Source organism: Tinamus guttatus, unplaced genomic scaffold (assembly GCF_059628265.1).
Source record: "Tinamus guttatus ecotype Peru unplaced genomic scaffold, ASM5962826v1 Tinamus_guttatus_pri_ptg000351l, whole genome shotgun sequence".
In the NCBI taxonomy this organism is placed as follows: Eukaryota; Metazoa; Chordata; class Aves; order Tinamiformes; family Tinamidae; genus Tinamus; species Tinamus guttatus.
In genome coordinates this window covers 490,577-634,755 of record NW_028288885.1, presented here as the reverse complement: position 1 = coordinate 634,755, position 144,179 = coordinate 490,577, and the positions used below count along the sequence as shown (strand labels likewise).

The window sequence follows — 144,179 nt, the reverse complement described above, 5'->3', positions numbered from 1 at the left end:
TTTCCAGGAGAAGAAAGACAATGTAGTAACCTAAAAAGTTAAAATCTGAGATAAATTAGGGCAATATGTATGCGCTACCCACAAGAACAATACAGTCTGACATTGCTAAAAATTGCTGAGATATTTTTGAGAGACTGAATCCCCAGGTGTTTTTTATCTAACGTTGAACAAACTGACTCACAACATCATCTCCCTTCAACAGTATTCTTTAGGTAAATTAACATATAATAGGAGTAATAAGGCAAATGAAAAAAGGTGTCTTGTCCAGAGTAAGAAATTTTGAAAAGTAGGTTGGCATCCATGAGGCAAGGCAAACCCCAAATGTAATAAAATAGAACGAAAAGAACTAAAAAGATACAATTACCAAATTTCCATAACTGAAGAATATTACAGATACGAGAAAAAAATTATTTTTCTAATATCATACAGAAGAAATGGCAAATACTAGTGATGAGAAGGAAAGTATTCCTCATTTTATTTCAGACATAAATAGAAAGATAAATGTTTCCTGAAGTTGAAATTTGGACAGTAATGATTTGTGACAACTAGTTTAGTAAAGTTAGTGACAATGTGGTCAGTTGTTTCTGACAATAACATGCATTCTAGCAGTATTTTCAGGAATAAGTGTTACTTTCTGATATAAGAGCACAAAGTTTTCAGCTCTGACATCAAGAGGCAGGGAAGTGGATCTCAATTAAGAAAAGATGAAAGAGTGACTGTTTTTGCATATACTTCTAAACCATTCATAAAGGGCAGCAAACACCAGTAGGTGCTAACTAATGATGAGGCTATCAAAATATATACATTCTCAAGGCCTTTCATGTAACAGATGTCCTTTATATATAATAAACTCTTAAAACCCATGTTTGAGGAAAAAGAGATCAATAGTGGTTTATAGTCACTGAGATTACTGCAAGCCATACATCAGAATTCTGAGGCATCTCGATCTTGATAACAAAACTACACAGGTACTGTTGATAACTACCTTACAAGTAAGTCACTGTTGTGTACAGCTGGATTCTAATCTAAGACAGCCCTGCAGCATGAAAGCGTGGCAAGTTAACATGATCCTCAGCTAATTAGGAAGCATCACCCAAGCTAGTTACATGCCAGTTTTAACAGCAAAACTAGGAAGAATCCAAAAGCAATTACATAATGACAGAAATCTCTAACTGCATTTGTCACTCTGTTGAGATGTCAGACAATAGTGGAGATGCCTCATAGGCCTCTCAAGAATGCTGGAGGTGTCGAGATGAGTATACACACTGCTGGAGATGAAAGGACTCACAATGATCACTAACAGCACAACTCTCTAGGGCACCTATGAAAGTATTCTGAAAAAGAAGTCTATAGCCAGAACATAAAGAAGTGACAAACTGCTCCAAAATTATAGTACAGATTTGCAAGTAGGTGAACATCTGTTATACAGGTGCATACATCTAGCAGTACAGTGAAAATTTTGTGCATTGTTTACAAATCTTTCAGCAAAGGAGGAATGGATTTCCTATCAAAACTAAAGAAGATTACAATTTTACTTCAGAATAACAGACTTAGGGATGCTAGCCAAAGTATAAAACACAACTGCTGGACCCATTATAGCAAAAGCAATGAAACATTTCAATAAATATCAATTCTATCCCATTGTGGATGATAGAATCTGAGACAAAGTAGGCCATTTTCTTATTACTATCTTGCCATCCAGCAAAGGCATTAGTATAGTCCCCAGATATACTGGACTACTTTGAGACAAGTGTTTTTTGTTTGACTGATTATTGCAGCCTCTATTCTTTTTCATCTAAAAGTAGTCAGACTAGATAGTCAGGATTGATCCTGCAAACATATTTTTGTCTTAACAAATAAATATTTACAATGAAAAAATATCTAGTTTTAAGTATTTTCAGATGTTCAGATGGTTCTGTACAATGATAGAAGATACATATATTTGCCCTCCATGCACATTTTCCTCCCATGGCAGTAGTAATATGAAGACATGAAAAAGTCTGTTCTGATAGGAAATCTAATGACTGCCCAAGCAAGCTAACTACTGCCAACCTCATCACAGAAAAAAAGAACTTCCAGAATATAAACCAAATATTTCTTATCTATATACTCTGTATACCTCCAGGTTCATTCAGTACAGAAGTGTTTGTAGCTGTAAATAAATAGCTCCAGATGTTAGTTTTTTATTATTTTTAAACATGTGGTCCCAAAATGAAAGGCTAATTCCATTTGAGTAAGGGCCAAAATTTCCGTTCCTTCAGTGGGTAAACTCTGACACTTTGATGCAAGTCATGGTGACAGCAAATATGCTGATGCCATTCTGTCATATTGCAATTCTAAACACACGTACTACCAAATCTTAACAAAACTATTAATACCTTGTACTAAAACATCTTACTCCTTCAGTACTTCTGCTTCTCCCATCAATGGGGCAGTTTTACCTGTATGATCTCTTTCAACCCATTAGGGTAGAAGAGCTAGAAATAACCTGTGTTCTACTCTTCTTTCCCTACCCTCTCAAAAATTATTTCCTCTCTTTTAGCAGCTATGTGCAAAACAGACCCCGAACACATATGTGGATCAATGGAAGCCTGTGGAATCCAGGGGAAAAGATGATGAGGAAGTGGTGTTACAGCAAGGCAGCCTAAACACCAAGTCATGCATAGGAGAAGCAGATTTCAGCATAATCTGTTTGGGGTTGAAGCCTGTAACACTAGATAAAGTCCCCTGAGGAAACAGGTAAAGCAATAAGAAAACCAGTGCTACAGCAGAAAAAGCTACTTTTCAAACTATAATTCATTAACTATAACTTTATAAAAGCTATAGCCTATAATTTATACATATAATTATATGGTTATTGCTGCAGTAAATTAAGTGCCCTCAGCTAGAAATTCGCAATAAAGAGAAGGACAGCTTTCACTGAACTCCTTCACTCTGCTCAAGTTTAAGTCCAGTGGAGATAATTAGTTATAAAAGCAAAAAAGGCCAAAGGAGATTCTGCAAGAAGCACGACACAAAAACTTGGTGTTATGCAACCTTTATTACTATGAAGTATCAGAGTAGAACTTCTGAAACAGGAATACATTAGAAAATGCTGGACATTAATAAGATAATATTTCAAAGAGCTGTGAAAGCTGCATGATATCATAACGCTCAATACAGCAGCGATTGTAGCAGTTTATCCACAGGTGATAGTGGATAAATTAATTCAAGAGTGCATAGTATTCTGCTGTTAGTTTTCAGAGGTTTTACTTTGAATTAGTATCCTGTGTCAGATGAATGCTCAAGAAATAGAGACATGATTTTGGACTACTAAATACCAAGTAGGCCATGGCAACTATTTGCTGTAAACTGAAAATGCCTCTACAGAGACCCTGATTTAGTACTCAGAAAGCTGTCAATCACTCCAAAGATTTCTAGGCTGTTTGACAAACTATATAAATGATTCAGAGGATAACATGTCCTGGGGTTGTATGTTTTCAGTTTAAAGAATTATCATTTTGTTGGAAAACAGATGAAAATGTTTTAGTCACTTTCTTTCAAGGAAAACTGTCATGAGAGGTTTGTTTTTAAGTTGTAAAGGAAAATGTCACACATATATCTCGCAAAAATCCTTTCAAGAATGATCTAACTGATCCACTAGCTATTGTTTTCTTGAGATAAAAGGACAGCAAAAGGAGGTATTCACATATACCTCTGATGGCTGGAGATTAATGATTCTTGGCACTAAAAAATATATTTATACCATTATTTCTTCTATATTCATATAAAAGTATTAAAATTGCTTAAATCTTTCAACAAATTAAAACATTCTATAGACCCAGTTACACAAGCAAGTTGACAAAAAGAGGTCATAAGTAGTGAAAGAAGCTTTACAATATTTCAGGTCTATATATTTTCTTCTCAGTTTCCCAGTTCTTAAGAAAACTCTCTCTTTTGTTTTTTTTTTTTTTTTTCCTCAGCTTCTAGCATACAAGGAAAAGTAAATACCAAGGAAGAAACTTTCATATTGTCTGATATGTCTGATTATCTAAAAGACCACAGTCCAGAGTGACCTTAAAACAGGAAGGGATAGCTGTTGACTAGATTAATCAACTGCTAATCAGTCCAACGCCTGCTAGATTTTTCTAACCCACTCGTTATGTATATGTATTTATATTAGCCTTGTTGTTAGTTCCCAGGAATGACATCACAGAGTGCTTAGGACTACTTTTCTACCAGAGAGGGTGTTTGATGGCAAAGGAACAATTACTGAGGCTGCCAGATCAAACGCTTGCCTGATCCAACATATCTGTCATATGAAGGGCTTTTCTACATCAGTAGTAAAATAAATGTTGATAGCAAAAACTGTAGAAGTGAAACTACATGGAATATAAATGCAATCTAGCTTTTAAAGGGAAACACTCTGTAGCCTACAAATCAGTGCTCTGAAACAACAGAAATCAAATTACATGGACAGAATAATCATTCTTAATGACAAAAGTTTCTTGTAGAAGACTAAACATGCTTAACTTTTCTTTTTTAATTTGAATCATTATTTGAAGCAGTATTTACTATCATTCTGTCATCTAGTAACCACGGTCCTACAGTTCAGAGCTTAAAATGACTGCTCAGTCCAGAGCATCTTTGCTCCAAGTCATAAGCAACCTGAAGAGGGGTGTTGTATGTAAGTAAGATTAAAAATAGCATACCAGTTGAATTTGTTTGTTAGACAAGGTTTGCTCTATGCTAAAGCAATCACAAAAGGATCGAAGATGCATCTCTGACATGTGATGGAGCCCTGTCAAAGTTGGCACTAAATTAATTCATTCACATGACCCAGAATCAGGCAAAGCTAAGATCCTGGTATAATTTGACATTGGTAAATGAAATTCCAGAAATAGTGGAGTCATGAGTAAACAGAGAGATCGCTGTGCTGTGCTCCACTGCGCTATGTATGTACACTCCTAAAGCCTGACAAGCCTTTAGGATTAAATTGTCTTTCTCCATTTCTTCATATTCAGCAGGGATGAAATTTAATTGCTTCAATTTCAAGGAAATATTAATCTTTAGAATTATCAATTAGGGACCACTGCCACGTAGGTTTTTTACCATTAATTCATTAATTTACGCACACAAAAAGAAAGTCATTAACAACCTGCTCTTTTATGATAAAAAATCTCTGAATCCAACACCACAGAATCACAAAATCAGAAATGAATTTTGCAGGTAGTTCTAAGTAAATTGCTGAAGACTGTAAATTTACAGTCCTTCTGTTAAATGAGAATACATTTAAGTATTTCCATTTTTCAAAATTGCTATCTTAAAAGGATGGTCTCTGAAGTTCAGAGTCTAACACATTGGAACTTTAGAGGCAAGAATGTTTGAAGTACAAACACACCAGACACACTGGAAGTTAATGCTAAGACCTTGGAAATGCAGGAATATAAACAAATATAGGGTTGCCTTTCTGGAATCAGTGATTCTTCATTATTCTAGGGTGGATCTTGGTTCTACAGCTTGCAAGATGTAAAGCCTTCCTTGTGGTTCCCTCACCTGCTTAGTTATCAGCATGTAAACTCAGACTGACTGTGTCGCATCAGAGTGATGATACAGCACTGCTAGCAGTGTTAATGCTGGCCGTGTTGCTCATGCTATTAGCTAACTCTGGAAATATTTGGGATTGAATTTACACCATGTCTTCTGTTACACTGGGCTCAGAACTTCAGTATTAGAAAAATATTTTTTCCATTCTAATTATTTTATTACATTTCATATGCATCACAAAACTTAGTGTTAATTAAACTACTTTAATCAGTTCTGAAATAATCAGTTTTCAGTTTTAAAGCTTCCAAAAGACCAAAATTGCCTCTAGTTGCCACAGATTTTAGTATTCCTTTTTAGATCCCATTTTCTCTTGGGCTTTTGAGCCTTACTCAAAAGGGCATTACCCTGAGCCTGACTCAGGGCATCACTGCTGGTCTTCCGCCGCATTGACCTCCTAAAGTTTCCCACCATGTCTCATTTGCTGAAGACAGCAATAAAATGGCTACCAATTCCCTGCTACAAAACTGCTCTTTCAGGCTGACACCTTGTGGAAATGCAGGTGTACTTGGAAGAAAACCTAATATATGCACAAGCGAGAAGCAGTACAAGTTTGTTACATTAGACATTTGCAGCACACATCTGTGAAGCTGCTTTCTCTGATCACTGTGCTTGTGAGATAATGATTTTTATTAGACTAATGGAAATTGGAAAAATAGAGGGAGGAGTCAGTGCTGTAGCTGATACTTATCATTTCAGTTACTTATCACTTCTGTTACAGTCATTGTTTTCAGAGATCAGACCATCAATAAATGTTTAAATAACCAGTTAGTTCTTTCTTCAACTCTAGATATCCCATAGTTTGTACATAAGGAACATACATATACATATATATATATAGAGAGAGAGAGAGATCCTACAGATGAAAATAACTGAACTTGGTTAAAGCTTGACCTGTATAAGTTAATACAAGCTAAGCTAATACCTGGCATTATATCCTAACCAGAAGTCTTCTCTACAAAATGTTGAAGTTACTAACAATAATCAGAGCATTTATTTGTAAAACCATTTACAGAAAATGATGAATCAAAAAAGTAAAGCCAAAATTATTTCCAAGGCAATAGTCATTAAAATGTTCTTTTGCTGCTTAAGGATTACATCGATGAGAATTAATTAGAGAGTTACCCCACATCTAAAAAAAAAAAAAAAAAAAAGTGCTCTTTAATTATTTCCACATAAGAAGCTATTTTATATTGTATGATTTTCAGTGCTATTAGAAAAGAGATTGCATTCAGCCTAGTTTCTAAATCCTAGCATGGGTTTACATCCTAAAAGCAATTAGTAAAAGGCACTGAGACTGGCTAACACAGAGGTTGACTGCTTCAGAGATTAAGATTGTGTTATTTTCACTTTCATTGACTCCTTTTGAGATGCTGAAACCAAATTATTAACCTTTCAAACTTTCCATGCAGCTTCATTTCTTTAATATACACATGCTGATTATATGTAAAAAATACAGTAATTAAACAGACTCCTTGCCCGTATGACTCCTCTACTTTTAAGTTAAAATTATGATTCTCTTAGTTTTAATGTATTCTTATTTTGCCATCGACTTTAATGGGACTTTGAGAAATTTCTATCATTGTAGGCTTTCAAAATATATAAAAGTCTTGTTGAAGCATATTTATCTGCAGTGGTAGAAACCTATGTTTTTAAGATGTAAGATCAAGGATTACTTATTGTCCTTGTGTGTGTATGACTTATGATTACTGAGACATTACTTTGCTCTACACTCATTCCCACTCCATAATAATTACACTTTAAATCCTATTACAAGGGTGAATAAATTAAATCCTTTTGTAAAGATGAATTTAATCTCCTTTAGGCCAGTAATTATCTATTCCATACTCCAAAATTTGGGAAGGATTTATGAAGAATATGATTTTCAGGGAGAAGGAGAGCACAAGTTTTTAAAGATATCTGAAAATAGTTCAAGACCCAACTTTCTATTAGTTAGGTAACTAAAGGGAAAAAAATGCGTCTGGTACACTGTCATTATTGATTTTATCTTTTTTCCTTACTAGTATAATCCTACTAGTATAAACCAAATCACATGATTTTCCAAATATGGCAGTATTCTGAGACCTATAGGTGCAAAGCAAAATTTGGACTCATTGCTCAAAATCAGTAATATTTTACAAGAACACAGTCTTTAGTCTTGCAGTAAATCCCAGATTTAAAGCTAAATATGCTTTCCAAACTATAATTAGAAGATTAGTAAACAAAGATTTAATGGAAGTAAATGACACTCTAAGACAAATATTCCTAATATTTTCATTAACTGATCTATTCTGTGAGCAATAAGCAAAATATATGTAAATATACAATTGTGTAACTTGGCATGTCTCCTATTTCAAAGCAAGTATGCTTTACACAATGGGAGACAGATGGTTCCATGTTCCGTATAATTTAGTTTGCTAGTTTAGATCGCAGTTTGTTCTCCAGATGTTTGATGTTTTAACTGTGCTGTATTCAACTAATGATCATTAACAAAAAGGAAATAATGTATTTTAACAACTAGGTTTAAAGATGATAATGTACTTTTGACTCTGCATGCGACTACTGAGACAGATAAAAGTAGTCAGAAATACACTCCGCTTTGCACAGTATAAATTGCACACATTCTTCTAAAAATGTATTAAATAAAATCACAGTAGAAAAAGAAACAAAAATCTTGTGTAATGAAAAACAGAATAAGGTTCTATCCCCAAGATTTACTGATTATATTTTTTGTAATTTTTTTTCACTAGTAATCTGCTAAAGGAAAAAATCCATTTATTTTGTAATTATGCAGCTTACAACAAACTGTTCAGGACTTGAGGAAAAGAGGAAAAACTAAGGAAAAGCTCATGACTAATTTCGCTAGACATGACAAATAATACTTTTTAGGAGGATGGGAGAATTGATGCTTTTTTCCCATCCTCAGTCATTCATCTTTCAAAGATTTCTTGGTGTCATCTTCCCACTCTCTTTCTTTGCAAGAGGACTAAGAGGAGTATTTGGCATGCAAGCTCAAATTCACCTAGAAACGCAACCTCAGATTCTCCACAACAAATAAGCCAAGCTCTTTGATTCTCTTCTAGAAAGCTTCTCAAAAGTTCATAATGTAAGTTATTATCTATTTCACAGGTTACTTTAAACCCATGATGTAAACAGGTCATGCCTAACTCTTTCCTTCATGATACGACTGTGCAAGAAGAGCCTTATACTGTCATGTGTAAAGGTTTCTACTAGTTGAAGCCATCATAAAACTAACTTGCATGCCCTATTTGTACTGTTTCTAATGATGTGTAGATTAAGAAGCAGTGGCACTTAAGATATGATTTAGGATAATTTATCCTGTTTTCTCTCCTAATTGTTGCACTGTAAGGGAGTTACAGTGCTCGCTGCATTACTACTACAGTCTTTCAAACAAGTTTTGACATTCACTTATATGGTTTGATTTGGGTTTAGCAAACATCATCTTACAGACTTATGTGAAACATCCACATTCTTGACAGAACAATTACAAGCAAGACTGAGCTCTGGTAAGAAATAAAGGGAACCTGAAAACAAACACAGTTGCAACTAATGACAGCGGGAAACTAAAAAGTGTCCTTTTTATAGTAAATAGTTTCAAGGTACTACTTAAGTTTTATTTAAAATTAATATCAGAAGTCACACAGACAGAATATAAAACAGTTCGTCAAATTCTGCTGTGTTATAAATTTTATATCCATTGAATCTTGATGGCTGATAATTCAAGATTTAATTCTATGAATCAAATAATTTTTCATAAATATTCAGAAAATATTTCAGTACCAATAGTGGGACTGTGTTTGCCATGTTATATCTTCCAGAAAGAAATCTTGAAAACCTAACTTTGCTTTGAAAAAATGGGGATGGAAAGGAAAGAAACCAGAGAAGATGAAACCTTCACAGTCAGCAATAGCAAATATATGTTAGCTCATATTTAATAACTTGGTAAGTCTATTTTTAAATTATAACAGTGCATTTGTTCAACCTGAGGATTCTCTTCATAGCATTGAAGTGGAAAAACTCATTTTTATGTTTTGAACCCTAAAGAACAACTCTGCTATTTTCTTAAAGAAACCTTTTTCTGATGCCCAGAATTCTTTATATGTTTTTTTCATTTTTCCAGACAGACCTGTTCCCACTGTTTAAAAAAAACTCATCAGCATCTGGTAAAGTTATTTTGCTATTCTTGTGGAAACAGGCCAAGATGTGCAGTAACAGCTAGCAATGAAGTAACCATTTCCTCAAATATTAAGAGTTTAAGAATATTCTAAAATAAACATCTAAAAAGCAATATCACAATGCAAAAAACAGAGAAAGACAAGATAAATGTTGTGTACTGATGGAGGTAATATTATTATGCATGGTATTATTATTTAGTAGTTAGTCATACTGTCCATTTGCCCCTGTTTTGCTAGTCAGTAAGGCTACATTTAAACTGCATCTCAGCTCTGGATCTGTGTTCCTGTACAGGCTTGCCTTGTGTGTATGATAGGCTGAGGGTAATTTCAGAGAATGCCCCCAAAAGATACGTACCTGAAGGACAAAGGACAGCACACCTAGTTACCCATTCTTTAGGATACATGAAGGGGTAAGGCTTGAGGGGTACACGAAGGCATGGAATTTGAGGCGTGGACTGGGGAGTCATGCAGTCTCTGTATATTTCTGCTGCCTTGCAGAGGTGTCATGTTATCCCAGGATCTCTCCTTGTGGGGCCACAAGGCCATCTATTACAAGCAGTAGAAATTTTGGGCAACCTGAAGTAAAGCTGCTTCTAGAGTTGTATGCATATGTGCAGCTGAACAGGGTCAGTGTGAGCCCGCATGCTGGCTGATTGCAGTAAATAGATACAGGCATAGTTTACATTAGCATGTATATAACTAGCTGGAAGACAAATAAAAGCTGGGAAACTGGGGAAATCTTTTTAGCTCTCAGTCTTTATGGTCAACCAAAAGCTACTGAGGGAGAAAGGAAGAAAAAGCGGATCTCCTATATCCCTGCCCATGCAGGAACAGACCTCCTCTGCTTCTTTTTTTGTTTTTTTCTTCTTTTTTTTCTTTTTTTTTTTTATCTTGTAGAGGGATTTGTTGATTCAGAGGTATATTCTGCACTAATGGAAAGCAAGCTGAGACTAACAGACTACATTGAAATATTTTGTTTGAACTCTAGACCTTACTCTAGCACATCTTCCTTTCATTGTATTACTGTCTCCTCTCTTACAAAAAAAAAAAAAAAAAAGAGAAAATGTATACTAACCTTTTTAACTGGCTTAATACACAAGGAACAAGTCTCATGATGATTTTGACAGCTGATGTATTTTTGATAACTACCTGGCAGTCACTTATTAATGTTTTTGTCAACATTTATCCACATTTAATTTCAGGAAATCCTTCTATTCAATCACGGTCTCCAGAGGTGATGAGCTTGGTGTGGGTCTTTCTTACTGTTGATCTTCCAAAGGTTATGCTTATACTACAAATTGATAATCTTAGAGACAACTCTTCCAAGAATACTAAAAAGACCACTGAATCCTGTGTTTTTCGCTTCACCACTGATCCTACTTTCCTTCTTATTCTTTCTTTCCTGTACATACACATAAAAGCATAAATACCACAACCTACACTTGGAGCATCACCTCACCTTCCCTAACTTCTGTCCTCAGCATACCTATGCTCCTATATTTTATTCTGGAAAATGTACTTAAGCTTACTTTGCCCATGCTCTCAATTAGTGCCTACTTAGTTAGCACTCTCTCAATTATCTCCAATAGAGTATAGGTACTCCTCCTCGAGTATCTACACAGAGGAGGGATAAAGTACACACAGAACATAAAATGCAAGCCTTGCTCTTTGTAGAGATATTGAGAATAGCTGTGGATTGTTGTGAGATTTCTTCTCATAAAATTCATGGTAAGGAACACTAGAAATAATGGAGAGTACTCTATGTATGCTGATGTATACACACATATTCTCTCAAGATTAGAACTTTTAACTAGGGGTGAGAAAACATGAAGAAAAAAACAAAATTTGTGTAAGCCTTTACTATGGACTTAAAATGGACAGTGTTTAACAAATTTCAAGCCCCCTCAAAATATGTTGCATTGTTTCGTTGTCTCTTCATCCATCTGCACTTACAATCAGAGAAAATGAATTAAGTAGGACCAGAAAGGATAAAACAAAATCGAAGTCTGCATTTTCACACAGCTCATGGCATATTTTTTTTGCCATAGGGGATCGCCATTCTTTAGCCACTTCAAAAAATCACTGCTTTGCAAACATTTACCACAGAACTAGTGGGAACATGGAGTTTAGGGGAGTTGCACTTGTATTTAGAAGACAAACACCTTTTTAGAGTTGTGCTTTGCAGTGGGAACACAACACTGCTGATTATTAGATAATCAGCACTGTATGATCTGTTTCAGAATGGCTGGATGCCAGTAGCCTAGAACACAAAAGATGGGGACCATCACCTTTGTCTGTGATTCCTAAAACAATGGGCCCTGCTCCGTTCTTCTGAAAGCAAGAGCTTAGAGCAGTGCTCTGGATTTTGCATCTCAGCAGAACAAGAGACCCTTTCTAGAGCACAGAGCAGATTATCTCTTCATTTCGGAAACAGGCAACGCTCAGGACATGCATCACTCCTCAGCAGTTCCTGTACCAGCATTCCTACCATTTTGTCAGTCTTAGGCAGCTGCCTGTTGAATTCAGAGCACTGCAGAGGTTAAACGTGATCTTAATTCAGTGTTTTGAATTCACCAAGAGAAATGGACCCAAAAAAGAAAGGATGCATCTAGTCCTGGGCCATTAAAGATTCTGTATTGATCAAAGATTGTTTAAAAGAAGGGTGAAGCTGCCTCAAAATAGTGAAGGATATTACAGTTTTCCAGACTCACTAAATATATCTATCTCATTTAATTAGCTTCTTTGAGCCAAAAAATGTACTATTGAGACAAGCAAGAGTAGTTTTGCTAAGTATGTGGGACTTCCTTTTGCTGTCTGTCAACTGAACTGTGATTAGGAAGTGTCTGCTTCACCCAGATATGAAAGTCTTTCCAGTAACAGCTGTAACCTCAAAGTGAAAAATATCCAATCCTGCAAAACTAGTGAGAACTATTAGGAAGACATATCCATATGCCTTAGGTTATCTTTGGCAAAAGAGCTTGAGTGGAGTTTCTAAAATTTCTGAAATTAGCCGCAGCAGGTAACAGTTTGATTCTGTTACTGACGTATTCACAGGAAATGGCTTTACAGCATAGCAACACAACACAGACACGATACTTTGGTACTGTGTTTTGGGCACTCACGCTAGGTTTTCCTCTAATATAACCAAAGAGTAGTATTTTAAACAAAAGATTTCAGAGGACTTTCAGATGTCTCAACATCCGGAATGGTAAACTGTCTTGCTACCTTTGCATAATCTGCAACTCCCCAGTATCTGCAGGAAAGCCACAAGAAAAACCTCACTTACGCACATATTCACCACAGCAAATCATGTGACCAGCAAGGTGGAAATAGCAGCCAAAGCCTTATGCAGCTGGAATACACTTGAAATAGCCCAAAAGATCTGGCCCCTCAAGATTAGGGATTTGTATTTTATTAAATTGTATTAAGCGTATATACAAAAACACTCCATGAAATTATAAAAGTGTACAAAAGAGTACCACCTAGTTTTTTGTGAAACTCTGAAATTGTTAAAATGTAAAATTTGTATGTATATATACTGGAAGGACACAAACACATACTCCATCAATCCTTTAGTCCAAAAGAAATCTTCTGTGTAGGTTACAACTTTCCTACTGTGTAACTGTATCTGAACTTCAGCTTTGGTCTTTTTGACTCTAAAATCCACATATATTTAACCGTATAGCCACGATTTGGATATAGCCAATTTTATAAATGAAGTCAGCAGATAGAGTTCAAGAAAACCAATAAGACCCTATCTTATGTTACTGCGTATCTTACTAAGAGGTATTTTTAGATGTATTTTTGGTCCAATAAAGTGGTGCTACGTTATGATTAGTTTGTTAAGTACCACTGTACAATATTATCTTCACAGTGTAAAATATTTATGTCAGAACTTTATAGGAGAGAGCTTTAGAAAAAGCATGGGTTTAACTTTAAAAAAAAAAAAAAAAGGGCATGCTAGTCTTTAATTTGGAACAAAAAATACACCACAAGGTTTGGGAGGGGTGAACTTCTGCTGTCCAAACTCAAGTCAAATGTTGGGTTGGAAAAGGTTCCACTAACTTTGGTTGTTTGTTTTCTTTCATTTTTTATGCACCGTGGCACTTCCTAGCTTCAGCCAGAAGCACAAACATCATACAGCACTAGGAGAAAAGCTCTTCCTCTGGTACAGTATTTCTGGTCTGATGAGAAACAGGAAATACCAGCAGTCTCATGAGAGTGCCTGTTTTCAGAAGATCTCCAGCTCAAATGGGGATGATTATACAAACTCATTTGAGCCTAAAAACTTTTTGAAATTTGCCTGTTTCTAAGTGGGATACAAATATCATAGCAGAATTCAGTAGGTTCATTACTTTAAGACACACATAAATGAAGTGAAAATGAAGGGAAACATTATTGTTTGTCTGACGTCTCAACAACGAGAATTAATTTTGATAAATATTGAATTGGAAACCTCGGTAACTCAATACACAAATATATACATACAAAGGGTCATGAAGAAACAAACAGAAGTAAACATTTGCAGAGACTCAGGAGAAATACTTTAAGATAGCTTAAAGGGACTTGATTTTCATAGATTGCATAGTCACACTTTTTGACAAACAGAATCTTCCAGTATTTAACATTCAAAACTTCAACCTCTAAATCATAGTTTTGAAAACCTTAATTAAAGGCTTTAAAATTCAACAAAAAAAGCACTCAGTTTCAATTAAAAAGAGCATAAGCAAAAACATAAGCAGAATGGCTATGCTGGTCCCCAAAACATTGAAACACTGCTAACAAGGGTCAATGGCAGATGATCACAGAAAGCATGTAAAAAACAGGACTGATTGATAGAGTGATTCTTTTTTCCAGACAATTCCTCACAAATTTTGGCAATCTAGTATGGGACTTTCTGAGAGATAGGTCATAGCTGGGCTATTATCTTTAATGGCAATAGGAACCTATCCTATATATTTCTTTTATTTCATTTTAAAAACAGTTACATTTTTGGCTTCAGGATCAGGAGCCAAAATGAATCTAACAATATAACCAGGGATTGTGTGAAAAAGTACTTCTTGTTTCGCTTTCAAATTGCTTTCAGGGTTCCTGTGTGCATAATCACCTTCTCTATCATTTTTTTATGCTTTTTCCCTTGAATCCAACTCTGGTCTCTTTTTAGACCCAAAGGGCCCAGTCTATTACTCTTTCTTTCATAGTTCCCTCTGTTCCACACTCTGGCCATACTTTTATCCTTCTTTATATCCCTGTGTTTACTTCCTGGAACTAAGGAACCAAGAACTGCACTTTTTGTTCAAGATGCGAGCATATCTTGGATTTATATAGTGGTGCAATGACATTGTTTATTTTGTTCTGTACTCCTTTCCTTGTTCTCTCTGCTTTTTTGGCTGACAATATGTGCACTGATGCTTTTAGAGGCCTACCCAGAGAATCCAAGATGTCTTTCCTTAACAGTAACAGCTCATTTAAAGTCCATTACTTTGCAGACATAGTTAAGGTGGTTCTTTTTCCCTTGGCATTATCGACATTAAGACTCACATGACATCTATTTAGCCTGTGACTTAGGTTTACAAATTCCTTTTGCAACTAGCACTAGTTTTGACTATACTGAACAATTTTTTATCATCAGTAAATTTCTTAATATCCTTGTTCCACTACTTTTTCAGATCCGTTATGAATAGATGAATAATGCTTTCCTCACCAGATAGCCTCAGCGGACTCCAGCAGTAACCTCCTACCACTGCAAAAATTTAGCCTTTTTTTGTGTCTTTTAACCAGTAATTAATTCCTGGAAGGATATTTGTTCTCTTCTCTTGCGGAACTGTGACTTATTTAAGAGTAATTGTGAAGAATTTTTGGAAATCCAAGTACATGATTTATCCACAAGATCTCATTCACATGCTGTTCACCCTTTCTGAAAACTGCAGTAAATGAGAGTGGCTTGTTTCCTGTTTGGGGAGTCATATTTACAGACTAGAGGCTGCCAATGCACCCATGGACTTCTAAAGTTTGATATCATGTTTACCACCTTCCCTTCCTCAGATGCCATGACTACTGCCAGGGACAGGTTAAACACATTTGTTAATTATTCTTTTAAAACAATAGGTTGGCTCTGGACATGTGAATATTTTTATCCAATATTCTCCAAGACTAAGCTGGTCTTGAATCATTCACTAAAGAAGTCAGCACAGAATGAAAACTGCAGAGAAGCAGCAAGTATGTGCAAAAGCTTCTAACTTGTGGCTATCTCACTAAAAATGTAAAAACAACCAAGGAAATACACTACCATCTGATTAACATAAGGTTTTGAAGAAGCATTAAACTTTTAATTAGGGCAGGTTATTAAAAACCTTAAGAAGTTTGTCATTGTGGCTAATGTTCAAATAATTCCCATAAATTTGTCCAGCCATAAACAGGTTTTTAGAGGAAGAGTGCAATCTGAGGCATCCGATGAAAGAAGGTTGTTAGTGTATGACCTGCGATTATTATACCATTTGCTATAATGCTCAGTGCTAGATCTTTTAGATCTGCTAGAGATTTGAAGTTAAGGATTAGAATGAAGTTTAAAAATTATACCTGTTCTTAACTTCCTAAATCTCATCTTGCTTCTTATGGATGTTCTTGTCATTAGAACCATAAGAACCATTAGAGCCATGCCATTAGAAGCATAAGCTTCTAATACGCTATTGAATCCTCATTACTTAAAGTCTCTTACGTCTTATGGAAATCAATTTCACATATTAAATTCTGTAATTTTAAATCTATTTTAAATATACTGCCTTAAAATGCCATTACTACATCCTAAGTTTCATATCACGAGAGGAGACACACCTATACATAACTATGTCACTACTTTTATCTTTAATTGTCTTAAATGTAATATGTTTTAACTCTAAATTTAAATCAATCATTTGCTTCATATAGTTTTTATTTTGCTAGACTATTTTTTAGCTCTAGTCAAAACCAAATAGCAGACAAGTCATTCCATAGCAGCTTGGATTCCCCAGAAACATGAATCTGTATAGATTACAAGGCAGCCCCTAAAGACATCCAGCTCAATGTTTTAGGACTCATAGTTTAAGGTATTTTTGATAACATATAGAACAACATGGGAGCTGCAGGATGATTTTCAGTTTACATGTCTCTTTCAATGTAGGATCCTTCCTGTCCTTAGGATCTTGTATCTACTCTCTCACAGGACAGGCACTACCATTTCTGTCTTGTTCAGGTTAATGTTTGATGTTATTTACATTCTGCAAGCCTGCATTCAGAATTTTATAATGATGTCCTCTTTTTTTTGTCAAACTGTAAGATTGTAAAAACCTTTGTAAAAGGTTTTAAAAACAATTTTGTAAAAACAATTGTAAAAACCTTTTCATAATACTCTTATAAACTGTCACTTAACAGCATTATTTGCTATTATAAGTGCAAGACTGCAGCACTGTACATAGCAACCTGTAACAAATCCTGTCAGACAATCCTGATACAGTTCTTCAAGATGGAGACTCTTTAAACTGTATTTAGACATACTCATACTAGGTCTACATTCTGTCAATTTTCTTTTGACCTTTGTAGGGTTTCCCTGCACGGTTTAGAATATTTTCTGTACACGGTTTTCAGCATGTCCCAGGTCAGTCCCTAGCCCTTCCAGACAAGAGCTGACTATCCCATCCTCCCTTCCACGTCTGGAAACTATGGGGTTGCAGTTCATCCTTCAGTAATGTGAGACTGAGATATCACCTATATGCATCACCTTGTGGTTTTTAATCCAATTTTGAAAATTCTTTCAGGTCAGGTCACAATATTCTCAGGAGAAAAGAAATCCAGTCCAAACCATTTCCCAAATTTGCTAAGAGCTTCTTCTCATAGAATCTGTCTTCTTGGCAACATGCTTATTTTTTTCTTGTCTGGCTCTACAATTAAACTAGTTCCCTTTATAATAGAAATATTATTATACTTTGTTCCACCCTTCCCAGGCTCCCAGTCCGAGAGCTTCACTGGATAAGTCAACTCAAAGTGTGATAGGCTTCTGCAATAATGACTTTAAACATGGCATGTAGCCTGTCCACCTTCTGTACTCACAGCTGCTTGCACGTGGCCTGCACCAGTTAATCCAGTAAACTGTCTAATCTCTGCTGAATTTAGGACTGCACTTGCAGATCTGCTGCCCATAATGAGCAAATATACTGTCTGGAGGACAACTCTCAGCAGATAGTATAGATAAAACCTTTCAGTCTCTCCTTCCCCATCTAAATCTTGCCACTTGTGTGTTTTTATGATTCAATGCTGGAGTTATTTGTCTTCCTTTTTGGGGAATTTCCACAATCGAACCATCGTTCCCAGCAGAGCTGGTGGAGGAAACTGATGTCATGAAAGTTGGAGTTATCTCGTTATTGGGCCAACTCGAGGTTTTTCATCTCTGAAATAAAACTGAACATAGAGGAGGCAGAACAACTGCCCTAGGCTCCATTCCTCACCCCATCACAGCTCTGATTAATCACTAGCAACACAACCTTCCCCTCCTACCACTCAACCTTTTATTAAAGGGCATGATTTGCACATTCCTTTCAGTCTAACTCTGAAGACACTTTCTCTACTTTGCTCACAGTTTTATCCAGTCAAAGTGCCAAGGTGAGAATATTGGTGCTACCTGCATCTGTGGGCATCAAAGCCTGAGGATCCTCTATTGTCCTACACCTAACACAGAAGCCTGACAATGTCTGGGTGGCTCCATAGACTCGGAAAGGCTCCATTATAGAGAGATTCATGAGTGGCACAATTTCCCAAATTAAAATGCTGTTGCATGTGACAGATAAAATGTAAAATACAAAGCTAAAAACAATAAGGCAGTGAGGAAAAATACTGTTAATTATTGGTTACTATCACTTATTATGTTATATAGTATATAGATGGTAATCAATGCTATATTACCAATACTATAATCTCCTAAACATTAGGCAGAATATGTACATAGGCAGAAATAAGGTAGGTTTTGGAACTTAAATATATGATATTTCTCTATTTGTACTGAAACAAAGATCTTTAAAACGGATATTTGATCCTTGAAACTGTTTGCCAAACTGAACAGAGCAAAGCAGAGTTGCCCCCACTCTTTTTTCAGTTGATAACAAAACTGAAGATGGATTGCAAAGAAAGAAGGTCAGAGTCTCACTTCATAAACCCTCTCAATACTCTACACATATGCCTCTAAAAATACCTATTTATCATTATCTTCAATATTACATTGAGATCAAAGCATGATAATGCCTGAAGACTATAAAAATATGGTCAATATTGTCTATAATTTACTTGGTGGAGAAAAGATAATCAGAAAAATGACATATGAACTGCACTTCCCTTATCTTTTGTATTATCCACCCCCTTTCTGCTGGAAGGGTAAATTTAGTGGAAAGTGCATTAAAAGCAATTTTACAAAAGGCTGTAATTGCCACAACCACCAGAATTTCCTAACTAACCTGGGGGATTCTTCAGTAGGTATAATATCCTGTAGATGACATTTCTCTATTAATAGCTATAAAAAAAAATGTTCTGTTCTTTGCAACACATATGTCCTTACAGCACATGTGGAAGTAATTTCCTATTATAATATCATCTGGACTACTAAAAACAAAATATTTACTTCAAGTAGGTTTGATTGACAACTTTTCTTGTATTTTCCAGAAGGCCTAGACACGATATGAATGTTCTGCAGAACTGTATGTGTTACATCCTACTTTTTACTCCTGTTTTCCTCTTCCATAAAAACAGATTTGTAGCATGCTGAATAAAGATTAATAAAGTCACAAATTCATTTCCCTTGCACAAGACAAATATTATTTTCCTCCGGAACTACGTGTGTAACAGCTTCCATTTTTATTCTTCAGAAGAATTGTTTAGGAATATTATTAATATATATGCAGTCTTTCAGCTTATTAGATATAATGTTCTATTCTGTAAACAGAGATTAAGCAATTAAACTGAGGTCATTTAAAGTAGTGAGTCAGTCAGAAGTAGATTGAGGATTCTTAATATATCTTGTGTTGCCATAACTTTAAATACTGTCAGCCTTTAATATCATGTTACTTCTGCTGATTTGTTTGTGTCTCTAAAAGACAAACCCAAACCAGGAGATTAGTAAAATACAGTCAACTCAGAGTATCAAACTTTCATACAAGTACATTTTCTTAAAATTTTCTTAGACAGTCTCATAATTTCTTAATATTTTCTTCAAATTGGTAGTTCTAAAGTTCAAGTGTTAGTATAAGACATAAACTAACTGAATACAGTGTTGGAATGAGATTTAATAATTATCTATTTGTACTGCATTAGTTACTCAAAGTGAACAAGTATATGCAAACACACAGTAGAATGAACAACTATTCTGAGAAAACAGATGAGGTAGATAGATAGTTACTACCAAGTCTTTACTGCAATCCTGCTGCCTTGGCTTTCTCAGTCATTTGCGTGGTTTGCAAATGATATAGTGCATCAGTTAACATTCATGTTATAGATGCTGTTATAGCAAATGTAGACCTAGGCTGGAATCCTGTGTTTGTTTGGAATGGGAAGGGAAACACTACAGCATTGCATAAGGAAAAAAGCAATTTTGCTGCTATGAGCTGCATTCGCACATGAGCACGTTGTATGACACGTAGCTGCAGTCAATATGGCAGCAAGGCATTCCGAATATAAATCTGCACAGGTCTGTACTTAGAAAGAGCGTGACCTCAAGAATACCAATGAAGTGCCTCATATGCTCCCAAAAGAAGGATATAGCTTGGAAAGTCAGAAGACAAGAAAGAGATTGCTAATTGCAGAGAAATTAGCCAAATTAAATTAATTGTAAAGTCAGAGTCAGTGACTTGAAATGCATTAGCATTTTTGCTGCTGGGAAGTCTTCTTTTATTAAAAGGAGAGAGAGAGAAAAAGAAAAAAAAAAGAAAAAAAAAAGAAAAAAAAAAAAAACAGAAGCATCTCCAGAGGTTTACTGCTAGCTTAGTTTCTGGTTTGTGTCAACTTGTTTATATCAGCTGCTGATTTGCGTCACTGGCTTGGCTTTGTGGTTGTATCTGGGGCCCAATGGACACCCTGGTGCATTAAGAAATTCACCACAACAGTGCAACATGTTAAGATCAGATAGCACAACTTAATGTTGTTTTCTTAAGCACATCCACCACACATAACCCTACTAGAAAATTACTGCAGGCAGCTAAGGGAGACGGATTATCAGTTTGATGCAAAACAGGTTTAAATTCAGATAATGAGGAGATTTTCCATGCAGCACCAAAGAAAGGGCATGCCAAATATTTTTAAGGATGTATTAAAGTACATGCATTTTTAAAAAGAGTTTGTATTTCTAAGAATCTAGAAACCTTACATTGCTTCGCTTCCTCTAAGCTTTTAGGAACAAGTGTCTTGAACCACTGCATATTTACTGTGGTATGCAGAGAAATTTCTGACTTTAAGATGTAAAATATTATTTTAGTCACGGCTTTAATTAGCCCTTTGGATATATATATGAATAGACATCAACAACAACAAATCCAGAATACTTAAGCTTGAAAATCTGGTCTTTTCATTTCCAATACAGACTGCAACATATTTTAGATATTTTTCTTAAAAAAACCCATATTTTTAATGCATTCACAGGATCTTTGGATTCACAGGATTAGGGTGCACACAGAGCAGAAGTCAACAATAAATTTTAAACTATGTGCCCGTCATTAGATGACACATGTTCATACAAACTGAACAGCTTAAAGAAAATATATCTATGAAAATAAATAGAAGGTAAGGCACAAAGTCTTCTTACTATACCAGAAGTTATGTAACTGTAACGGTTGAGAAAGAACTACTGGATTTCTGAAGGCAGGCCTCAGAAGAACTGATAACTTACTTGAGCTATGTTCTGCTTTACATATTCTGTCCAGATTGCCATGATCAAGCCTTACAAATCTTGCTGCTCTTGTAATAGTTCATTGTAGGTCCAATGAGCTAGACAGAGTAGAGATGATTTATAAAGAAAACGGAATGCTTTCAACAAAGTGCTTTACACGAACTTCTTTAAGAAAAACTGAAAATAGTTCCAAGACTCAAAATATTTTATTAAAATGTTTTTGAAAAGAAACATATGGATTTTTGTTTAAAAAAATCCATTCATTCTCATCTTTAGAACCTTCCCTCTTTCTTCCTCATCTCTGTGTTAATACCAACACAAAGCATTATATGAGATCATGATCAAAAGGTAATAGATAACCAGTAGTAATCACTCTGGACTAATACTGAGAGCTTCAAGAAGAGCTGGAACAAATGTCATCAAAGAGAAACAGATCACTTGAACTGCCTTACAGTATTTGGCCCACATTCTGAAGCAAGTATCAGATTATGTCCGGAGCTCTCTCAGAAGTGTAATAAGAAAGCAAACATTAGAGACAATTTTACTCATCTTTTAAAAAATTCCCATAAAAGCACATTTGAGAGAAGTAAAGGCATTTTGATTTCCTTCAGCACTTATTTTAAATATTTCCACATCTCTCCATCTATATCGGGCCTCTTCAGCTCTAGAACTGTAAACAAAACAGCGTCTGAAAACATGAAATGTTAGCGCAGCTGGTGGTGTTGGCCCCACTAGCTGGAAGAAGCACATGGAGGAGCTGGTAGGTTAAGAAGAGCTAGAAAATGGAGCTAGGATAATCTTGTGGTTTCAAGGCTGGGGTACAGACTCTGGCCTTAAGGGTATTCCAACACTGTTGGGTTAGATAAAAAATAAGAAAACATTCAAATGAGGATGGGGACAGTAGGCAGAAGGTCACCCACAGTTCAGACCGCATTGACTGTGCTGAGGATACCTCTTTTCCCCAGATATCCATCTCCAGACTGGGGAGGATGGAAGAAAATGGATAAGTAGTGTATCCACTGGCATTGCTTTCATCGGATGCATGCACCGAAGAGCACCACCACCTTGTCTGTGTGGGAGTTATTTCTCTAGAGGGCTCTTCTATCCTCCACCATGACAGTGAGTTAGGAATTTTGCCTTCTCCATTTCCTCAGGTCCCTCCTAGTTCAGCCATCTTAGAGCATTTCCCTCGTTCCCAACTTTCAGGTCATTTCAGGCTTCCTTAAAAATAACAGAAGGGCCCTAAAATATGCCATTGTGACAGTCCAAGAAACTTGGAAAGGAGACTTTGCAAAATATTTACTATGTGAACTCCCTTCTGCCTGTCTTCATAGGAACTGGGCTAAGTGGGTGAAATTTGAAACCAAAACTTCTAAAGCAATCCACAACTAAACAGCAAATCAACATGCCCTGAAATGACAACTGAGAAATTATACAGAAAATCCAGGAAAATGACTCTACTGTGCTTTGCAGGTGGTGTGAACTGCTGTTTAGTTTAGAGGCTTGACTATTGAGCATGAATACTCTTAGGATCAGTTCTACGGTATGCAATTAAAACAATATTAATAAAAGCAGGAACACTGGTGTTAGCTGACTACTGACACACTCAAGTCAACCCTTCAGTCCAACAGTCGTCTCTGCCTGAGATCACAAGAATGTGTGATTTTGGCTGCCATATGTACATTTTGCTTCTTCAGCCATTACATTACTGGAAGCTGGAAGGTTGGACAACTGACCACTTACGAAACAAACAACTGTGAATTTAAAAGTATACATAATGTTTTTTGAGTATTTCCACTTGCTTTTTTCACACACCTATTGAATTTTATGTAACTGACATGATAACAGTCATGGGTCACTGGGTAAGATAGAGTTAGTGCAGTTAGATGACAGACATGGTATCGAACTGCAACTATTTCTTCGAAAATCATCTTGCCTAGTTATCCATTTATATATCAGGAAATGAGCACATTTTCTCCAAAGACCAGATTTCTTTTTTTTTCACTCAACAGTATTCATATGTTGTGCAGACAACCTGGCCTTGCCAGCATGCTGATCTAAAAGGAAGATACATGTCCCATGAGCTCACTGCTTCTCAGCCTCAGAATTCCTAGAAAACTGTCAAGTCATCCAAGGCGAGGGGGTAGAAGGAGGGGCTGTGAATGCACATGTATTCAAAATGTCTTAAAGAACCATACACAATCATCTTTCTCCATATTTATTTATATGTATTTTTCCATTTTGTGACTCCATGAAAAATACCTAAAAATTATCACTGTCCTTAAGAATGATCCCAGACTTTGAAGGTGAAAACAGTGTGTAAGAATTAATGTAAAAACAAATGATGCTCAGAAAGTGGCCCTGCAAACTTCAGGCATGGATTATTTTGCAGAGGCCACAGATATAATTTGAAATCTAACATAAAAAGCCTTGATGTTTGCAGGCATCCTAAAATGCAATTAACTATTCATTAAGATATTTAAAGGGGCTGTAATACTCATGTTCAGAAACTAATCTTTGAGTAATACACTCCCCTGAAGCCATTTGCGTAGGTACCTGTTAAACACTGGTTATCACAGAAATACATCTATCAAAAAGTGCAGGTAGACCAGTCATGTCTGAGGACTTGGACACTTTTTATTTTTTACAGGAATGCTACTGACTTCTAAAACTGAGCTTGTGTCTTGGCTGAGATGGAATCAGGATAGCTCTTACAAATTCCATACACTGGGTTACAATATAATGGCCATTTGTATGTACTTCAAAATGCAGGAAGTTCAAGTATGTACTCAGGACTCATCAGTGAACTCATCATGGATCTATATGTGAGTTAGGGAAGGAATATTAAGTTATCCTATGTCTAGGAACGAAACCACAGATTGCAAGATTTTATCAGTGCTTGTGCTGAAAATGCCTTTCCCCTCGCATTGCAGTTCCATGGTGTCTGACTGGGTCTGTCCAGGAAAGGTTGGAGCCAGAAGAATTTTCCAAGCATCACTTCAAATAACAGAATACAGACCACAGTACTGCAGGGTTCAATGAAGTTTTAAGTGTTGAAGTTTGCACTGCCAAGTGCAAAATAGCATCTCGGTGAAATTTGTGCATCTGCATCCTCACAAACAATGCCAGCTGATAAAGCATTTTGTGCCAGATGTAGCGAAGAGTCTGCTTGCTTTACACGCATAATTGCATCAATGACAACAAGAAGAATTAACAATATCACACTGATGCCAGTGAATGCATTGCCAAGCCTGACATCTTCTGTGATGTTTCTGTAATGCATACTATGCTCAAGTGACAAGTTTATCAGACACAGGAAGTAGAGTCTCTGCGGATCATTGCCTCACCAAAACAAAATGGAGCAAAATGAAGCCAAACCCTGGAAGGGAAATCAGATAACTTCAAGGGTGACTCAGAAAATGTAACCTAAGACAATGTATGATGCATATTTAAATGGTCTTCCAGTAGGATAAAGTGAGTAAAAAATATGGAGTACTTGCTACTTCTTCATACCAAAGAGTGGAAGGTGGAAAACAGCTTGGGGGGATATATTATCTAGCAAGAAAAATTCCTGCATGGCAAGTGTTTGGGCAGACCTACAGAGACAGTGTAAATGCAGATTACTGAAGGAGAATATGAATAAAAATACAGCTTTGCAGAAGTACCTGCCAAAGATCTTGCTTTCTTTAGCGGTGTTTGTCCAGAATTTTATTTTGTTAAGCTGCTGCAAAGAGGAAGCATAAGTTTTGTGAGAAGTATGTAAACAGGTCCAGATGGCAGTCATATGAATGGATAACTGATTTTAAAATCAGGCAGTCAAAATCTATAACGAAGTCGCTGATCAGCATGGTACAAGTGTCCCAGGACAAAACTAGTTTAACAAACTGCAAAATCTAACTTCTGGCTCAGTCTGAAAGGGGCTTTGGGAGGTTTTTACTCCAATCTCCCATTGAAAGCGGCATCTGCTGTGAGGTTATATCAGACCAGGGCTTTGTCCAGTCAGGTCATGAAAACCTCCAAGGATGGAGAATGTACAGCCCCACTGGGCTACTCATTTCACTGGTTGACTGTCTTCATGGCAAAAATGCTTTTTCTTATGTCCAGTCTGAACGTCTCTTGTTTCAACTTACACCCGCTGTCTCTTGTTCTTCGCCAGGCAGCCCTGGATCCATTTTCTTGATAATCTCCTGGCTAGGGAAAAGCTGCTTTTAGGTTCTGTGCAAAGCCTTCTCTTTTCCAAGTTGAACAAACCCATTTCTCTCAGTCTCTCCTCACGGGGTAAGTGCTCTGATCTCCTGAGCATTTTGGTGCCCCTCTGCTAAACTTGCTCCAGTTTATCAATGCCTTTCCTTACTAGGGGAGAGGGCTGAAACTGGACACAGTATTCTGGATGTGGTCTCATGAGTGCTGAGTAAAGGAGGATAATCACTTCACTTCATCTATTGGCCGTGCCCCAGTATGGCCCAGGGCGCTCTTGGTCATCTTTGCTGCCAGGACAAGCTGCTGGCTCACATTCAGCTTGCTGCCTGCCAAGATTCCCAGGCCCTTTTCATCAGGGTCCTTTTTACAATCTAAGGATCCCTAATCTCCAAAGCAGGTCCATGGTCATAAAAGCCAAATCCCTGTCAACAACACCAGCTGCACAACCCGAGGTTGACCCACACGCTCTGTCTGCACTTCCCCAAGCCCTTCTCCTGCACTGGAAGGATGGAGGGAAACACCACTTGGGCCCCATGCCTTTTGACTCTCCCTTCCCAGAGCTGTGTCGTCACTCTTGATATGCTCAAGGTCTCCCTAAAAGCATCACTAGCATGCATGTCATTAAGAAGCAAGAGTAATAGTCAGAGTGGCTGACAAGCCTTGGTGGTTTCTGTGCAAGATCCTGGATCCAAGCTCCCAGCGTGCAACAAACCACCCTAGACAGCAAGTCAGGTTGGCAGATGAGGACTTCTTGTGCTCTGCACTCCCTAGTAGGAGTCTCCCCCTACTACCACTTACAGCTTCCTTTTGATCCTAATGCATAATTCATCAGGTGGGTCCAACTCTTTCCCAGAGATGGCTTTCTCTTCCTTGTCTACTACCAGTGCACTGAACCAAATCTGCAAGTGCAAATCTTCAGGTGAAAAGAGTGTCATCTGCTTGTTGCAAAAAGTCACAGCCTCAGGGGACCCTCACATTTGTCCACAGCACTGGAGGGTGCCTTTGCCTTTGTGCAGTTAGAGGATCAGGATCTTGCCTCTAAGGGGTCTCTGTGAACACCTGTCCATCCTTTTCTAACATTCCTTGATGCTGTGCAGTTTGCCCTCTGGCTCCCAGAGCGCCTCATCTTGGCAATGCAGCTCCTCAGCTAGCACACAGCTCCTGCAGACAAGTCTCCCTGTGCCCCGGGCCTTAGGGAGAAGCAACAAAGCACTCCCTACAGTCTGAGATCTGGAGAGCCTCATCCTGCCGCTGGAGCTCCATCTGAGTAACGGCCTCTCCCGTGTCAGGGGTAGTTGCTTGATTTGATGCTGGGAATCATACCCTGGGTGCAATACGATGATTGTTGATGCGTTCCATGTGGCCGTCAGCAGATTCCCAGCCCTCTTTCTGCACAAACTGTTGCTTCTGACTGTTCACGTTGGGAGACATGCTCTGCGCCTGGCAGTAATGAAGCTCTTCCCTAGCACTAACTGAATGGGTATTTGGCTCTTCCTAATCAGGAGTCAGCCTCTACTAACAGAAAGAGTCTAAATCTGAAGAGGTCAGAAGCAGCTTCAAAAAGATCTGGAGCAAAGCCTGGGACTGCTAAGCAACCTGCAAGCACTAACAGAGCACAGCAGCCTGAGAAGCACCCCGGTTCCCCTGCTTGTGCCCTGCACTTTGCCCCATGACCATGTTTAGCCCCATGACCATGTCTAAACAGCATGCCCTTAACAGGTGCCCGCTCCTCTGGGATTAGGCTTCTCCCACGCCACCGGGTCCCTTCTCACAAGACTACACCTGAACATCTCCCATCAAGATTCATTTTGCTCATGACGCCATCCTGACCACCCGCACTGCTCCCGTAGCAACCAGAAGCCTGGCCCAGGCATCTGCTACTCCAGGATGAGACTTTCCCCCCACCCCAAACAGTGGAGTCCAGCCTTGTGCCCCTCAAGCACTTGTCACATCGCTTATGAAGGCCACTATCACCCACCTGCGTGGGTGACAATGCACAGAAATGTTGTGCCCAAAGAAAAATACTTGGAGATTTTAAGTTTTTCATAAATGGCTACATTCTTGACATTTTCTCTCTATGTAGGATGAAAAATATTTCCAAATCTTGAAAATTTTTAGAGAACTAAAATCATTTTTTTCAGGTATCTCTAGTTGGTGAAAAAGCTATTTCTAAGAAAAATGCTACTATTTGATGCAAGTATGTGTGATGACACATATTATAGAACAAAAAAACTAAAGTAAGTGTTAAGTTGTTTTTAAAAACAACTGAATATTTCTGTAGCTGCAGGTATTGAGCGTCAGAAGCCTGGGCACAGTTTGCATGTACTAAATGTAGAAGGACACCATAATACTGTTTTTGAAATATTTCATGTTTGTGGGTTCATTACACAAAAGCAAGAACTCAGTGAGATCTGTGACATCTTATACCAAAGTTACTATCAGGCAAGGTGAAATTCTTTATCCCTGGCTTATAAGTTTCTCAAAATGTGTAAATTACTTATGAGTTACTCAAAACCTTCCTTTCCCATGGGAGACTTTTTTGTTGTTGTTGAGGTGATATGCTGAGTTGGTTTGTTTGTTGAGAGGGATTCTTGGAGCAATATTGCACTCAACTACTGGAAATGTTTTGTAATCATTATTTGTTGTGGGTGATATTAGCCTGTTGGCACCACAGCAGTTACCTATTTTGTTGTCTGCAGTGTACCTTGATCAAGCTAGTTCATACACTAATACACAACTTTGACACAAACAGTACATTTGTCAAGGCCCTGTGTGCACAGATGGGACTTAACAGCCCTGAACAGGGTTCCCTGACGCCTGTACGCACATCCTCTGCCCTAGGCCTCAGGAGCCCCATTTTGGCACAACCTTTGCTTGGCCTGTGCCCTGTTTGTCTCCAGGCCTGTGACAGTTGTTCTCCTGCCTGGACCTGGCCCTGCTGATCCAGACCCAAACCTGTGGACCAGCTGCCTGGCCTCAGACCTGTCTCATCCCTACCGACCTGCCTAGTGATCACTGAACTACAGACAACCCTGGTCGCTGGACCTGATCCTGACCAGCGGACTGACTATGCAGCTCAACCTCTCGTTATATAGCAAGGCTATTGAAAGTGAATTATAGTGTGTCTACACTTCAGCGCTAAAACCTCAGCATTAAATTTAAAATTTCATAAGATAGCTGAATAATGAAAACATGCTAAGTACCTAACATGGATTGCAAAGTTAGTTGTATCATAGTCAACCACTTTTGTGTGAAACCGTAATGTTTACAAAAAGATTAAAACCCTCAGCAGTTTCTTGTAAGCATATAACCTCTAAAAAGCAAAGTGGCAAAACTGATATGATATATGATAATTGTGAAGAGTTATTGCAGAAAACAGGATGATGTTGGACTGATTCATCATTGCTCGTGACTTCGATATCTGTTAAGGCACAGTCCCACTTCATATTCAAAGTGTGCAGAAACAAAGTCTTTTAAGTTGAAATATTTGATCTTCATGTTAAAAAAAATGTGCAGTGTTTTCGCTATGTGTCCTTGAGTTTCTCCAAGTAGAAAAAAACAAAACAAAACAAAAACCCCAGTAATAACAGAAAACCAGTCAACTTTCATCTTCTGGCCTTACCTGCAGTACAATACTAAGTTTAGCCACTATGCTTTAAAAAAAAATGGACCAATTCAAGAGAGTTTAATGGAGAGCAACAGGCACTATGAAAGGTCTATTCTTTGTGGTTAATAGGAATAATAGACCTAATGGTAGCAAAAGGTATTTATGCACTAAGAATACCTTTCTAACAATATATGGCAATATCATTGTTGAAGAGGTTAAAGAATTCCCAGATCTGAAAGATTTTGACTACAGTCTATAGATGATCTTGCCTTAAGAAAGACAGCTAGATTGCAGGTCACTTCAGAGTCCTGTATTTTATGATGCCAGGATAAGTATATTAAATGCTTTTTTTTTCCTCTACATTTAATTAGCATCAGTCACTGCGACTACTAAAACTGCTAAAATTGAATAAATCAACCCAGTGAGTTGGCCTTACCTAAACAGACTGTCATGTCACAAAAAACATTAGATTCAAGCAGTGCAAACAAAAAGTGAAAGCTAGACAACATCAAAAATACACAGTAATGCAAAATACACTGAAACACATAGTGAAAATGATTTCATACCTATTCACTAGAAAGCGGACTTGCAAAGGTTATATAATCATGAGGGTTCGAATGATTTCCAGCCTTATCCAATAACAGAGAGAAAAAGTGGGCTGCAATGAGGAAGGGGAGAAGCAAAACCATTTAAACCAGGCATAAGTTAAAGTATTGTAGAAATTGAGATTTGATCAAGATGATAATGGAAAATTGAAAGTGATCCATTTTGTTAATGAAAGTGGTCTGCCAACTAAAACACTATCAAATAAGTTAGTCATTATAACTTAATACAAACTAGGATGTTTGGTATATTCTAAACTCAAATTTATTTGTATGTCCAAGAGGAAAAAGCAAGGCTTAAAAACAGAGAAGTGATTCAACAAACAGTTTAAGAATTCAGAGAAATGGAGTAATCCAAAATGACTTTCTTAACCTTGTGGAGAAGCCAGAGCCAGAGAAATGTTCCAAATATCAGACACATGAAAAAAGTAAAATGACTGAATCACAAGTGTAAATCTAAAATTGAAAATGATGAAAAAATACTGTATTTGATCGATAGAATATGAAGATCTATACTAGAGTATTAGTACAGAATATACTAGAATATATTATTGTAGTAATATAATGACCACAGACAAGAAGTTTGCAAAAATCATTAAAAAATCATTAAGAAAACACTAGCAAGAAACGTTGCCAATCAAAACACCAAACAGATAAAAGCACTAAAAGTACCTAACAACTATTTCAGGAGTAACTCATTGAATATTGGTACTGTTACTTTCCAATGCTTAGGTCAGCTTTGGTCAGCTAATAGGCCAGGTAGGTTTCCCATTTGACTTGTATACATACTTGCAGTTTTCTATCTGATGTCTTTGTCTCCGATGTGTTTTGGTTGCCATGTCTTTGTTTTACAAGACTTTTTTTTTTTTTTGCCAATGACATGAAATCAGCTGCCAAGCAGATGGGTAAGTTCTACTTCTTAAAGAAAAAAAAAAAAAAAGGACTTAGCATTATTCTCTTGCAGCATCAAGAACAAAGAGCTTCCACTACATACCTTAATCTAACAGAAAGAGCATTTGACCACAAAAGAAGCAGTATTAATCAAGGAAAATAAAAAAGTGGTACAAACAGGGAAGAAGAAGCAATAGCACATTAAGCACAAATTCTTAACTGCATTCTAAATGTGGACAGAGAAAGTTTTAGAGACAACTGGAATGCAGAAGATAAGAAAAAGTGGGAGGACAAAGGATAATTCCAGATTTTTAGTCTTAGAAGCAAAATTTAAAAACAGTTTATAAAAGTATACTGAAATCAGAAGCTCAGAAAATAAAAGCTTTTTTTCTAATAATTTATTTCTACACAAATGAAGTCTGTACTCAAGAGATAGTAGAATCAAGATGGGTATATGAGTGAGAGTTAGAAAATGCAGACCTGGTAATACATACATTGAAAAAATAGATAAAATAGATACCAATAAGAGCTGTGACAGGGTAAAGGTATATAAAGAAGCCTGTCAATGACAGATTGTTAAAAATCTCTGAACAGAAGGCAGTAGGTAGAAGGTTGTGGAGCTGGCCAGTACTACAAATGAAACAGGTAGAAAAGTAGGTTTTGAATCAATTTCTGATTTCTTGCTCAGCTGATAAGGCAGAAATAGGAGAAAAGAGACTTAGATCTTGTCTGTGCTATGTGTCTCAATTACAGATCTTTTTAATCTTTAAGCATCATTACAAATATTTTCTGTTCTTGATTTACACATACACACTTAAGGAGGAATATGTGATAAAAAAATGTGTGTATTCATTTTACTCTCTGTTATCAAGACATTTGGATATTGAAATTAGTCATTTTCTTCACTAAGTTTAATTTTGAGTTTAGTCAGAAATGTATTTCAAGTTTCTACTTATACTAACTTCTAAACTATCTTTATAAAACTCCTAAGTAACTTTGAAAAAATGGGTATTTAAGTAAAACAAATTATAGTCTTCAGATTTGCTGGTCAGCTTCCAAAATGTCTGTGACTGTTGTCAGTGTACCAGTGGATCATTTAATAAAGTCAATATTACTTAATTACAAAGTACTCAGGCCCATCACTGCAAATAAAGATTCTGTATTTGGGTGAGTGCAGAATTTCAGTACAAATCTAAGTTGAAATTTCTCATTTTCTTTTGGTCCAGACTGTTTCTTAGCAAAGTAAAACACAGTTAAAATTTATCCCAGCTCTCTTAGAATTTGGCCAGATTAAAAAGTTGCTGCCAGATACCTGTGACTGGTATTTAGCCATGTCCACACCCAAGTTGACCTCTACAAAAAAAACAGTTCCTTCATATGTATTGGCCACCAGTGACACAGTCAACTACTCCACACAAGTCTACCTAGAATCTACTTGGTGAGTATAAATCCACAGTTCTGTTCTCCCACTGCCAATAACAAAAGGATGAAACATTTTTATGGCTTTGATAAAAATTTAAAGTGTGGATGACAGTAGTGTTTTTGATAAATATGGTTTGCAAAATTGCAATGAAGATGAGTGAGTTCATGTTGTCTCAGCAGGAGATTTGCAACAAAAAGCTATTTTCCAAGTTAAAAAAAAAAAAAGGCAACTATTGCTGACAGGAATAGTGCAGATAAAAGAGAAGCTATCAAAGGACTAACAACTACAATCCCCAAACTGGCCTGCTAAAAAACCAAAAGGCTTTAAAGAAAGAAAAGATATCAGATGAAACAAATCAGCAATTACACTTAAAAGATTAAAGTACTTACCTAAGAAAAGATTGCAGCAAGTAATCTACAAATAAGACACTAATTGTCTATTAATCATAGGAAACAATAAGGAAACAGTTCAGGAGAGCTCTCAACATGAGCCTTAATTCAAGCATACCAGGTAGGTATTAGGCAGCATAAGAAAACTATTAAGATGCATGCAAACTGTTGAGCAAAGATTCATTAACTGTTCAAGGGGTACAGTGCCAATTTGAAAAGTTCAAAAGCAAAAATGCTGCACTTAGTCACAGGAAATTTTAGCTCCAATAGCCAAAACACTTGAGACAAATTAGATTTCATGACATATGCTGTAACACTGCCATCCTGTGGCAAGCACCCTGCAGCTTGACATTAATAGTTTGGCAGACATCTTGCTTAAAAATCAAAAATTATTACATACTTATATTGAAAACATGAAAAAAAAAAACAGCAGAGATTTAGCTATACCAAAGACAAAATAATCCACTATGGAAACCTCTTAAAAATCTTTCAAAATGTCATTGTCTTTAGAGTTTTGTTAACTGCCCAGCTCTAAACCCTGTTTTTTACATCCATTCTTTACATGTGAGTGACATCTAGAGGTTCTTCCCTGAAAGTGACAGATTTTACCATGTTAAAGTCAGGTGTCATCATTCTGGAACTCCGGCAGGATTTTCACAATACATATGATATTTGCAAGCTTTCTGGCAATCTCTAACTGTACATTACAACACGTCAATATTGTGCAGGTTCCTTTCTGGTTCCCACACATAACAAATTCAAGGTATGTAATTGGAAGTCTTCTGCATACAAGCTCCATCAGAAAAATCAGGTTAACACATGCAGCACAGGCTGTTCAATTTACTGAAGAAAGAATACAAATCTATGCATCCATATTGCTGCTATATCTTTTTTCAGTAGTTTTCCAAGAAGTTTTCAGAAGTTTTTCTCTTTGCGGAAGAGCAGGGCTAGCACATTTACATATGTTTTTGTGCATGGTACATATTTTTTTCAGAATATGCTTTTTTTCCTTTGGTGTTTTCCACAGAGCAACAAAGCAAAAACATAACTTGTTCTGTTACTTTTTGTGTGGTCAAAGTTTGCAGATTGGACTTTCCTGACATCACTCCTATGCCTCTGCAATAGTGAGTAGTAGCATTTCCAAAACATTCCACTGTCAGGAAATGCAACAGAGAAAGTATGTGCTACTGACTCTGGAATACCCATTGAAACATTCTGAGATGCAATGATCATGTTATTAGCAAGTTAAGAACTGATTAATTCCAGCAATTGTGTTGTAATTCTATGCTAAGTGTATAGGAAGGACTATAGGACGCACATAGAAAAAAATCTTAGATCAGCATGTCAAATCCTAGCTTATTGTAGCTTTGAATTTGTGTTTTAACCATGCCAGAACCAAGGCACTACTTAACATAGACTTATGTTCCTTGTTTATCATAGAATACCCTGTATCTGTTTTGGGTAACTTAGCTGCTAAGAACTTAAGTGTTTCCTTCTGCCTATTACTCAAAGAAACATTGACTCTGCCAGGCCCAGTTTTCATTCAAGCTCTGTGCGACTTGTGTGATCTTACCTTTCAATATGCACACAAAAGAACATGTGCTTCAGTCTTGCTGCCAGAAGATCTGACAATAACTCTAGCCCCTTCCGTTAATTATAACCATATTCACCCTGAAAGTGATTTTTATGGTCGCCACCAAACCTCATCCAAGTGCTGTGAACCACAAAAAATACTCATTTTACCTCAATCCTGATTCTTACAAGAAGCACAACTTTAAATGGAAAGCACTATCTAACTACTCGTAGTTTTGAATCGGTAGCATGTGCATTTTTCTGGTGCAAGCTTGGAGAGAATTCCGAGAGCTGCATCCCTGGAAAAGGCGAATGCCACAATGCGTATCACACACTAACTCACCTCTAGGTTGTACAAACGCCACATGGCCACCTAAAAGTGAACTATTTTGGCCTGATTTAGTTTATGAGTAGGCATGGTCACATAGATGCAAGACTGCATTGATTTCAGCAGCTAAACAATGAGGCCTCCAGTGTCATACTGTTGAAGTAACTTAGACATTAAAAATATATATATTGGTATTATTCACAGAGAACAAAACACCATTTAAATTAGCAGTTAAATCGCACAAAGTTTCTGGAGTATCTGTCTTCTCACTTGCACTGGAGACAGGATATGAGCCAAAGACGTAGTCTTCTAGTTTCTTCTAAAGTAACTTTCGTTGTTAGCATGAACACACACACACACACACACGAATGACTTTTTCTGGCACAGATTACAACTTAAAAGCATCTCTAAGGCTCGCCTCTATCAGTAAAACACTCAGGAAGCAACGCCGCCAGTTGCTCCCGCGCATGCGCAGGAGCACTCCCCCCCCCCCGCCTGCTCCTACTGCGCAGGCGCGCCCCGCAGCCGGCGGCGACGCACTGCGCATGCGCACCGCTGCCCAGCAGCCGGCGCCCCCTGCCGCCACGAAGGAGGTAGGGAGGGGGTGTCCCACCTAAACCGACCCGCCGTGAAACACAAGCTGCGGCGGCTCCTCAGTTCCGCCCCGCTGCGCGCACGCGCGCTGTTTCCTTGGTACCTCACGGTTGTTTTCGGCAAAACCAACCGCGAGTCGCCGCGCGGGGGAGGGAGGAAGTAGCGGGGGGGGGTGCCGGCATGAGGGCGAGACCAGCGGCGGGGGGAGATGCGGCGGCCGCAGCAACCGCCGGGCCGCGGCAACGGCGCTGAGCGGGGAGGCGACGTGAGGCCGGAGTGAGTGATGCCCTCGCGGGGCGGTCGCGCCGGGCCGGGGTCCTGCCGCGGAGGCGGGCGGGCTGCGACACGCCTCCCGCCGCCGCTCCCGCCCTCCTCCCGGGGGCGGGGGGCTCGCGCCGGGGCCGGCGGCCGTTGGAGCGCGCACCGCGGCCGTTGGCGCGCGCGCTGCAACGGCCGCCGGCGGGGGCGGGGAGCTGGGCCGGCGCCTCTGCTAGTCCCCGTTATTCCATCCCGCACAGAGGGAATAAATAACCGCCTCGGGAAACAGGCATCCCAGCGTGATCCCCGGCGGGGACCCCGCTTTTATAGCTGTGGTCGGCGTTATAGGAGAGCGGAATCCATAGTTGTGTTGTGCCACCGCGGCAGGACCGGTTTTAACTCAGCCTCCTGGCCGGCAAATTTCCCGAGAGTTCTGGAGAAAAAAAAAAAAAAAGATTACTCAGAAACTAAAGTTTTCTGGTATGTTGCTGTTGCACAACTCACGTGGGTAGATGGTATCGACTGCTTTAAATGTCATTTAAAAAAAGTGTGGGCACAAGGTTGTTCAGGCACGTTTAAACAGCCAGAAAGCAGCAGTGCCTCTGGTTAATATTTTTGCTAAGCTGATTCGTGGGTATTTATGTAGTAGTAAGGCTTTTAAGTGATCCTGACTGTCAGCGTTCTTGAATAAAATACTTCATTTTCATGAATACAAATGGACTTCTCTTTGTTATCACATCCATCATTAATAAGTAGAGCCAGGTTCTTGAGTGTTATTTTGCTGTATAATTTTTATTTAAACCTTTCTCATGAAGCAGTGATATCTACAAATACTTAATGAGAAACGATTAAAACCCAAGGTATCCCATGGTGATGACTGATTTCATCTAAAAGTCTGATCCCATTTGTTTCTAGTCACTTGATTACATTTGCTTTTTGCAATAGTGGAAAAATGTGGGGTTTATTTCATTAAAATTCAGAAGTGTGCCATTATATTCCATCTATTTTCTGAGACAGAATCACATTCTGTAATGACCCTAATTGGATAGGGGATTTGTCACTTGGTGTCATATAGCACTGAACAAAATATGTACATTCTACTTCTCTGTAGTGTCATCTTGATTTTTTTTTTAATTCAGTAGTAGTTAATGAAAGAAGTTTTCCTGAATCATGTGCTTTGTGCTGTGTTTGACATAGAAAGCACCTCTATTATGTATATCTAAATATAGTTATTATAAAGACAGCAGCAGCTTGATGATTTGGAAAAACAAATAAAGATGAAAGATTAGAGGACTGCAGATTGGATGTGTTAGAAAGGTATCTCTTAAATTCTTGGAAGCTTTGGCTCCATGGTTTTGTTTTCCTGGATATTGATGGCTGGAATATGCCACTGTTCTGAAGTATGTATTTTTATCATTTCTGGAAACATTGCCTTATATTAGCTATTTTTTTTAAAAAAAGGAAATTGATCATGCAAAAACATCATTTAACAGATACACCCCAATGATAATTGAATTTATTCAGATTGGGTTACTGTGATTGCTGAACTTGTAAGATTAAATCTGATCTATTTTAAGATAAGATTATACAGATCAAACACCCTTGTTCTTACCCTTGTTGATTGATGGGCTGTATTTACATGAGTTCTAGTTGCTTTAATGCACAGTGTCAAACGTTACGTAATTCCAGCCTGGAAATATGCTTGAAATATCAGTTCTATTATAGGACTTGATAGATAAATTCTCCTGCTGAATCAGTGCAGATGACTGGCTGGTGAATTTGGTAAATCTGTACATATTACAGAGGAGAATAAGAGATAAGATAAATAAAGCCTTTGGAAAAATGTTTGTAAGCAAAAATATCTGAAAAATTAGTTTGCCTGTTTTTGTTTTTTTTAGTGTTTGTTTTTTGTTGTATGTTTTATTTATTGTTTGGCTATAAAACTATTTCCACACTTGGAATAGGTATGCATTATAGTTACTTCACAGTGCTGTGTTGTATTGTTTCTCATATTAAGAAAATATTTATTTTTATACTGTTTGTATTGTATACCTGATTGAAGACCCATCTCTCTCATTCTTTATGTTAAATTAGCATGCCTTAAATTTATAGGATCAAGTCTAAGGACCAGTTTGTTGATTAAAGGTGTTAATTGCTTTAAATAGGATGATGAATTCAGAGGAAGAAGCGAATAGTGTGTTGAGCCACTATTAATTCAGAACTGAAAATGCCAGCAGGTAAGATTATTTTGTGTTTGATTTCTATTACGTATATTATAATCAGGGCTAGATGCAAATGATAGGAATTACTTCTGACTATAAATTTGTAATGTTTCATTGGCTTAGTTTTGAGACAGTGCTCATAGCTATTTTTCAGTGTGTTTGGTTTTTTGAGGGGATGGAATGAGGAGGAGGAATTTTGCTTCCAATGATGAACATGTAATAGCTGAAGATTCAGGAGCCATTTTTAGGGATATACAAAATTATGTTTTCCCAGCTTTGGCTCCAGGCGAGCACGCCTCAAGGGAGGAGCCAGAGCGCTTCCCGCTTGAAGCCTTGGCTTGGAGCTCATGGCATCATCGTGATCTGCTGAAAGGCAGCGCCTCGGCTCCGGCTAAGGTCAGGTCCGTGGGCGCTCCTGCCTGTTAATGCCCCGTCCTGGGGAGCTGCCGCTGCCCCTCTCTGCTCCAGTAAGAACCAGCGGTGCCTTTGCTAGCCTGGAGCCTGTCACCCCCAGCAGCAGTACTTGCATGGTGGCTTTGCACAGTGTTGTTGTTGAGTTATTCTCCCGAAGCTTTCTTACATTGTCAGTGAAAATTCTTAAGTGAGTTCAAAATGAATTTCTTAGTATTTTTTTTCCTAATAAAGTAATTGTCATATATTTCAATTTTAAAGCATGATTAGTCACCGTTTTAGCAGTAGCGATTACTGAGCAGGTCAACTACAGTCTAGTCTTTTTACAGTTGAAAGTGAGGCAAAGGCAAAAACCAAAGTTCGTTTTGAAGAAATTTTCAGAAGTCATGCCGGCCTAACAGAGAAAAAGAAATCAAAGAAAAAGAAGTTTAACTCTCAGGAGGACATTGTGGTGAGTTTGAACACATCCGAGTTTTGTTTGGAAACGTTTTGGAAATCATAGCATGTTTGGAAATGCTCAGGAAAATATATTTCTGTGAACATTTACAAAAATAAAGTAGAAAGTATTTGTGTACATGTACCATTTATTGTCAGTGTGATTTTTACTTTTTTGTGCAATAAAAACATGTTCTAGTATTTTGGAGGTATGCCAGAGTTACAGTATAATGTTAGTAAAGAGTAAGTGAAATGTGCAGGTATGTGCTTATTAAGTCTGTCAGTACCTTTTATTGTTTCATTCAAGTTTTTCAGAAATGTTTTAGGGCTTCCAAATTCATTATGGACTTCACTGGGACTGCAAGTGATGGGCTTTTTGGACATAATATTCTTTAGTTTTGAGATTAAGTAATGTATCTGTGTAGTACAGATACATCCCTGTAGTACAGATACTTATGTGCAATACATGTGTGAACTGACAGCTGATGAGAATTTATAGCAATTAATATTAGAGACAACCATGATCTTTATTACATTTTCTAAAGTTACCGGGATGAGAACAAGAATTTACCAACTTTATTAAACAACATTTGAAACTTCTTTTTTTTTCATTTTGATCCCAGTAATCAGCATTATTCCACATGTGCTAATTTTTGTGGTCCCATTGTGATTACATGTGTACTTAGGCAATACAGCTGTCTGAAGAGTTGTTCCAAAGGTTTGGTCTGCAGTGTATTAACTTGCAGGTTAGGTGTAATTGTATCAATCTGACTTTATCATTAGATGGTTTCTCTTAGTGCTTTATCCCAGATTAAGAGAGCCTCAGATATGACCTAAAGTACAGTTCATCTTTCTCTTGAGCACAAAAATAAATATTTAATCAGATCCCTAATAGGGATTCATAATGTTTGAGATTAGAAAGATTACTTGACAAATGTGCTTTTCTATTTTCCTCTTGTTAGGATTTATGCTTTCAATCTTTTCTTTGTTGCATCCATACAAGATATTGGAAGAGAATATGCATTTTGTTATCTAATATTTGCTTAAGATACAGAGTTATATTTTCTATAACATCAGAAATTAACATTTTTTATTACATACAACTGTATTTTGCATAGTTGCAAAATACTGCTCAGTGTTGTACATAGTTTCAGCTTGACCTAAAGAATTCTGAGTTGATATTTGCATGAATATATTTTCTTTTAATTTTGTATGTCTTTCAATATACAACATAATGTCCAAAATACAGCTTTTTTTGTTGTTGTTGCCTTGCTGGCATATATGTAAGTACAGGGGTAAATTCCTCCATAGTTAGATTTATTTCTTTGTTGAAACATGAGTTTTTAATCTATATCTTGTAAGGATGATGTAAATGTCTTTGAACACGTAATTGTATGTTCATATCCATTGTATATGACTCAAACATCTGAAGATTACTTTGGTTTTAAAATTGGCTTCCACTCCTTTCCAGAAGAGGCTCTCATATAAAGTCATGGCGAACTGAATCGAAAGTTAATGATGCACACACACTTGAAGAATTGTTTTGGAATCTGCATTAACCACTATGGAGGCCTAACTTTTACAATTTTGTTGTAGCTGTAGATTTGTTACAATTAAAACATTAAAAACCCAAGAACTTAGAAACTGTGTGCATTCAAATCTGATGCTTCCCATTTGGAATATTTAATTAAAAGTCTGGCAAAATTGTAATGTCTAAGGTTGATATTTTCCATGTGGGCTTTTACATTTGGGTAGAAATTTCTGTAAAAGCTTAAGCAAGTACTTAAGTGCTTAAGCATTTCTTAGTCATAAATAAATGTTGGGCATGGAAGGAGGTGATGGTGTCCTGCTGATTCTGTTTCAGTTTGGTCAGTTCATATAATTCAGTCTCTGTAGTGTTTCACACACCTTGAAAATGTGCGAACTCTATCCTGTCTGTCCTGACTCAAAAGCATGGCTGAAATGAGCTTTTCCTTCTGAACAAACAAAGCCCAAGCAGTGGGGTGCAGTCAGAAAGAGAAATTGTTAATATCCCTTCCAAAGACAGCAGTGTATTCTTTTCACAACTTTACCTCCTATTACAAGATTAGCTTCGAACTAGGCAATGATTTAACATGTCCAAAGTCAACATTAGAATAATTTAGCTCATTTCTGTCTAAATTTCATATTAGAAAAGAGATTTTGTTTATTTTTAAGCAAGAAAATGTCACTGATATTTTCTACCGGGTAAAAAGACAAGAAAGTCTTTCCTAGATTGCAGCCTGGCCAGATTCCACAGTTGAATGGTGGCAGATTGATAGCTAAGGTTTAGTTTAGAGGCAGGATTTTATCCATGGGTTTATCCATTTGAAGCTTTTTTCTTCCTACCTCACTAAATCCACTGTTTCCCTTTCTTCATAAGACCTTAGATGACAGTTTGGAGTTTTGTGCGTGATGAGGGTACCATTAATAAGTCTATCTCCTGACTTGAAAATTCTTGCAAATTTTCTTTTTTTCCTTTGGTATTTGCTGCATTTTGTGATAGTGTTTTATTTTATTATTAGGATTTTTTTTTGCTAAAAATAAATTTACTTTAACTAAGTATAGGCTGCTATTATTCATGTTGGGTATTTGTGGATGAATGTGTTTATAAGTATGTAGTAAGTGTCAGTAAATATTTTGAGCAGGACTTTGCAACAGCTAATTTTCTTTGAGGAAATGATTCTTGCATATCAGAGTTAATCTAGAAGCATGATTTTTACATTCTGTGTATGCTATTTATGCAAGAAATGGCTATGATGGTCTCCTTGTGCAGTGTTTGTAAAAAGGTGTAAAAAGAGTCTTTACTTCTTCGCATTTTTAACACATCTCTTGAACTGGTAGAAGGATCTCAGGTAGATTGGGAAGACATGTTTATTGAGGAAGGAAAAAGATTTTGACGAAGAAATGATTGAATGTAGACATTTTTTTTTCTGAGTATATTTGTTTTTATTCGCATTCTTAATGTTTTAAGGCCTTTCTCTTACGGCCTTTCATCTCAACGCTCCAGAGAGTTTAAGACAACAGAGTAAGTAAACCGAGGTGACCTAACCTGTGGAATAGCAGAGATCCGTGTGTCAAGCTCTTTCCAGACTCCAGTCTTAGGGTTTTTTTTTTTTTTTTTAATGTTGTTTAGACATTGTGGTACTTGGAGAAACAAACCTATAAGGAGGGAGGAAAGTTTACATTTTTTTTTCTTGAAAGAAACACCAAAAATGGGCAGAAGACAAATGTACTAACTCATATGAATTACCTTTTTTTTTTTTTTTTAATAGGTGGGCTTTCAATTGATTTTTTTGTCAGTCTACTAAGAATAGTGTATTTTTTATTTTTTAGAAAATGCCTTAAAGGCAATATATATAAATTTTATTTTAGCAGTTTTTAGTAATATTTCAGTGTCAAACTTTGGCAACCAATTTTCAGTAGAGTCCAAATACCTGAACCTGGAGTCTGCCTCTAACTTGCATTTAAAATGGATGTAAATATTTATTTTGGTACTTTATGTTATTTCCAAGTCTTCCATAGTATGAAACGTTGGCATATCTTTAAGGAGTAGATTTGTGTTCTTATTGGATGTACGTACATACATACATACATATATATATATATAGTTAACAGCAAGGCAGTAATCAGGATGGAGTGTCCAAGTACCTTTTTTTTCCCAGTATGAAATATCTGTTGCTTTTCAATCTGTCACTTGCTAATTTTCAATAAGAAAATAATAAATGTTTAATTTTATTTTACTTCATATAAAGTTTAAAGAAATAACATTAGCAGTACGGTGTTTATCCTTAGAATATATTTTTAGTATCAAGAATGTTTTCTATTTTTATTTATAGCTTGACACCTTTAGCAGTAATGTTGATCTAGCTAAAGGAAGTGGGAATGATGAAGTAATTATAAACAACACGTATAATCCTGAAGAAAAGAGTTCCCAGTTTACAAAAAATAGACTGAGAGAGAAAGCCTCAGTTGCAGAGAAAATAAACAATGATGTTGTTAGTGTTGAAGAGAACAAGCAGCCAAAGTTTATCAAGAAGAAAAAGAAATCACTGTTACAAGAACAATTTAATGAGGAGGAAAATTTATATGAAGTTAATTTGGAGAGTTTTGAAAAAAACACTAATGATATTCCAAAGAAGAAAACAAAAAGTAAATCACAAACAGATGTACCTCATCAACAAGGTGATAGAAAGATTAAAAATTCCTCGACTGAAGTGAGAAATGTAACTGAACTAAAGGAGGAAGAAGAGCTAATTCAAGCCTATCAGATGCATGTAGCTGAGGATGAGGCAAATGCAATTAAAAAGAAAATAAGAATGAAACTTAAAGAACAGATGTCTGAATTTACCTCCACTGTTCAAAGCCATAAAGTTGTATTGAACGATGAAGCAGACAAAAAGAAGAAAAAGAAGAAAGAAACACCAGTCTTATGTGAAGCTGAAACAAGGTACAGTGATAAACAGTAATCAACATGAGTTAAAGTCTTTAGCAGAGTGTTTAATATTGTTTTTAAGACAGGCACACGTTCTCTGATAAATTGTACATATTTTCTAAGCAACAAACTAACTGGATGATTCTATTGTGGAAAAAATACTACTGCCTAATACTAGTTCAGAATGCTGCCAAGATTCATATTTAACTTTAATTAAAAATTCTTTTAAACTTAAATAAATTAATGGGAAAAAAGGTGGGGAAAGAAGTGAAAAGTGGGTGGTTGCATTTTGAAGATTCCTGGGTGATGAGCTGGAGAAGTAAAGAGGAAGTTTCACATGGATTAGTAATGGAAATGAGTTATAGTATCCATGTTTGTAGTAGAAAGTAATTGCTGATAGTAATCTTACTACATTGCAGTGCAATGTCCCTCTCAGAGCTACAGCAATACCCAGCAGAAGATGATAATGAAAATCAGTCACTGCAAAGACAACTTACATCAGAAGAGCAGAAACTGCAGGGAGGCTTGGAAAAACAAAAAACAAAAGCAAAGAAAGTTAAAAGGAAAACTCAAAAAGGTTCGCCATCAAAATGTTAGAATGGTGTGTTTTGTTATGCAAGACTTTTCTCCTTCATTTTGTTTCTAAGACATTTTAATGTAGTAGTAACACATATATAACTGAGATTGCTGTTGAAGTTATTTATGTTTTGCTTACTTGATTGTGTCTTTGTGCTTCCCAAAAGCACAAAATTTTTGCGCTGAGGTAAATTGGTAAGGAAGTCAATTTGATTTACTTTTCGTGATATACTTGTCAGTCAGGAGAATTCATTTACCAGAAATAATTTTGAAATTGATAAATAGTTTAAAATTGGGAGTGGCATAATGTATCTTATGCTTAATAAATGCCAGTTTACAGCATAGTGCTTAGATGCCTATTCTGATTGTGCTTTTGTTTTTTCTACATTTTTAGTTGCTATATATTATAGAAGGTATATAACCACTGTTTTAACTTGGTGCTCAATTCAGACATAAAAATATTTTTTCCTGCAACACGTAGTCAAATTTTGTAGTTTTTTCCTCAAAATGGTATGAAAGCCAAAAGAAATGGGTTCAAAAAAGGAGGTGACACAAAGTAATGAAGGATATGTCTATTGATAACAATTTGGATAGTGGTGTGCTGTAATATCTGTTTAAGGAAGTTCTTAAATGTTTGGTGTAGGTTCAGGGAAGATGCATTAGAGAAAATATAAGTTGATCCATACCTCGTTTCTTGCATTTTCCTTAAAAAACTGTTACTACTACAGTAGTACTACAGGCTACTGTCTGTAAGAAGATATTGAACTAGCTGGATTTTAATTCAGCATGGTGGAGAAGAGCCTTTATCAGTCAAGGGAAATAGCTTGAGATTTAAATTAAAACAAAAGTCAGTAGAAATACATTGTATGGATTAATGCATACTCATGTATAAAATGCTTCAAATACTTTAATGCAGTTAAATACTTTTAACTGTCAGCAACAGAACATAGTAGCCTCTATTTACTTTGCTCCTTATTCTAGAAGAAAACACAGAAATTGCTGCAGAAAATGCAGAAGAAATGAGCAGTTCGGAAATTTCAAATCAATCTAAATTTGGTTTTGATGATGATCGCGTTTTGGGAGTTTATATCCATCGAACCGATCGACTTAAAACAGATCTCCTCATATCTCATCCTATGGTTAAAATCCATATTGTTGACCAGAGAACTGGCTTATATGTCAAGAAGAATCACAGGTGAGTTTTTTTTTTAAATAAACTGATTCTGTTGTGTTTCTTAAAATATGTTGATTCATCCCTAGAAAATGAAATATGAATATAAAAATAGTGCCAAATGTTAAGCTTGCAAGGTCATTCACTAGGTTCTACACCTCCGATGATGCATATCTAAGAGAAAACTAGAGTGATAGTCCTTTTTTCTTTTTGGCCCTTATAAATGCTCTTTATTGCAGAATTGCTGTCAAGGTCCACACTTTTGCAGCCTGCTTCATTCTGTCTTCTTTCCAGACAGAAAAAAATCCCAAATGTCAAAATACTTAGAAGCCAAGATGAGAATAAAGAGGAAAAATTAATGTGGCCATGTGGCATAGATAGCATTTGCCTTTCTTTGCACATTTAGAATGCTGAAATGAAGTTAAGTTGTCCATATTTCTAATCATTTCTCTTATTTATTTTAATTGTCATTTATTCTGAAAACTAGATATCCTTGCATACTAGATTCTACCAGGATCATTATGCAGAAATATAGATACAGTAACTTAATTGTTAGAATTTTTACTTGAGCCTTTCTTTTTTCTACATGCATGGTCAATTGCCTTACATTTTGTATCAAATCAGTGAATACATCTTGCATGTTTGTTTTCGGTAATTGGGATACTGTTTTGTTTGAGGCTTTTTTTTTTTTTTGAGGCATTATAACAAATGTCACTGTTTGGAAATTTTCAAACAGCAAGAGGAAAGTTTCGTCTTACTACGAACAAGAGGGAATAGAGCACATTCTTCCTATTATGACACAGCCGTATGACTTCAAACAGTTTAGATCAACGCTTCCGGAGTGGGAGGAGCAAGTCATATTTAATGAGTGTTTTAGTTATTTTATTCAAAATACTGAAGAAAGCCCTAGGGTAATCCTGTTCTTTGAGGTAAGGATTAAATATTTTACATGAGATTTTTGCATGTTATCATTTTCTGGCTATGCTTCTTCAACAGAATATGTTTTACTGACTGGATTTTCTTTTTCAGTTATATTGGATTAACAACATAGCCTTAAAATAAAGCTCTCTGTGGAAAGTACCAGAAATGATACTGCTGTTAGATAATACCATTATTTATGAGTTAAGAAAACTATTATGAATTGTTTCGGCGATAGTAAGGAGGATGGACTATTCTAATTGACTCAGTTGAGAAACTTCTGGGAAAGACTGCTAGTATTATTCCAGAGCAACAGCAGCACACAGAAAGGTTGCAACTTACTTATTTCAAGTTTTTGAAATACAAGAAGTACCTACGTATCAGCTGCTCTAAGCTGGAGCTTGCCTGTAGCAACACCTCTTTTCTCTTGTAGCAGTGACCAAACTTTTATATTGTATTCCATTAACATTGTAGACTTCTGCACAGCAATTATTACTTCAACTCCAAATAAATTCGTGTTTATAGGAAAAATTGTAAGGTTTTCAACATGCTTTTGAGCTTTAAGTATTTCAATATTTATAAGAATGTATGCAAGAGAGATTCTCTAGCGTTAACATAAAAATGAAAGCATAGTACAGTAAATAGGTTTTCATTCCATGTTATTCATATGTCAAATACATTGTATGTACAGTATTGCTGGGTGTTTCTTTACATTCTGTGATACTCATAAATGAACACATTTGTAGAATTCAGATTAGTTCATGGTTGCTTAGCACAAAAGTAATTATGGTTGTGTGGAAGAATCTTCCTGGAAATAATATTAATGTCAGAACCAAAAGTATAGCTACACTGAAAGCCTGTTATTTCACGTTGGTGTGGTTTTTGAAATGTAGATTTGGAGATTTCATGATTCCAAATTTTTGTATACCATATAGACTTCCAGGAGTGGGTAAATATCAGACAATTCCTGTTACAGGCCAGAAAAATCAAAAGAATTTGTTCATAATTGATGAAGTTAGGAAAGGAAAAGTAACTCTTTGCCTTTTCTTAGTTAGGTAAATATATAGCTGTTTTTGGTGAACTGTAAAGGATTTTTGAAATTTGCATATGAAATCAGTGAATGATGTCTGTCTATTCTAGCAACTTTTTCCCTTTTTTAAGGATTAAGTGGGAAGCTTTTTTTTTTTTTTTTAAGAATTGCTTATTTGTTAATAGGTTATAAGCAATGAATGCAACATAATTTCTAGTTATGTCCTTTCATAGAAAGACTATTGCTTTTGTAATTGGCTAGAGCTGCAATCTTAATCTGCTTAATGAATCACATCTAGAATATTTTAAGTGGTATTTTTTATGATCATTAAGTTATATGTTAATTAGAAATATATTTATATTCCCATTATTGCTTGCAGATCCTTGATTTTCTAAGTATGAGTGAACTAAGAGCCAACTCTGAAGTACGAATTCAGGAATGTGGTTTCCGAAAAATCTGTTGGGCATTTCTAAAGGTACTGTGAATATTAAAATAAAGAAACAAAAATTATAAACACTTTTGTGATTTTTTTATGTTATCTATAGAAGCAAACTGTATTAAATGGGAGGAGTGGGGGAGGAAAGGATTTTTCCAGGCAACACACATGGAAAGCAAATCCTGGCCTGCTTGGCTGTGTATTCTGTCCTGCTCTTACCCTTCCTGATATCTGTAGCTCAGATATTTGGTATTCTAGCAGCATTTTTAGTTAACCAGTCTCTGAAAAGATTCCCTGGCCTAATTATAAAAGGCCTGTCATTTCCAGTTGCAGAGTTTGAAATGATCCAGCAATGCGATACAGGCAGCTTAACCTGCACATCATGAACCTTTTCCCCCTTTTAGGAGAGCCTTGGATGTCAGCTCCCCAAGGCAAATCGTCTGGCACGAGATATTACTTGCTTTAACTTGCCCGAGGGTGGGTTGTTTGTACCTGCCCCATGGATAGCAGAATTTGACAACCACTGGCCAGTCCAAAGCAGGGGACATACCGGAGAGGCTGGCTGTGAGCTTTCAGGAAGGAGAGGGGTCTGCAGATCCTCACTGACAGAAGCACTCCTTATTTCCAGTCAAGATGAATCTGCACGAGTCAGGGAATGAGAATCCTCTCTCTGGGTGTATATTGATGGGAATTGCGCATCTGGGCGTTCAACACGGCCTACACGTGAATAGAGGGATGAATTTCCAATTCACGAATACAAATAAAATAATGGCTTGTTGTTCATTACTGTTGCATCAGTTTTTGTGTTATCTTTTTGCCTGTGTCAGTCAAAGCAGAAACATCCAAATAAACAATGGTTGCTGTTAATGTCAATAGGTATACAAAGAATAAGGAAGCATAAGCACTAATTTTATCTTCTTTCAATCTATAATATAATTTTAAAAATGTAATAGCAATTCACTCTTCTAAGTCCATTAACTTAATAGAACTCTGTTTCCTCTCGAGTTAGAAAGTCTGCTGCTTTGCTGTATCTGAATAGAAGCCTTTGATTCAGGGACCTTTGCTGCAGCATTCAAAATAATGTGGAGGAGGAGGTAGATTGAAAGATGGTCTTAACAGGATTGACAGTCCCCTGGGATTTTGGTGATTCCAGGAAGTTTTGATTAAAAGAAAGGAAAATAAAAGATGATAACATTGAATCGGTGGATATGAAATATGTTTCCAAAATAGGCTGTGTTTGGAGCTTTCATCTTAGTGGTTTATTCATGGGGATGGATATTTAACGCACACCTACTTCATTACCACTTTTAGGAATAGTAAATTGCCCCAGTGGGAAGTGTGTTTTAGAATTGAGGCTGTAGTTGTTTTATTTTAGTAATAATAAATGACTTTTATTAATTTCCTACATTTTTTCCCTCTTTTAATCATCCTTTCAGCTGGTAGGTGCAAATGGAGTTCTAAATATTGATGGAAAACTGCGCCTCCAGTTGTATTATCCACCTGCGAGACCTCCAAGGACCAGTACAAATGTTGTTGAGGTTTATGAGTGGTGGGCAAAATGTCCTAGAAATCGCTACCCATCAACTTTATATGTAACCATAAGAGGCATAAAACTGCCAGAGCATGTAAGTTAAATATATATAAATATGATTCTTCTGTAGATGCTAGTAAGTCTAGACTCTATGTATGTGTGTATGTATATGTGTGTATACAACAACTATATTTATGTAGATAATATGGGATAGCTAGTATACAGCTACCTTTTAAAGATGCTGTCTAGTCTCCTGCTGCCTCTCCTGAAGGGCAGAAGTCTTCTCTGTCTCCCGCACGGGTTTGTAGGTCAGACTACCTTCCATGGAAGCAGGCACTTATGTGTGGACAACTGAACTGGTTTCTGCTTGGATAGTAGGCAGCGCTTGTTAGTCAGTAAAACTGAAATTAATGCTACAGTGGACAACTAGATACTGTCAGTCTGAAATAAAACAATCAGAAAGGTTAATTCTGCCTGATTTTTCCAAAAAGACTTTAGGTAAAAGTGGGCTGCCAGTGCTCAGTGGCCTTTCTGCCTGTCAGCTAGGCTGCTGCTACGCTATTTGAGAGCGTTCCGTTTCCTACGTGTTAAAGCTTTCCTTAAATCTCTACTGATGTTTAGTTAGCAAACTTGAAGGATATTGGAAAGCATACCATGCTTCAGATACCAATAAAATAAAAAATGTTATCAATCCTGTTCTGTCTTGGCAACAGTGGCACACAGTTTGTTGTATACACAAAGTTAGTAATGTCTTCTGGTATCATGAATGTATTTCAGTACTTTAGCAGAGTCTTTGATTTGAATGCAAAAAAATAATGTCACTGGAACCATTTACATGCCCAAATAGTTCTTTTGTGCAACATCTTTACCAGGTGCTAAAGCATTACTAATTTTTACAAAGCAAGATAGTTACTGAAACGGAAAAGTATTAATTCTTTGAAAAAAGCTTTAGTATGATCTGATTGAGACAACTTTGCGGTAACTTTCTAACTTCTTGGTTACATTAAATGCATATGTAAGGCTTTTTTCCGATCTATTTATTTTTCAATTGGAAAAAATTTGAGATGCATTTCATTTTATGTGAAAAGCACGTTTAAGTTTTTTCAAACATCACAGTGTTCATTTTGAAAAGTATTTTTTTTCCTTACATTTTATCTTATTTACCTGAAGGTTGATCCTTCTTCCCGTTCTATGATGGCTGTTCAGCAGGAGCAAGGTAGTACAACATTCTGTGAGCTACAGAATGAGGGATCTAAAAAAACAAATGAAGCTCTTCCTGAGGAGAAGAAAGAGCAATTTAAATGGACGAGATTGCCTGGACAGGTGAAGTATTTTGGTTTTCTTTTTTTTTAATATATATATGTGTATATATATATATGTATTATTTTTAAGTAACATAAAGATCTACTCTCTGTTCGTAAATTTCTATTTACGATGTAAATTTTATGAGGCAAGTGGTTCATTAAAATATGTTTGTTAAAAATCAACAAAATATAAAATATAATAAAACCTCAGACATAGAGGAGGCTTAGCTTTCTATGCAAATCAAGTTTGGATAATTTAACCATTTTTTACCCAGGACAGTCACATGATTTTTTTCCAAAATAATTTAGGAATTTGAAAGAATAGGGCTATTAAGGAAGTGGCATGAAGACAGAAAAGCAGTTCTCGGATCTCAGCTTCTTTCATGAATTTTCTTGGTTGATTGGTTGGTTGGGTCCTTATCATTATTTGCTCACTAAAGAAAGGGTGTTTTAACAGTATAATAGAATTCTGAAGGAATTATATTTATGAACCTTATTATAAAGATGTGCTGACTTCATACCACCTCTCAGATCACTTTTGGAAATTAGTAATCATGAAATGGAAATCTTTTTGCAACCCCACATGGAATGTGCCTGCAATGATTTCACGTGTTTTATTGATGGCATCAGCATAATTTCACCAGTCTATAGCAATTCAAACGATGAGCCTATTTTCTAAGATCCGCTTGCTTACAAAAGAATGTTGATTTTTGTTTTGTTTCCGTACCATAAACCTGTACAGATTGTTTCAAAAAGAACAAGTTAGGTATATATGGACATCACGTTATTTCCCGGTGATGTCTGATAATGATAAAACAGTGAAGAATCAACAAGTCAATGTTGATACAATGGAAATAGTCATATAAAAATGGCAAGATATTTAAAGCTTGTGTATATATGCCACTGTTCATTGCTTCTCAGAAAGCTTCTCAAGATACATTCTGCTGTGTTACTAATAAGCGTGTGTTCCACGAAGTGAAGTAAGGTTCTAAGAATGCTGACTTGCCATCATAAAATTAAAATTTAGCACGTTTATTCTTAAACTAATCCATGCACCCATTGATGAGCTGAGTAGCAGTGATACATTTTGTTGTGTGCTGTCATGTGAAAAAGTTTCAGTAAGTAATTTCCCTTCAAACTTTAAATTTATTTTTTTTTAGGAAAAAAACAGTGAAAATGTTTCATCTCCAGTTATTTGTGGGGGTGAAAAAAGGGAACTGGGATTTATATGAAAAATGCCAAAGATGTATGATAGAAAAAAAAGTTTTGTCTGCATGTAGTTACTTTTCTGAGTTTACAGAACTGTAAGTAGCTTTAAATTTTGGGGGCTTAGAATATTAGACATATGATCTAACTCTACAGTGTAAGTGAGGGTAATTGTTTTTAAATATCTCTTAAAATTATGGAAATCACTTTGGTTTTAGATTTTTAGAAAATGTTATTTGTTAGAAATAAAATCTAATTGAACAGAAATTAATGCAAACTAAATGGGGCCTGTGTTTTATGACACAACGGTCTGTTGACCGGATGGATTTTTTGCTTTAAATTTGCTTAGGGTATCAGTAGCTCTCTAAAACCTACGCATGACAAGAAGTGCAAATGTGCTTTAGTTATTGGATAATTAGTGTTCATAACTGAGTGAAGTCATAATTCTTACCTGAAAAACTAGGTTTGTCGCATACCAAACAAGCACCTGTTTTCACTGCGCGGAGGAGATATGGGCTGTTTCTGTATTCGTTTCTCTCATGATGGGAAAACATTGGCAGCAGCATGTGCAGGAAGGAATGGCTATCCCATTATTTGTAAGTTAAAGACACATTCTCCTTCCCTCTGCCCCCAATAATTCATGTAGGTTAGAATTAAAGGAAAAACGTTATTTTTAAAAATCAGCTTAGACATTTTGTAATTTAATTTAGTTTTTTTTTCCCTGTGTTAAGCATTCTGCAGAAAAATGTTCTTGTTTGAGCAGTTGGCTTTTGTGCATGGTAACATACACACAATTTAAGTATAGACACAATATTAAGGCCACAAAATCCTGTCAGTTCTGCACAGAGTTCTCATAGAAATAGAAATTCAGTTTGCACACACAAAAAATGTTTGCTGATAATGAGGTTTTAATAAGGTTTGCTGATAATGAGGCCATAATTTTTCAGTAACACACTCCACCCCCATGAGACTTATGTAAAGCTTTTTAAATGTCTTATTTTGAAAGCCAAGATACCTGGGCATACTGGCATCTCCAGAGAGACCACTGGAGGCTGCTGTTTTCCATGTTCCCAGACTGTTCATCTGGAACTGCGATTATTCCATATTATTTAAACTAGGGGCTGCTTCTCACAGATGCCCCAAATTACATAGTACTGGAACCCAGCATAAGACTTCTGAGATTTTATTATAGAGAACAATATTTTAATTGCATGAGAATAAATGTTTAAATGCAAGATACAGTAAATTTATATTACTTTACTACACAGCAACAGAAAACAATCTCTATGTTAATATTTTTCTAAGACTGTTCAGGTAGCAGTCAAAAAACCTCTGCAATCATTCTCTAATTTAAACCAGGTGGAACCAATTTCTTAAAGGTTAATATGTTAGTGACACCCTGATACCACTAGATGGAAGTGTGTGCTTGCTCTGCATGCATATCTAGCAAGGACTTGATCTCTGGAAACGAGAAGCTGAAGGAAAGTAGTTGACTTATGTTAGCAGAAACGTAGCCAAAGACTGAACTATACTTTGCACTGATACTCACATATGACTGATAAATACTGCTGGTAAATATTTTTTTATTATTTATTTAAACTTTCACTAGTGTATGAAATTCCTTCTGGACAATACCTGAGAGAATTTTATGGTCATCTTAACATAGTCTATGATCTCTGCTGGTCAAAAGATAATCAATGCCTTCTTACTGCATCTTCTGATTGCACCGTCAGGTCAGTACGACTGAAATGTTCTGGTAAATAGTGTCATGACCCGCCCCCCCCCCCCCCCCCAATGGCAAAAAAAAAAAAATAGTAGTCACCCTGTGGCATGTTTCTACAGGTAACTACTTCTGTGCTGGGAGATTTTAATTAAAAGTTATTGCAGTGTGATTTTTATAACAGTTAGTTGTGCTGTATTTACTCTACCAATCTTTAATGTATATATGTTTGAGAGTGAAGTTTTTCTAGTAACTGTAGGATCTAGTTCAGTGGCACGGTACAGCACCCAAATTAATCAATTTATGTTCCAAGAAATCAGTAGAATATATTATTGAAGAAATTATCGTATTATTAATGCAGGATTGGTTTACAAATTTGAACATGAGGAAGACTATTATAAATCAAAGATTCATATAATGTGTTTAAATTGGACACATTATATGTATGTAGTTTATTAGATTTTGGGATATACAGCTAAATAATTCAAGCTAAATTACTCTAGTGCTAAGGTATTTTTGAGACTGAATGTTTATCATTTTTTCTCTATAATTAAAAAGTGTACTTTAATGCACTGTTAATGTTGAAAATCTAGTTTGAGGTTTAAAAGAAAATGCTCCAAACTATAGAAAAAAAAAACATAAAAAATATGGTTATAACACCACACAACTTTATTAAGAACACTGCATAGGTTTTCATAGTGGGCTTATGTTTGTTTTTTGTTTTTGTTTTTTTTCTTTTGAATTCTTCAGATTCTATCTGTTGTTTCTGTTATGCAACTTGTAATGCTACAGGCAATTGCATAACTAAAATGCCAGAGGAATTGTTGAATGATACATTCTATGTGTGGAACTGTTTTATTTTTATTTTTCCCACTGATTACTGCTTGCATGTGGTAATAAAAAAAAAAAAGTATTTTGAGTGTTTGCCCATTTATATTATTTTTGCTTTAGATGCTGATTAAACCAGAATTTTTGGTACTGAAATTAATACCGATTCCAGTCAGTTTCTCTCTCTCTGTCTCTCTCTCTCTCTCTCTCACACACACACACACACACACACACGCACACAGTATATATACATGCAGAGAAAGAGAGAGAAGGCCTGAATGTACCTCCGTTCTTTTTACAGTTTGTGGTAGCAAGATGCAACTTTATTGGCCTGCCTCCTTTTCAGTGTACTGTGCATCGTCCCAGTATGATTTGTTAGTTCCTGTATTTCTTGTGTGTAGTTTTAAGTGCTTTTTTTAGTTTTAAAAAAAAAAAGTCATAAGTTCAGGCGAGGTATTTCTACGCTGTTCACTGTTATTTTGTCGCAGAAACATGGTAGAGCTGGAGGATTAGTAGGAAAGGCACCCTGCTGTTCTAAAGCCAGGTCAGTTTGCTTCCTGTGTCATCTCTCTGCTGGAATTCTAAGGCAACTTGGAGGGAAGGGATATTTGCAAAGTTATGTGACTCCTTTATATGAACATGGTCATATGTGGACAGCATTACCTTGGAAACTTTTCTCATCGCAAACCAAAACTTTTGTCCCCCATTATTCCTGGTTACCATTTAAGTGAATTTGGTAACCTCTAGTTTTCTCCCCCGCAGCTCCCTCAGTATAATGTTAATTGACACTTCAAGCAATGATAAACTTGTTTACAGTCAGAGAAAAACCATTTAAAAGCTGGGTAGACTGTCTGTGACTTTCGTGTATGAAGTTGCAATTGAATCATTATATTTTTAGAGACTCTGTTTACAGGAATTATGTAGTAAACACTTCAGCGTTTTTAATCCACCTCACGTTAAACTTAAAATTCTTCCACTGTCACCAGAAACAAAGCTTGGAAGGACAACAGTCAGAGTTACCTTCCTTAGTGTGTAACTGTGTGTTCTCTGAAATGTGCTGTCTACCTGGGTTTCATGATCTGAGCACCCTTCGTTATGAACTCTTCTGGTGGGAGGGCTCCATAATAAAATATATAGGTGCAAAAAGAATACTTCCTAAGAAAACTATTAGCTTATGGCTATGGGTGTGAATGATAGGAAATAGATAAAGAGATTCAGAACAGAAGAAAATCTCCTTGAGATTGCAATCAGTTTTTGGTAGGTAACTGTTCTTCAAAACCCTCGCAGCTTTTATATCTATTTAGTGATTCTAAATATCCCTTAGGGCTTTTTTTGTTTGTTTGTTCCGTGTGTGTGTGTGTTTTTTTTTTTTTTTAATGAATGATATCCCCAAATATCTTAATAATTTAACTCCTGAAGGAAAGAAACTGATACATGCCTTGGAACACTTTGCACATTTTAAAATATTCAAAATGCAAAACGTCTATTGAATAAGATGTGATTCATCTGGTCATGAATTTACTTTAAAGAGAGAATCATAGGCAATATCCCAATTCTTGTTAGAAAATACCTTATTAAAAGATTGTAAAAGAATGCCAGGATTTGGCAGGTACCACTGAGTGTTTCCATGCATTTGCCTCAAGCCATATTAGCACAGACTATGGCGTTCGTTAGTTATATGTTGCTCTGCTTGTGATTACTTTATACAGTAATTATTCTGAATTCCTTTCCTTTTAGAATGTGGAAAATTGAAACCCAGGCTACATCTGCTGTAAGAGTTTTCCCTCATCCTTCATTTGTTTATACTGCCAAGTACCACCCAACGGCAAACTCTTTGGTTGTGACAGGATGTTACGACTCTGTGATTAGAATATGGAATGCAAAAGTGAAAGACATCCATGGGCAACTGCTACAGGAGCTTGATGGTCACAAAACCTTCATCAACACACTCTGTTTTGATGCAGAAGGTATTTTCTCAGAGTTACTTTATTGCTTTTTTTTCATTTCTGTTGAAAACCAACTTAAGCATTTCTAGTTTCATAGAGGTGGCATGAAATACTTAAATGGAATAGAATAGTTTTATCTGTGTTTGCAATGAATGGGTTAGTGTGCTGCCTTATTTGGGATTACTTTAAGCAAACACAAAACCCTGATATCAATTAAGAATATTCTGGAATAGGAATGACAAGCAGATAAATGCGTAGTTATTGAGCAGTGATGACTAGGCAAGTTTTGAAAATAGTTTAGTTTTCCTTGCCTCTACAAGCCGTTTTTATTAGTAGCTAATGTTTTGGACATGTTATAGCAAAAATAAGCAGAAAATAAAGCCTAGAAGCTACTGTTCAGAGGACAAAAATGCATCAGGGTACAGATGGAAAGTTATTGTAGAAATACACTGGGAAAAAGGCAGATTTGGATAAATGGGAGAAGATACCAGGAAGAGGAGTGTGACACTTTTAATAAGGGGTAAGTGTTTCTACATAATACAAGAACACCTTCTGAGAAAGAGTATTTGTTCTTGTTCAAGATGCTCTCAATGAGTGTATTCAATGCATACATAAGCACTAAAATATCATATAAAGCTCACTGAGGTAAACATTCTCATTTTTCATGGTTCCTAGAAGATGATAAAAAGTGAAGAAATTTAATAAAATATTCTGCATCCCAATATTTGACTTATTACTAGCTAAATCTACATTCACGGTATCAACTTTTGTCATGCAATGTGAACAAAATGTATTTGCACTGAATATATCATAGGAAAAGAGAGGAAAAAATGGTGTTTGCCTATTCACAATGTAATAGAAGAAGCTGTTTCTTGTTCTTGCATCCCTTTCCTTTGTTTGTTCTTTTGCTTGGCGTTCTTTTGGTTGTATGTAGTTATTATTTTACAGGGCTCCACATGTTCTCAGGAGATAGTTCGGGATTGATTATAGTTTGGGATACTTTTGTAAAAGGAAGTTCTCAACATCTGTTCCAACACTGGAGCATTAATAAGGTATACAAATTCCTTGAATAAGTTTTGTAATTTTTATGTGTACTGTTGCAAATCTGGTCACCTGATTTACATTCAGTTATTTCTATATGTTATTCTTTGTTTAACTAGAAAGGTGTTTACAGAGTTAGGATTTATGGATTGTCGTGTAACTTTTATTTTTATGTATGTAAAGCATAAAAAACGCTCAAGATTTAATAACATAACATTAGCAGATGACAGTGTGTTAGGCTTATTCTCAAATGTTCAATCAGCTTTTCTGTCATCAAGCATGTTTCAGAAGTTCATAGACATAATACAATCTGTCTTGTGGTTGTGAAATTTGATTGCCTAGGATATAGTGCCTTATTCTAGGTACAGGCTGTTTCTTAATTGAACAGCGAAGGAGGAGGAAAAAAATAATGCAAGACTAAAATGAATTAAAGGATGCAAGCATGAGTTTTAAAACACAGAAATTAAAATTCGTACTGTATTTGTTTTCATTTTTTACTATGTTTTCCATTTTTTTCAAAATTAATGATACCTTATAACAGAATTTATTATTTTATTGTCTGTTTTTTTTTAAAAAAAAAAGGAAATAAAAGAAAATGATATTAAAGGAACTCCAATAAATCATTTAGAGGTACACCCAAATGGAAGACGTTTATTAATCCACGCCAAAGACAGTACCCTGAGAATTATGGATCTCAGAATGTAAGTAGATTTTGGTATCAGTGCATAATTTCTTCTGTTTTAAAAACTACTGGCAAGGATATAAGGTGCCATAAAATTATTAATAAAGAAGAAAGTGTAGAGAAAAAAGATGTCCTGATAATTAAGGATAGCAATATCAGGGTTAGGAAATGATTTCAAAACCCTGCTGTGTTACAAACCTTTTGTGTGATGTTGGGTAAGTCGTTTCAGATAGATAGAATATTCAGAAATGCCTGGATAACTTGGGAGTTTAAGAAAGCCTGAAAATGAAGGCCCTAGTCTCTTCAAGAGTAAATTATCCCTTAAAAAGTATAATCTGGGTCTGAAATAGCTCTGAAGTAATTACATTTATTTATTCATGTTTTAGTTCCTCTTTTGTTAGACTCTAAAAAGTGTGTTTTGGTGATAAAAATGGAATGAAGATTGTCATCATGGATATTAAATAATACTTATATTAAATATATCTGGTATGCTGTATTGATTAGGTGGGGAGATATTTCAGCATAATTGTTGATGATTTTCTTATTCCCAAAACATATTCCCTTAGAACATACTGCTTTAATAACTAGCTATGATAGAAAGACAAGAGGGTTACAGAATCACATAGTCATTGAGGTTGGAAAGGACTTCTGGAGTTTGTGTAGTGCATCACAGCTGTTCAAAACAGGCACATATAGCACATTGCTCAGGATGTTGTCCAGTTGGGATTTGAGTCTCTGTCCAGAGACAGAGAGTCCATAAGAATTCTGGTCAGCTGTTCAGTTGTTGAGTTTGTTCATGTTCACAGGAAAAAATGTTTTTTCTTGTGTTTAAATTGAATTTGCTATATTTCAATTTGTGCCTGTTGCCACTTGCCCTTTCACTAGGTACCTGTGAGAAGAGTCTGGCCCTATCTTCTTTACTCCCTGCAACCAATTATTTATTTAGATTGGTAAGATACTGCCAAACCTTCCCTTCTGCAGTGTCATGTTAAAGAGATGAACACTCTTTGTAAATGATTCATCCCGAATTTTATGCCTACCTCTCCCTGCACACATGCAGACAACGAAAGGCCCCTGGTGTTCTACATGAAGCTGCCTGGGGGAAATACCTTTTAGACTCCGACAGCACAAGAAACCATGTTCTTTAGAATGCACACATATACGCTCTTTCAGGAAATCTCATTCTTAGAATATGGATTGAGTGTTTGAACTAGCTGAAGACTTTCCAGTCTTATAGTTCATTTTTCAGCTTTACAATAAAAAATAAATTAGAGTGATGATGACAGAAGGCCAGACTATCCATGCAGTCCGAACATGAAATGTATGAATTAATAGTGGGATTATGTGGGTTTTTTTGTTTGTTTGTTTTGCTTTGTTTATTGAAGCTGATGGTCTTTGATCACTGACGTTCCAGAAGAGTGCAGAGAGTTGTAGTTTGTGAGAGGAAAATGGAGATGTGTATTAGCTTATTAGAAAGGGCAAACTTTTTATAAGCTTCACTATTATTTTAAGCCAGCCTATCAATAGGATCCCCATCTCTTCTTTGCCTCATCCCACATACCTTTGGCCCTATATTCCCAACATTTCCGCTTTATCAGCTCTAGAGATCTTGTGGTACAGGATTAAGGCAGATCCGTGAAATGATCTGACAAAAAAAGCAGCCTAAAAAACAAATAATTAGTCTTCAGTTGAATCAATTATCTGATCCAACTTGTCCGATGGCTGCCAAAACGCTAGAGAAGGAACAAGGGAGAGCCTGGGAAAATAAGGGTGGAGAGGACAGCAGCAGGACTGCTGCTTAGACCACAGCTGCTTTAGCCTAAGCCTATCGATAAAGCGTGAGGTCGGATGCCCAGCAGTGATAATTTTACACGTCAGCATTAACTGCTCTTTCCCTGCATGAGAAAAGAGGGGGTGGAGGTCACAGATCAGCATAATTTACTTCGAGTGGCAGCTAGTTGTTCTTAATTGTCCTCTTTCAACTTACTTTTTTGATCTTTGTGGATAATGTTAGTATCCTGTCACTCAGGTGATCAGGGATTTGGTTTTGGTTCAGACTTCTTAAATATTCATATGCAAGTTAGTCTGACATCTTGTAGATTTGTTCTACATGACATCTCAAAGATAGTATCTTTCCTACTCATTCAGGCAACTAAAACTATTATGTGAACTGATATGGTCTTGTACAATGATCATTAAAGTATCCCTTTTCTCTTGCTTGTCAAGTGATGTGCTTCCCCCAACATCTCTGTTATTTCTGCAGTAACAATCACATTTTAAAAATTACCTTCTTCCTTTGAGGGCTGTCGTGACCTATCCCTGCTCCCCTGCCTCAAACTCTGTTTACTCTCTTATTCCTGTATTAGCCTCCATTTTGATTGTGAACTCATATTTTTTTCCAAATTGCTCCTCATTCTTGAGACAACCTCTTTTAAGCAACTTGCTTATGCTTCTTTTTTTTTTTTTTTTTCTCCTTTGTGTAAATCTGATTACAAATTTTGTTACCTGATTCCTGCAGAATGTTTATCAGCAGTTAGGTCATTAGTACTACGCTGACCAGTAGTGTATCTGAAGAAGACTGGGATTCCTAAGCAGCTAAATAATATTAACAATAGCAACATTAATTGTAAAGTAATTACTATTACTGCCTGAAGTGTGTTGATTGTATTGCTGTTTTTGTAGTCAAGGAGACATTTTCTCCAAAGCCAAGGATCAAGAAGGTGCAAATAACTATTGCCATGCTTTAAATCTGAAAATTTCCTTACCGTAACCAAAGGCAATGATTTAAATTTTGATATGTAATTTCAGGCACATTATAAAAGCCAGGGAAAAGGAAGGGTGAACAACTGTAGTTTGCAAAACGTGGCATTGCATTATCTACTTTGGGCGCAATGCGTATTGATTTTTTTTTTTTTTCTGATGTGCAGAAGGAAATACTGATAGATAAAATATTTGATTGTTTCTTATGAAAATATTTGCCACAATTGTAAACTATTCTTTATCTTTAGCTTGGCTACAAAGAAATATATAGGTGCCACAAATTACAGAGAAAAGATTCACAGCACCTTGACGCCATGTGGTTCATTCCTTCTTTCAGGAAGTGAGGATGGAAAGGCATATGTTTGGAATCCAGAAACAGGTAACTAAATGTTTTATACTATTGAGTGGGGCTGTCAAGGCTGAAGGGATAGATTTTGGTAAGCTTTCCTGAAATGTACTTGGTATGGAATAAATATTCAGTAAGATGTTCTGACATCCTTAAACCTTTACTCCACCTTTTAAAAGATGTATTGTTAATCCTCTCCTCTAAGATCTTATTGATGTAATTCTCTAGAGGAGAAAACAGATGTTACTTCTGTCTATTTATTTATATCCAGCAGAAATGGAGAACCTTAGGCTTGTGTATTGCTGTTTTTTTAATATATTGATGAGGGTCTTAGAAATCACAAAAATGTTTAAGTTAAAACAGACCTTCTGTTATTTTGCGGGGAGAGGGGGAGGATTTGGGGGTTAGAAAGTTGAGAACAACTTTCTCCTTCCCAAAGACTTCAGCATACAAACTTTCTTCGTTAATTATGCCAGAAGAATGCCTGACCTATACAGTTTTCAAGTAACTACCAAAGTCTTCCTGGAAACATCTTAAGCAAAGCATATATAGATAAGATAGAGTTGTAGTCTTTGTTGCACAGTAAGGTACAAGAGGCAAAAATGACAGCAGGAGGTAACAGAAGCAGTCTGATTTTTGATGGCATTATATTTTCTCCAGCTGAAGTCTAAATATTTTTTTAAAGTAAAAAAAACTAGCTGTTTTAAAACTTAACATCAGTCCTGGGTTGAATTTCTTTTAGTGATTCCAACTAAATTAGCATGCATTTATACCACTGCACAATTTGTCTAAAACATTTAAAAGATAAATGTATAAAGTGAAATCTCATTTTTTTTAAATAGGCCCTGAGTCTTGCTTACACACTGAACTTCATTCATAATGCTGTCAAGAGCTTTTTTTTTTTTTTTTAATAATATTTTGCTCAACTTTCACTGCTGTTGCCAAAGTCATATTATGGGAATCTACTGCTAAGATCACTATCTCCTGGCAAAATGCAGGCATAAACAAATACTGTGGAACACCACCTTTCTGCAACTTGCTTATCAGGACAGCACAACTCAACTAACCTGATGCATCCTCTGGGTTTTCCTGCATTTAGTGCGGTTGGAACTGCACCTATTTCTCTGACTTTATTCAATGATCTAAAAGCTAGTATTTTTTTTGTCTTATGGCAAATATTAATTTTCACTCGACTGAAGAAGTACATATTTACAGTGCCGTGTCAGCCAGCACACTGCAGTAATATGAGCTATGGCCAGTCCAAACAGCATTACACTCAAGTGCTTGAATTCTACCAAAGTGAATTCTGCCATATTACAGTTAAGTATCATTTATGTAGTGTTGTGGTATGTCTTTGGCCTTTTACGTAGAGGATCACTCTACCTTCATGGGGGGGAAAAAAAAGAAAGAATTTCAAAAGCATTCTCTATTTAAAAGCTAAATAAATACATTTCCTCTAATGTTTTGCCACTCTACAAATTGTTGCAATAAGTTAACTACATCAAATATGTTTTCATGCTGTACTTTGCTTCTGTAGGTGATCAGGTGGCCGTATATTCTGAACTCTCCTTCACATCTCCACTTCGTGATGTTGCCTTTCATCCACATGAACACATGGTGTCATTTTGTGCCTTTGGTCAAAACCAGCCCATACTTGTGTACATTTATGATTATAAAGGTACAGTAGAAACTTTTTTGATGCAACTATAAATATTTATTTTTTAGAAGTGATTTACTAGTGTTTTTATTTCTTTTGAAGCAAAAACAAAGTGAAATAATATGCATCTCTAAGTGTGGAGATCTCAAAGGCCTCACTGGATGAGATTCTGAACAACCTCCTCTAGGTTACTTGGTTTTGAGCTGAGGCTTGGACTGCACAGTCTCCAGGGGTCTTTTCCAACTTCAAAGATTCTTGTATAATTTACACAGAAATCTCTAAAAACAGTTTAAAATTTTACTTATAACTGACTTCATTGCTTTAAAACTGCTATTGTATTTTACTCTATGTGATGCTTACAGTACTATAGTATGCAGGCAGTGCTACATGAATGTCTAGAATCCCCTTTTCAGTATCAGGGTGGCTTATGGAGCCAGACAATATGATTGTTTTGAAAATTAATGAATAGCTTCCTGGAAATCTCAGCATTTTGTAATGCTGAAATGTAATATTCTGACTACCTTACAAGCAATTTTGAGGAGCTGTATGGAAGTGGATACATGTGAATGCAACATGATTAAGTGTGCTTGTTTGCTTGTTGTTCTAGGTAGAAGTTCTCTGGATAGATAAGTCTCTGCTGTGATTATGTGACAGATAGGTTTATACCTCGTGTTATCTATATGTTAAAGAAGAGATGGCGATAGACTCTGCCTTTGCATTTTTGGTTTGCAAGATAAAATCCAGAAGGTCCTTTGCAAGCTTCTCTGGTCTTGTGTTTTTGTGGTTAGATTAAGCAGTGTCATTCTTTCAATTAAGGGCATAGTTTCAGAGTTTGTATTATATCTTGATGGTAGATAATGTTACTATGATTTATACAGCAAATTATAAGTATCTGTGAATTATAACTAGGTATATATTTATAGAGTGAATTATATCTAATTCTTTTATTTGCAGCATACATCTTTTTGTAAAGTTAGAGTTGTCTTTTTACATTAGCTTTTTAAATAACATGTACTAATGAGATTACTCATATCAAATCTCACAGTTTAGGTTATTTGTCTATTGAACTGTGTGACTTGTACAGGAAAGTAAAGTGGAATGACTTCATAGTTAATATTCAGTGCTAAACTTCAACCCAGTAAGGTATCTGCACTCTTTACTTGCTGTATTAATGGAAAATTAGTCTCACTAATATACTCTGACTTTTTTTTTTTCTTTCCTCCAAACTTTGTGTAATTTTAATACAAATGTGTTTATATTTAGAGATCATACTGGTAGATATTTCTATAGTCTGACTTTTTAACTAAGTCGCTGGTGGCAGTAAGACTTTGCATAGGTTGTGGTCGTTTCTCTGTTGCCTGTACTAACTTTTTGTTCCTTTTTTGGTTAAAAGCACACGCTTTCAGAAGATGCTCTTACTGCATTAGAGTTGAAAGAGTTAATCATATAGTAATACTAATTTTAGTCACTGGCACAGTTTTTAAGGCTCTAGCAGTAACAGTGTTCTGCATAGATCAAAGCTTTATAAATATCCTGGGCAAAACTTTTGTGAAAAATCCTGTTAACCTTTGTTGGCCTGAGACCAGAAAATAAAAGTTGTAAAATCAAAATGTTGTTTAAATAAGAGTGAGACAACTATCATCAAAAGTATCCTCTTCAGGAAGGTTAGGCTCCTTCCTAAGAATGACTTTTGTGCCTGTATACTTATTTAACACCCTTGGAGTTTTTCAAGTGTAGTAAGCTCCCCCGAACTAGGCTGAAAAAGGTTGTAGTTCAAAGTATACCTAGCAAAAGGGCTCACTTAAATGGATTACAAACAATATACTTCTTGCTTTTAAAACAGAGCAAAACAAAAATTCCTCTCTTCTTCACACAGAGCAGCAATGTTTATCAACAGTACAATAAAATCAGTTCAGTCAGAGCAGTTACTGAACACAAATTAATGGAAAGGAGACGTTATTGCAAGGAGTTAGGATTGTCAAATGTGTCATTCTGAAGTTCTCTCACTAGTGCTACTGTTACACATTGATGGTCTTTCAGTAAAGACATGGCTGGCTATGATGGTGACCATTCAAATTAGTTGTTTTCTTTTTTTTTTCATTATCTTTTTAATACAGTTTAAGATTTCATCTGACATGAATATTGTTTGTTTCTACAGTTGCACAGCTGGAAGCTGAAATTGTAAAAGATCTTAGCTCAACAATTACCACAGCTGCACCAAGAGGGCCACAAATTTTTAGCAGTTTTTCTGAAATTCCCATGCAACAGAGTTCAACAATGTCCCCAGCAGATCAATTCGTCAGCGTTGCAAGAGCATCAATGAGAATGCAGAAGGTGAAACAAAAACTTGATTCTGTTACAGTAAGTGATTTCTTTTTTTTTTTTTTTTCTTTCAAGGAGCATGTAGTTTCCTTAGTCACAATGTTATGGATAACTGTCCCAGAAAATAAGCAGTATGTGTTTTATATATATATATAAATAAATCATATATGTATAGTATTGGATTTGTTCCTCTGGAAATGAGTATATGTCTCAGTAGTGCTAATGCACTTAAAAGTAGCTATTCTGAAAAGGTTAATGACATAAAGCTAAGTTACTTTTGTTTACCAGGTGTCAATGATGGGATTCTTCCATTAATTCCTATTTCCATTCATATGATATACTACCCAGATCGTTACCGCTGAGCTTAATAAATTACATCTTTTTTTGGTCTATTCACCTTTAAAATGCAGAATATTCCTGAATTGTGCTCTGCAGATCTTGCTGGTTAGAATGGCATGGCCTGTGTTTGGTTTTGTGTTTATTATATTTCAACTTCTTTACAGCATTTATTAATTTCATGTAGTTTTAGATTTTCTCTGTGTTGGTAATTAGCAAAGCACAAAAGAAGCAGATTAATAGCTGAAAGCAGTTGTTGCTGTGGACCTGTAGCTACACTTATCATGCTTCCAGGATTTTGCTTTGAGCCAGGTCTAGTCTCATTCCTTGACCTGAAAATCCCAACTAGGCATGTGGTTTGAAATGAGTGAGCAAGTTCACTGTGAGCAGAATCCTAATCAAGGTCTTCGACACCCTCTTCTGAAGCCTCTTCTCACAGACCATGTGTATAGGAGATGTCAGAAAGGAGTCTCTCTTCTCTGACTGCTGGGCTGAGGGAAAGCAGAGCTCTAGGCATTTGCTCAGGGAGTGTAGGCAGGAGGGCTAGTGCTAGGCAATTAAAATGGAGAGGGCAGAAAACATCTCTTGTGGTGATGTCTATTCCTTGCTTATTTTTCTAGCCTCCACTGAAGGGAATGTTTATCTGCATTCCCATCTCACGCTGTTATGATACAGGCTGTAGACTCATAGCGTATGAGATGTGGTAGGGCACCCCTTTCTATCCTCCATGGGGTACATGATGTGCAGCTGATATCGTGGGTATTGGTAGCCCACAGAAAGCTTGAAGAAAAGGAGCTCTGCACCCACCGCCTGCCTCCCCAAACCCAAGCTGACTACTCAGTGCTGTGCAGGATGTAAAGGCAGAAAGGTGTGTGAATGAGGCGTGAGGACTGTGCCACGAGTGTTTAACATTAATGTTAGATGAAGGGCAGGGAGCCATTAAACTTGCCATGCTTATTAGAGTGCAAAGGTGGGGAGATAATCACTATTAGAAACACAGCATCAGCCTCCTAAAGTCTCACAGCCCAAGTTAGTTGAAACCACTGCAGCCTGTACTAGTCTGCACTGATAGTTAGGAAACTGTGAATGAGATTTTAATGACATGGTACTGATACCATATTATCAGTCTTTGTGCTGTTGTTCTAGCAGCTCTCCAGGTCAAACCAAATCTTAATCACCTCTGCAGTCCCAACGCTAATTCTGTGGTTCCACCTGAAGCTTTGTATATTCCTTTCTTCTCTTCTACCCTAAGAAGTTGTGTAAGAAGGCATTATGCATGCATACCTTAGTGGAAATCATGGGCCCTGTCACAGGGAGCTGTTGATGAGGGCTGCAGTGGGGATGATGCAGAAGCGAAGTCTGTGTATGCCGATGCTCCTTCACAGGGGTATTTTTAAATTCTGAGAACAGGACCTTCAGAGCAGCACAGGTAGCTTTTATCCTCTGCACTCTTCCATACAATGATCATGGGCAGCAGTCTTAGTGGTGTTGTCCCACCCAAAGACATGTTCAAGACCTATCTAGTCTGTCAAGTCTTAAGAAGGACAGTCTTCATCTTTTGAACTTTAGGCAACACTGTTCATTTGGCCTGTCATAGTCTTTGTGATGAGTGACTTCGCTATAGCACCACCACTACATTGTCCTGCTGCTATGGAGGTTTTGGCTACTTAGTCTGCTTTGATGAGCCATGTTGTTCCTTTGAGGCCTTGGGTGGCCCCATGCTGGGTAGCTGAAGAGGTTGAGGTCACTAAGTTAAATAGCAGTTGGAAAGAGCAATAGAAGAAAGAAAAGCCATAGCAAGGGAGAATGATGGCAGAAGGTAGGACTTGTAAAGAGGAGAAGGGACACTGAGGCAGGACAAAGGTTGCCTAAATTAAGAAGGAGCAGCAGAATCACAAAGATTTGAGGGCTAATAAAGGTACAAACGCCATTGGCTCTTCATGGAGTATAAGGAGTGCTTCAGGGTGCAAGGGAATGCCTGAGAGTTCAGGAGCATTTGCACTCACAGGAATATTTCATGGTGGCGAGGCCCACGCACTGGTCTGGGTTCTTGTGCCCCTGATAAGGATCAGATTGCACCAGATACACACACCTGGAATAGTTCTGATATGCAAGAGCTGGATTTTCTCTGGATAAACCACACATAAGAAATACTCCGTGGTGCAAAGCAGTGCACAGTAAATGGGAAGGACTATTGGATGCACTTGAAAGATGTGTTACTTCTCCATGTTAAAATGATAATGTAGCTAGATGTACTCTTATTTTCCTTTTCCTGGAAAGATAACACATAGTGAAATTACCAATGGATTGAAATATTGCACAATTCTGTTACACCTGGGAATGTTTTACAACATGACTTTTCAGTGAGTCACAGTTGATGCTTCTATCTTGCCTTGCAGGCACAATGCAGAAGTAATATTTGTCTTTCACAGCGGAATTTTGTGAAAGGTTTAAGTCATTGCCCTGCATGAGTTTACAACTTATAGTAATCATGCTTCCACTTAAAGTTTACTTAAGTGAATCCAGTCTTGCCAGCTGGGAATAGTTTAGCAAAAATAATTATATGACTGTTGTTTTTTGAGAATTGCACGCCTACCTTTGTGGAAGCTGGCGGTGCCTTTAGAATTCCAGTGCAGTGGCACACTTGAATGAGCAAGCAGTATCATTAAACTAGCAATTCCACGTGTATGCAGAACATATGAAGCTTGGATTTCTGCATTTTTCATTCGTTTCTTTTTCCTTTGTGGATTTTGTAATATTTAGTGAGGTTTGTCTGCCAAATTTCGCCAACCCTTCTGTTAATGTAGAGACTTATTTAGGTTTTGTATTCTAGTTTACCATTTGTTTTAATGAAGGACATAATATTTTAGAGACCTATTTTTTCAGTTCAACTTGACTAAAATTCAAATGAAAATATACTGGGGATTGAGAAACAGATGTACTATCAGTGTGTACAGTACAGAAGTACAGACACCTCATTTTGTTAGGAAATCCAGGATAAATGTTGACTGTGAAGTGCTTACAAGGGAAATTAATAAAAACATACACATATTGCCAGAAACATTACTTCCGGAACTAAGCGCAGTAGTTATTTCAGGACCAGTTTTAATAAGCTTTGTAATTACAAGTTTTGGTCTTAATCAGCATATTTAAATGTAACATGTTTGATATGCTCTTTGATTATTTTCTACTTGTAAAGACATTAATAAGCTCACAAATCAAGTGCTAGTTCAAAAGCACTTATGCTGTTATTTAAAAATGTCATTTTTAAAAAAATTGATAACTTTTTAATTTTAAAAATGTGCTCAACTTTTTAAATTTTAAAACTCTTCCATATAGATTTTTTTAAAATCTCTTAACTTTTTTTGTAATCATTAATTTAAATTTGAAGAATTTTATATTTGAGTGTGAAATAATGGTTATTTACCCCAAAACAGTAGTTATGCTTAGTTTTTCCCTGACATCTGTCCTACACAATTTGATGACAAAAATCCATGGCAAAATGATGATATCTGCCATTTAAATCCTGAAAACACTATATTAAAGTGTAATTTTTCTGCTTGTGTGTCACAGACTCACAAGGGTCACCCTTTGCAACAAGCAGGCTGGGGACATAGCTGGTAGACAGTAAACGTGGCCTGAGTCGAGCCAGGGCACGTGTTTTATGAGACAAAGCTCCTGGAGTCTCTGGACAGCAGAGAGCTCCCAGGGTATAATTATATATATACTTACCAGCAGTAGCCAGTGGATATAGAAATAACTTTTAAGTGCCGTATTTGTAAGTCTGCACCTTAGACATCTAATTTGAAAATGTAAAGCAACTAGATTAAAATTTGGTTTGTTAGATAGAAGTTGAGAGTAATTTGTTCCTATAAGAACTCCAGCTTTTGTGTTATAACTAGTGCCTCCTTTCTGGGTACTTTTATAAGCAATCTGTTTGTTTTTCTTCTTGCTAATCTAAACAGGAACCTTGATGAATGATAGCGAAGTTCTTCTGTTGTTATATTCCCGTTCTTGCCCCAGAAAGTATGCAATTAAAACAAAGATTTGAGTACTAAGCTAAAGCTTTAGCAATTCCCTATAGCTACTGCATTTTGGTGTGTTAGAGTCTGTATGCTGAAAGTACACTGGAATCATATTCAGAAGTTCCTGATGAAATTCTTCATAAAACTAGAATGGAGAGTTGTCTTCTTTGCCCTATAGAGAAATGATGCTATAGTGAATCTTGGCAGCAGTTACTATTTGTCTCTGCCTCAAGGAACTAATGGTAATGTATGCTCTATTCATAATGGTTTTTAATAGGAAGTGTACACTTAACATCTCTAGTCATCAGAAGAACTCCTAAATGGTTTTCATTTTATGTACTTAAAATTTCACTTCCATATAGCAATCAAAGTACTTGTTTACCTTCTTGTTATGAAAAGTTATAATATACATTATGTAGTTCTGGGAATTTTAAAGATGTAACATCATAGCTGTGACATTATATTTTTTAAATGCCAAAACTATCATGCTATAAACTGAAGAATGCTTTTTAGCATTTAAGAACAAAAGCTATATATACTCTGTAGTACTCATACTGCAAGCAGGCTGCCTTCTCACTTCAATATGTGAATACTTCTAAATAATTAAAATGTTGTTTTCAAGTCTCATAGTTTTTTGTTTTTTTCCTTTATGAACTTTCTAAGCTGAGCTTTCAAAGTCTCGGCAGAAAACAGATAAAATCAAAATATATATATTGATAACTGTGTGTAATGTTTGTATATGTAACTGTACAATTTGCAGACCTGTGAACGAATGCTTTTCCGCTATACGCCTACTTGTATAAAAGCAGTTACTAAAATAATATTCTTTTCAGAACGCTAGCTGCAGATATGATTGGTTGGTTTTTCAGATTTTAAATGCTTGTTGTTTTTCTTTAATAAAGCACTAGTCAAACAATGTGGGAAGGAAGATGGTGTGCTCCTACTTAGGAAATCCAGGCTCAACCCATTTATTGAACGCAGTAATTAGCTCTGGCCAATAGTAATAAGTAATTAGTTAATTAGCTCTGAACAAGAATCTGGTAAAATTAAAAGACGTTTCAGACAAGAGCAGACAGATCCTAGGAGGTGTGAAAGAGCTTGAATAAAAGGAGGGCCTACTGATTACTGATCACAGCTCTCAGCTTTGCAAGAAGGATAGCTGGATTTGACTGAGACGGGAAATGTGATTAGAAAATATAGAAAATCATGAATAATATGAGGGAAAATTTTTGTTCTGTTTCTCACAACTGAAATGGGGACAATGACAATAAGTTTGGGAGTGGATTTCTTAATTGTCAGTTTTGTGCAGAACACATCAGTATAGGATCACAGGCAAAGGAGAGTATCATCATTTTGCTGATGACCTGTGCAATACATTCCAGTGGAATGAGAGCTCTTAAATTACCAAGGTGCTTTTGAATGTGTATCCCTTTTTTTTCTTTATAATCCAGTTTTCCTCCTCAGAAAATCTTAGGATACACTTTTCTCTTCCTAGGAAGTTCTGTTCCAGCTAATGCTTTAAACATAGCTACTCCAAGCTGTTTTTTATAAGCCATGGAGCTACTACCTTGCAATGTTAAATCCTTTACCTTTGAGTACTTTGTATACTAGATACAACATTCTCTTGTTTGGTTGAATGGTTGTGTTTGCACAAAGCAATTGTTAATACAAAGTAATTGAATTATTGAATTGAATTATTAGAAGCTTGATATTGGTAAAGTACTTATAGACGCATGAGTGTTTTGTCTAATTTTTCCATTGTATATTTTTAAGAAATAGTTTATTGTAAAGCAAGTTTTTGGAAAGGGTCATGAAAGTATTTCTCACTGCCAGTTCATTAATTTTGTCCACTTTAATTCCAAGACCCTTTACTGCAATTGTACATCATTCTAAATTGCAGGTAGATCATGTTACCTGTGCTAGGAAGGGCAAGAATATTTATTTGTGACAAAGTTCCTAATTTAGTAAAATTTTAGTCTAAGCATTCTTCATTTTAGTAGACATTAGGCGAAATGTAAAGCAACACAGAGACCAGAAAGAAAATAAATCTTTATTTTGTAGATGAAGAATGTTTGGCACAGGTGTGACACAAGTAGCTGTATAAATCTTCATAGTAATTTGTATAGGCTTGCAAAGCTTTGTTACTCTGCAGTAACTGCTGGTGAGTAGTTACCTTGGAACAGCTGACACGTTCTCAGGAAGTGTTGCAGCTTGGTAGCAAGTGCTCTGATCCTCGGCAACACTGGCATCTCTGATTAGGGTTCTGAATCTCACTTCGCTAACGTCATAGCTAAAATGAACGAAAATGTCTGTTTATTGGTATGTCTATACTTTCAAACATGTAGTTATGGAGATACTTCTGAATTCCTTGCATATATAATTTATATGTATTTATTATTACATAATAATAAGGATTTTTTCCTGTCTTTGAGCTTTTTTAGCATTAGCAGTAGCTGTAGGATTCCCCATTTCAAGCTATTTCTGTATTATTTCTCAAGGTCTTTAATGTTAAAAGTAAATGAGGAGCTGTGTTAATCTTTTGGATATACCAATTCCTGTTATATTGTACACATATTCGTGTTACAGGCAGAGGTTGCACATTTTAGTGTGACTCTGGAATTTACATCTGTGTGTGCTCACAGCCTTGTACTCCCGTGGCAGCGGTGGCCTGTGGGAATCTAGCTGTACCATCAGGCACATGCGTTTGTTCAAGGTTGCCCTTTCAGCTGTGCTGTAAGCATCAGGTACCAACTTTTAATTCTTGGTGGCAGTGTTATTCGTATAGAGATCTGTAAAGTACAGCTAGTTGAGACAGAAGATTTAGTTCCACTACTCTATTGGTAATTCTCTCTATTCATAGCCTTCTATTTCGCCAATGTTTCGTATAGAAAGTATGAGGAATGCATTGCATTAATTTTCAGCAAAAGTATATAGCCATTACAGTTATTTTGCTGGAGGGTAGAATAAAATTATGTAGTCATTTAATAAAACATGTATGGACTTTGCTGATCAATCCTTTAATTCCGTTTCCTGTTTTCTCTCAGTCTTCTCTCTGTGAATGTTTGCACAGTGTTAAGGAAAAGTTACTCACTGTTTGTTTTTTTTCTCTCTTGAACAAAATAAATAGGGATATCTGAGTAATGCTGTTTGCTCATATCATAGAGCAGAAAAAGCTAGATTCACTCACATTGGTGAATTAAAGCAATTTTATATCATCTTGTGCCAGCTGGCTTACTGTCACCAAGGTGTGAGGAAAGCAGCTTTCGTTAACAAGACGGAGCTAAATGAACTTGCAGTGCAAGAATTACCTTAAACATACACTGAGTAGATTCACTTCAGAACACTGTGGGGCTGCCATAAATGTGTTACAAGGTGATGGGTGCAGAAGGGAATGTTCTACTTCAGCTGCACCATCCCCACATGAATTCCCTCATGGCCCAAGTAAGGTACTGTAGACTGAGAGGAAGAGGAAAAGCAGCATAAATGGATTTTTAATATGGGGTTTTAGCAAAAGGAATCTGCAGGAATTTATTTTTTATTAGATGAGCAGTTTATTTCATATTCAAAAAAAAAAAGCGGGGAGGACAGGTTCATATGTTTTCATCCCAAACTGCTACTTATTCTGAGACAATATGGTCAGGTTTTTTTTAGCTGCCTCTCTCTATTATTATGTTAGAGATAAACTTTAGAATAATCAAATTAGGACTTGACAGTATAGGAAATTAGAGTGCATTTTGTCTTTATAGGCATTATTTTTAAATGAATTCAGTGAAGTGCCAACCTGTTTAGAGAAAGTCACTTTTTTGTTCAGAACAATAATGTTCAGAAAACTTACCTAGAGAGGATTTTATATGATGCAAAAAGACTAGGATTCAAACAAAAAAAAAGGGGGTGGAGGAGGGAAGAGAAATTGTTATGGTCAAATTGTTAAGTCTTGCAATTTTCCTTTTTTTTTTAATCTCATGATATTCACTTTTAATGTGAAAGCTAGTTCCACTGAAAATGTGTATTTGCATAATTTGCATAGAGCTGTTTTAACACACACAAAAAAGGAAAATGTAAATCAGCTTTGTTTAAACTTGGCAAAAACATGCAGCATTTGTTTCTGCAAAAATTGCAATAATTTTATAACTTGGTTTTACTCAATTTTTGATAGTAGTAAGCCATAGCTTTGATAAAGCTGTGGGTTTTGCATGAAGCAAGCAGAGTCTGTTGTGAAAAATAAGTAGATTGATGGCTGGTTATCTTAGCCAACTTTGCTCGTTGTTGTAAAGGCATTTTGCAATCCCTTCCCACAGCATGAATTTCAAAAATAGTGATTACTTCACTCTGTCTGTTCTCTAGGTAGCCTTATATGTGTCTGTTGTAGGAAAATTAATTACTTTTCATAGCTAGTTATACATCCTATGGAAGTGGTTCTGCTAAATCATTAGTCCTCAACTGTTAGCTGAATGCTTCCTTCCTCCCCTTCAGAGCTTGTACTTTGCTCTTTAGTCCTTTCAGAATTTTAAATAATATTTAAGAGCTGGTGCCGAGAGGATCTTTAAAATGCTGATTCTGCATTTACTTCACATGGGCAGGCTTTTATAGCTGAGCTTCACTGCCTTTAAGGTGGGATGAGTCACTCTTGTAAGACTTCTTAAATTTAAAACTTTTCAAATGTCATTTGAATATCTCTTTTATATAAAAAAAAAAAGCCTTTTTTGCCTTATTATTTTAAGGGCTTGGAGAGGAAGGAAGGATAGCGAGGTAGAACATATTTTGCATTTTAAACAGGCCGATTTTCTTAAAGGAAAACTTCAGGAATCTATTTAATCTTCTAATGTACATGTCTTTGGCATGTATAATGAGTGGGTTTGAGTAATACAGCAGGAAAATAGAAGTGAATTAAATTCTGTACAGATATGATTTACATACAAATTTTCATATCTCTTTGCTCAAGTACCATAATCAAGACAAGTTTCTCTTGATTTTTTTTTTTATTCTTCTAGGTGAATCAGAAAAGTATCTGCAAGTGCTGGTTTTGGATAGTTTGCTGTGCTGTGTTTAACTTGATTTCCAAAGGCTGATATATTCCAACTCTCTTCATTCCATAGTAATTTCTGAATCAATTGTTTGATAACAAGCAAATCTGAACACAAATTGCAGGAACTTTCATGGGGATGCTTCCCTGGACAACATTCACTGTTTTCGCTCGTTGAGGAAGAAAATATATCACTCACCCAGAGTTTCTGCAGGAGGGGGATCTTTCTCACTACAGTTGATCAGTAAAAGAAAATGAAGCATTGGAATAGAAGGATTAAAAGGTTTTCTGTGTTTTAGTAAACATGTAAGCTAATAGTGGCTTTCCACCATATTTGTTCATATCGAGGAAAACTTAACTATGTAACATAAAAAGCAGATAGGTAAACATAAAATATTATTTTTTTTAATTCAGAAAACAGCCCTCTTCTACCTATGTTTCACAATTAACTATTTTAAACATTCAGTCACGTTCATACAGTCCAGTAAAATCCAGCTGTTAGGCTCATGTATCATGTTTAGTGCTTAATCTCATTTTCTGTCTTTTCCTTCTTGCCAGTTTCAGAATAGAGTCACCGCAATTGCATGTGATTGCTAAGACAGCACTCCGTTATAAAAAAAAAAAAAAAAAAAAAAAAAAAACAACTTCTATCACATACTTTTCAGTAGAAATACATATTACTACATGAAAGCCAAATACAGTAAGATGAAAGTCTAGTGTAGTAATAATTTAACATTTTCATAATTAATTTATGCATAATATAGCCCTAAAAATATGTGCAGAATAACCTGACAAGGTTTTTGAGATAATGAACAGTCACTTACCTTAAAGTTTACATCAAGATTTGATTAAATATTAGTGTCGAGGTCCAAGGGATGTAAGTACATGTGTAAGTATGCTTATAATTAAACATGTGAAAGGGTGTATATGTTGGTATTATTCAAGCCTGTTGAATTGCTTAATGTCTCTTAAATGACAAAATTGTTATATATAAATTCTATAACTTTTGGAAATTGGAGATTGTTTCCCTTTATTTTCACTGTCTCCATTTCTTTACATGAAAGTTAGACTCCAGTAAGTTAGAAACTCATCATTGTTATATTTTGGCTCCTAGCTATGGCTTAAGAGTCTGAAATAAGGCCAAAGGAAGTGTTCCACTGAGTGTGGGCTTTCACATGGATTAAGTGAGCACATTTTTTTTAAATTGCAGAACGTTTGATTTTTTTTTTTTTTAAGGGTTAAGAATTATATTGTGTAAATTACTCTCTTAAAAGTTTTTGCATATAAATTTGCCTTATTTAAAGATAATTAATATTTTAGTTAAAGTATATTTGCCTGTCCTTGTGGATGTATTACAAAGGCAGCCAATAAAATACATCTAACAAACACTAAAAAGTCTGTATTTGATCATGTAAAAAACTTCAGATTCTCATGATATATTATCCCAGAGGGTCTAAAAGTCTTGGAAATGTTTATGTTTTGTGATAGCTGCATGTGTGCAAAGAACTTAAGAGCAAATTTTATTTTAACTATCTTTGTTATTATGGAAATAAGGACATATACTGCAGGTACCTTTTGTATAGCTTGCATAAAGAAAGTGTATGGTGTTTTGGTGTGAATATGCTCTGTTAGTTTGCAGAAATCAATTTTGACATAGGATAGGTTTAACTTTCCTCCCTTGTTCTCGTACAAAGTTATCTATTAGATGCAGTGGAGTATAAATGCTAAATTGAGAAGATATTTTACATTTGTTTCAGTTTCACCATATAAGTGTAATTTTATTTTATTCACAGACATGCAAAGAGAAGTTGCCAATTCAATTCTGGTCATTGTTTTCACTGCTTGATATTTTCAATCCCCATATGTAAACATGGAATTCCATTTATAGCTCTGGCAATTTTTTTTTTTCAAATCTGTGTTTTCAAATATTCTACAAAAAAAAGTGAAAATTTTTGCCATCTATTTGACTTTTTTTTTCCCTCCCCTAGAATCTAATACTTATTTAGAGTAAACAAATATTTCTCTTTTAGCTGTTGCATCAGCAAGTAACCCAGGAAATTACACTTTATTTCTGATTTGCCTTTCCTATTACAGGCAAGCTCAAATCTCTTGCTTCCTGCACCATCACTGCTGTCACCAGACTCCAGGTCAGGATTGCCAGGCACTCTGAGCACTCCGCTGAATCCTCTGCAGCCTTTCTCTACGGAAAGTGGTAAGCTGCTTTTCTTATTCCACTGCTCTCTAGGGAATGGATAATAATTTGGGGGATTTTTTCTTATCTATGTAAGTTTAGCCGTTAATCTCTCTTATGGAGTGGCCAGGTTGCTGTATGTGCCATTGGTTGTAGAGTGTAGTGTGATACAATATCAATATTTGTTCCTTTGTATTTCTTTTAATCAAGCTCTATGTGTATTTATTAATGTTTTAAATTCTTAAAGCTGTATGTAATTACCAGCTTTTCTTAATTTAATATTTTGATTTTTGGATATGTTAAACACAGGCAGCGCAAATCAAAAAGAATCACTTTTTAAAAACATTAAACAGTAATAAGAAAAGTGTCTTATTTGGAATCTGTGTTATTCAGTCATCTCTTTGCAATTGTTTTAAATATATTTTAGAGTCTGGGGTTTTGTAGTCATGAGAAAAAGCTAAGCAATGAAATCTCGCAATTTTTATGATACTTGTTTGTTTTGATAGTATCTTGTTAATCAAAATATTTAATAACAAAATGGATAATTTCATGTCTTTTTGGGGGTCCCTGTAAGAGAGATCATTCTGAGCTTAGTTTCCCAGTGTTTTCATTCTGTGTCCCAGGGCAGAGTGAAAAGAAGCAGGGAGGGGAAAGAAAAATATAAACTAAATATGTAATAGAGATTTAAAGCACAGATGGTAAAAATAGGAATTGTCTCTGTAATTAAAGTGAGATAATTTACTTCATAAATCAAGTTGTGAATACTTTGTAAAAAGAAAAAAAAAAAAGGAAAAAAATTCTCAGCACGGGCTAAAGACTGTTTACCCTCAGAATCACTTTTATCACTGCTTCACTAGTGACCAACTACTATTTAACCTCTGTATTTCCATTTTTCCATCTTAAAAGAAGAAATGTTAAAGCCATAATCTCACAACAGATGCTCAGTATTTCCATGGCATGAAAATCATATAGGAACAGTAGAATACCTTTTCTATGAATATTTAAAATCAGTGGACTATGACTTTAAAGAAAATTAATGCCGACCTTAAGAAGTTTTAAGTGTTTGTATCTAATGTGTGCATTGGTTTGAGCAATATTATATTCTTATATTTTACTCTGGAGAGAAATACAAATAAATATGCAGGTGGAGGCCTTTTAATAACATAATCAAACTGAAATGTATGCTGGTTGTGTGAGCTTCCAGTTTATTTGTTGCCTGAACATTTTAACACGTCCTTCAAGCACCGGCGATTCTCTGCCTGTACTGGTGCATGGAGTTTTTATTCCCCTGATGCAGGGCTTTGCATTTCCCTTTGCTGAACTTCATGCTATTCCTGTAAACTCATCTCTCCAGCCCATTGAGGTACCTTTGAATTTGAGTGCGATCATTCAATGTATGAGTCACTCCTCCCCACTTTGGGTCACCTGCAGACTTGCTGAGGGCACGTTCCCTCCCTGCATCCAGCTCCCAATGACAATGTTAAGCAATCCTGGCCTCAGTATTGACCCTGAGAGCACAGCCCTGGTGATTAGCCTCCAGCTAGATTTTGTGACACTGATTGCAATTCTCTGAGCCCCGCAGTCAGTCCACCTCACTCTCTACTTATTTGGTCCATATTTCATCAGTTTATCTATGAGAACGTTATGGGAAACTGTTTTGAAAGCTTTGCTGAAATCAAGATTAGCAACATACACTGCTCTGCCCTGAGTGCTGTACAGTGCTGTGCAAGAGGTAGATTATGAGTTTTATCATGAGTATAGTTAGAATTACTAGAAGATCAGTATTATTAGAAAAAGAAAAGTCATAAGGGTTTCACAAATCATTACTACTGAAGCAGATACCACAAAGCAGAAACAAGACCTGCAGATGAATGTAGTTTTTTTGTATGTTAAATTCTGTGCATTTCATTGGAGAGATTTGCTTTAACTAAATTATTGTTAATTAAAGAAAAGTGATTTTTCTGGCCTGTGTTTTCACAAAGATCTTGTTATGTTTGTGAGTGTTGTTTTTCTTAGTGATCATCCTGGTAGCCCAATAGATCAATCAGCCCTTTTCTGTGGGGCCGTAATTATTTTTTCATATCAGATTTTCTAGTGCTTTTGCCTCAGTAGTGCTGCACCTGAAATAGCTGATAGCTATGTCAGGGCTCTGTAAAGATTGCTAAATGTGCGTTTTTGGAGAAAATCACCTTTGCTAAGTCTTGTAATTTGGATTCTTGAGGTCTTGTGGCTGATCCTAGATTTGGCTCTCCTAAGATTTTTTTGCCTGTCTTATATAGAAATAATTACTCTGTCCTTGTTGAAATGTTGAGCAAATTCTAGGGAATCTCTCTTTAAACTATGTAGTATTTAAGTTTCTGGAACTACTTAGTTTCTTTAATAAAATTTGTTTAATGCCGCAATTGCTTCTGTAGCCACAATTGAAGTTTCACCCTCCTGGTGCTCAGCTTTTGCTCATGTTTCAGTGCTTATTTTATCATACACATCCCGTGGTGCCGCACTGCAGCACTGCACTGTGGCACGATCCAGTGCCCTCTCTTAGCTGCTGCTGTCTCCTCAGGTTCTCATCTTTGTACCTTCTTTCGGGATAACCTATTTCCTGGTTGTTAATTTTTAAACAAATAATGAAGTAGCAAAAGCTCCAGCTTTCATTTTTTTCTGTTCTCTAAGAAACATTTACGCTCTTTATTTTTTCTTTCTTTTTTTTTTTCTCCTTCCTTTGCCTTCCTCCCTAAACTTGTAAGCATCTTTGCACAGTGAAATCACCTCTTTACGATTCCTCTACTATTTTGCACTTCTGTGGCATGACATCAAAGAATTGTCCACTTTTTTAGGCTTTTTCAGCAGTCACTTTGGAGTTCAGTAACTCGGGGCAAGTTTTCTAAACTGAGTTTTAGGTTTCAGATAGTTATCATTAGCAGTGACTCTAATGGTTAACTGTATGGGAGATTGCAGTTTGGCTATAAATATTTGACAGGCTTTTTCACTAAAAGCTTCACTTCAATAAAGCCAGGTAATTAAACTTGCTCTTAAAATTAATTACGTATGTGCTGTAAACGTGATGGTTCTTGTATCTTAAAATCTCAAAAACAAAAAGCACACCACTTTGGCAAGGCTGAGAACAATTAGAAGGTTTCTCTCCATTAACGTAACTGACAGTCAAAGGTGTTTTCCACCTATAAAGTGAAAGTTTCAAAGGACACTCTCCTGCTCTTTGAACACAGTAGCAAAATTGAGTATTGCAGTTTAGTCCTGCAATATGCTGGGTAGACTATTCAAAAAATTCTTTTTTTCAGTCTCAAGCAAACAGGAAAATCAAAAGTAGTATATCAAAATTATCAAAAATATTTATGCATCAGCTAAGTAATCTTAATCGTAATTAATCTTAATCTCTCCTTTTTTTAGGAGGAAAAAGAAAATATACAAAGTTCATGCAGAGATGCTGCAGAAACATTGGTAAAAATTAAACCCTGATGTACCTGCTAGTATCATTGATTAGTGCAGTATTGTTAGTTTTGTGGCAACTTTTTTTTTTAACATTTTTAATAGCCTCACCATCACTATAATATCTATATCCTGTATGGATGTCATAGTCCATGGAGGATTTCAAGGAATTTTATTTTGACAAATTGTTATTTTGAGGATTTAAAAAAAGATAATATTCTACCAATACTATGTGGAGATGTGAGCTAGTGTAATTTCACAGGTTTCCTGTGTAGGAAAGAGTGTTATGACTTGATTATCAAAGTTGTTATTTCTAATTTGTCCTGATTTTGGGTGATTGCATGGGAAGTTATCTTTCCTTAACGTCCAAATGCTAACATTTTAACAGCTTTCAGTATGGGCTGCTTGAATAAACATTAGCCCCAAAGACTTAGGTCTCCTCCATAAAAAGAGATCTAAACTTACTTTAAAAGAATAGTTCATATCTGAGGAAATTGTTCTGATTCATTCTTTTGAGTGTTTGGACTTGACAGTGTTACAGCCAAGCGTCGGTTCTTACAATACACAAGCTTTAAAAAGATACAGCGAAGCTCTATTTCCGTGATTATGGTGTTAGAATGAAGATGTTGCAACTTACCAGAGAGTGACCAGCACCATTCCATCAATTTGCAAAGCAGATATATTTTTACTTGTCATCACTTGCAAAGAAACATAGAATCTTCTACTAGAGCTCATATGTGCACAGGCAACTTCAAACCTTGAGAAAGAATGAAGGCAAAGATGATTTTGTATTACCTTTGAAACAACCCAGTACTGTGTGTTCCAACACAATTTTGGAATGCTGGGGAGGGGACTCCCAATTGTTCTTAGTTGTTCTTAGCTGTTTAGAGCCCCAGTTAAGCCTTTGTGGGATAATTAGATCATATATGTTCCGATTATGGCTCTTTTCCTTGACTTGATCTCCTTTGTGGACTGAGCAAGACTATAAACTGTTGTGCTAGTCAAAGAGAAATATGTAGAAAGCCGGTCTGTTGTGACCTAGTCATTTGAATCTCTTAATAATAAGCAAATGTAGGAAAAGTAAAGAAAAAAATGAATAAATAAAAAGCCTAGTTATACAAACTGCCATTGAAAATGTTGTCTATAAAATGAACAAATAAATCTTTTTTACTATTAGAATAGTGTGCTTTGAAAATGACAGTATAAAATACCCTACGGAGGTTCAGGAGTTAAGATATTGAAAGACACGACAGTGCATACATATCAGTTCATTCAGTTAATACACATGTTAACTGAAGGCTGTGAGTAGATATGGTGTATATCTTGCAAGTATAACATGAAACACAGTATTTGTAATGTATCACTGGCTGTGCTTGGATACAGGTTTTCAAAGGTGCCTAAAAGAATTAATTGACAGACAGATGACTAAGAAAAAGCATTCGGTCTCTCTAGCAGCGTTGCAGGCTTTCCCACACTGCTGTATTCAAGTTATATAATACTGACCTTGAGGGATTTTTTTTTTTTTTTTTTTTTTTAAGTGGGAGTGCCAGTTGGATAAACCTGTTTACTAGGACCTGATTCATGCAAGTGAATTGAACAGCACACAGATCATTGAATATACCCATTTTTAGTTTTTGATCCTAGTATAGTACCGCAAATACTGTATTTTACAAAGTTTAAATAGAAGTAAAATCCCTTCTGATTCATTTTAAGGGAGATCACTTCACTCTGCTGGGATGTATGTGTTTTTAAATGGGTGTGTGTAAAATAGAAGGTGAAGAAAAGATCTTTCATTTTTGTTTTGGAAAATCTGTGAATATCCATTTACTGATAATCTTGAATTTGTACTGCTTCCCAGGCTCAGCCAGCAGTTTGATTTAAATTTGATGTAAAGGGGAAAGCAGTTAAGCCTGCAAAGCTGTACAAATTGGAGCTAAAGAAATGCTGTAACATTTGCTATAATGTCTAATTTCAGCTGAGAGGACTGAGTCATTTGAGACATTCCCTTTCAACCTTGCACTTTCTTAACATGGGGGCAGGAGCATGATGTGGTCAAATACATACGTAAGAGTGATTCAAAACCCCCTGTTGCCTGAAAATGGTCTGAGAGTAGTGCAAGATGCTAGGAAATGAGAGGTAGTGGTGGAAGCTAATTTTTATTGTTATTTTTATTCGTTGGAATGCTCTTTTATGGCAAGAGGAAATAGGTAATGTTTAAGACAAAGCACTCTTAAAAAAAATATTAATATTGGTGAGTCTACTGTGTTTTGTGATACTTTCTAAGAATTAAATCTAATTCTGATGCCTACAGAAAAAAATTCTAGTGCTTCTGATTTTATCCAGTATTCTGATCTACTGTTCTCTTCCACTACTGCAAAGGGAGAGCTTTGAGTTTGTTGTTCACTGTGGAACTGCGATAATAACCTCCATTTTATTAGGCGATCTAGTGGTGAAAACCTCCATTTTATTAGGCGATCTAGTGGTGAAAATCTCTTTAATTAGCATTTTGCTAAAATCTGTCACACGGGAAGTTCTGTATGAACTTGAGGAAAAACATCTTCACAGGTTGCTCAGAGAGGTTGTGGAATTTCTGGCTTGGAGCTATTCAGAAGCTGCCTGCACAGGGTCCAGTATGTGACCCTGTGTGAGCAGAGAGGTTGGCCTGAGTGGTCCAGAGGTCCCTTCCAGCCTCACCCGTTCTGTGATTACATGTGTTAATTCGAATGGGTCCTGTACTGCAGAAAAGAAGATTCGTTTCAAGGTATCCTTGTCTCTCACCTTTCATTTTGGGGAAAAGTACAAGAGAGAAGGGAGTAAGAGAAACAAGGAAGCTTTTTAAGCTTCTTTTGATTTGTTTTGGGGTAGAAATACTGAAAAGTTTAAACTAAAACGTTTTTCTCAAAGCTCTTTTGTTTCTACGCACGCATTGCAGGATCTTGCTTACGCACCTCTGGTTCCTTTGCAGCCTGTTTTTCTCTACCATTTGAAGGTAAGGTGCTTCAGTATAGCATCTCCCTTCCTTCCCTGCAAGTAAATCATGGAGATGCAGTTGTCCCCACAGCCAACCTCTATGCTCAGTTCCTTGTTCCCAGTGCTTCTCTTCAGGCACTAGAGCAACCTCCAGGATGCTCCATATTGTACCTGACCAATGCAGTAAACAGGAGTTAGAGTATCCAGCCATGGCTCTGTTCTCGTGGTGGCCCTTGGGCCACTCAGGCAGACCTTGCGCAGGGCTCCGGGACCCTCTCGTGATGGGCCACCAGCACCAATTGCCTGGGCCAGAGTTCTGGCCCAAGGCACAAACACAGGACCTTGTTCTAAGAGTTTGGGGTTTATGTTTAGAAAATGAATAGAAAAATGAATTTTTAATTTGAAAACAAAAGATGTATAAATAGGCTCATCTAACCACAAAAATGTTCCAACAGAGTAGTAAAGACCGAGACAAAACCATTAACATTAATGACAATCTAGTTCTTCTGTTTTAAAAGGTTGGTTATCCAGTTTCCTCTATCTGATTGATAAGATGTTATAAATGTCAAAGAGTTTGTATTTTCTAGTTCAACTTGCTAGAATTGTTTATACTGAGATCAAAGATACACATGTTCTTTTATTATATGTTATTTTTCATTTTTCTTCTAGGCAAGTTAATTAAAATATTTCACTAAAAATTACACTAAATATAGAGCACAATAACAGATTCCAAAGACTTTATCAAAAGAAGACCATTTATATTTACTTGAAATTGGTGTATGCTAGGGTAATTACTGCTGTGCCTTCGGGGTAAAGGAAGTACTCTCGGCCAAATTATACAAGGGTGTGGATTAAATGAAGCATTACTCTCTGTTTGGCAGCAGTGGATGCAGATTGCAAAATCAGGGTGTGACGTAGTACTGTAGAAAGTCTCTGCCAAAAGTGATTTGGCCTGAGTGTGCCCTTACTTTTTCAATTATGAGCTATCCTAAAACAACTAAATCTAATTAATTCCTAAGTAGAGAGGTCCTGTTAACCGTTTTCAGCCTGAGCTTGTTTGTACTTTCCAACAAAACTTGTCTGTATTTTTTGAGCTGCAGAGCCACAGGACAGCGAGGCTGACAAAGTGCATGCTTAAATGCAATTCCAGCTGTCTTTTGGAGGTGAAAACAGTGCACCACTTCTGCCCACGGGCTGTGCAGTAAAATATCAGCAGATAATTCCAGCAGAAAGTTCAGGTCAGCAAGGAGGCTCTCTGTATAGCAACAAGCATGGGTGAAAAAGGTGAGCAGACTGATTCTGTGGTTGCTCCAGTCCTTCTGACCTTGTCATTTCCTGAGGAGATGGTAGAAAAGAGACCCTGAATCAGCTGAAGTGCACAGGAGGAAGGATTCTCCCACCCTCCCAAACAGGAGCTGGATCCTTTGATTTCATTCCTAGTTTTGAAAAGTGAGCAAATACCAAGTATGTTTAAAACACTGAATTTTTAAGGTACGTAATGCTTCCTTGTTTTGGTATGCATGCATACTTTTTCAAACATTTTCAAAGTTTCAAATAGCTTTATTAATTTTTATAGACACATTTTTCTTCTGTGTGAAACAACTGAATTTATAGGGATTCAAACGCAATTTCTATTTGCAAAATCTATTTGCAAAAGTACCACATTTGGTGAAGAGCCAGCTTTCCTCACATGATTCATTCTGCTAACTTAACTCATTTAAAATTAACTTTGGATGTTTCCTTTAATTTTAATTTAATATTAACTTTGGATATTTGGCCTACATTGCAGTCTTCAGTTTATGTGGGTGCGGTGGTATCAAGGCATCTCATAGTGACTGGTACTGATTCTGTTGATCCTCTAGAAATTGGTGGCAGAGGATGGTTGTTTGGGAAAATGTTAAGAAAACAAAAGACATGCACAGAGAAATGAAGGCCCTTATAGGTGCCTAACTCAAATATCTCTGTTGTCAGGTGACATTGTAACTTGATAACATCCACAGGACTGGCCCCAACAAGGTACTTTGCTCCTAGTGAAATGAGAGGTTTCACCAGCGCCAGCCTCCTTCCTGGTGGCCTTCCTTCTTGGTCCCAGGGGCTTGTAAGGAATAGTGACTCGTGGCCCATTGACATCAGATGAGGGGGCCTTAGACCTGACATGTCACAGACATGTCAGTCCTTCAAACTTTCCTCTGGGAGTTTTCCACACTCTTGTGACACACTCAGTGGAAGAACCAACTGCGCAGGTTCCTTCCTTATCTTTCTCACAAACCAAGCTCAGTCTCCACTCTACTTCCCTGGCCAAATTAAAAGATCAGATTGACATGCAGACAATTAAAAAAAAAATAGAGAGTTAGAAAAGAGATGCTCTTTAGAGTGTTCCTGCTCTATCAGTCTCTGCTGTTTTGAATAGAGGGCCAATGTCTGTGCTTTAGCTGGCTAGGCTAGCTTCTGGTGCGTGACTGCTTGAGGTTCTTCCAGAGTTTCTAAAGCACATCGCAATTACAGATCTTGATATAGGTCTTCCTGGAATCCATTCAGAGCCTAGCAGGCAGCTGCAGCTAATGTGTCAATATTTATAAAAATGCTGTTCACTTAATGCTAAATTGGAAGTATCTTTCGTGCAATGAACCAAAAGACATTCTGAAAATTCTTTCCTCTTCTACCATATTTTTGGTTGTTGCAATCCAGTAGTAAAGCATAAGAAGCAATTCCCCGTCTTTTTTTTTTTTCTTCTTCTTTTTCCCCTCGGCAAAATCTATAAATGCTTAGACTTCCTTTGTAAGATGTAATTTTATGTACTGTTTTTCAAGTGCCTGCTTTCGTGCTCCTTACATCCTTTTTTTCCCCCCTTCATTTTGGATAACCACACTTAAGCAGAGCTCACTTCTCTAATAGAAAAGAGTCGTCTTATCTTTTTTTTTTTTTTTTTTTTTTTGCCGTAGGCTCTCTTGATTCAGAGGAGATAGCAGGGAAGTTTGTCACCTCCTGTGTTTATTCAGAAGAATCTATTGTAACAGTGCTCTTGATAACTTCCATATGATGCTCATTGCTATTTGAAGAACTTTTCTTGTGGGCTGACTGCTCTTAAGAGCTAAAACTGACTTGGAGTCCTTAAATGAGGTAAATACCAAGTCACGCTGAGGTCTTAGAATTTTTCGTCTTAGAAAGGAATACGTTCAAACTTTAAAATGTTCATTTTGAACTGCCTATCTCTTAATTAGTAGTAAGTAACTTTTCAACTTTCATGTCCAGCAGCTTCATCTACCAATGTGTTCACTCCAATTGTATTTGTTCCAAATTTAACTGCTTTTGAATGAAAGGAAGAACCAGCAGGAGAAGAAAGAATTGTTCTGCTGCTGCTTGAGTGAATCTGAAATGCAGGGCCCACTTCATGCGTATGCATAATATACCATACTGTGGACCACATGATAGGTGGTTATTACTGTTACCAATTGATAACAGTACTTTTAATATAAATTTCTTTTGCTTGTGCTAAAGAGCATAAAAGGCATGTCTGTCTTTCTTTGGCTATTCATACATGTAAAGCATCTTCAGAAGCTGCATTTGCAGTTTGAAATAAGATTCTTCCTTTAAATCAATCTTTCTTCTTATCCAAACAAATCCTTTCCAGGGTAAGTTCCAAGAATCCTGCATAGAGAGCAAGGTGTGTGCAAACTTGTGTCTGTGTCGCTAGTGTTTGAGTTAGTTTGGCATATGTAGATGTGCAAATCCATCTAGGAAGGCTTAGCACATGTGTGCTTTGATGTGAACAAGTCTACTTTGGGACTCTCAAAGCATATTGCTAACTTTCATAGTGTTACTAGAAAGTCTTGTATGTTTTGTACATTTGCGTCGTCCTTTTGAAAGCATAAAACCGATATTTGTTATAGCTATGAAACCAGTTTTAAATAAACCCAGATTAAAAAATCCTCCACAGTGCATGATGTATAGAAACAAGTTACTTCCATAGGAGGGCATGAAGGAGAATTTGTCATTGACTGTTCAGAACTCAATAATGCCCTTTCTCTTTACAGATGAGTATGAAAACGTAGCAGTCACTGCTTCTGTATGGATTTGTGTTGTTGGAGGTGCAGTATGAGCCATATTCAGCAGTTATTTTAACTAGTGGTATTAGCCAAGACAAAGATCATGAGGGCTCTGTTAAAATACAGCAATTTATATTGGCACACACCACCTGTGTGATGATGCAAATAAAGCTCTCATGATACACTATAACTAAATACTTGTCAGTGTAGTATTTCATGATATTATAGTAAATACTTAGTTGTATTTCTGTGTTATTTCTACATTTAAGCTATTTAAATAATTTTGTTTACATCTTTAGACTTTCTATGCAAATACTCATTTTTATAAACTTACTACACAAATAAGAAACAGGATTAATTGGATAGAACTTCATAACTTGCAGGCTTCGCGCTGAGGCAGTACAAAGTCTGTCTTGCATTTTGTACCAGATGCAGTGATTTCAGCTGCTGTTCAAACCTTAATGAGAAGTTAATTCTTTCCAGGATACTCAGAGTTCTGACTGTCTAGTTTTACCCTGGAGCAGAGTTGCACGCAGTTCATCCTTATGAAGCCTCTGTCCCTGTTGTACTACTACCTCTCCTCAGATCAGGTGCTAGTCTGTAAAAGAAAGGGAGTATTGCCTCTTAATGATGCTTGTACAGTTTCTTCCCCGTGTTTGTTTTGCATATTGTACAGCTGCAGAAAATTATTGTTTGTATCAAATTGCTTTCCATGCCTATGTCAAGTAACAAGATTAATTTTAATAAATTTGAAATATTTTAAAAATAATGTTTTTAAAAATAATTTTACAAGGATTTGTTACCAAAGGTGCTACCAGCTAAACCATATTATTTAGGCCATATTAAAGTTAATATGGTTTCCTGATTTAGTTTCTGCCTGTGATCCTGCACATTTCAGGCTTAGTAATTATATATGGATTGTTTGGGAATGTGATAGAATTTCATGGTAATATTTTCTGAACATGAATATTCTGTATTAGCTGAAAGTGCTAGCTGAATAGAGAATAGGCAGGTACAAAACCGTGGCTGTTGTGTTCATGATAAACACCTGAAAGGGCAAGCTGATTATTTTATTTTCCAACATATTGCAATATTGCATGGGAGTTTATTGTTATCCTTATTTTTTCTTTCCTTTTTTCTTTTTTCTTTTTTTTCTGTCTTTTTTTCTTTTTGTTTCTTTTTTTGCAGGGAATACTGAAGAATGAATTGACATTTTCTTAACTTTCTTGACTTTCGTAACTTTATTTTCATTGAGAAAACTATCCATTACAAAAATGTTAATGGGTGATTTTTGAAAGTGTTTATGATATGTACAAATGCCTGAGGGGAGAATGTAGGGAGGATGGGGCCAAACTCTTCTCGATGGTGGCCAGTGACAGGACAAGGGGTCATGGGTACAAGTTGAAATACAGGAAGTTCCACTTCTGTGTGAGGAAGAACTTTCCTGTGAGGGTGACAGAGCCCTGGAACAGGCTGCCCAGAGAGGCTGTGGAGTCTCCTCTGGAGATCTTCCAAACCCGCCTGGATACCACCCTGTGCCAAGTGCTCTGGGTGTCCCTGCTGGAGCAGGGGGGTTGGACTAGATGATCTCTAGAGGTCCCTTCCAACCTCGACCTTTCTGTGAGTCTCTGATTCTGTAAGCACATGTTCTTACAGTTTTTCATTTGCAGACCTGTATGCGAATTTGGTTTGTTCTGTGAAATTGTGGACTAATAGTGTCCATTGCTGAACATTTTTTTCACTTGTGAGAGGGACCATGCAAAATAAAATGCTTCATTTTCCTTCCTTGTGTAATTTCCTTTGTTCATCTTTTCATCCTATTAAAGCATGGTTCTTAACCACATGAGCAGACCTCCTGAAGTCAATAGCTACTTGTCTTTTAGAGTTACAGATGTAGTTAAGCTCTATGTTTGATCGTGACTGTCATTAGTAAGCATGAAGCATAAATCCTGTTTAAGTGGTCCATTTCCTCTGGTTTAAGGAAAGAAAGTTAATGAAGCCCAACAAAAGAAAAGGTATTACCAAACTCATATGCAAAGACTATTACTTTAGTGTTGGCCATCCACAAACTTGGGGACTACAGATTTAGTGTAGTCTGTATTTCTCAAATGTATTTTTTTGCAGGGTAACACCACAAGCTTTATTTATTTTAATGCAAAATAAGATTTTTTTCTTTCCCACATATGTTTTGCTTCTAAATAGTCTTGATGAGCTTAGCACAACCAGTAATGACCCCCAAGATATCAGTAGCGCTGGAAGAAAAATAACTCTTATTAATGCAAGGTATGTGTCATAGTCCACATTTTCCTTAAATCATTTTATCTGCTACCTAGGCCTTGTAAATCGTATTGCCAATCTGATTGCAGAACACTGATGATATCTGTGCAGGTGTATTGATGTTTGCTGTGTAGTTGCTTTCCATTCTGTACAGTGGAGGAAGAAACAACAAGGTCCTCTAACCCCGCTTGCTTTTCCGTTGTATCTCGTTCCATTGTGAAGTAACATTAGGGGCTGTTGTAAATTAGCACATTCCTGATTAGCATGGATTCAATATAGGGGCTTTACTTCAAAAGAAGGCTTTGGACACGTGCTGCTACTTGCATTGTTTATATATGGTACTGTAGAAAGTTAGCATTTGCGAGAAATATGTAAGAAGATGATTTGATAAGATTACTCAGAAATAATTAGGTGGGTGTGTAGGCTGCTAAATGTATTTGATTTTAATCTCTAATTAAAAAGTTGGGATTTTTTATTGTTTTTGTGATGCAATAGTTTTTACTTTATTATGCCTTGTATAAAAAGGGGCCAAATTGAGCCTGTTCATTGTGCATAAATACTGGATAAGTGTATTTATGGGAAACAGCCTTCTTCTCAAAGTCACTGGAGGACTATCTCCAAAGTTCCCTTTGGAGGGTTGTTTTAAGATTCAGACCAGATACCTGCCGGTGCCCAGGACACTGTGAACCAGCAACAAAAGTGATGGCAAACCTGGTACAAATACCTCCGTGCATTCCTTCAGCTGATTGTAGGTCTAACTATTCTGTGGGCTAGGGCAGTGTCAGAGCATCGTGTTTGTAGTGTTAGCGCTACCTGGTTCTGCAGCCTGGTGCACAAGGAGTGGAATGGACAGATGCTGCAGCAGGGGCAGCTCCGTGCCCATCGGGTCGGCAGGGGTGAAGCGAGGCCTCGCGCCGCTTCCTTGCGCCCTCCGCTCTGCCCTAAGGGCACCGGGGCCGGAGGGCAGAGACAGCCACGGGCAACAGCCACTGATAACTCTGCCAGCCCTTTCGTGTGCATTTACTGCGCTTAAGCACGTTAGACCAGCTGCCTTTCACAGCCTGCGAGGAATATGACTGACTCACAGTTTAAAAGCCTGAATATTCCCAGCCCCTGGAGTTGGGACATCTGCTAGAAAATAACTTAGTTAGATAGCAGCAGCAGCATGTGCATCGTACAGAATTGTATACGTCTCTAGAGTTCTTATTAGTACTTTCTAGATGACTTGTTAATACCAATATTTGTTAAATAATTGTTAAAAAGCTAAATGTCAGCACATTTCTGTGTAGTATAATGTTTTAAAAATCAATCACAGTCTGATCTGTTGGTGTAAGCTCCCAAGTTTTTGTTTGATTGTTTGTTTTGTCTTGCTTTAAAATTCTCGTAGTGATGATGGGGATTGGGAAAGGAAATGGATAAGAAGTTGCACTTCAGCATTCTCTGCCGTTTATTGGTTCTGCATTGGCTTAGGTGATTTTTCTTTCTGTTGCCTTCCAGATGAGTCTGCACCGCTAGCTAGAGCAGTGACATCTGGCAGTAGGAGAGCTAAGGTTTCTCTCATTTCTTTTAATATACAGCATGAGAACAGTTCTCATTTCTGACTGCTAAAATAAGTCAGTGGAAGTTTCTTTATATATTGTATATAAATTAGGTCAATAAGCAGAGAGGTATTTTATCTCTTTTAGTTTTGTGCTTTGTTTTCAAGTGGATCAAGATAACAAAGTAGAGCCCCTCTTAGGAAATGAGGTCTAAATTAACAGTTCTTTCTCAGATGACTGAAGAGATTCCCTAAAAGAAGAAATAAGACAAACACGGGTAATAGAATGAACTAACATGCCGTGGAGTAAATTTCTGCACAGTATACTGCAATATTCGGATGTTTTTAGCAGTCTCTTTCATTCTGTAGTGATGCCATCTCAGCACTTCTGTGTATACAGCTAAGCATAGCTTGTGGGGACTGTCTGTTTGGAGGATATACACGTCAAGTGGCTCCCAAGATGCAGGCTCTCACAGGAGTTAACGGTTTCCTTTGGCTTGCGCTGGTTACTCAGTGTAGCCTATTCCTTGACTCTGACCTGCTTTTGAACATAGTTTTCCTGCTACACAGCTTGAGCCAAGTGTGTTCAAAATTACCTTTTATAAAAGCTTAGGTACGTGTTAAACTCTGTTGAAACAGTCTGCAGTACGTTTGATTCTGTCTGCTCTCCTGTTCAGTTTGAAATATGTTCAAGATCTGAATCACGTTTAGCAGCATTTGAAACAGGTTTTCTTCTACTGAATTGGGCATTAGTAAAACACATATTTTTCTGTGGTAAAATAAAGTAATAGGTCTGTGTTAAGTGGGTGCATCCATTTCTTTATTTGTAGGGACTGCATCTGAAAATGATTGCAGCGTATTTTGATAGTATTTATGATTTTTTTTTAAGTAAAGGAAAACAGTTTATTATCCAGTATAAAAACATTTTTTTAATTTAAGGAATTCTGTTTGATCTATTACAGCATAATTGTGAGGATAAAGCCTTTGAGGGACGATTAAATATATATTTAGACATTACAAAAGAATCTTTTTTCTCTTATGCCATACCTGGTTGAAAAACAAAATTCCAGAAGCAATTGAGTGATACTGCTCTGAAAGCATTTATTTTAAGAGAACTTCTCCTTTGAAACCTGATTTGACACTGTATCGCACATTAAAAGGTACTTTGTTGCAGAAGTCATACTTCTGAATAGGTGACCTTGCTGAAAACATAATTCTGTTTTCTTGGGATAATTTTAAAGTCATGAAGGGTAGGTAATGGAAGGAACTGAACTGATCCACAAATGCTCGTCTCATATCTGAGTTCAGTTTTTTTCCCTATGTTGTTTGTTTATGAGGATCGGTATTAATTATGCTATGTTGGAGGAGGTCATGTTATAAATTAAAAGACACATGCCTACAAATAGACAAGCTATTTCCTAGCAGCGTAGTTAAACTCATATTTCAAGGGCTATTTTTCTGATACATTATTAATATAAACTTAAAAGTAAAATTCATTTAAGAATAAAATCATACTGAACTAGAATAGATATAAGAAAAAGATTTTTTTTTCATTGTGCTTTAGAGTTCATCACCGAAGTAAGTCTGGATATTAGCTTTCCTCAGTTATTTTATTTATTTGTTTATATTTCATTTATATTCTATGAATTCCTGAAGATTTTCCATAAACATTTGGCTGATTTCACCGGTGGCTGTAGACTCCATTTCATTGGAATTTTTGGAGATTTGACATGTAATAAATACTTTTTAATTAATTAACAGAATTAGTTTATCAAGAGAATTTTGTGGAGGAAAAAATAGAATAAATAGTTTATCTTGTTATGTAAAATTCCGTGTCAAGGGGGCCGCTGAAGAATCAGTGCAGTGTAATATAAAATAGAGCAAATGCAAATGTTAATACTTTCATAGAGAAGATTAGCTTCCCAATACCTGCAGAGGCTTGAAGGTGAAGGTATAAGAAACTATGAAGAAAAGAAGGTTGTTGGGAGAGTTCACATAAATCCTCTGGTCCAGTAAGGATGTATCCCTATGAAACCTGAAGCATCCTTAAGATAAGACAGTCAAGATTAGCCTTGTTTTGTTTGTTTATTTTGTTTTGTTTTTTCCAAGTTTAACCTTACCGGGATTGAACAACCTTTTTAAAAGCTCAGGCTAAATGGGGGTCCCAGTGGGTCATGCCGCCCTGGCAGACTTTGGTTTTGGATGAAGTGGAAACATCCTCCTCCCATCGGGGCCTCAGTGTCAGTACCTGCCGCCCGTAGTTGAAAAGTGAGCGCAGGCCGGATCCGAAGTGACGCGAGCAGCGCGGCCGGGGCTGCTGCTCACACCTGCACCGGGGAGTGTCCACGCTTGGTCCGGCACGGATGCGAGTCAGGCCGATCACTCTGCACAACTGCTTTAAAAATCTACTGCATCGTTTGAGAAAAGAGATGGATGGTATCCCCCTGCATGCTGAATTGACCTTGTTTTGTGAATAAGATAAGCACTTTTTTAATGTGAGTATTGTGAACACAGGAGCTAATAAAGAAATACTAGATAAATGAAAAAAAAGTAACAACACTAAAGAAGAGCTTGGGGTAATCGAGAAAAACAGATAATTTAGGAAAAATGAAAGAGCTACAGTTTGTAACAGGCATGATGGATATGAACGAACAGCATTGGCTCTGTGAAGCACTGAATATTTATTGGATTATGGATTAATTTATTGTTTCCACCTCAACCAAAGTAATAAGAAGTTCCTCAATGTTTTTGAAGAGACTGCTTTACTTGGGAGAAGCCCAAAGCCAAAACCACTGCTGTGCTGAAACTCAGTGCAGCGTTCCTCATACCTCTGAGTTACTGATACCTCTGAGTTACTCTCTCTCTCCGCCCCCCCGCCCCAGCCCGCCATGTTTGCCGCATGGGTCTGCACTGCTCTTTATTCAGGCTCGAGAGGGGTTTATGAGTCCAACCACGAAGTTTTCACCTGACAAGCAGCTGCACATCGAGACTGCACAAGAGCACCTGCATACTTAAACACACACTCCATTTCTTTAGGAGATTTTTTTTTATGAAGTTACTGACCAAAATGTAATCTTAAAGTTTGAAGAATTTTTCATACAAGGAATTTTCTCCATGCATTTTATGCAGCCTTCACCTAGACAATTAAAAAAGATTGAATTTCAATGAGTTTATATTCCTGTGTACTAGCACAACAGTGCAATGCCAAAATAGAAAATACTACAATTAAATGTTTAGTAACCTAAAGAATTTTGTGTGTGTGGTCATGGTTTATTGGCCTTGAATTTGAAGTTTGTTTGTTTTTTTTTTTTTTCTTATCAAAGCGCTGACAGGTGACATTTGTGTGTAATGGTATATCAGTATATAGTGTCATCTCTGCAGCAACTTAGATTACAGCTGTATTAATGTATAGGTAACATTAATAGGATTAACATTCACATTGACTTTTGGTGTTAGTGCTATACAAATCTTTTGGCAAGTAGCCTATGTGAAAAAATAAGGTTAAGGTCTACCATCCTAGCAGTTGGATTGGAATTAAATGGTTTCTATCCTTGTTGTTTTTCCTCTTTCAAAAAAGAAACTTGAAAAAAAATGATAAAATACCGAAGTAAGCCTTCAAAAGTCACGCATTTCTGAATTTATACAAACTTCTTTTAAAAACGATAACATACTTTTTAAATTCATACACCAAAAAGAAAAATTAATTATTGCATTTCTCATTTAGGTTTTCTCTCAAGTGTCGAGTTACTCACATGTAGATTTGCAGGAGCATAGCTTAGCTAACAGTGACTGAGCTTGCATCTTTTATTATATTAGAAATATCAAAATATCTTAATGATTAAGCATCTACAAGTAAATCTCCTGTGAAAGTCTAAACCACTAAGCTTTAGACTGTATACTGTAGGTGGAGTTGTGCAAGCTTGCTTAAGGATCTGTGCCAGAACATGGGAATCTGAAAAAAATCTCTTTATTCAGATACTAGGTTCCTCTAAAGCAGGTTTTTTTGGGGTGGTAAATTAAAATGAGATTTCAGAGCTTATTCCTGTCTGAAACTAAACTTGTTTCAAGTCTAGTGTCTGACAGAGAAAATCCAGTAGGCTTAACTCTGTGTTGTCTGGTATCCACCTCCTAGAAAATGAGAAAGGTCAAACCTTTCCTCATTGAAGCAGTAGCATTTTTCGCTGTAATGTTCAACGATTTTCAGATTTCTGTATCTTTTTAAGATATTTTGTTAAGCATACAGCGAAGAAAACCAGTAAGGAAAAGATACGTGCACAGAGGCTGATTTTTCCTGAGCTTAGTAGTTAATGTAATAGTTTGAAAAGGAGAGAATTTACAGTGCTTGTTCAAATGCATTATGTAGAAAGTGAATAAAATAAACAGCAAGATGTGTTGTGATAGGAACTCAGATGATCAAAGGGAGCTACTGAATAGGCATAGTTATTCTTTCAGATAAAATAAGGAAGTAATTCCTTTGAGAGGTTTTGTGATCATTTCTGTTGGAAAACTTTATATGCATTACTCAGAAATTCAATGAAAAGAAAAGCAATGCAGCCTAGATAATAGTGTCAGCTCTGAGCACGAGGTGGTGGCATGTGGACATAGCTTGAGCTATTTCTCCAAATCATTTGAATGGAAATATTGGATTAGTTAACCTTGTGTCAGGTCTGTTAGTTAAATAAACCTTCCAACTGTTCCTGACCGAGGGATACATACTTATGACTGAGAGATGCTGCTGCTTTTCATTAGAATTTTGTCAAACATATCCTGCTAACATAATGATTTTAAAAGAAAATGGTTTATTCGATGGAAAAGGATAACAAGCAAAAAATTCACAGCCTTTTCTTTTCACAGGGTGTTTCAGCCCAGTAGGAAATCCTCTTAGCCTAACACTGTTGGGCAGACTACAGACGGTAAGGAGTTTCATCTTTGCATTTTTTTTTAAATTGATGTTTAACTACAAATGCTTTTATTCACAAGCTCTCATTGTAGAGGACCTTTTTTTTTTTTCTTTCTTTCTTTCTATTTTTTTAAACCTATCTTTATTCACAAAAGAAGTGTTTTCAAGCAAATTGCCTGCATGGGCAAATAAGCTTTTCTTGCAGCCAACTGGTAGAGAGGTCAGAGATCTGCAAATTAAAACTTTATTTTTTTCACTGTTTACTTTTTGTTGTTATTAAGTAAATAAACCAAAATTACAGTTAGTATTAATGATTCTTACTTGGAATACAAACACCGATAAGTGGGGAGAGAATATTGGAGTCATAACTTCAATTTGAGTTCTGTTTGCAGTGCCATGTTTATGCTGCTTACTCATATTTCACTTGCTTATAACAAGTGAAATCACAGCTATCCCTCTATCCCTCTTTATGTAAGTATTAATTGGAAACTTCTAGCAATTATATTTATTCCTTTCTTTGTTACATTTCTCATTTCCTGATCAGCATGATGAAAACCATCAGAATCTGTAAATGCCATTAATTCCAACTAAGCACCTGTTTAAACAAACACAAAATATAGAGGGGAGCTAGTCATTGAAGAATGGGTGGTGCTCTGAGGACTGCCCTAGAGATCTAGGCCTGTTGTGCTAAAGATGTTAAATCTACTCTCCTCCATTGAGAATAGCATGATTTAATATTCTGTTAACTGTGTGCCCGCCGTAATTTTTCAGAGAATAGTTAGAAAGGGCCATGAATTAAGTTGGATCCTTTATACTATAAAGCTGTTTGAAAGTTTAGGTTTTTTTTTTTTTTTTTTTTTTTCTTTTTTTTTTTTGCACCTTTAGTCTTAGCTTTAACAGACTTTGTGTAAGGCTGATATGATAAATATGATTTATCAAGAAATTTCAAAAGTATCTTTTTTTCTTGCTTGGTTTTTTAGTGGTTAAATGTTTTGATTTTCCTTTATCAAATTTTTCACGTTTTTAATAATCAGTATCTCTAGAGATCCCTTCCAACCTCCACCTTTCTGTGGTTCTGTAAATATGTAAGGATTAGGAAAAACTGCACATTGTTTAGTCTGCATTTAAGAGTCTTCCATCAAAGACTTATAAACATTTAAAAGAGAAAATGCTTTGGAGAATAATGTGCAGCAGTTACTTTAATTTTTTATTATTATTTTTGCCCAAGTAAGGATGGTTAAAACAAACTTTTTATTTTTTTTATTTTCATTACTTTTGATTCTGTTGTTATAAATGCCTTAATTAAGCAAAAATGTCATAAATGCATGTAAACTGAGTTCTTTAAATCAAGAAAGTAGCATATTTTTAAAAGACAAAATAGTTGAAGAATTTTTGAATAACTTTAGAAACTGAAGTATATCACCCGCTTCTGAATTGATCCCCTCACTTTTTTTTTTTTTTTTTTTTTTTTTTTTTAAATCCCTGTAGGCTTTGCTGCAGCAGCTGTGCTTGCATTTCTGTCTTCTGTTTGTACGTTGCTGGTTTCAATAAAGTGCAGCCTGGCACGTTTTTTTTCCTCTGGGCAGATTATCGATTCCCATGCACATTAAATATTGAAGGACTGTAGTCAAATAAGGACTGTAGTTGCCTGAAGACTCAGGAAGTAACTTTGCAGTAGTTTCATGGTAGCAGACAGATTAATTAACACCAAAGGAGAGTACATTTTTCTTAGCAGTTAATACTTTCGGAATCATTTTAACTTAGCTATTGACACTGTCCTCATACGTCTGCTTTCTGTACACTAAATTTGTATGGTTAGGTGGCCTGAGCTAGGCATGTGTTGACAACTAACTGGACTATGTAACAAGAACAGAATTACAGCAGTGCTAACAATATTCAATTATTTTATCCTAGGTTCAGCTTATTTTGTGTTTCATTTAAAACTTCAATTACTGGAGTATTGCAGGCCATCCTTGGGGAAGGAGAGGATTAAGTACACTTCTAGCCCTCATATTTCTGAAGAAAAATGAAAATAATGGAGCTCAAAGTAATTCTATGCATTTTTAAAATGGTTAAAATATACTCTCATATTTAAGACAGTCTGTTTTTTTTATGAGTACTGTAAATCCATATCTCATTTTGGCACTTAAAAAAAATCTTAATAGTCTCAGACCCTAGGCTGTTATGCACTCAGGCACAGATTTATTGGAAAGACTAGGGGAGCTTTAACTCTCGTTTCCTGAGTCCTTCTGAGAGCACTTGCAGCAGTCACTCTCCAGGTTTCATTCCTGCTTTGGCACATGCGAGATGGAGGAAGGTGGAGAGCGGCTGTGTCACTGTGGAGCATCCGAACAACAGATGTTTGTCCAACAGGAAAAGGGGAGGAGGGAGCAGGTTGCCCCCATATGCCCACACCTCCGTGTGTGCATTTAGTGTCCGCATAAGTTTATTTTCCAAGGGTAGTTTCTGAGAGTTGATGACTAATTAGAAGTTGAACATTATCTGTACATGTATGCTGTTGCAATGAAGAATCAGTTTACCTATAAGAAGCAGGTGAAACCCTTAGTAGACTGATAACTTTTTCCGTATTTTTCCTTTAAATGTTGGTATTGTGGTATTAAAAGTGTGTTTTTGGGGTAGTAGGAATAAAATGTCAAAATCAGTACAGAAAAGAAGGGAATAACATATCACTTGCTTTTAGTCAGTGCCTCTTTTCCTAAGGCAATGAACACTATCTAATGCTGAAATCTTGTTGGCCAGTGCTGTATATAGCTGGATGAATAAAAGCAAAGGCTCCATTACCACAGTCATTGACATAGCCTCATAAAGAAGAAGTCATAACCATTTTAATTAGTGCTTTTATCAGGAATCAGTGACATTTGATATAGCAACTTTGTTATCTCTTGATTCTGGCAGGTAATGCTCTCTTTTGCCTTAATTTTTTAGAGTTTTTGTTTATTTTTACATTTGAAATATCAAAGTTACCTTATAGGGGTTTATTGTGAGCAACCAGTATAATATTCCAGTCTAGAACTAAATCAGCTGCTGAATCCGTTTATCTTCTGTGAACAGCCCTTAAGCTGAAAGTTTTTAACAGTTTTGTTCAGCCAAAACCTGTGTGTCACAGCAGGCTTTTTCAGCAAGCATTTTCTTCCTGTTTCCCACAGATGGTCTGCCTCCCTCAGACCATAACTATAGGTTCCACATCTGCTCCAGATGCGACAAAATGGTTAACTAGTTTTCATCTTGCCTTAAGAAAGACAGTAACACTCTGTTAAGAGTTACGCATTTACCAGCTTCACTGTGTCTGTAGCTATTTTGTAATTCTGAAAATGTGGCTGAATCTCACACCACTATTAAAAAAATAATAATAGTAAATGGAAAAGCTCATAATTTTTCCTGGCTGTTACTTGCAGCGTAGCTACTGGTAGCTGCCCCAATGTAAGGAAGCAGAGAGCTGCTTTGCTGCAGTAGAGTGTGGGGAGCACCCTGCGGATTCCTCCGGACACGCTTCTCCCTGCAGGCTCTGGGGAGGAGTTGGGATGTCCGTGCGGTCAGGGACATGCGCGGCGCCTCTCTCGAGGTAGAAGCGCTTTGGGTTGTTGCATTAGAAGTTTTGCGGAGTATCTGAGAACATTAAACATAATCTCTGGATAACTCATGGATTTTAGCTTGTTATTCCCCAGCAGCTCATTCTGTTCAACTTTTTCTCATGTTTTAGAGTATATAAATACTTTATTAAAAAGAGAGAGAGGCTGATTGAGACGCAGTAATGGGGCAATATGAGTACCTGAACTAGATACCTAAATAATAGTGCTCATAATTCTGATGAATCATTTTTGAGCAACAGGAGGCACTCCCATCCCACAGGCTAAGCACATTGCCTGCACAATCCTCTCAAACTCGAGAGTGGAAAATGAGAATTAGCTGAAACCTCTAGGCTAGCTACTAAGAGACCGCTGGGCAAGCCACAGGCTCTGAGCTGCAGTTCCACCGTTCTGCATGCAAAGCTTGTTTGTCAAATCAGGTTGCTCTATTTTCCTCTGGGAATATGCGTAGTTACTCAGAACACTTTAGGTGGCATGTATAGGTGTTCTTGTACGTGACAAGAACTCAAAGCAGGTGTGCAGCTTCTTTACTCCATCCACCTACTGTATATATCTGTCACGACTGTGACACTTCCTAAACAATCTGCAGTAGATGAAACACTCGTGTTCAGGATCAGTGGTGATTTCTTTCCTGCATGAGATAAGCCTTGCTGAGTTAAGAAAAGAACGTGTAGAGCAAGGCAAAGGATCTCTGTTCTGGAAAACACCATTAATTCTGCCAAAAGATTGCTCTAATTACGTTCCTTGGATCACCCTAATAAAACAGTAGAGAATGAAAAGAGCAGTACATTTCAGATACATGCTTAGAAAAGTGAGAGAAGAGAACGTATGCCAAAGATAGTTAAATGGAATGTAATAAAAAAAGGGAAAAAAAAGAGCAGCAGTATGCTACACAGAAATTCCCAAATGTAAGAGTAGTTTGTGCTGTTGTACAATCTGTTACGGATGGCAGCAGCTGCTTCAGAATGCTCATGTTTGATTCTCACCTTGGAATGGTCTAATTGCCTGGACTCTGGTTTTATGTTGGCACTCGGCTGTGTAATCTTTCCATGCTGCTTTGTATGATTACTTTGGCACAGGCAACATCTAGGGGAAACTGGTTTTGCCCTTTGCAAAAATAGGCCATTGAAAAATAAGTAACACCAACAAAGAACTTTCATCTCTTCTGTTGTTCTAATTTATTGCTGCTCTGCTAGTTTTCAAAATTGTCCATTTTTCAAATCATCTTTCAGCTGAAGGATTTTGACAGAAACAAAATTTTGTAGGCACATCCTAATTATTCCCATGTACATCCAGCATTGTTTTGATTTCTGTGGAAGTCCGAAAGTGGCAAAGGTAGAACAATTTGAAATAAATGTAAAAAGTATTTGGTTATTAGGGCCAATAATTCTCATTATACATAAGTTACTACTTTTGCACTAAGGTTCAGAGGTGGTTTGGTGTGAAACTCTACAGTAATGTTTGCAATACAGATAAGCCTAAGCTGTTATAATCATCGATCCACTGTTTTCTCACTTGTTGTCTTTAGTTTAGTGAACCTTCTAAAAAAGTCCCTTGATAAATATCTTCTAAATATCCAGACAGCCAGTATTACTCAATGTTGTTTAATATCATTTCTACTTTTTCATTTAAAAAAAAATTACAGATTTATTACAGATTCTTAACTTTTATGTTAAAAGTGGATGTGACAAATACGGATAAATTTAAAAATTATAATGCATGAAAATACTTCAATTTAAAATTAAAAATAATTCCTTCCTCTAGAACAGTGACTGCCTGACTGCACTCGGGGTGAGAAGAGGAAGTAGTTGTCCTCCAGGGCAAGAGACAGTGAGTACTATTTTTTTTCAGTATCTCTATAGCTGTTTCACTGGATCTGTGCTTTTGAAAACATTTTCTCTTTTTTCAGCTTGAATCCAAGGGATATCTTTGCAGCCCTAGATTTTGAAATTTCTGCCCTGCTGTTTCTACATTACTCTTAAAAATCATTTTGTAAAATTTTGATAGATACAGATTTTTTTTGCTTGAATGTGAACCCAGAAAACATTTACCAAATACCTCAGTGTGAGATCAGAAGACATTCCATTGCTGTGCATTCTTTTGTAGGTGACTTGAGGTGCATTTCCTGTATCATAATCATCTTTCTGATTATATTTCTCTAATGAGTATAATGACAATTCCTTTTTTTTTTTTAAATTATCAAGTTTCTAACCAGTGATATTACAGGACACACTACCATTTGAATTTTTTGTTTTGGGGGGCAGCTACATTGTGGTATTGGCTTGGTTATTGGTTCTGTTTGTTGGCAGTGTTTCCATGTTGCTGATTTTTTGTAATTTTTTCAAAATGGCAAAACATTTACACTCAAACTACCGTACAAAAGACACTGCAAGTATGCCAAGCTCTGTCTTTCCTTACTTTTTGTTGTGCCTGTAGTTACATTCCCTCATTGCCTCAGATGACCTCTTGAGTTTCCTCTCACCGTCCCTAGGGAAAGCTCTGCCATTTGCTGAAGTTGGCGCTGTCAGAGCACTCCGTACTGTACGAGACCATGGAAGCTCTGGTCCCGTAGAGCTTCTCCTTGTACTCTGCACTCCCTTTGAAGCCAGCACCATTCTGTGGTCCGCACTCCTGCCCTCTCACCATCACCCCTAGTTAACGTACTAGCATTTTGTGTGCCCACGAGAGTTCTGGTGGAGGATGCTAATTCATTTCTTAGTTTATCCCTGACTTCTTAATAGCTTAGCAATCTTTTAACCCCTAATGAGAAGTGCCCTTCTCTCACTCCCTAACAATCCCTATATCTAACTCTTTACTTACAATTTCAAGAAGCAATATGATGTGACAATTAGAGAGATGGGAATAGTGTTCTATGTGTAAAATATTTTTTGCTCATTTATGATGAGTGAGGTGAGAAGTTGTCTTATGTTTTCAAAGTTCACGTGTTTTGAGGCTGCTCTGAATTAGTTGGGATGGATTTTTGGTTGTAGGTGGTGGGGAGTGAGTAGGAAATTCTATGTGATATTTTTATAATTAAGGTGCAAGCAGGCTTCTGACAGAAGGTAATGTCCTCTATGTAGTGAGCATGGTGTTGACCACCATTGGTATTTCTGTCCAGCAAATACTGATGCATTGTATTTCACTGTGGCTTTATTATCTGGAGTAGAGTATACACCTATTTTTGCAGATACTTACAAAACTGAGTATGTAAATACAATTTCTGAACAAAAAAAAAAAAGTTTGTGAAGGAATCAATTCAAAACTTTGCAATGACATTTTTCCACTAGAATTTTCCCTTCTAGTAAAGCTATCACGCTGCTGAAATATTTATTCAAACACATATGCTACACACACACACACAGAAAGGGATCTGAAGGTGGTGTAACAATTCTGAGAAAGTGAATGTATGAAGTGCCTTTTTTTTCTTTTGCTTCACAAGTAAATTGCTTATAAAACTAACAGCTGCTGTTTTGAAGCTAATCTTAGTGAATTGAATGTTCTTAACCATTTCTGCAATCCCACAGTCCTTTATCTTGCCTCTCCTGCTGCTTTCCCACCACCCCTGATCCCATTAGCAAAACTTGAGAGAGCCTCAGCTTTTACCAAAGTGCAGCTTTGGTTTCAGCTGCCTTTCTGCAAGAGGAAGTGAATGTTGCGCTTTTTTCTCTGTGGCAGGGTTGTGATAAAGCTGTGGTGCTCTTATCTCTCTTTTAGGTAGTGGCTCTTTATGACTACACAGCGCATCGATCAGATGAGCTAACCATCCATCGCAGCGACATTATCCAAGTGTTATACAAAGATAATGATAACTGGTGGTTTGGCAGCCTAGCAAATGGACAGCAAGGCTATTTTCCAGCTAATTATGTGGCTGGTGAAAGTAAGTTTACTGCTCTCTTCCTGGTATACTGGTGTGGGTTTAACTGATGGTCCAAAGTTTTTGCATGCTGTACTGCAGATTAGTCTGAAGATACGAATTTATTTAGCACACATATGGCATAATGATTACTTGATGTAATGCAGAAATTGTGTCAAATTAGCTAACCACTTAGCAAGTTGACATATCTAACTTCAGAAGCTGTTGGCACTTAGTACAACATTCTAACATGAGCTTATATAAGCCATGGGCTTGTTTGTCAGTCAACTGGTTTGACTCCTCTTCCCTTCTTACATATCACCACCTCCTCATACTCTACCTTGGCAGTGTTTCAGGATATATCCAAGCATGTCACAGACATCTTAGACTTTTCTTGGATCTAACCAGTCACCTTTAGAAAAAGCTTATTTATTCCCCTACTCTAGCAGGGAATGTTCAGTTCCCAAATAAGTGGAGTTCATTATGAAGTTTTAAAAGAATGATGGTGATTGAATCTCCAGTCTGAGAGATTACTACCAGGTCCTTGCCATTAAAACAGTTTTTATTAAACTGCTACAGCCAAATGTAAAATGAATAAATAAAAAACATCTTGAAATCTGATTTAATAATATAGAAAGTATTCTACTGAGTCAACTAATGTACTAATCCTCAGCGTCATGCCAGTTCTGAATATTCAATTTATAGACACAGCATGTGGTCTCACGCTACAGGAAATTCATGTGCTTTCTAAACTATCAATTATACTGGTGTTTAGAAATCTCTTAACCCAACATTTCTCAAGATGTTTTCCCCCGTTTTCTACTTCCTCCTTCCGTCTTCCAAGTGAACAGTTTAGCGTTTATGCACTCCTCTCTAAAAAGCTTGGACACAATATTGTGCTAACTTGGTGATGCTATTTGAAATAAGCTTAATTGCTGTCTTTCTCCATGGTTCTCCCCTCGCCCATCCTGTGCATTTTCTCCTTCCTCTCCACCTTGCCAAGTAAGCCAGAGGGCAACTTGTAGGAACAGTCTTCAGTGATGGCCTGTTCTTGTGAAGGCTTTAAAAAAAAGGATTTGACAATATACTCACATTGATTTACAATATACTCACAATGTATATTTTATTTCAGTCAGGGAAATCCTATTAGATATTCTATTATTCAGTAGAAAGAAGTGTCCATGGTATGTTTGTTAAGTTTCAGTTTTATTGCTATCAGTATAGATTCTGTTCTTAGTTGTGTGTTTGGTTGTTATTATGTAATTACCTGCAAAGTTACATGTAAGCTTACTAATCTAAATAAAACAGCTAATAGGGAAATTCTGATAAATTCTCATACCAAATTTGACTTCAAGCATTTTGACTAGTTTTAGTTCAATCCCAGTATCATCTAGATCATAGTATCACAGCTATTCACATAAAACAGATACTTTCATAACTCTTCAATGGTGTGCACAATGGTGAATTATGGATCATATTTTCAGAAGAATATGAAGACCAGCCTTCAGGATTAGTACCAGATACTGCTCCTCTCCTACCTGATGGACAGGCAGAAGCAGAGGAAGGCTCTCTATCACTACATAAGGTAATTAATTGTGAGGAAGGGATTCTGTAAGCAGTAGACTACTATCTATGTAAAATACAGTACTTTTCCCTGCCTTCTTTCTTCAAATTTCTAATGTCTAGACCTCATTCCAGGCAAGCAGATGTATTTTCAGCTGATGGCTAATATCCATTTCTTGTGTGGATCTAACTATTCTGATATGTGCCAGTTAAATATTCATCCACTCTTACACCATTGAAATGAGTAGCAAATCTCTCTCTGATTCCTGGGTTGACAGGAGCATCTCTCACAGCTACCTGGGTTAAATAGCTGCTGAAGCAGTAGCATGGATTTGTCAAAAATAGATGTACTTTCTGGCACTCAAATGTCATTCTTGGAATATGCAGTGCTGACAAGTTCTGCAAATTTTCTTCCTTAAAATTTCCTTATCCATCAAGTTGCTTAGACAAGTTAGACTGTTTTTCTCCAGAGAGTTTGTTAGTCCATGTAATAATTTGCTAATTAAAGTACACCATGTGATGAAAAAGTCTCATTACCAGGCTATGAAATGTGCTGCCTCAAAACCCACTTACTTGACAATGGATGTTTCTGTTTAAAAGCTGCTGATCGTCCTCTGATGAATGATAGCACCCTTCCTGCGGGTTGTTCGGGAGGATTCACTGTCTAGTTTGGAGGAGCGAAGCAAAGAGATACCAAGAAACTTAAACCTAAAAAGTATGGGGTTTGTTGTTGTTGACTCCACCCCTTTTCTTAATTCCAAACGTAATTATTTTCTGTGGGTAATGCATAACACATTATTGAAATAGTACTTCTAGCTGTTGTCTGTTTGGGTAGCTACTTTTATCATTGCAACATGTTCTAACTAAATCAATCTGGTGTGTTTACCAGCCAGCGTACGTGTGTTCCCCTCTTGGTGCTCGTTAAGGCTTTTGTGTTGACTGTATCTGCCTCTTGCTACTCCCACAGCGTGCACACATTGCCTTGCAATTGTGCATTGTGTTGTGGTGGTGGTGGGGGTGGTGATATGTAAATATCACGTACTATATTGTCTGTTTAGGAGACATTCCTGTTTCCGAAACATTATTTAGAAATCAGATTGCAGTATGTGCAGGAGAAAAAAAAAAAAAACCTGCAGGCCACTTTTTAGTCAGGTTAGAGAAAATGTACTGTGTATGAAGGGGGTGGGGGCAAGGAGTTGGCTTTTTTTTTTTTCTTCTTCCAGATGTTTAGAGACACAGCTATGTGCAAAGCAGAATGTACAACTCTCACTTCTCCAGACAAACAGGGATTAGAAACTTTGCATAGCTAATGTTCCCCTCCTGCAAAATCAGAGTGATTGTCTTAAACCATAGGATGTTTCACAGGCAAAGAAAGTAATAAAAGCAAGTCCAGCAACAGCGTGTAAGAATTATTCAAATGTTTGTAGTCCTCTTAAGTTGCTTTCCACAGCTATTCAGTTAGTCAAGTGTTGCTAACATTATTTTTAAAATTAGGTTTTTTTTCAGAGTTCTTTCAAGTGACTTCTCCATATATTTTCTAATTTTTGTAATTCGCTATTTTGTCTGATGTGCAGGACTTGAATGCTGTGTGGCTTAGTTACTGTTTTTTCTATTCAGATGATTTATCTAAGCTTTACCACACAATGTACCTTGTAATATTCAAGGTTAAAACACACAAAAACACTTTAATTCACACATTTTGTGTAACTTCTGTTTTTACTTAGGTGAATAGAGAGACAATATTCAATAGATTACTTGTTTTTTCTTAGTTTAAATTACTTTTCTAACAATAGTTTCTGAATTACCAGTAGTACTTTTGATAACACTCTGTTTCAGGAACACCTCAAGGAAAGTTTATCTAATATAGTACTGCTGTCACTTTGAATTAAATTGACTATAATGTTAATTGTTACTTTGAATTTTGTAGTAAAGATTATTTGGTACATAGAGAAATTCCAAAGTCGAAATTACTAAAGTACTCAATAATAGTCCAAAAACAAGTAGATATCCAATCTATTGTTTCTTGATATTGATAGATTTCATATTGATATAGGATTTTCCTTTTTATTTTGGACTTCATCCAAGGGCTCTGCAAAATAAGGGGCTCAGAAATAAGTAATGAAAGGTTTTGGAGTGCTCAAAAAATGGTACAAGAAGATACACGGAAAAAATTAAACTGGGAAAGAAGAAACAATTAATGTATATGAAATAATACATGGTGTAGCGAGGGTGCCAAGAGAACATTAAACTGAAAATGAATGCATCTAATATCAGTAGAAGGAAGTATTTGTTTATGCCATGCTTAGTTAACCTGGTGAACTTGCTACCACAAAACACCTACACGTTCAGGGATTAATTTTTTAAATATAAATTTTAGGCTGAGGTAGTGGCTGAGGCTCCAGCAGCATCCAAATGCCTGGAAAACAAGTCTCACCCATTTTCACTTTACAGAAGCGCTGTATCACTTAGCACAGATAGTGAGTTGAAGTTCCAGCAAATGACTCAAATCCCTGTGTAAGACATGGCATGGCTTGAAGTATAATGGTTTTATATATGCTTCTTAATACTGTTACTTTTAATAGCATTAATAAATAAAATGAAACACAAATTGTTGTTAGGCTGTTTGCCCTAGTCAAGGGAAGTTCTGCAGTGCTTTGGCTTTAGGCAATACCAGACCCTTCCAAGACACAACTGCTAGGAGGACCAGTGTAGGGGCTCATCAGTTATGGCAGTTCCTGTGTTGCAGCAATGAGAGAGCAACATTGTTTTTCTATCCCTTTCATTTTTTTCTGGACTTTGCAAAATATTTTTAGATCTGATCAAAGGAAAACTTTAAAAAAAAAAAAAAAACATGGAAAATATGAAAAATCTTCAGTTTGAAATATCCTGCATTTATTTCTGCTTTGACAGAAAAAAACATGGTTTTCTTTAAAAATCTCCAAATATTTATTAAATAGCGCATTAACTTTTCGCTTAAATTTTTACTCACAGACAGGAAGATACAATCTTTTTTTTTTTTTTTTTTTTTTCCACAAAAAGTACTTTGCTTCTCCAAACAATTACTTCTGGGTCTTCTGTACCTCGTTCATTCTGTATTTTTTGAGGAATACATGAATGTTTAGATGTGTTAAGACTACAAAAATAGCAGGAATGTATAAAACATCATAGGAGTTATTCATGAGGTTTTGACACCGTACTAGACTGAACAGGGCACTTAAAATGTAGATAAATAATAATACAATTTGAATCGCTAAAAATTCCCTGTAGTCTTATCTAGAAATAGTTTTTCCTGACTGCAAATATTATGAATAGGGAATTAGCTGGCTAATCCTCAGAATTTTCTGATGAGTGAATAAAATTGAGTTAACAATTTGCATTAGAAGAACATGTAATACTTGGAATTCAATATTAATCCTTGCAAATGTGGACCATTCTGTTTTAGTTCAAAGAACCTATTTCAAAAATGGTTTCTAGCATGGGCTTCGTATTCATAACATAATAATTTTATGCAAACCTTGTTCTCCTGCCTTATGAGTTACTTAACTTCTGAACCACAAAGTTATGTCATAATCATCTTTAATTACAACACATGTCTAAACTGCCAATCGAAATTTCATGGAGTAAAGTTCTCATTGAGCACATGAAGAATCCCAAGAGGTAGGGACAGACCCACCACCTGGCTGCTTCACTAAGCTGCTGTTTTCAAGTTCCTCCAAATGAAGGCAGAAAAGGCAGGAAGTCAGACACATTTCTGTTATAAACTAGCACATGAGTTTGGCAAAAATTTGTCAAATCTGAGACATTTCAAATTCAACAGTCTGCCCTTGTTTGGCCAGTGATATTCTGCCATCTGTAAGTTCTTGTGACTATGTTGTATAATCCAGGGTGGCCTAATGGTCATCATTTAAAATGCACTCATTGGATTCCGAATGGTAGGAGGATCAGTTCTTGATTAGATGGCAACAGTGGGAAGAAACAACGGAAAAAAACAAATAGATGGCAATGTGAAATGTCTGTAAAAGGTGTAAGATACTCTCTTCTGGTACATTTATCTTTGAAAAAAAATGAAGCTAAAGTGTATAATCAGGTCATAAGCATGAAGAAAATGGTTACTTTGTAGAACTACATTATTATTACACAATGTGGATAATCTTGCCAGAGATCACCAAGAGTTGATTCGACATATATTTAACCTAAGATTGGGATTATGTTCGTGTTCTCTCCCTTCTTTCTCCAGGGTAGGTTATTGTCAGAAACTTCCTGAAGTCTTAGCCTAACATGTATGAAACTGAGCTGCCAAGCTACTGAGGCTTTCTCCCTGGGCTTGAGGTTTGATGTGGATGTTTTTCTGAGCTCAGAATTAATTTATTAAGTGTAAGAATCAAAAAGCTTAGAAAACTTACTGAAAAAATATTTCTTAAAATGCTGACTAGATTTTTTTCTAGTACTTTCACCCAATACTTTAATTCTGTAGCTTGTTCAGTTTCTGTTTTCTCTTTCATAAGTGCCCTTCCCCCTGTTGCTGGGAAATACCTCAGTGAATAAATATCTATTAGGAAACATAGGCACTAGGAAGATATGAGAATATATATGAGGGAAACATGATAGGATTTACATGATGGAACTGCAATAGTAAATTAGATGAATTAGAGCTTTTCAACATGTTGCAACTGTGTTCATTTATTTTGAAGGCTCGGAAAGGTTGCGGACCCACAAATATATGTTTATCCCAAGATCGTCAGTTTAATGAGAATCTAATATGGTGAAGTTTATTCTAGGGCTCGTTCCTCCCTACTGTGGTTAAAGATTTACTCTTCTAAAGGCATTGGCACCTCATGGGCTGGAAGGAAACTATGCTTTTCTAGAATCAAAACCTGATTGTAGTCTTCCCATACGAACAGACATTAAAAATATATACCTCTTTACAAATTGTGTTCTTGAAGTAATAAGCACTGGAAGAAAACTCCTCTTCTGGAGGAAAAGATGCCACATTGCCATCTAGAAAAAATAGACCGTTTTCCTTAAGTATTATCTGGCCTTAGCACATACCACCTTTTAGATTTGTGATCTGCAGTTTTCTGGTTTTGGATATTTATTTTCCTTTTCAAGTGGAGTTTGTGCTCTTCATGTTCAATTACTCTCTATGAAGCATGTACATTGCTGCTTTGTTTGTAAGCTGGCAATTCTTCCTTTTGTAATTCCCAAACTGGTTGCTGCAGTGCCTAATGAGTTCTGACTCATAAATCTTCGTGTCTGTGTCTGTAGTATCATGGAATGAAATGGCACTGGGTTTAAGAGCAAATCAATGTCTCTGGGGGGAAAATGGCAAAATGATATTTCATCAATAGCCATTCAGATTCAAATTAAAGATAAGAAAAATCAGGCTGGGCCACTGACCTGTTGAAGCAGAACCCAAAGTATTATTGAGGAGCTTTCTCATCATTAAGATGGCTCTCAGGGACAAGCCGCCCCTCTTCTCCATTGTTTTTTTATTCTTTGAGCCCTAACAACCTCTTTCTGAGCAGGATTGAACTATTTTTATGCAAATTTTAATGCAAATCCTTAACCACAGATAAATTCCCAGAGGTAAAGACTTTGAGACTGAAAACAGCTGTTCTAAGCCCTAGTACTTCAGTCTGACGTTTCTTGTCTCCACTCTTCCTCCTCTTTTTGCTTTCTCACACGGTCTTCCAGTTCATTGGATTTCTAAGGTGCAGTATGTGTCAGCATTCAGCAGTGATATATAAGATTATAGATTTCATCCACAAGTCTTCCTGCTGCTCTCCTTGTCCTTGACAAGCCCAAGATTTTGTAGTTTCAAAGGAGAAGGCAAATTCTCTCTCTGCCTGTTGTTCTATCTCGCATTTATGGATGAAAAAAACAAGTGAGTGTCAGCTTAGTGCTAAATGTTTCAGTGAGTTAATTCCTTTTTACATGAAGGAGTCAGATTCATTTCAATGCCTCTCTTGTATGTAGAGCTACATACTCAGAACCGAATTAATAGTATTAGGCATAAAGGGACCTAAAGTGTACCAGATTTGGATAGATTTGTACTTTAAAATCATTAGAGAACTTAGAAAAGTAAACACATTTCGAAAGCGCATTTCAAACAGGGAGATCAGAGTAAAAGCAATCCATGTGATTCCCCTCACCAGGCTTCCCGCCAGATGTCCGCTTTGGAGGGGTGCGGAGCAGGAAGAGGGAAGGGTAATTAGCAGAGTGTGGTGCCATGGCATCTCTCCCAAACTTGACTCATTAGAACAGTTTTGACAGAAGACATCAACAGAGTTTGGGGGAGCAAAGGTATATTGGCATTAAGTCATTTGATCCAGGGACTATTCAGTAGAAAACAAAATGCGAACTTTAATACAAAAAGTGTTTAATGTCCTAATGACTAGTCTGAAGACAGACATGTTCATTCTTGCTCTCTCTGATCCAATGAATCTTTAATTAAATCAAGATGTGTAGCAATAGCTTCTTTGGGAAAGTTCCCCATACACAGCAGACGATGTAGTAAGGGCATTGCTCTTCAGGGGTTGATTCACGTAAGTGGAGGAAGGAAGTCCTTCCAGATTGCGCTATTCCATTCTGTCCATCTACTTAATCTGACAGGTACCTCTCCGGGTCTTCAGTCTTTGAGGTAACTTTTCACAGCCTAGAAGAAAGTACTGCCAAAGAATGTAGGTTTAAGATGAAAAGTCATCTTTGATGTTACCTTTGGATGCTCCCTGTTCAGATCTTGCCATGTTGTGCTTTCTGATGCATTTGATTCTTTCCATGCATTGCCAGGGAAGGTTAAGTTCCCAATTTATGGCTCTGGATTCTGCTGCCAGGTTCAGGAACTGAAATACTTTTTGTGCCTTCAGGGGTTTTTTGCCTTTTTTTTTTTTTTTGTCCTTTTTTGCCTTAATTGCTTAGTTGTCTTAGTTTAATCTCTTACCTATAAAACAGGGATAATTTTCTGTGTAAGATACTGAAGTATATGAAAGTATTTTCAAATCAATTTTTGATAGAAGAGGTCAATTTTCTGTAGTGTCACATTGAGGGGGATTCTACCAGAGCGTGCTTTGGAAAGGTTTGTGCTTGGGTACAGTATCAGTACAATGCAGAGATTCTATTATCAAGATTATTTTTAGAAGTTATATTAGCTCAAAAAGGAAGATGAAAAGCCTAATTCAGCATTATTTCATCACATAAAATACTTAATATTACTGTATTAATAAAGATTTTCTGTGTAAATGGAGATTTTCTGTAACCTTATTTTATTCTAAAACTGTGGTTTTTGTTTTAATCAATCCAGTGAACTGTGTTATTTCAGCAGAATTATTCTAATGACTAATGTTCGAACGTGGTTCTTGAGAGCAATGTGCTTATAAAACTTCAGGAAGTCATTCGGTGCTTTTTCCTGTTACCTTTAAGTCATCAGTAAAATAATATTCAGCTGGTAAGATAATACCAGGAAGCAGGAAAATAATAATAAAGTAGGAATTTTATACAAACACTAACACTGACTTTAATTAATTCCATCCTGAGTTTCAGAAAGTAATTAAACTGTATCTGTTCAAAGCTTAGAACTGAGGCTTGAGACATAAGAATCCAGTTTCCAATATACTCTTAATTTGTGTGTGCAAGGTGATTACCTCACTTGACCCTGGATTAAAATTGGGCACTAGTTGTTGACAAGGGAATTTTAAGTTTTATTCATTAGGGTTTATAAAATAAAGCTTTGATGAAAATTATTGCCTTCTATTTTAAAGTGGTGAAACCATTTCTTAATTTTAAAGAATTGCTGTGGAAACACCACTTTGTTTTCTCTCTGGTTAAGTTCCATATGGAGTGGCTACAGTGTACCCTGCCTACGAGGCCACACAACATGAAACGAATAGTTAGCAAGCTAGAGGCTCAAGTCTCTTTTTCCCTCCCCTTTCTGTGTTGCTTTCAGAAAGTTTTCATTGATTCTGTGATTACTTCTTTTAGCAGCTGTAAGGCAATTCATAGCTTCTGAATGATGGTCCTTAATACTGCTGAGTTCTAACAGGGATTTTGGAGACAGCAGTGTCAATAACTGGCCATTTCCTGCAGCAATATAGGGTGATATCAGATTATTAAACATTTCATTTACAAGCAGATGAATATCTCTGTGCATGGCAGGCCTAGGTAGACTGATCTTTTTTAGCATGATATCTAATTGAGAAATTCAGAAAAAAAATAGTGGGTTTGGCTTTAGGCTGGCTATAATTCTGAAACTGAACTAACAGTCTTAAAACTTTGGCAACATTTTTGATTTTTGAGGGCTGAGTTAGTTTAAAGCCCATCCTTCTTTGCTCCCTGAAAAAAATCTTATTTTTTTGGGAAAGTACCAGATCTAATCTCCCTCTCTCTTCTCTGGCCTAAGGCTCCAGTATCCTGAAAGTGACCTTTTCTGCAGCTTCCTGGGATCTTCCTAGGAATCAGTCCCCGTGCTTACAATTCCTGCCTGCGTCCAACTTCTGCTTTTGTGTGTGCCATGCCAAGCAGACACATACAGGTCCTGTCAACCTGAAACAGCAGAGGAGGAGAAGAGCTCCTTAATGACAGCGTTATGGTCCTAGCTCTGAAACCAGAGCTTGACTGCCCCTTTCCACAGCTTCTTCCATTGGTCGTGGTGATGTTCTCAACTGGATGAGTAGCGTAGATTGGGTCCCGGTGAGCTTCTTAGTGAGACATCTGATCTGTCAACTGTGCTGGTTTCTCTCCTCCATGAAAATGAAACCATAGTGAGCATTTGTGAAGCCTTTCTTAGGAGAAGCTAGAGAAAACAGCCTGTCCCTAAAGGTGGTAAGCACAGGAAGGCTGCTTACCATTTCTTTATGGGAATGCTTGCAGTCCTGTTAGTATTAGAAGAGGTCTGTATTTATAGAAGGCAAATTGGGTATGATCCCAATTACACTGGAAACTAGTGAATTATACTCAACTTTGAAATGCTCTTAGTTTTTACTTATTTTGAGCCTGGAATTACACGTAGCCTGGAGGGGTTTGAACCATTTTTGAACAAAACTTGCAGGGTTAGATTAGTTGAGAGAAATAGGTAAGTTTCATATTGCTGCTGGTAAAACTGTGCAATAAAATGGCTTTTTATCATGCTCTATTTATTCATTCGGTAGCAGAAATAGCTTATTTTGAGACAGACTGTGTATTTTAAACTTATTTCAAGCAGATTCATAACCTCGTGTTTTTACCCACACCTGAAAACTGCTTTTTATTTGCAAGTAGCGTGTGCCTTTTTTTTTTTTTTTAAAGCAGGGGTACTGTTTCCTTGTTTTTAACCGCATAGGAGTTAACATTTTATGGCTGATAGACATTCTTTTTCAAACGAGGTATATTCTCTCCTTATTCAGGAAGCTGGTGGGTTTTCAATGTACATGTGTTGGCCCCATTGTCTGTCTTCTTACCTTCCTGCTTTTTTTTTTTTTTTTAAACAGATGTCACCAGTCATCACTAAGTCAGAAGACCCAAAATTTATCTCAGAGCATGACACAGAAACAGACTCACCTGCAGCAACACAGTAAGCAAGAAATATTTAAAACCATTTGCAGTGTTATTTCTGCAACTGCTGTTTGGAAATTTTGAGATATGTTAGAGGATTTACTTTGTTTTAGCAAGCAGAACAAGAAATTAGCTTCAGGATAATTATTTAAAGAGAAGGTTTGACACCCAATGTGAAGGAAATACTAGTTTATACATATAGGTACGTACACACACTCACATGTGCACACACCTGAGGAGAATCAAAAGTGTAATGCAGAGATCCTGGTTTACCCTGTGGCATCCCTTGGCTCTGTATTAACCTTTGGTGCTACAACCTGCAAACTACTTTTGCAATTTCTAGAAATTAATCAAGGCAAATTGAAAAAGTGTCACATACAGAAAAGATGAGCAAGCTAACATCTTTGCGACGCTTGTATTTTTAAAAATTGGTGTTTTCACTGTGTGAAAGTTGGAAGCAGACAAGATCTCAACATTCTGTACACGAGCTTCCCTGACATCTTTGACTTGTTGCAGCCATTTATATATGAAAAATACATGTGGAAGTACTTCTTTTGTTTACCATTACAGACATCTGTCATCTAAATAAAGTTATTTCACTGATCATTTTCCAGACTGGACCTGTCTTCAGATAATCTGTGCTTATATAGTATAGATGCAGCTAAATATCTGGTTTCAGCTTTTCTTTAGATCCTAATTTTCTATCTCGAGCCGTATCTACATTTGAAAATGAATTGTGAGTGGGGGACTTAACACACAAGTTTGAGGAAGAAGAGGCTGTAAACTGCCCACTGACAGAAATTCATTCAGGGCTGAAGTGTTCTAGTAGAGTTTACATTACAAAAGGAAATGCCCTACCATGGAATTACTTTAACAGTTAATACAATATGTCAAAAGACAGGCTCCAAAATCTGATATGATTCAACCACATTAGTGGAACTTAAGGAAAAACTTTTCTTGCTTGACCTTTCCAGGGTAACCACTGAAGAATGTAGGACCACAAATTTCAAATGTTGAATTATTTGAATTTGATTAAATTCTTTTTATCCTGAGTATTATGAAATACGAAATATTTGTTTTGATGGAAACTAACCTGAGTTACACAAATCTGAATTGGCATGCTGAAAATGTAAAGTCCAAAAGCCTTTTCACTTGTGAGATCTAGAAACACACCTGGAATGTGGTCCTTCCTCCTGGGAACACCATGGACGTGGCAGTCTGAACGTGAATGTCACTGCTCCAAAGCTTCATGTCACTGCTTTGCAGTGGGGCAAGCTTCAGGGTACCAGGTCGTTTCAGTGCTTAGGAGTGAGGGAGAGCGTGAGGCAGGGCCTGCAGCAGTAGAGTGGTGCTGTGCCTTGGCAGGAGAGCGCCAGTTTGAACTGGAAGGATGTCAGGATATCACAGTATGCCAGTCGTATGCTGTGGTTTTCTTCCATGTTCCAGGACATTCTAGAGGTTACGTTTTTGTTGCTTTTGCTTTACTTTCATCATGTTTTGTCCGTCTGTGGAGCAGATGGACAGCTGCCTTCACTGAATTTTAAGATAATGCAATTCCTGATCTAAAGCTCAGATCTGCAAGCATATACTTTTTGAGTTATTCCATGATCTAGAACACAGTAGAATGGGATCTGTTCATCTTTGTAATTTTGTTTGCGGTGACTGCACATACAAAGCTATTTCTGAACAGCTTTTGCCTTACTCAGAAAGCTGGAAGAGAGGAGCATCTTTTTGCATTTCTAGTGCCCCTGGCCTGAAAGGCTGCTCCATGTTTCTGTTTACAAGTTTATCTGTACAGTACAGATTACATGGTAAAACATTTTAGAATAATACTTGCAGATACATCATTAAGTTTCTCCCTTCTTTTTCTCTGAAACCTTTTCTTGTTTGCCGCAATTAGCGAGTCTTGAAATATCCTAGAAAACAATGTGCTTGCAGATGTGAAGTTTTTAACTGGAAAAGGTTTCTATTTTAGCATCCATTAGCAACATCACATGACTTGAGATACAGTCCCATCTGTACTTAAATACTTGCTTCACCTAAAACATTAATTGTCTTCCTATTTTCTGTGAAAATACACTCAGTACGTGTCACATGCTAATTATGCAGTAAATAAATTTTTGAAAAATCAAGTGAGATATAATTGCCAAGAACACAGCTTCATTATGGAGAAGTGAAACTGTTTTAGCAACTGCAGAACTCATTCTACCTTTCTTTGAGCCTGAAGATGAGTGCTTGCTATTTTACCTATTAGAATAGTACTCATGGCTGCACTATTTCTTGCAAAATAGAGAACTGCAAGACCTGATGGCATATTCACTTTAAGAAGAGTTAATCTATCTTTTCGACGAAGATGAAAATTACTATTCAGACTTGGAGTAGGTGAGGTTTAATACTGAAAACTTGCACGTTAGCCTCACCCTTCTAATATTAGTGATTTGATCCCATGTGTCAGTACAGACAAAGTCTTCTTAGATATATTTTCATGGTGCGGTTTTGTTGAGCTATGCTAGGTAGAGCTCGCTCTATAAATTTACACATGATTATGCGTTAGGCCCAGTTAGATGCGTAGTTTGGTGGATTGGTACATAACCTCCTGTTTAATCGTGATTCCATGCCCATCTTTGCTCAGACAGCAGTACTTCTCAAATCATTCCAGTGTCCTAAAGCAGACGCTGCTTCAACTCCACAACCTTTTCTTTGGGGATGTTCCACTATTAGAACTGCAGCAATTTCCATATTTCAAGAATACACAGTTTGTTTAAAAAAAAATACGTATATATAGGCAAATAGCCATAATTCCATTGATAACGCTGATGTACAAAGGGTTTCATCTATAAAATTTTCCTACATTTGGACAGCATCACCAAAAATAAATGCTGTTCTTGCACCAACGTTTTTGGGGTAACTCTGCTCACCTCGTTATTATCTTAGTCTTCATTCATCCACTTGTTTACATATGTTTCAGCAGCACCTAACAGTTCCGGTCACAAACCAAGACCTGTTTGTGCTATGGGCAGCACATATTTTAAGCAAAGACAGCACCTGTCCTTGAAAGATTTAACTCTTAAGTATTACTACTTATTCATAGTTAAATAAAGTTACAATTTTGGCTAAGAATGGGAGTTCATGGTAGAAGTGGTGTAAACTGTGCATTATCCCTGGCATCGGTAACAATACCAGTCTAATCCCATTTTTAAATGGCATTAACTGGGAAAGATAAAAGAGAATACTGGCTGGATTGTTGCTTTTGGTATTGTATGAAGTGTGAAAAGCATATATTGATGTTAAATTGACTTCTGATTCATAAATGTATCCTACTTCAGGTAAGTTAAAATGAGCAGGTTAATGTTTTCCACTCTGCCTGTCTGACTTTCTTACAGTAGTTGAATAAATAAACCAGAAATTTCTCTTCAATTGCAAGTATGTTGGCGTTGGCGCTTAGGAGAAAAAAAAAAAAAAAAAAAAAGTGCAATGACTTTTATGAGATGAGGAGGTTGGTAATTTTTTATTACATCTGCTGATTATTAATCATGGCTTCAGCTGGTGTTTAAGAACACGGGCAGTTCTTTTCAAAGCAGCACAAGGACGTGCACTGAAAAGCAGACTAATGGATTTGGAATGGTCTTCTATATTTTGTCCCTCTTTTCTTCTGTTTTTGTTCCGCAGTGGAACGGTAATTCTTGTAGCTGTTTCAGCCTTGTACTCAAGGGGGACAGGCAGCAATTGCTTTAACATGTCAGGTGTGGGTGGAAAAAACCCTAAACTTGAGTTAACTTTATGTGTTTCTTTTGCTGTTTTTATTTCCACCTTCCTCTAGAGGTACAAAGAAAAAGAAGAAAAGGATACAGAAGGATGTGATAGAAGATCAGAGCAACTTAATGCATCTTGATACTCCTGTATCATCAATTACAGCTAATGGTGTTGAAGATGAACCTACAGCCCATGGGGTAGAATTGAAGAAGAAGAAAAGAGCAGGGAGAGGCTCAAACTCGAGCACAAATGGAAAGGCAAATATTGCCTTTGAGCCTGAATGCTATGATGTGTAGTCATAATTTAATTCCAGACACTGATGTGACATTCACTATATAGAGAAAAATGTATCTGAATGTTGCAATTATGATCTCACCTCTGCGATTATCAAGAAATAAAAGACAAAAAAACAAGGTGGTGGGGGGGGAAATACCAAAATGGTGCCAGTTGTGACTTACCAGTGGTGGATGCCCATTTCAGAATAATTTCCCCCCCACAGCCCCCTTCCTCGAAATCAACAGAACTCAATTATTCAACTGAACCAGTAAAATCTGAAGTTTACTTTGACAGGTATTTCCTGAGAAGCCTGCTGACAAGGGAAATTTGAAAGAATTTAGCATGTGATTAGCCCCCACCATAGGCTAAACAGGCATTTCAGTCGAATTCTGATGGAGATGGGAAGTGTAAAATCTGCAGACCAATCCATTGTGAGCAGGGAATTGAGTCGGAAAGTGTGATCTAAAAAAACCAAGCCTGGCCACGACAGAAGTTTTGAAATTAGCAGTTCAAAATTTGTTGCAAGTCAAATAAAGCAGTGTTCAGAATGGTGACACTCCAAAGGAAGTCTAACACTGCTGCGTACCTGAAAAAATAAGCTATAAAAAGATTTTTCTCACAGCACCTAGTCACTTGGACTGCATTTTGCAGCTTTGGAGCAAATCGTTGAGTAACAACCTATGCAACTAGTGAGACTTCAGTGGGACTCCCTACGCTTACCAATCAAAGTAAGTATTACAAAGTCTAGCCATTCCTGTTTTCAGATGAGGGTTTTATGTGTACAGAAAATGTGCAATGTTAGACTTTATGGCTGCCTTGGCAGCAGTATTGCCAAATACACTATCTTTTGTCTGAACAAAATATTTTATGTCAAACCACGTTGTTTGTTTTACTTTTTTGTGTAGCCATTCACTTGTGTGTCATTAATCTGGTTTTAATCTGTTTTGTAGTGAACTTTTATTAATGATTTCACTCATTGTCTGCAGTTCTGAATAATTTACATTTTATATTAAATGAAACACTTTCTATGAGTTACTGTTGGTATTTTTTTCTGTCTGATAATGTCCAGTTTATTTTTACTCTGCTAGGAAATTCTTCCTCCTCCCCCTCTGAAGCAATAAATAACATAAAATTAGAAAGCCCTTATTTAGTAGACAGGGCACTTGATTCCATTAAAAAAAGAAGTGAGAATAACAATGTTGGGCACTGATGTGTGAAATGCAGCCAGATGCAGAAGACTAGTTGCTATATATTGTAATATCTTCCCTGCACATGGTTTAAAGTTAGAAGAGATGTTTCTTTCTGAGTAAAACACAATAGCAAATAGTCTTTTTTGGCCCCATTGGTAAGTGTTTCTTGCTAACAACCCCTGTTCTGCTGTGCCTGGTGCCATTGTGTGCCCTAAATGCAACTTACACACATGTGGTGCCACATCTTGTGTGTCTCCCTTGTCATATGTGATGTCAAACTGTGTGTTAGTCCTGGGGCTGCCTAATTGCAGCAGGGCTTACGGCTTCTTACCTCTCAGCTTTGGAAAGATGCACATAATCCTGCGTGATTTGCAGATTTCATGGGAGAGAAAAATGCCATCATCTTACGTTTTTAAAAATGTCCAGGGTCCCATTTAAAATAAGGGCAGAGCCTGACATGAGGCTCCACACCAGGCAAGGCTGAGCAGTAGCCAAGACCTGGAAGCTCATGGGGAAGCTTTGTGAAATGTTAATTTGGCACCGTGGACACGGCAGACAGAAATAACACTTGAGATAAACACCGCGGAGCGGTGCTAGCTCCAATCAAAGGCCCAGCACCTCCTTTCATGCCTGCGAACTGGGGCTCCAATTATGTTCACTGCTCTGCAGCTGAATAGAGCGGCGTGCCACCCTTTCCAACAGCGAGGAGAGGCAGCCGGCGTGTCTTCCAAGGCACAGCTCCAAATAACAATTAAGCAGAAGAAATCAGATAAGAGCCCAGACATGAAAATGCATGGAGTTGAAAATAAACTTTTTTTTTTCTTTTTTTTCCTCCTATAATTGCAGTATCTTTTGTTTTTATAGTTTTTCCTCCTAACCTCCTGGTTGGTTAGGTTCTTCTATAGTTTTCTACTGTCTCACTGTAGTATTAGAGGTTTCTGCATTTATTTAGCAGATTTTTTTTTTTCGTTTAAAGAAACAACATTTTTAACGTTTTTTTTTAATTATCAAAACATACAGACTACTTCTTAATCAAATTACGGTTAGGCATAAAGTTTACCTGTTACTTAGAAGCATGGCTAATACATTCATATTAAAGTAAATACATTGTTTTTCTCTTCAATGATGGTGAGTTCTGACTATGCCTACCTACATTCATCCTTTTAAACTTGCAAGGAAAAACAGTTCTCAATAGAGTGATTGTTAAAAAAAAAAAAAACAGATTTTAATCCGTTGTTTCTGTTTTTATGTTAATGCAAGATGATTTTTCAAATCACTGTAAAATGTACATTGCCTGCATCTCCTCAAAATTCTCTAAGTACTTGAGGGAGTTAAATTTTAAGAAATTAATTCCAAAAGGATTCAGATTACCTACTGAAAAGGGGTCCGGTCCTGCTTTCATGTAATTAAAGGAGAGCTACATTAAGTATCCTAAAGCAGGAGTGCATTGCAAAATTGCTCCCCAAGTTGTGATTTGAAAGAGCAGAGTTGCAAACACCTGACCGAGGAGGTTGTATAGGTTCAAGTCAATGCCATTCACCAGTGATGCTACTCCAGGGCTGGAGCAAAGCAGGTAAAAATCTGTATGATGAAAAAGATGAAGCACTAGGTGTTTTCAGGTGCCCCTTGCTAGCAGCCAAGTGCGGGGGCCTGTCCTTGCGGGAGTCGTGGCGGCGTGGGGAGGGTGCGCGGGTGCAGCTCCTGCCATTTGCCGGGGCGCTCACCAGGAACGGGCACCTCAACAAAACAGCAAAGAAGGGGTGGCACGTTTTTGCCTTGTGTTTCCCAATAACCATCAGCCTGCAATTAGTTTTTTTCCTCAGAATAATTTGAGGAACAGACATCATAAAACGCATGTAGCGTGTTTGTAGCATCACTTAATTCAGAAGGCAATAGGGGACGGATCACAGTCGAGCAAGGGCTAATGAGAACACAGAGGAACATGACAACCGAAAGTCTCTGTTGACTAGTGAACTAAATCTGCCGGCTGGACCCGATTGTCTGCCGGAGAATTGGATGTCAGGATCACTTAGGGTTAACAAAGGCCCAGGACAAGCAAGAGCAGACAGCTATGGAAAAGAGCCGGCATGGTCGCCGTTCTGCGCGGAGCGCGGATACAAACTTGGTAATGAGGCACTTCATTCACTGCATCCTTCTGCTCCAATTGCTGAGGTGAATGGGAAATACTTCATTTCGGGCGGGAACAGACTAAAGCGAAAACACTTGTTTGGTAAACACAAAGCGTGGTGGGGGATTTTAATGATCTTTTTCTAGCACGTATGAAATTAGTATGTAAGCGCTACAGCCTGTTTGCTGAATGTGGGAAACTGGGAGAAAAACAAGTATTTTCTGACTAGTGAAGCAAGGCTGGGAAGATGAGTGTACACATCTGTAGTGTATTTTCTTCCCCATTCTGTCTAATGGCTCTCCAAAGTGTTGTGGATAAATTAATTTACAGCTATGCACCTGTGCCTGTAAAAACATATTGTATCAGTTCAAGCGAGGGGTTATTGCTTGAAATATAACATACATATCTACATTTGAAGCAAAACTACTGCACATAAGGATTAGAAACGAGAGGAGGCCCAAGAGAGGGAAATAAGCAACTTGACAAAGCTAGTGTCGGGCGGGAGACTTGCAAGAATGTGGCAATTAGAAATTGGAACTTAAGAAGAAGGAACAGAAGACAGCAGGAAGGCGTGTAGAGCAAAGCTTTGGTGGCTTCGGTCATGTTTTGGGGGCTTTAGAAATTAGGTGTTTAACCACTTCACCTTTTAATACATTAAGTTTTGTGCCATTTAAAGGAGCCTCTTTGGATGAACTCTTAGAACCCACAAGGAAGATTCTCCTATCTCTCCAACAGTTCCTTACTTTGCACTTTCCTAAACCCAGTGCAGAAAAGTCCACATTGTACACTGCCTGTGGTGCCAGCCAGGATGGCTGAAGCTTTGGTCTGTAATTCTTCTGGCAGAGGTCTTCAAAGGAGGCCTTCACGGATGCCTGCTGCAACATGTCCCTCTGCGCAGGTCCACGCAGCTCCAGACTCTTCATCTGGTGTAAAACAGAGTGGAGACGAAGACTTCACACCATGCTTCTAGCTGCTGCTGTTTTGAACATGAGGTTTCGTGTGATCCTTTTCTTACATGGCACTTAGTTGACCTGTTAGATTCGCGCTGCTCCCAGTGTTTTTGGCAAGAGTGTTACCCTCAGTTCTGCCTGTTAAATGCCCCTTGGTTGCTGCCTTCCCCTCACGTGTGGCCCGTGTTGCTGCAGGGCCTTATATACAGGAGAGTTCCAGTCCTACAAGCTGCTCAAAATAGACCCCTATACTGAAGGAAAGCCACAGCAAAGTCAGCAAGGTCTAGGCTTTCAGTAGCAACATCAAGGCTGTAGTTTATCCATTAATCTATGTAACCTGAAACACGTACAAAATGCTATTTTAGTTTGCTCTTGTAAATGAAAGCGATTGCTCTGCATTTCACCCAGAACTCCATCCACCTGACTTCTTGTGAGGCCTTTCTCAAGTCAAATGATTTTGCACTGTGTCAGGCTGTGGCAAACAAGTTTTACAATTCCTGTCTAAGACTCAGATGCAAATACTCAGAAGAAACTGCAGATGCCACTTTTAGCGGAAAAATGTTTCCACACCGGTAAAGCAGTATCAGTAAAATCTATGCACTAAGAAGACATCAAATTCTTGTTGCACTTACATTGCCTGCACAGGCAGGGAGTATAATAAACTAGTGTGTAGCAGCTGTAAATTTTCTGAGGATTTATCTAACCACAAATACATCGAAATGGGGAAATGGGGCTATATTAAACTGTGCAAGATGCTGCTGGAACTCAGCCATTTCTGCAACATCCTGTAATTAATTTATGATGACAGGTCTGGCAAACTGAAACACCCAATACACTTGCGACAGACTGTTATGATATAGCTGTTTGAAAGCACTGTAGTCACGTAAAATGCAGGTATAGCTGGAACAGGGGGGAGAAAAAGAGTGAGACAGAAAGAGCAAAATCACCAATATTTCTCCAAGGCTAGAAATCGCTCCCAGGCCTACATTCACTAAGGCCTTGGAATGTGCGTGGCACAGTCAGCGCAGGCAGGGGTACGAGCTGGAAAGGAAATTGTTGCAGAATATATTGGCTTAGATCCTGCTCTGCTGGCAGTCAGAAAGACAGTTAATGGTTAATGGTACTCTGTGGACATGTTCAACAGAGGAACCTCATTTCACACATTTTGTGAGTCAGTGCATGTTTTTCTGGTGATGAAAGTAAGACTTGGAGCTGAAACACTCTGAGTTGTGAACCTCTCTTCTTGTTCAGCTCCTGTTTGTGCTTTTCTACCACTGTAAAGCACACGCAGTTTTGTTTAGTGCTGAGAGAGTTCCAAGGAAGTTGGCTATGAGTTGAAAAGAAAATTAATAAAAATTTCTCTCAAAATACTTTTTTTTCCAGAGGTCTCTTATTGCTCCATTCTTAGGAAGATAATCAGAGTAGTAGGCCCTCTCTGTATTCAATTGCTTATCCTAAACTTTTTGCCTGTGTTTTCTGTTAAAATGGAGACAACCTGAATTTCATCTTTTTTCTGGGGTTACCTTCAGACTTGGATTATCCTGGTATTATTCCACATCTAAACATAGCCCATTCTGCACTGCACTTCTTAGCAATTTGAGGATTATTCCTCTTTCTCCTCTCCCAAATTTTGATGAGCGAAATAGCCTGTTTTGCTTCCTTGCACTAGTTTTTTAATGTGCACCAATCTCTGCCCACTCACCCCTTGCTGCCGGTGAAAGTGCATTGCCTTGTGAATGCAACTTATTAACACTGCCACCTGTTATACGTTACTCACCTGGCACTGGTTATTTAGGATGAGCCCTAAGTGTTCCTTTAGTTCCACTCAAATGTTTTTATTTTGCCATTGCACCATCAGCCATCTTTTCTGCATATATATCATCAGTATCTTGACAGCTTTGCATAGACAGTGGCTAAATCAGCTTGGTTTTGTGTCCTGTGTTAATTTTAACAGTTAATGGGGATATACAGTCATGGCTGTAATATTGACATCAGCCCCACGCTCGTTAGAAGAGATGCCACCTAAAGCCAAACTCCAGCAGCCCACATAAGCCTATAATAAGCTTATATGGGGTGGTTAATCCCCTTTGTGCGTTGGTATAATGTAATGAGAAAGTGTTATCGGGAAAAGGGCAGAAGGGGCAGCAAATGCGCGGGGCGCTGCATCCGCGGCGCGGCCGGGGCTCCTGCGGCCCTGCCTGCCCGGCCGGCAGCGTGAGGGGAGCTCCTCGGCGGCCGCGCTCGAGGGACACGGCTGCGCCCGCACGCACGGCTCCCCTTTCACACCCCAAAACTCCTGCTCCCGTGCTTTGGTCCCAGCCCTCCGGGCCACGGCGTCCCGAGCCCTGAGCCGAAGAGCAAGGGGGCCCTCTTGAAGTGTGTAGAGCTGTGTAGACATAGTCTGGCATGCAATTTCCTGCGTCCTGCTCTAACGGAGATCCACATCCCAAACCCAGCAAATTAACTTACACTGTCATGTAGCAACAGTTTGATTCAGTCAGGTTCACTGAGAGAGCTATATTTAGCAATATTTAGCACTTGCTGGGACTTTTTCATGCCACTTAAACAGGAGGATGCAATAAAGGCTGTTGATGGTCAGCTCATGCCATTACCAACGAAGATTTCTCCTGGGCCATGAAAAACTGGGAGGTGTGGGGGAGAAAGCTTAAAGGATAAAATCCCTTTTAGCTTGAGCGATAAGTGCACTTAGACTGGGCCTGCCGCCAAAGGCTATAAACCTGGTGTTTAGCTCAGGTCACTTATTCTAGGAACAAGTTTTGCTGGGAGAGGAAAGAGTGTGACTTGAGGTGACAGACTGGTCAAGCACTGTGAAGATTCAATCTTTTTGTAGGCTGAGGTTGCTTCCCTGCTGTCAGTCAAACCCTGCTGGTTTCCCCCAACTAAGAATCTAGCACTCTAACACCTGCAAGGGCTCAGGGTATCTTTTTTTGTTTAGTTCTTTTTTTTATATGTGTGGGAATATATATTGGAGGCTTTCGTAGGGCTTGATCACAGACCGACCCAGCTTCCACGTTTGCAGATGTTGGTGTTTGTGCCCAAAGCCTCAGTTCGGGGTTGGTTAACCTCTCTTGTGACTTGTATGGAGTCACTCACATGAGTGCATTTTGCAGGATCAGGCTGAATCCCGTGCGCCGAATAAGAGTTTAGTGAGGCAAAGAGAGAGAATTTACTTCTGAAGTGCCGTTCCCTCACGCTTGTCACGGGCTCCCGTGCAGAATCAGTGCGGTGCCGCTTGCCGGGGACGCGCTGGCTGCGCAGTGCAGCAGGGTGGAAAACAGGCCCCGTCGTGCGCGTGGTTGTCAGCGGTGGGGAATGTCACACACGATTAAGGGCTCCCGGGAGGACGCACGGTTCGCGGCGCGGCGCGCGGGCCCCCTCACAACTGCTCTCGCTTCCCGCCGCGGCCTCCCGCCCTCCGCGGCAGGGCCCAGCTGAAATGGAGAAACGCGAGGGTGGCAGCGCGCCAGATGTCCCAGCGCCAGCCGCCCGCCACCCCCAGCCGCCCGCTCGTGCCTCGCCTCGCCCAAAGGGCTCCTTCTCTCCCGGCTACATTCGTGCATATAGCGATACAGCTGCCCGCTTTGCTGCTGGACTTTTGGAAAGTTGCTTTTTGTTCTTGTTGTTGTTTAGGCCGGTCGGCCAGTTATTTACCACGGTCTTCATAGCGGTCTTGGGCTAGAAAGGTGCGAGTGGGAGGGTTTGTGCGCTGCTACCCTAAGGCTCCAGGGTATCTGCTCTGGGATGAAAAGCATGCGGACAAATTTACTTTAAAGCTGTGATCTAGGATCATAGTGCTGTCTGAAAATGGGGAAAAAGCTTTCAGAAAACAAGCTGAAATGATGACATTTGCTTCCATTTTGCTGGGCTTAATCTAGGTCGGCTCTTTTCACGATTTTTTGTCACAATATTTTTACCTGGATTTTTCATCCCCGAAACTAAAACTTTTGTTGAAATAGTCATTGATCTAATTAATGATCCTAGGTAGATTTATTTGTTTAAGAAAAACATCAGCAGTGCTGATGTTTTCCAGTATTCTGGAAACAACAGTAACTAAAATATCACAGTAAATGTTGCTAACATTGAGAGTTTCTCACAGAGAAGTTCTGTACTTATTTAAAAACCATTTTTTTGGAAAATTCCTTGTATGAAAAACACTGGCAATGAACACTTTAACTCTTTGGCAGTGTACCTGGGCTAAATGAATAAGGCTGCATAATGGGAGTGATAAATTTTGACTTTGTTAAGATGTTTGATACTGTGCCACATGATATTTTTAATAAACAAAGTAAGGAAATACAGCCTCCTGGACCAGGAGTTGATGCATAACTAGTTTAAAAAAAAAACTGCATTCAGAGAACACTTACTTACCAAAGTTTAGTTATCATACTAGGAAGATGCAGCAAGGAAGGTCCCCGAGGTCAGTTCTCTGTCACTTCTCTTCACCATTTCCCCTAACGACTTGGAAGATGTGGTAGTACTTATAAAACTCAGGCATGACAGCAGAAGTTTACAGGCTCTTTGCAGGACATGATCAGAGTTAAAACTGTTTCTGGTGGTGGATACAAGTCAGCAAAGGAGCATACAAGTCAGCAAAGGAGCAACCAATACAATTTGTGCAAAGTATAGGAAGAAGGAAGCAAAGACAGCAAAGACAAAAATACAAAATGCCTTGTCCGTTTTATGGCAGAAAAATGTTGGGGCAATAGGTTCAGAAACAAGCTAAGTGGATCAATAGTTCCCTGCAACTTCAGGAAACACTGCACGAATCGTATCTCGTCCCAGTGTTGGCATTAACAGGAATGGAGTACGAGGATTATTTCTTCCCAAGTTGGGCTGCTGAAGCTTCAGCAGGAATACTTACCAGCACCACACACTGAACCCTGTGGGCAAACTGAAGAGGACCCAGAGGAGAATAGCAGGAATGACAAGAGTTTTATGGACCTATGCAGAAAGTTCAAGGAATTGAATTTGTTAGTCTAGAAAAGAGATAAGTAATGGGAGCCATAATAGCAGTACTTAAATACATATATGTTTATATGTATAGGGTTTTATAGAGAAAACAGGTTAGACAGCCCTCTGCTCCACACAATCTATGTATAAGTGATTTAGTTACAAATCATGGCTTTTTTTTCTCTCTCTCTCTCTCTCTTACGGACAGGCTTCGTGTTACCTGATGGCAATGTGACAGGGTAAAAAATGTGTTTATGGAACCATTTACATTTCACGGTCATGTATTTCCTTTCTTTCTATGTTATACATACTACTACTAGTTGCCTTTTTCTTCCTCTGAAGTAGCATCTGTAAGACCCACTTGATGAGTGTTGCTGCTTAACAGCTGTTCTTAAGAAAAATGACAGCAAAAGTGTTTTATTCATTACTTACTCTGCCATAAATCTCTAACTGGAGCAAAATCCTGACCCTGCATCTTACTTCAGAACTCATGAGCCCATGGCTCTTCAGTTTTAATCATGCTGTTTCAATGATCTATGGCATGGCCTTAAGTAAATTGAACCTCTGCCTCAATTTCCCTGTCTTAAGCTTGGGATACTAATATTTCTGCTGGAGAGAGTCTGCGAGCTAATCTGTATAGGAATGCCCTAACAGTGGATCCTCTAACCCTCATCTTAGCAGAATCGTGCAAGTTGCTGCCACACACCTGTATGACCCGACAAGCAGTCAGCACATAGGCCATATAACTTAAGAGACTCAGTTTCGGAGGTTGTTTGTGTACTTTTGTAAAGTCCTGGTGCCCAGTCTTCTGGCTTGCACAGGCATTTCTAATGATTTTATTTTGGGAGCTGGCAATAGCAGGCAGGAGATGACGGAGCTCCGAGAAAGCCCTTTCTTTGTAAAAAGTGGTTTATTCAGCTGTAGTTGGAGACCGTAACTTATCACAGCGTAATCATCTCCCCTGGCAGCTATAATAGACTGCAGAGCAAGCCCCACTGGAGCTCCAGAAATCTGGGATGGAGTCTGGCCAGGAAAACTCAAAGCCTTGAAGTATGTTCCATGGCAAGGAAAGAGAAGTTACTTTTCCCCCTCAGGTTTCTTGCATTCATAAGTGATAATTGCCATCAAAACAGAGAGAGAAGATAAATGTTGGATAAGCTGGCAAGGAAAGGACACGAGTTGTTGTCCCCCACAAATGGGAATGCCTACCTACCATAGCGGCTGAAGCATGGATTTCGTAACAAAACCAATACATTAAAATCATTTGAGGAGATGGTGCTTATTTTACAATCCAACCAGTATGTGAAATAATGCAGCACCATAAGATTTGCAGGTCATGCTGCAATTCCAGTGCTCCTCTCAATTTTAAGTGCTTCCTAATTAAGGAATGGAAGTATCTTTGGCCAGAAACAGGGCAAATACAGGCTGTAACTACTTGGACCTTTGAAAAATATGCAGCCTAATACTAATAGCCTAGTAGGGGAGGAGAAGATCCATCAGGTCCTGATCGGTGTACCTCCAATTGATTATTTCATTAAGCAATGGTTTAAGTTAAAATAAATAATCCAATTGCAGTCCAATTGCAAATATTACATTGCTGGAGAACTGGGCGTTTTTTCATGTCCACTCTTCTTCTATGATTTCTGTCAGTGAAAATTTTGTAATGATCTCATATTTTTTTCTTTATAGATGATTCCATCTCTACAACTCAGAATTAACACTACTCTTCAGGAAATAATATAGTAAATAAATACAAACTTTTGGGAAAAAGGAGGGAAACAATAGGAAATTAACTGTGCCCTGTTCTGGTTGGTTTATTTTCTCCACCCTTTCCATTCCTCAGAAAACATTTACAGGTGTCAAATCTATTCCAAAATATTTTTTGCTTGCAAGCAAAATATATTTAGCTATATTTTAGTTTTATACTACACTGGGTACAAATGGATTTGGATAGGACAAGCAGCCACTAAAACAATTTAGTGGCAAACAGCAGGGCCAGACTTTGCTTCTAATGGGAGTGATGTAGAGCTGTAAGTGCCCTTGACCAGCATCTTTTATTGTCCGCACATTTGGCCCGGGGACGGCTGCTCTGGTTTGAGCTGAAGTGCTGGGGCAGCCTTAGTGGTTGCCTTCCACCCCCGACCATTACCCAGACTGGGCTCCTCTGAACTTTACAGTGGGGAGGTTCCTACAGCATGACTATTTACGTGTTTCATTGCTGGGCAAGTCCTGCTGGAGTCAGTGGGAGCTGCTTGGCTTCACTGCTCCATGGTATTTCAACAAAGCCTCTGGTTCACACCCCTCTGTGTGTTTTATCAGGGGCCTCAAGGGCAGCCTGATTTTGGAGGGTCGAAATCAGAATGAGGAGACCCTGGCCCCTAGTGTAGCTTTCGACTAGCATAGCATTTCCTCAAGATTTTGTATATATGTGTCATCCATAAAGAAAGAGCATGTAACTCCAGCGTGGGGTTTCTCAGTTGCCAGTACCTTGTAGAGGTCATGTTGACAGCACTTATTGTTCCGAAGCATTTGAAGGGCATCCAAGTTTTGGCATCATTAGATTATTGCCATGGTGCTAGGGCTGCAGATCCTGTACAAGAAAGGAGTTTTACTTTATGTTCAATCACTATGAGCTGTTATCTGTGGCTTTCATCTAGTCTCCCTTAATGAAAGAACAAATCATTCCAGGGACAAAATAGATGTCTGACCATTCAAATATATGCAAAGTGATATGATTTATGAATGGAAGGAAGTAATTTTGCAAGCTTAGAATTCCTTTCACTCTGGAATTTCAATTTAACAGTGTGAATCCAGTTAAATCGTGAAATATTAGAGTTAAGAGCCCTTCACAGCCAGAGAACGTGTTTTGTCATACTGCATTACTAAGCTCTTCTGCCCTTCAGCTCAAAATTTCTAATGACTAATATTTCTAAATCTCATTCCATTTCATTAGATAGATGATTATTTATTAATATTAATTATTTACATTGCCGTAAAGAGAGAAATAACACACTGTACTTCATGCCTTCTGCCAGTTAAGAATAAATAAATAAATGAAAGGCCTGAGTTTAAATCACAGCAAGGAAGATTCAAGTAAGAGAAACCATCCTGGAGAGACCTGAAGATGGTTGCCCCAAGATACTGTGGCATCTTCACCACTGAACCTGCTGAAGAGAAGGTGAAACAAACCTATTCCAGGTTTAGGCAGGTTGATCCTGGCTAAAGAAAAAAAAAGAGAGAGAATTAATATGGCAAGCTGTTGCAATGCCTGTGTTTTCTGTTTTAATACAGAATAAAATGTCCGAGCTAGATTGCCGTTAGCTGCCTTGGCAAGGGAGGCGGTTTTCCTCTCGCCGAGCCTGCGCAGGGCAAGACGAGGGATGCGGGAGGCACAACCGGCGCAGCCGCGCGCGGGTGACGGCAGCGCGGGCCAGCGCAGCCGGGAATGGCGCCAGGGCCCTCCCTGCTTCCCGGGGTGGCAGCCGTCCACGTGCGCGTCCAGAGGCAGCGCCTTCCTGGCCGCCGCTGCCGGGAAGCCCGGCGGGCCGGGGGTTCGGCTGCAGCACGGGAATCCCGAGCGCCGGCCTGGCAGGATGTGTGTGAGTGGCTCCTGTGCCAGGCTGAGCTCATGCGGTGCTGCCTCACGGCACGTTTCCCCTTTTTCCAGCCTGCCTTGTCCTCTCCATCCCCATCCAATGCATTATTCCCCTTTTGCTAGGACCCCCTAATTTGCAGCCATGGAGCTGAGCTTGGGATGGACTCCGCAAAAGCAGGACACTCGGGAGGCAATGCCAGGCACAGCAGAGAGTATCATCTCCCTTGTTTTTTCCTTTATCCTCCTGCCTCTTTTCCTAGCTTGGTCACACTGAAGAGGGAAGGTGAAAAGAGGCCCAAATACTTCTCAGTTTTCCATTGCAGTGAGGAAGCTGCCAATTATATTAATATTGGTGAGAAATCAGAAATGTGGTTGGATCATAAACCAAGCTGTTGTGGAAATATCGATGTTGGGGAAAAAGGTAATCTGGACCAAATATATTTTCCATAAGGGAAGAAAGTCTCCGATTGTGAAGTTAGACATATGCCCATTATGTGACCAGAGAAGAAAAAAAGAAAGAGAGAGAAAAGAAAGAAAAAAAAAAAGTATTTTGGCCTATTTTGAGCTATTTTGAGCTGACTATGTTGAGGTATCAGATGATTGTGGAGAGAGGGCCTCTTTCCTTCTCTGCGTTCGTGCTGAAACTTGGAAGACCAGAAACACTCGGAAAGCACGGGAGGTCTCGGGGCTGGCTTCGCAGAGATTTTGAGAGAACTAAATATACTTTGGCCTAGTGACAGCCATTTAGCTAGAAAGGACGCGAACAAGAGGTAAATATTTGAAACGTAAATAGTAATGATGGATGCTTTCTATTTAATGGGGGAAGCATAAACAGCAGGAATGAGATGAAAATGAGAAGCAAAACTTAGGCTACATGTAAATGGAAAAATTCTAAGATTGAAAGTGTGGAATAATCTCCCCAGGGAAGTAGTAGAAGCCCATAGTTTAGGACTTGAGCAACCAGACAGAGAAGTGGCACTGCAGAAACTGCATCATAGAGAACTATCCTGCTTTTTGCACAACACATTCGGATTTCTCCTGCCTTCTTCGAGCAAGAAAGTAGAAAAATCATAGGATTCCTTGGCTACTTCTCCTTGATGATCCAAAGGAATGGTTAATGTTGCTGTTTGGCTGCAATGGAGCTTTGGGATTGCTTATCCACCCCCAAATTCTTATCTTTATTTTCAAGTGTTTATATGTCCCGAGTTCCTGTCTACAGTGCTTATCCAAGCTGATTGCTTACTTCTACTATTCCTTGTTTAACAACTCCTCCAGAGTTGGCTGTGCTTCAGCAGTAGGTGATTTCTCTGCTTATCTTTGCCACCTCGCTCAGGTGTTAGAAGTAGCATGCAAATGCGTGGAACAGTCTCTGCCATCCCAAGCTGTCCCAAAACTTTTGCTGGTTCTTTTTGCTTTTGCATCAGTCTTTTAATTCACAGCACAGTTTTGGACTAGATGTGATTATTTTGTTTCTTTGCTTACATAATTTTAACTTGATTTATTTTTTATTTGTTGCTTTCTTGTTTTTGGTTCATCCCAGGCAAAGAAGGGGTTAATTAGTCTCAGTAAAACATTGACAGTCACTAGGGACTGCTGCAACTGAGATGAAAAACAAGACTGCACCTGTATGCTGGCAATTTCAGATAGATTCTGGTCAGCTATTTTTCTCCCGTGCTTTGTTCTGCCAGCTGCCTCAGTTCTTTGGATGCAGGTGGAAAGATGGACTTTGCTATCCATAAAAAAATTTAATGGTGAAGACCAACTTCCGCTTCACCTCTCGGGAGATCAAAGTTGTTGTACTGCTACATAATATGGCAAAGCACAAAACAAGCAACAGGCTGCGCGTGCCTAGCGACTGTGTGGAGTTCTTGACTCAAGAGAAATTACTCGAGATTTTTCTCTCCCGTCTTTCTTTTTCTTGTTTTTGATTTTTCTTTTGAAAGACACAGTGAATGCATGGATGGAGTCCCAAACTGAGCAACTGTACGCAGATGGGACAAGCAGTCGCCTTATAAGCCATGCCATGCAGTATCGTTAGGCTACTGCCTTGACAGAGGAGCTGTTGTATTTGTTCCAGTGATCCCACGTACGGCAAAGAATCGCTCCGGAGCACTAACTGTACAGCTTGATGTATCCTCACAAGAGAAGTTACCACAGAGACCCTACAGATTTGTGTCATAATGCACGAGTGTGTGATGGAAATAAACAGCCCCACCTGCCCATGAAGGCACCTTCATTGCTGGTAGCAGAGCAGCAGATAACACGCGGGCTCTTTGAAGGCGCTGGAGTTATTCTCATGGCAATACAATACTCTTAAGTAAGTCTTGCAAAAGAGGATTTTGCTTGACACAATGGAAACTCTCAGGGCCGTGTTACACTGTACTGTTCAATAAGGCTCTCCTTGATATTTTCAACTGAGTTTGTAACAGAAAAAAGAACAAAGTCTGATAGCAGTGGTGTTAGAGCTGAGATATTTAAATACGAGTGAAACATAAGACTTGTAGGATAACAGTCTCCATAACAGGACCTTTAGCAGGAGGGAAAAAAACAGACATCCCATGGAAAAGTTAAATGTTAAAGCACTCTGCACAGTCTGTGTAGGTTTTTGAAAGTGCTAATAGAAGCAAAGAACATCTGCTTTTTTTCCCTCTTTTATTTTTCCAATGATATGAACAGACACTTAATTTAGGTTGTTTTCTAAGATTGTTGTTTTACATCACTGCTCTATAAACCCACGCCTTCAAACTGCCATAAAAAGAGGAAAAAATACAGAAGTTGCTAAATGGAGATCAACAAGTTAGTTACGAGAGCTGAAAATAGCTTGCATGTACATTGTGCTGAAATATGCGGGGGGGCTTTGGAAGAGGTAGGGATTTTTTTTTCCCCATTTAATTTTGAGCTGCCTATCACCTTCCAATGCTACTCTGTCTGGTAAGTGGTGTATTTATGCATATAACATAAGTGACCACAGAATAAAATCTGATATTAAGAAAGGTTAACAAAATCTCGCATTCCAAGACATGTTGTACCCAGAGAAAGAACTCCCTTTCCTTTTCTCCATCTCCAGGGAGCATATTTAGCTGGTTTATAGGTGGGCCACACCTGTCCCTGCAGCAACATCTATTGCGCACAGCAAAACGCAGTAACAGCTGGATCGAGGATCTTACCTTGCTACATATACCCAGGGCTCCTGTTCGTTTGGAGGAGTTTGGACTTCCTAACGTGGCCACATATAACTTTATGTAGAAGGGGCTTGCCGGGGTTCATTTTACAACACCAGCTTCCTATGCAGACAGGGGACCACACTCTTCTTCCATGCGTCTCATGTGGTTCATGAAGGCTGTGGTAGCTGTGGCTGCAGGGACACAAGTGCGATGCTGGTATCTGCTGCAGGGACAAGCAAAGAAACATTTGGTCCAAGAAGCTGTATCTGTTAATCTAATAAAAATATTGCTCTGCCTTTAAACCTCACCTCACTCTGTTACATACAGGCTTAATTTACTGTAACGTTTACAGTCTATAGCTTTTAAATGGGGGTTATGTGTAAATAGGCTATTTCCTATGCTTGTGGATTTATATGTGACATCATCTCAAACTGTCCTCCCAGTGCACACACGCATATCCTGGGTCAGTATTTACAGTTTGTATAAAATAGTGGAGCAGAGATCTGGCATGTTCTACTCTGTTAGCAAATATCAGGAAATGAATAGTGATCAGTTACATACGTGCACAACTTTTTAACCTCAATTCAAGTGAACCCAAAAGGCAAACCTGACTTTCTGAAGATAACTTTTCATTTAGATGTACAAGTGAGCCAAGTTAGTGGAAACGGACTGAGGTAAATGCTATGCTGCTTTGCTGATAGCCTTTCACTTGGAAAAACTGTTTTTTAGCTAGGGTTAATCACATTGCATGGGTTTGTATGTGATGGGATGCTGGGAATGGCATCTGATTGCATATGTTTTGTAGTGTGACTACAGATGTATTCTTGATAGACGGGTGGTACCAGACATGTCTGATGGCAGGGAGGGGTTTGGTACTTTGCTTACTGAGCAAGCTGATAGATTCCTGAGTTCCTCATGTCTTTATACTCTTCAGTTTGTATCTCCTATGAAAACATTACATATCCTATAGACAGAAATCCCCAGGATCCTCATGTACATCTTTCCATACTGAAAATTGTCCATTCAATCCTGGGTTCCATCAAGGTAGCACAAGCACATGCAAGACACTGTGAATAATGAGTTATCTAGTTAACTCATTACAACAGAGCTACATTCGGGAATATCCAAATCCATGGGAACATAGGAGCCTCCTAATGCTGATTTTCAAAGGTAAGAATTACATAAAGGATCTTGATATTGAGCTAAGATAAAGGATGCTGTCATTCTTGGGATACATAAAATAAGATCAAACGAAAGTGCAGTGTCATTTGCCTTGCCAAAGATTGATTTTGGCTGTCAGAAGCTTACACTGCACAACCACTGCACTTTCCTTTTCAACACTCCTCACCTCTGAGGTTTTCTTTAGCGTGGAAAATTAATACTTGTGAGCCTAAATTACATGAAATTGTATTTCCTTTCAGTGTTAGCTGTCCTGAAATGGATGTTTCTGAAGGAGAGTTTCATAGCTTCCATTTGGATCTTTGCTCCACCTATATTTCTCTTCTAGCAATATTAAGCTATTCCAGGAGACATACTAAGTTCAGTTAGAAGTATGCAGAAAGAATGCTCATCTTCATGATGTACTAAGTGCCTAAAATAAAATAACACTGTGGTTAATGAAGCTTTGCCTATATTAATGTGCTTATTCACTTTACCTCTACTTAGCTCAGAAGTGTGTTCTGCATATCTTTTCATTAAAGGCATTTGCATCTTTTCAATTACTTTTCTTTGCTTGAATGTAAAGTGTTGGTGTAAAATGTTGCCCATCTTTTTTGAATAATCAAAAGGAAAATTATCATTTAAAGTATAAATTAAAAGATCATTAAGGCTTGGGAGTGCAGTACTTCAAAGTTAGGGGAGTCAGCACTGAGGTTCTCCATGCAATTAATTTACCCTCCTCTCACTCCCCACCTTTCTGCATATGCATTATAATCCTAATCTTAATTGCCCAGTCACATTTCTGTGCACGCATACACTCATGCACATATTTACCTGTGGATCCTCACCAGCGGCTCCCCTTGCTTCCAGGCTGCTGCTTTGCACCACATCCCTCTGCATTTGCGTCAGAAATTCCCCTCTCTGTGCTTAGCAGGTGATGGCAGCTGAAGCACTGAGGAGAAACCACAGGCCAGCATCGCAGCAGCCCCCTGGCACAGCAGCACGCTCAGAGAGAGCCCATTGCAGCCCCCAGCCTGGAAGGGAGATGCTCCTTGCCAGGGGATGTGCCCAGCTGCAGTGGGGCCCTGTGACTCCCATGCCAAATGAAATTTTCAGAGGTTGACTCGATCAAATTTGTGTCAATCTTCATGGGAGCACTAGCAAAACAGAATACTCCTTTGCAAAACTGCAAGTCCCTGATGCATGACATGGAAGCAGTGGGTTCTTAATTGAAAGGGCTGTAAAGTAGTTCAGTGGGGTGTCATGGTTTCAGACTGAATGACTGTGTAGAGACTGAATTGTTTTGGATACCAAACCTTATTAATCACTGATATATAATTTATAGCAAAATCCAGTTAAAGTTCATGAGTTTATGGTAACAGTTTAGATTACTAGGTCTCACAGGGCAAGGAAAAATTAGTTTTTCTCAACCTCATTCTCAGAAAGGACTAAACCGCTTTTGCTAAACCTTATTTTTTTTTACTTTGACAATTCTCTTTATTTGTCTTCCAGCCTAGAATGGGTATTCTAGTCATTCTCTTACCTGTGGTTAGTGTTATTCAAAGAAGACATACTCTAAATGAAACTTGGAGTCCCTTGCAGCTAATCCTGAACCACCTTGCTTGACTGAAAATCCTGAAAATACTTAAAACAAATATGTTTTTCAAGGTGGACAAGGCTGCCTTTCTAAAAGAGCAAGAAGATGAAATCTTACCTAAGAAGAGGCTGTCTTTTCATCAGAACTTAGCATATGGCCAACTAACAGGAAATGTATTGATAATCTGAATAAATATTTTTCTATTAAATAACACCTGCCAGATGCATATTTGGCTGAATATCATCAATTTAATGTAGAAGAACTATTGTGCATGGCATGCATTAAGACGATGATGATCCACCCTTCCCTGAGCGTTACAGGAACATGTGGCTGCAATGTCATGTTTGGAGTACAACCTATGGGTTTTTTGTTGTTGTTGCTGTTTTTTTTTCACATCTTAGCTGTAAATTGGGCAAGCCCAAAATAAGCAGGACTCAGAATATCCATATTTTGTACTTAACAGTAATAAGCAGCCTGCGTGTGTTTTTTTACACAATCTTGATGAAAAATATGTGAAAAATAGAGCAAGCTATTTTAGATTAGATCACATCAATCACAATGAAATTGCTGCAGTTCTGGAGTTTTGAAGCCCAGGGATCCCCAGATAGCAGATCCTCTGTCGGATGCCCAACTTTCCAGGATACTGTAGACCCCATGGTTTTCTCAGTGAAGTTTTTCTAAATCCTCCTGAAGAAGAGGGCTGCGACACAAGTTGCCCAGGCATGCTGTCAGATCAGCACGGACAGCTGTGGCTTCCAACAATGAGTGGCTTTGTTAGGTCAATTTTAAAGTAGGTCCTTAAAGTTAATGTGATTATGCAAATGTCCCCCTAACTACCAGGGCTGTCTTATATCCTTCACAACTGAATGCATTGTCACTTTTCATTATGTGCATACAGTCCTGGTGGTTTGGTGGTATCATTAGATCTCTCGGAAATGGACCATGTAAAGGCCATTCACTGTTGGCACTGCATTGTGCTCTTCCCCAGGCAGACCAACCTTGACCCACAAACAAGGGTAGGAAGGATTTTCAGGCCAGGTCCTGCTCGTCTTTCTTACTCACATAATTACTCCCCTTGACTTCACTGGAACCTCTTGCATCAGGCATGCAGGAATTAGGTTAAAACAAACACAAGTGTGAAATTAAGTCCAGTCCATTCTAAAATGTAGTGTATCTGGACAAACGTCTGCCAGTCTACCTTCAAATATAAATATCTTTGTGTGACATCACTTGCAATGTGATTGTTAAAAAAAAAAAAGAGATGTTATTCACTGGGAAGAAGAAAATAATTTGGACAACTTCAGAGTATGTCTTTTATGTTCCTGATGTATTTACTGCTATTATTATTATTATTAATTTCATTTTAAAAATGAAATATCCTTTCACAGAAATCTTCAATCACAAATGAGGAAGCTGAGAAGTCTCAAAATCCATGAGTTCTTGAAGATGGCATATTTCAGACGACTCATCAGTTAGGGGACATGACTGATTTCAAACTCTTGGTTGCATTGCTTTCAATGAAAACCAATGACTTGCAGTTTCAGTTCTCATCACAGAAAATGTTCTCACAGCAATCTCATTTGGATTGTTTTCGCTTTTTTTATGACAGTTGTCGTATTTTTTTCCTTTGTAATATTTGTCTTGCTGGCCAAGAGTCTCCATGATGCCAGCATGCTATATACCACCTGTGACAGATTCTGCCCACTGGTTAGGATTTGAATGTCTTTGGTAAAATGTCTTTACTGTTTTTAATAGTACAAGTATGTGGCTATATAGCTATATTTATAGGTACATACAGCTATATAGATATATGAATATATATACACTTATATATGCACTTTATATGCTTTCATATATACACTTATATATGTAAGTAAATATAAAGGAAAATAATCATCTTCTGAAGCAAGTCAGTGCTTCTCCTTTGCTGACTTGCTGCAGTTCTCCAGAGACTGTAAACTTCAGGAGATCTAGGAACTTCAATAGCAAACCTTCAGAACAGATCTGGAAACTGCAAGGGCAACACATTGTGCTACTCTTGTTGTTTATTCTCCATGTAGCTTGTAACATACTGGTTGTTGTTATACTTGAACGTTGCTCCGGAACGAGGTTAACCTGCCCTGTGCCAACCAATGTGTGCAACTAATCGAAAGCTTACTAAGTCCAGATGTAAGTAAAAGATTAAGCTCTCCTTTTTCCCGTAAGTTTGGTTCTACTGGGAAGTTTGGTTTAGGATACAAAAACATGCTTGGGGTAGGAAGTCTGAAGTTTTAACACCATCAGCATCACCTTCAAGAGAATGCGCAAGCGATTTGACACTTAAGAGTATTCTGGACAACTTCCTCTCCTTTCAGCAAAAGCTGATTTCTGTTATTGGAAATCCTTTGAAAAAAAAAAGTCAGTTATGGGGGTTAAAGAGGAAGGAAGAAGAGCTTGTACCATTCTGGCAGTTAGGAAGGCAAACCAAGGTATCATTTTAAATTTTGCATTCTAACAATTCAAGCTGTCATATAAAAAAGCCAGTTGCTCCATTGATCCGCTGCCAGAGAGGATGGTAACAGGTATTTTTGGATGTCAGACAGACAGCACAGCAAACCTCAGAAGTGACAACTTAACAATAGGAGAAGAAAAAAATCAGCAGCTTATTTTAATCATCAGGTGGGTGAGTATGCTGCTATGAGGTGCCTGTGGCAACATCGTGGGGCAGGTGTGTCAGCTTTGGCCCTTTCTTGTCACAGTCATCTTTTTCTGGAGATCCAGAAATCTAGGCAGCAGTTTTGTCTATTGGATGCGACCAAAAGCTGAGGTGGAAAGCACTGGCTTTTAGAGCGCTCATGGAGGGATGTCTCCCACACCAGGCCCATGAATGATCGCTGTTTGAGCTGAGATTGCAGTTGTTAAAGGTTTTCTGCTGACGGATGTGGCCGTGAATCACGGGCTGACAAGGGAGCAATGGCTCTAACCTCCTTGGGCAGAGAAAGTTGTGGGTGGCCCTCACGTGGGGTTAGCTCCAGATGTCTCCCTGTGAGGGGCTCTACCGAGCACCGTGAGCTGCTGCGAGGCCCCCACCGGGCTGGGGGGAGGAGCTGTCCCCAGCCCGGCACGTCTGATGTGGCTGGGAAGGGATCACGGCCACCACGGCAGAGCGGGCCTCCACTCATGCCCCAGTGCGAGGTTTTGATGCTCTGTTGGGAGTTGACCCAAGCTCAGTCATAACCAGCTTTTATATTCAGGAAAGGCAAGCCCCTGAGCTGGTGGACAACAAAACACCATAGTGAGTGTGTTGCCACCATCACTGCACTGAGATCATTGAAGCCAGCTACCTTTTCTGCTCAATTTTCAGCAGGATTCGAGTCCCACTCCTGAATGCCCATGTAACGTAGAGTAAGCACCAGCTGGGAGGGTGAGAGCTATCAAACAGCAGCGCAGAGGTCTGCGCTTTGCTGCCAGCAGTGCGTGCGCGTCGCACCGCGCACACCTCTGTCTGCACAGGAAGGCTGAGCCCGCACTTCGGAGCTCCCCGTCTAGCACTGTTAGGAAGAGAGATATTGAAAACCCCATCTCTTAGATTGCTACTGCATGCCATCAAGTATAGATAACCCTCGTATTGATATACGCTGATGAGAGAGCTGATGAAACATTAGAGGCAGCAAACAGAGATACGGGCACATATTAAAGCACACCTGCATCCAGCCTTTCAAGGCTCTGCCTTTATCGGGGCTCCCGAGGCCGCCTCGCAGCTGGGCCGGCAGCAGCCGGGAGATGTAGCGCTGGTTGCGATGGTTGGTGTAGAAATCTGTCTGCAGAGAGTTTCCTGGAGCTTTCTTCTTTGCTGCTTGTGAACATTAGCTGACAGATGTGCACCAAGAGCAAGTTTTGGATCTACAGTGATGACTGGTGACTCAATCAAGTAGTAAAAGTTGCTTCCCCATGAAATGAAATGTCCTTAGGCGTAACCAAACAAGTCCCTAAGTGTGAATACATCCGGTCTGAGAAGCAGAGACTTTAAGAAAAAAAAAAAAAGAAAGAAAAGAATTCAGCAACTGTTCCAATACTCAAGTGAACTGAGAAAATGCTTTGCAGAAATGTGGTAAGAGAGACTGAAAAAAAATCACAAGCAATGTTTGGACAAATAATAATGGAGTGGATACATTTTACACTTTTTAACAATGAGTTGCGTAACTTGTGCCAGCTTGCAAACGTGCCTTGAGACAGAATTTGGACCTTTTGAGCTATCTTCATTATCTTACCCTCAGCAGACAGTCGCCAAGCGAAGAAAGTCACAGAAGGGTTTATGCTACTACTGGGGTCTGAGAAAGCTAAATCGAGGTCAAAGAAAAGATCGAGTGGTCAGGAATGACAACGTCAGTTCAAATTGAGACGTTATGCTAGTGATTGGAAGTGGCCAGTTTTGCTCACTAGGTAAAATACTACTGCACTGATCCAGCCAATGTTTGGGGTACCAGCTGACTCCACCTGGAAGAATGAATGAGAAGCCAGCAAGATGCAGAACAGAATCATCATCAAAATCATTATTTCCTTGCCAAGTTGAAATATTTTAAGGGTATCTTTTTACTTGTTTGTTTGTTTGTTACATAGTTTAAAGTTGTTTTCAAGGAACAAATTTCCTTTCTGACCTTTGTCATCACACGTCTCCCAAATCAGTGATGTGCCAGGACTAAGAGAAGGCAAAGACTTGTATTAACCTCACAAAACATGGTTTATTTGTGTGACTGACTGCCTGGGCTTGAAGGAGAGTTGGTCACCATTCGTTTAGCTGCCCTGAATCAAGCTCAAGATGGCAAAAACTGAGAATAAATGTTTTCTTCTAGCTTTTTTGAAAGACTACTCTGTACTACAGCATATTCAGTGCTGCACTCAGTGCTTTATCCTCAGCAGATGTACTATTTTAGCTCTGAACTACAAAGTCTGACTCTTTAATTCAATCTGTTTTATCCAGCTCCGTCTCTTTTTCTGTCCAGGTCGATAGCTGTCAGAGAGGTAGGACTTGTGGGGTTTAAACTCCTGGGTCTCTCCACACAGTGCAGGTTTTATTCAGGTATGATGTGCTGAGGAGAGCTAGGAATTATATCGTCTAGCGGAGAAATATCTCACATTCGGGTATTTTCCTTTCTTTTTTTCATTGCCTCCTTTGCCTCTTCACTTTTAATTAGTGGCGCATGCTGAAATAATAATTCAAATTCTTATCAGAAATCAAAAGAATTCCCACTGACAATATTATTAAGTTATAATTGTACCAAACAAAAAGGTTAATACGATTTTGAGACAAATATCTGTTCTCCATTAACTGAAAACTTGCCTGAACCTGTTTTTCCTTCATTTTGTTTGATTACTCAGGCTTTAGATGAGTCCGGGATAAACAGACACCTGTACAAAGGGCCAATGCAAGACCAAACACCCCTTGTCAAGACCATTTAGTCAGACCTGTTGGAAGATAGCTCTTGCCTGCTATAGATGATTCTATCATCTACTCGAGATGATAGAATTTAACAGACACGCAGGACTGCTCTTGGGCCTTGTAAAAAGATGTGTATTTTAGACTGTAAGCAGAACATGCTCATGTGGGGCTATTTGTGTGAGAAAGATATGTAGGAGGCGACGGCACTTTGTTGCAAAGGAAACTTACTGAGTATGGGTGGGAAAAAATGATCAGGTTCCTGGGCTACCGAGTTCAGACACAGCCTCCTGCTTCATTCACAGAGAGCCACATGCATGCAGGATCATATGCAAAGCAGGCCTAATCTACCCAGTGCTTTGCATTTTTGATGTAATGGGGGGGAGGGAGAAACATTTTTCTCTGCGTTAGCTGTTAAGCGTGCCCATCAAGAAGACACTTATTAAAATGGTTTTGCATGTTAAAATGGGTTTTAAAGCACCTAAAGGTGTACAGAAGAACACAAGTAGCTCCTTACAGTCCTTTTAATCAGGTGATTAAAAGGGTGAGCCTCCCCGTGTCCCAGCAGAGCTCGGCACCACTTGCCAGATAGATACCCATCTGTTTCAAACCAGCCACGCTTTGTGCAGGTACGGAGCAGGATCTTTGTCTCTGAGACCCGTTGGTGTTTCATTTTTCCCTTTTTTGTTATTTTTTTTCTTTCTTTCTTTTAAGCTGTAACACGTTGCTTAAGCTGTGGCATGCCTCAAAGACAGAACTTTCCCTCTTCCCAGGTTGCATACCATGAAATCCTGCAGTCCTCTCTCACATCTTGCTCAAGCATTTTTTATGGCTTAAGCCTGCAACCTTTGCACACACACAAGTGCTCCCACAGACTTCCTGTTTTCTGTAATCCAGACCCAGCTCCTGGGTCCTGCTCAAGATAACTGCTTCGAAAAACCCTCAGGCTGGCTCCCCCACGACCTTGACAGTGGAGGCGGCTGCTGCAGGCACCAGCCCCTGCTTGCCCTGGCAGCCAGGACTGAGAAGCACCCAGAAGATCATATAGAAGGTGCAGGACCTCCTTTTTGGGACAGAGAGAGAGAGAGACAGCATGTGCCACAGACAAGGAGCACGGCACTGGCCATGGGGAATTATTCAAGGGGTCTGGTAGTCGCTGCTGTGTACCCTCACAATGGGGTGGACGTGGGAGGTGGGGAACAAATGGTTCCTCCATCTCACACTTGGGGACCTAGACAGCTCTGGAGCAACTCTCCAAAAGGGTCCCATTCCTTGGGATTCTGCAAAATAAAATAAAATAAAAAAAACAAGAGCACAGCAGCAGCAGTGTAATGGTCCTGTGCTGAAAGGACAGGACCCTGTCCTTTCCTCCAGGCAGGACCTGGGGGAAAACCTCTGAGGGGCTCAATCATTAGTCCATCTACCACAGTACTTCAGTTGCAGGGACTCATGGCAGGTTGTGCTGCCATTCAGAGAGACCTAGACAGGATGGAGAGTTGGGCAGAGAGGAACCTCAGGAGGCTCAACAAGAACAAGTGCAGGGTCCTGCAGCCGGGGAGGAATAACTAGAGACGCCAGTACAGATTAGGGGTTGACCTGCTGGAAAGCATCACAGTGGAGAGGGATTTTGGAGTCCTGGTTGACAACAAGTTGACTGTGAGTCAGCAATGTGCCCTCATGGTCAGGAAGGCCAATGGGATCCTGGCCTACATCAAGAGAAGCACTGCCAGCAGGTCGAGGGAGGGGATCCTGCCCCTCTACTCAGCTCTGGTGAGGCCACACCTGGAGTATTGGGTGCAGTTCTGGGCTGCCCAGTACAAGAAGGACATGGAGCTTCTACAGAGGGTCCAGTGGAGGAGAGGCACAAAGATGATTAAGGGACTGGAGCATCTATCTTATGAGGAAAGAATGAGTGAGCTGGGCCTGTTTAGCCTGGAGAAAAGAAGGCTGAGAGGAGATTTGATCAACATGTTCAAGTATCTGAGGGGTGATTGTAGGGAAGATGGGGCCAGGCTCTTCTCTGTGGTGGCTGGTGACAGGAGAAGAGGTAACGGGTGCAAGTTGAAACATAGGAAGTTTAATCTCCATATGAGGAAGAACTTCCTTCCTGTGAGGGTGACAGAGCCCTGGAACAGGCTGCCCAGAG

General features: G+C 37.8%; 1 protein-coding gene across 2 annotated transcripts; it reads left to right on the top strand.

The window, feature by feature from the left end:
- Window positions 1-35,317: 35,317 nt before the first annotated feature.
- On the top strand, window positions 35,318-118,078 carry AHI1 (Abelson helper integration site 1). Of its 2 annotated transcripts, none has more exons than XM_088529858.1 (25): window positions 35,318-35,383; window positions 37,708-37,779; window positions 38,505-38,626; window positions 42,468-43,078; window positions 43,483-43,640; window positions 44,621-44,834; window positions 45,547-45,739; window positions 47,138-47,233; window positions 48,631-48,819; window positions 49,896-50,048; window positions 51,699-51,831; window positions 52,845-52,968; window positions 55,521-55,750; window positions 56,678-56,781; window positions 57,353-57,471; window positions 60,461-60,591; window positions 62,096-62,236; window positions 64,374-64,576; window positions 76,016-76,133; window positions 95,241-95,299; window positions 100,659-100,724; window positions 102,609-102,771; window positions 104,232-104,332; window positions 113,772-113,854; window positions 117,656-118,078. In XM_088529858.1, exons 2-25 carry the CDS (start codon window positions 37,770-37,772, stop codon window positions 117,882-117,884), a joined length of 3,750 nt encoding a protein of 1,249 aa, XP_088385984.1. In that variant the 5' UTR covers window positions 35,318-35,383; window positions 37,708-37,769; the 3' UTR covers window positions 117,885-118,078. The 2 variants fall into 2 exon arrangements, with proteins under 2 accessions (XP_088385984.1, XP_088385983.1); XM_088529857.1 differs by lacking the exon at window positions 35,318-35,383 and adding an exon at window positions 35,466-35,560.
- Window positions 118,079-144,179: the final 26,101 nt, after the last annotated feature.

Excerpts from the sequence above, each read along its gene's own strand:
- AHI1 (XM_088529858.1), top strand. Across the intron at positions 76,134-95,240 it reads GCCTTTCTCTACGGAAAGTG|GGTGTTTCAGCCCAGTAGGA; the intron begins GTAAGCTGCTTT and ends TTCTTTTCACAG. Across the intron at positions 113,855-117,655 it reads GACTCACCTGCAGCAACACA|AGGTACAAAGAAAAAGAAGA; the intron begins GTAAGCAAGAAA and ends ACCTTCCTCTAG.